Genomic DNA, 144,179 nt, shown 5'->3' with positions numbered 1-144,179 from the left:
AAAGCCATTCGCTGTGGAAAACGCGTGCTTTTTCATCGTGGAAATGGAATTGCCTACCCCGCATGCGGGTAAACTTCTGCGTCTAGGGCCTGTGTGCGCATACGTTTTCCCGCAGTCAGCAGAGGTGTTCCCAGGGCTAGGGGCAGGGAAGCATTTTCATTTCCGTGCAATACCTATGCATTTTCAAACGTGAGCGTGTATTCCCCTCCTCCCACATAAATTAGCAGGTGTAATGTCTGGGGGTAGTTTTCCTGGGAGGATTTTCAAGCCAGACTTTCCTGTGCAAGTTCACTGTGAAAAGCGGTGTATGTTCTGCAGGGAAATGGTAGCAATGCAAACAGTCCCCCTCCTAATAATTATTGTGTTTGGTGTCCCCTTTTGAACTGAATTTTCAGGGAGTGCCAGATGACAGATGAGGACTCTGATAGGATATTTTTTTGTCAGATCCACGCGAATGCACGGACCGCAAACTTGCAGATCCTGGAAAATGGGCTCTTTTAGTTCTTGTTTTCATTTCTGGTGGAATATTTAATTGGCCCAATGAAATCATTAGCAGGAAATAAAAAAAAAAATGCTTGGCGCTAACCTGTGCCTTGCTTAGCATCTTGCAGGGTGCCCACTTTTGACCAGTTAAAGCCTGCTGTGGTGCCGCACGTCTGCATTTCCGTCTTGGACAACCCAGCATGGCTCCTCTCTGTCTGGATTTTCTGAATGAATGTGCTTTGGAAAATTGTGCATTTTCTTTCTTTCTTTCTTTCTTATTTAATATGAAAATTCCTTCCAGTATGATATTGGGGAGGGTCGGGAGAGAGGCTAGGGACATGTTTTGATATATTGCTTTGCTGGAAAGTTGCATTGTTATTGTATTCATTGAAAATCAATAAACATTTATTCAAAATGTAAAACTTAAGGACTAGTGGCATTTCCTGCTGGCTGAGGAAACAGTCCAATAAAAATTTAAACAGTGTTCGGGGCCCAGGTCCTTTGTACCAATTACAGACCCTGTTAATCTGCATTTATATTTTTTTTTTCCCCGTTTCTAAGGAAAGGAAAATCAGAGAGGTTATGGTTTTATAAACTGAATTTCTGATTTGCTGGGTACAGTAACACACAGGACATGGAGGTAAGCCTGGGATACAGCTTTCAGTACAGTATATAGCACAACGTCTCCTGTGCAGACACTGAGGTTTTGACCTTCTCTCAGTCATTTTCATGTGATACAGAGGAATTATGATTGTTTAGGATTAGGCTGGCACAATACTCTGTACAGTGTACTTTATAAAGACGCTTGATCCCTGGGGATTAGGCTGGCACAATACTCTGCACAGTGTACTTTAATAAAGATGCTTGATTCTGGGGATTTTCTTTTGTAGGCTTTTGCTATATGTGCAGTTTCACAGGCAAATTTTCTGTTAGGTGAAAGTAAACTGCATCATCAAAAATCTGGCTCTAAACATGCACTTAAATATTTGACCTAAGACTATGAAATATGTTGGCCTTTTTTTTTTTTTTACTTAGTCAAATGAGTGTATGAGGAAATAATGAAATTTAAAGGATTTTTTTTGCAAATTTCTTCTGTAATTTCTTTGGTGATTTTTAAGATTTAACTTGGTGGTTAATTCCTGTGATACGTGAAAAGAACCTGCCAAAGTGAAACATGAGATGCTTGTGCAACCCCTGCTCACAAGCACTCTTTGAACTTGCTGCCAGAACTCCCTGTTTACTTTACAGTAAGGGGGTGCTAATTTTATCTTGTGAAAGCTGCTATCGGCTTGGTGTGCCATCCAAGGTTTTTTTCAGAAAGCTAGCCGAAGAAGCCGGTCGTGTAAATAAAGCCTTGTAGGAGATCAAACATGGTAATGTACACATATGCCAAGTCTGATTGAGAAGCTATTGGCCTTCACTTCCGCTTCACTAAGTATGTGTTTCATTGATACACGTCATTTGCTCTTGCCATGAAAGAAAATTCAAAGGCCTCTGATGTGCTGGTAGATTTTTCTGTCATATTCTGAACTTTTTAAACAGGGTTCAAAAATAGACATGCCCTCCGCACCCCCCTGTGCTTCTGCAACAGGAAATGGCAAGGATTCAAAATTTCATACTGGAAGCCTCATGTAGTTAGATAAGAATCATGTCTTCCCAATGACATTTAAATGTTTAATACACAGTCAGAATGATGCATGGAAAACCCCACCTGAGGGAAGAGAGAGGTCCAGAGCTTGCATCCCTGCTATGTGATGTAAGGAAGCGGAAATTTGCTTTATTGTTATATCCAAAAAAAAAAAATTCTGCTACGGGATGGTGGCTGAGTGGTTCCTTTCCTTGAACTTGTGTTTCTTTTGCTTCCAGCATGGTTTTGATGTTAGGATGCTTTAGAGTTCCTTCAGACTGTCCATAAAATACATTTAACCCTTTACAGACTGAGTGATAGTCAGGGCATTATCTGAGTAGTGGTTTAGGGGATTTGATCCTTTGATTCTTTGGTATCCACTTAAGCATGGCCAGATTCTTGAGACCCCTGAAAGGGCTATGGTAAAATATAGGCAACCAATGAGAAAATCAGAACCCATGAAAGCAACACATTTCTACAGTTTTTCCCCTTTTGTTTTTCAGGTACTAACACACCCAGAGTTGGCAACTTGCAGTAACTTTAGAAAAGAACAACAGACTACACAACATAACCATCCTGTGGTCTACTTTGAATTTTCCCAGTTCTGCTCCATCTTGCAAGTCAACGGCAAGAGCCCCATGTCCCAGGGTTTGGGGGTTTCCAAGCCATTGTGGTAATCATAATTAATAATACAATCCATAGTTTCATATTTTTAAAGCAACGAGCGCAATTTTGGAAACTCAGAAATAGGAAAGAACAGCGCTTCAACCCAAGATCAAGTCTTTACTACTGCATAAAGAGAAAGGTCAGGGAGGAATGTGTTCCATCATTAACGTCAGCAACAGCATCCACCTTGATGGCCCTCTCACATTTATACTATCACCCCCCTTATGGCTGGAGATCTTTGGAAGTGACTGTTGCATAGAGTATATATTAAATCCCAGCATCTAGTAATAAACTCCCAGAGTAATAATGCTCTACTTTCAGCTAGATATGTGCTGTCCATTTAAAATGACACGAAAATATCACAAATTGTTCCTGTTTTGTTTCGTGTCATTTCCTGTCCGAAATGACAGAAAAAACTACCAAAATTTCAATCTGGGTTATTTTAGCGCTCGCAAGAAAACAAAACCCAAAATATTATATATGAAAAAATAAAACGATAGATCACAAATCTGAAATGAAACAATATAATGCCACAAAATGAAAAGATGTTTTCATGCACATCCCTACTTTCAGCAGAAGGATCATAAAAATGTAGTCTTGAGATCATATTCCCATATATGGAATAGAACATTAGAACATAAGAAATTGCCATATTGGGTCAGACCAAGGGTCCATCAAGCCCAGCATCCCGTTTCCAACAGTGGCCAGTCCAGGCTACAAGTACCCAGCAAGTACCCAAACAATAAGTAGATCCCATGCTTCTGATGCAAGTAACAGCAGTGGCTATTTTCTAAGTCAACTTGATTAACAGCAGTTAATGGACTTCTCCAAGAAGTTATCCAAACCTTTTTAAACCCAGCTACACTAATTGCACTAACCACAGCCTCTGGCAACAAATTTCAGAGCTTAATTGTGTGTTGAGTGAAAAATAATTTTATCCAACGTTTTAAATGTGCTACTTGCTAACTTCAGGGCATGCCCCCTAGTCCTTCTATTACACTGATCTACATTTGAAAAAAAGTTTTCTGTTGACCTAATTATTTTTGCTGATTTTACCCAAATGAAAGGTGCTGATTCCAAATATGAAGTCAAAAAATATGCAATACGTCAAATTTTTTCACAAATGAGAAATGTTTGATTAAAGATTATAAAGTCGAATATCAAGGGTAATAAGAAGTTCTGAAGAAGCGATAGCACGTAATCTATTTGTTTCATGCAAAAAACGAGTCTATTGTCTAAACAAGAGAGCAATAGTTGTGTAAATTTTAATTGTTAGGGAGAAATATTCTCTTTTTGGATGCTCTGGAATAGTTATGATCAGGACTGTCACGCTGTGAACACCAGCAGTAGTCTGCCATCATGTTTGTGTTCCATCTGCCTTGATATCTATGTTCCATGGTCTTGATGTCTTAGTGGAAGCGTTCTCTTTGTTCTTTACTCATAGCTCCAGGACTTGAGGGGAAGTAGTTCAGGTGGCTATCAAGGAGATGCAATTTGACCCTCATGTCCTTTAGTCCACTGTCTCAGGTTTTCAACACATGTCCTGCACACTTTGTGCCCAAGGTTTGTCCTGGTCTCCCAGTTTAACCCTTTGTTTGGGTGTTGTAAAACAACCACAAATGTAACAGAATATATCAGGATCATTCTGGCACCATCCACAAGTGTTGGATGACATATTCAACAAAAACAGATTGAACAGAGTTAAATTTGCTGTGACTTCTAAGCCTCTTGAATGACTGAATGCTGCCGTTGGTTTTCATGCTGCTTATGTAGCCATAAAATGCCGACGTCAGCAATTTGAAACTGTTTAATAATCAGACTTCCTATTGGTTATATTGATTGCATATTCAGCATGTCTTTCTGTGCATTAATTATCTTTTTGCATGTTCAGCATATCTAAATAATAATGTTACGTTATTGCTATAAGAGTTTATGAGTAGACAGCGTTTTGCAGAAAAACCGGACGAGACTGGAGGAAACAGATGTGATTTTTGGATTCAGCACACTAAAATTCATAAAGATCACATGTTATCTTGTAGTCAGCAAAATTGGTGTAGACCAGTGTTATCCAAAAGGGTAAATAACCGATTCACATCTACCCGTTCTAGACCTCTCATGATTTTAAAGACCTCTGTCATATCCCTCCTCAGTCGTCTCTTCTCCAAGCTGAACAGCCCTTACGCCACTATATCTTTTTTGAGATGCATGGATCAGAATTCTACACAGTACTCAAGGTGCAATCTCATCTTGGAGCGATACAGAGGCATTATGATATTTTCCGTTTTATTCACCATTCCCTTCCTAATAATTCCTAACATTCTGTTTGCTTTTTTGACTGCTTCAGCACACTGAGCTGATAATTTCAATGTCTTATCAACTATGATGCCTAGATCTTTCTCCTGGGTGGTAATTCCTAATATAGAACTTAACATCGTGTAACTACAGCATGGTTTATTTTTCCCTATATGCAACACCTTGCATTTGTCCACATTAAAATTCAGCAGCCATTTGGATGAGCAATCTTCCAGTCTTGCAAGGTCCTCCTGCAATTTATCACAATCCGCTTGTGATTTAACTACTCTGAATAATTTTGTATCATCTGCAAATTTGATTACCTCACTCGTTGTATTCCTTCCCAGATCATTTATAAATATATTGAAAAGCACCAGTCCAAGTATAGATCCCTGAGGCACTCCACTGTTTACCCTTTTCCACTGAGAAAATTGATCATTTTGTTTCCTGTCTTTTAATCAGTTTGTAATCCATGAAAGGACATCGCCTCCTATCCCAAGACTTTTTAGTTTTCTTAGAAGCCTCTCATGGGGGACTTTGTCAAACACCTTCTGAAAATCCAAATACACTACATCTACTGGTTCACCTTTATCCACATGTTTATTAACCCCTTCAAAAAAATGAAGCAGATTTGTGAGGCAAGACTTGCCCTGGGTAAATCCATGCTGTGTTCCATTAAACCATGTCTTTCTATATGCTCTGACATTTTGATCTTTAGAATAGTTTCCACTATTTTTCCCGGCACTGAAGTCAGGCTCACTGGTCTATAGTTTCCCGTATGGCCCCTGGAGCCCTTTCTGAATATTGGGGTTACATTAGTCATCCTCCAGTCTTCAGGTACTATGGATGATTTTAATGATAGGTTATAAATTTTAATTAATAGATCTGAAATTTCATTTTTTTAGTTCCTTCAGAACCCTGCAATGCTACTCTTTAGTTTGTCAATCTGGCCTACTACATCTTCCAGGTTCACAGTAATTTGATTCAATTCATCTGACTCATCACCCTTGGAAACCATCTTTGGAACTGGTATCTCTACAACATCCTCATTAGTAAACACAGAAGCAAATAATTAATTTAGTCTTTCTGCAATGGTCTTATCTTCCCTAAGAGCCCCTTTAACCCCTCAGTCATCTAACGGTCCAACCAACTCCTTCACAGGTTTCTTGCTTCTGATATATTTTATTATCAGTTTTTGCCTTTATGGCCAACTTCATTTCAAGTTCTCTCTTAGCCTGCCTTATCAATGTTTTACACTTAACTTGACAATGTTTATGCTTTTTCCGATTTTCTTCAGATGGATCCTTCTTCAAATTTTTGGAGGATTTTTTTTTGGCTAAAATAGTCTCTTTCACCTCACCTTTTAACCATGCAGGTAATTGTTTTGCCTTCCTTTCACCTTTCTTAATGTGTGGAATACATCTAAGATGCGCTTCTAAGATGGTATTTTTAAACAACTTCCACGCCTGTTGTACAGTACACTTTTAACCTTTGCAGCTGCACCTTTCAGTTTTTTTCTAATTATTTTCCTTATTTTATCAAAGTTTCCCTTTTGAAAATTTGGTGTTAGAGCTGTAGATTTACATATTGTCCCCCTTACAGTCAATAGTTCGAATTTGATCATGTTATAATCACTATTGCCAAGTGGCCCCGCCACCGTTACCTCTCTCACCAAATCCTACATTCCATTAAGAATTAAATCTAAAATAGCTCCCTCTCTCATTGGTTCCTGAACCAATTGCTCCATGAAACATTTGTTTATTCCATCCAGGAACTTTATGTCTCTAGCATGTCCTGATGTTACATTTACCCATTCAATATTGGGGTAATAGAAATCTCCCATTATTACTGCACTGCCACATTGGTTAGCTTCCCTGATTTCTCTTGGCATTTCATCATCTGTCTGACCATTTTGGCCAGGTGGACAGTAGTATACTCCTATCACTATACTCTTACCCAACACACATGGGATTCCTACCCATTTAGATTCTAATGAGCATTGAGTCTCTTGTTTAATTTTTATCCTGTTGGACTCTATACCCTGCCGGACATAAAGTGCCACACCCCCACCAAGTTGATCCTCCCTATCATTGCGAGATACTTTGTACCCTGATATAGCACTGTCCCATTGGTTATCCTCCTTCAACCATGTCTCTGAGATGTCAATCTCATCATTTGCTGCTATACACTCTAACTCTCCCATCTTACTTCTGGCATTGTTATACACACATTTCAAAGTGTGTTTTTTGTTTGTATTAACAACCTACTTTTCAGTTGATAGGGATAATTTGGAATTCTTTAGCGCAGGTGATTCTTTACTTATGACTACATATGCTTTTATTGGACCCTCTCTGTTGGGATGCCCTAACTCTCCTGTTTCCTTAGTATCCTTCAAAGATACATTCCTCTGAACCATGCATTGCTGAGTGACTGTCGGCTTTTCCCTTTGTTCTAGTTTAAAATCTGCTCTATCTCCTTTTCAAAAGTTAGCGCTAGCAGCCTGGTTCTACTCTGGTTAAGGTGGAATCCATCCTTTCCGAAAAGTCTCCCCCTTCCCGAAAAAGTTCCCCAGGACCTTACAAAACTGAATCCCTCTTCCCTGTACCATCGTCTCATCCACGCATTGAGATTCTGGAGCTCTTCCTGCCTCTGGGGACCTGCGCGTGGAATGGGGAGCATTTCAGAGAATGCCACCCTGGAGGTTCTGGATTTCAGCTTTTTACCTAAAATCCTAACTTTGGTTTCCAGAACCTCTCTCCCACATTTTCCTAGGTTGTTGGTGCCCACATGTACCAGAACAACCGGCTCCTCCCCAGCACTGTCTATAATCCTATCTAGGATTTGTGATAACTATACTTTAATTAAAAAAAAGAATCAGAGAGGTCAAGCTGTACAGACTGATTGATTGACTTTTATCTTTTTAACCCCATAAATCTGCAAGACGGTTAACAGCTGCCTGCTGTCTCATTACAACCACATATTTTTCCTTCAGTAGAATCCAGCAACTGTGATTCCACAAAAACCTGAAGAAAACCTAATGAACATTAAAATGACAAATTCACTTGGGTTTCCAAACTTTCCGGTCTTACCTCTCTTCCCTGTACATCATCTAGCTATCTTCTATAATTACGAATTAATGTCCATTGACCTTAAGAGAAAAATAAAAATGTTTCCACTTGCCTATTTACAATATTCAATTTTCTAGTGGCAAAAGGATGCCAAGTCAGAAATTGTGCAAGATATCTACAGAGTAAAATTAAATTACAGCAAGTAATTTAAGAATTATTTTCGAATACACAATGAGAAGTGATATTGCACTCATTTAGGGAGAAGACCCATGATCAAAGTTGGCCACTTTCATCTCACCTAGACCATAAAGGGTATTACTCAGAGCATCTGTTAATTTGTAACACAGCGCTAATGAATTTTACATTTTAGGTTCTCAGTGGTCTTGTCATGTTAGTAAAATATCACAAAACCATTTTTCCATGTAACATATCACAATTCCCCTGTGCAAGAGCATACTGGGGTTTTGGTATCATCTGACTGCCAGCCTACTCTGGAATACCATCATGATGTCATCTTAAAAGACAAGAGTAGAATGTATGTTCTTGTACTGTTGAAATAATGATGATATCAGTGAAGCCCTAGAATGTATGTAGTGCTTTCTAAGAGGCATTATTAATTTTTAAGAGAGTTCTTATTCATTTAGTAAAGAGTAAAGACATATTTTAACAATTGTCATCCAAACATGGTCCCAGTGTACTTAAAAGTCATAGCAAAGTGTGCAGGGCAATTTTTAAAGGGGGAATGGGAAGATTAATTATTATTATTATCATTATTACTAAATTCATTTCAAGGTACTGAGGCAAAGAAGTATTGGAGGCTTGCATAAGCTGATATAGATAGGATAGTTGTTGTGACAAAGTGAGGTGTAGAATTCAAAAGGGTCAATCTCCTATCCTATGCTCTAACCATTGGCCTGATGTTTCTCTTATTCTTGAGGGAGTTGATCTGAAAGTGTCCTAGAACACTGCAACCGATAGCAAACAAGTAACAGCGCTGGTTCACAGAAAGGGTGGTGGATGCATGCAGCACCCTCCCAACAGAGATGATAGAGGCAAGAGTTCTAAGAACATTCAAGAAAGTCAGGAACAAGCACAGAGGATCCTCAAGAATGGGAAAAAAATGTACAGAAAGGGATCAAGAGGTATTTACATCAATGTAGTGGGAAGGGGGAAAACGGACAGATGAGATGGGCCTCATGGTCCTTGTTGTTTTTCTCTTTGTTACTGATATTCACTTTCAGTCCTCAAGGGCTGCAAATGGATCGAGTTGTCATGATGTTATTACTCATGCTAATTGCAGAGTAATAATTAAGTCTTATTAGCTATTACCCTGCAATGCAAGGAAGTGTGCTAGTGGAGAAGCTGCCTAGCGAATCAGAGGCAGGAGCAATTCCCGCAGTAGAGAGGAAGGCACCAAACCCCATTCAGGTAGGCCAAGCCGGCTGAGTGGGTCGACCCAGCAGCTCCTCCCTCCCTCCCTCCCCAGCATGCCAAAGCTCCTCCTGCTCAGCTTAAAATGAAGTTGGGCCCGGCAGGCCAGGAAAGGCAGGGTCATGCCCAGGTTGGTCCTCCTTCTCCTCCCAGCCCCCTCCCTCTCACCTTAAAATGAAATCAGCTGGCAGGGTCGGGTCCACAGCAGGGTTAGTCCTCCCTCTCACCTTAAAAAATTAAAAATTGGGACCAGCAGAACCCAGGAGCCCTCCGAATCCCCACTCGGAAGCTCCAGCCGGAGGAGGTCTTACATCCTATGTCAGAGCTATCCTCCCACTGGCAGTGGATTGGTCCCCCCCCCACTGTCACATGTCATGAAAGGACCAATCCCCTTTCAGAATTTGTGGGATTGATGTCATGTGTCACATCTGGTATGATGTTGGTTTAGTCTGATGTTCTGCTCTATGTCCACGGTCCTTTGGCATTTATCTGTTCAGTATAGTTACACGGGACCTCAATCCACGAACAGGAAGTATCCTGAGAAAATTATTGTTTACGTGCATGGGGTATTTTGTTGTTGTTGTTGCTGCAGTTTCAAAGGTCATACTGCCATTCCTAATGATCTTTGGCTATAATAATACAACTTCAAGAAGAAACCAAAGAACAAAGGCCAGCAATATAGTTAAGCAAATTAATAGCTCATCAGCTATGCAACTGTTTATCCAGTTTGTAAATATCTCTGATCAGTTTTTCTGAGTGGAAGGGTGGTGGGAAGGAGACTTGCTGTGAACATATTCCAGCAATCAGATAACACAAAGGAACTGTTTCTTGTGATGGAGCTTTTCTGTCCTTTCACATCTCTAATTGAATTATAGAGCTGTGCAGTTGGAGCTTACCACACCCTTTCCCAAAATAATTCTGAGATTAATTTAGACTAGAGGATCAATGTCTCCGCCACATTTCTTCACGGTAACTCGGATTCACAGTGCTTCAGAGCACTGCTTGCCTGTAAACATTTTTCCAAAGAAAGAAAAGAAATCCACACATTTGTTTTGCATGTATTTTCTGTTAATTAATATTCCAGCTCAGGTCCAATGTGTATCTGAGACTGACATGCTGGGGATGAGCCCTGTCATGGCACAACGTGTCCGTGCATACAGGCCTGGGTTTGCCCCCAACCCGTTTCCATCTGAAAACGAAACTGGGACACCAGAAGAATCCCTGTGCCTTGCTAAGCCAGCACCCATTTAGCCTACAGGCAGCTGGGATGTGATGGCATGGATCCAAAATCCCTGGAAAAAGCAGAAAGGGTTTAAACAGGGCATGGTACCCAAGCATTGTGAACTAAATAAGGATTCAACATGGAGGCTGGCAATAGTTTAATAGGCCAGCGCAGTAAAGTGCACTGAATGTTGTGCATAAGTCATGATTTTACATACCTGTTTCCTACTGTGAGTTCAGACTCTTATGCAAATGAGCACAGTGAGAAACTTGCATGCAGAAGTTTCCTATGGATAAAAACACCTCATGCTTTGCATGAATTTGCATCGCAGCAGCTCATTAACTTTAATTTAATGTATTACTACCTGCAAAGCCAAATGATTTTGCAAAAGCTGTGTCACGTCTAAAAAGGAAAAATTGTGTGCCAAAGCTCAACTTAGGCACATAAGTTGCCAATTTTAAGCACAAACTAGACTGCAAAACCCATCACACTTTTGCGCATCAGTCTCCTAAGGAAGACGACGTTACGCCTACTAAGGTTAGGTACGGGCTTCATCTTTTTTCAAAATCTCTTCCCAGCTTCCTTCAGACACATCCATCTTCACCTGCAAAAATAATCATTCACTATTCTGTAAGCAACCGAAAACATGAAGAGAAAAAGGCAGCGCTGGTCTGAAAGAGATCGAGAAGTCCTGAGGGGTCCTGGAGAAAATGTCATTTTCTGTCATTTGTGACACCGTTCATTGGACCTGCATGAGAATAATCCAAAGATAGGACGGCCCCAAGCTTCTGAGACCGTCACTTCTTCTGGCCCTTCAAGTCTCAAAAAGCATCTTTGGATAATGGTTATATTGGTACAGTGAACGTTGTCACCGTGCACAAAGAATCCTGGCTGGAAAGAGCAAATTTATACCATTTAAGGAACTGGAGTTCAAGTGATTTTCTTTCTTTTTTTTTTTTATGCCAATTTGGAGCCTACAATCAAAAACAAAAAATTAGTATTGGAAGAGTTTTCTACTCTATGTCACTCTAGACCAAAATAATTTATAATGCAGGTCCTTTTAGTGAGGATATCAACTTATTGTGTGTTTCAAACACACACACACAAAAAAACCCAACATATTGATAGGACCCGTTCTCAAGTTTATTGACTATTGTAAAATACTGGTGGGTTTTTTTAAATCCATAACTTGGTGTGGATTCCCTGAAATGACAAAAATGCAGTTTAGACTATGTAAAATTATCCGAAAAGCACACTGCGTTACCTGGTATCCCTATTCCTAGCTTCCACCCTCTCCCCCCGCCCCCCCCCCCCCAAAAGATGTTAAATCTTCCTTTTCCATCTACACAACCTGTAACCAAGAATAATGAAAAGCTCTAATCCTTTGGTATTCTCTGGATATTTCTGAAGCCATTGCCTTCGTAACAGTACCCTGGGCTCCCTAAATTCTGGGTAGGTCATTTGTTTCCTAGCAGATATATTTCCTTATCCAGAGCTTACTACAGCTCAAACAACAATTTATAAACTTTAAGCTGCTTTTCTCCCTCAAGATGAAATGCATTCGAGCCGCAGCCAAACTAAACCTTTAAATGGTATAAGAGGCATTCCGATTTTTTTTTTTTTTTACCCAGCTGACAGTGGGTTTACAGTTTATAATCTGGCCTTTGTAAAGGCATTTGTCAGCCTGTATATTTCATTTTAAACTCGACCACCCATGAGGTTGGACAAGCAGGAAACATTTGTTCAGATGCACCAAGAGCCAGCTTGAAGATTGGCTGCAAAGTAACAGAATTTAGTCACAGAGGTTAACGTTTTTTGGCATCAACCTTCTAACATCTCATTTTAAAAAGCAGTCCTTGTTTATACTACATGATTCCTGAACTCTAAATTTGGAAGTTCTATGTATTCTCCTAATCCTTTATTCTTAACTGGGATACTGTGTGTCTTTGGCATTACAAAAGATGGACACATTTTATTGGCTCCATAAGGCTCTTTTTAATTTAAGCCACAGTTTAACTGTGCTAGTGAAGGAAGACTATATGGGTATAGGTATAGACAGAAATACATGAGGGGGTGGGGGTGGGGGTTTATACTGCAGTTCTGTTAAAAATACATTAAACATAGGGAGCCCAATTTTATAACAAAGTGCTTAGGACTGAAGTCTGCATATATAAACTATATATATTGACATAACCATAATTTTCAATGTAGACTTAAATGCATAAGTCCACTTAGAAAATTAGCATGTATGTGTGCACTCTTGTGCAACATATTCATGCATATTTATGCCTATATATATGTATTTTATTTATTTATATACCGTCTTTTGTACACTTCATCACAGATTACATTCAGATGCATGGGAGCGGGTGTAAATGTTCACACATGCATTTAATCCCATAATTTTGATTTTAGAAAGTACGTGTATAAATGGTTTCCCCACCTCTCAAGTAGACATAAAAATATGCATGAAACTGATTCCGCATGTACTTCTGAGCATACAAAGCCATGTAAAATGGTGCTTTACATGTGTATATGCTTTGGAAAATTCACTCCTTAATTTGCTGAATCAAGCCCTTTAAATTATTCTGGAATGCCGCTTGTCCAGAGGGCTACATGCATTCAAGGTACTTAAGACAGGTCTGTAGAAATGAGAGGCACTTCTGGCTGAAATCATCTAGCTGTGCACACAGATGGGTGAAGGAGGAGGGTAATGTGCAAACTATGACTGATAAGAAACTTTTAAAAGTGTAACATCAGTGGTATGGGCATAAAAGAATGTGATTTAATGAGCAGCACTCATGTATTATCAGAGGCTCTGGAGGGAGGAAACAGCACAGTTTAAAACTTAGGCCTGATATATGGCCAAGCCATGACTGTTCTACAGTAGGCAGTTCCACACAAAAGCATTTATTAAAAAGACAAGATAATAATACTTTAGCTTCATGAGTTCCTAACATCGTAAGAGAAGTAGAATATCATATTGCTTGGTTTCTTAAAGATATACATTTGACCTCCTGGTAGTTTAATGGAACCTGCAGCGAGTGTTTACATCTGAATTATGAGGTTGTTCTGTTTTTTATTGAAATCATTTATGTTTTAAAATTCAGAACTGAAGGACAATCTGAAATGTTACCCAGCTAAGTTACTGTAGTTGATGCTTATTTGTATGACATATTCTAGAAAGGACAGCCACGCTGTTTTGTTTCTGGCATCTTGTAAGACGGATGTGTTTGCCATTTCATGCTTAGCTTCCCGATGGCAGGGAAGTTCAAAACCCATTGATACTATGGACAACATATAAACCCTAACACCAACGGGGAAAAGGAACCACACAGAAGAGCGCTTAGGTGCATGCACCTGAAAGTCCAAAATCTTGAAACAAGTTATTACTGTGACCTTCATTGTTTTGTTTTTTTTAAGAAGTTCCAGAACTCTGAAACAAAATAAGTACCTTTCATGTCACAAATTCTGTGAAGAAGTGTGGAATGGTGTTTCAAATGGATGATCCCGAATTCTCTGCTTAATGTTTAACTTGTTGATCCTCAAAAGTCAGCATCTACCATAGTGTCCTACAAATAATGACATGGCATTGGGCAACCAGAAGCTCCATTGCTACAAATTCAAACTGAGTTGCTCACAAAACTGACAGAAAGCGTGTTTGGGAATGGGATTTTAATATTTCTGAATTATCTTTTCCCTTCTATCCCCTTTTCTTGGTAGATAACTTCTGTTTTGGACCTAATGCATCCAGGACCATATTTAAGATTTTGGCACCTTTGGCAAGGTTGAAGAGTAGAGAATGGGAGATCCTGAAGATCATAAAATGGGATAAATTCCCCAACTTCAAAGTCCCAGAGTAGTGCCCCTTTAATGTGGACAAAAGGAACAGGCTCCTCTTTGGCACAGTTGCACTTCTCTTTGACCCAAGTATTTGGTGCTTTCAAAATTTGGCATCCTGGGCAATTGCTTGTGTTGCCTTGGATAGATCAGGTCACCATAGCAGACCTGCTAAACATGCAGTGGCTGTACAGTGACTGAAATAAAAACCGAGACTGGACTATCCTTGTTTGCCTGGAAAGGAGTTATTTTATATACTGCATGTGCATTCTGGCATCTAAGAAAATGTCTCTGGTTACAGGCTTGCCCAGCACCCTGTCACTTGTTTATCCCTTTCTATTTTTTAAAATTGAAAATTCCTTGGTGTCACTGGGGCCATTTTTCTAGATTTATCACCATGGTAAGTATATGGTTGCTTTCACAGCTATATTAACTGGGTCCCCATCTTAATTTTATTTATTTTCATTTATTTTAAACTTTTTTACTTTCTCAAATTTCAGCACTAAGGGCTTTCCCAAGGCCCCCAGACACTTCCACTAGCCCCAGACACTTCCACTAGCCCAAGGCCCCCAGACACTTCCACTAGCCCAAGCTAACAGGAGCAAAATGGTGGATTTTTACATTCTGCTGTTACTTCCAAAAAAGCAAAGCAGCAGCAGTGGTCTCCTACTTGCTCTGCCCCTCATTCCCTTTCTCTAAAAGCTACCAGTAATGAGGCCCTCCACGACCTCCACCTAGGACACTCGCACAAGCCTCTTGAGCAGGGCAGTGGCAGCAGAAGATCTCTTTCATGCTGTTGCTGCCTCATGTACAAGAGAGACAGCAGTAGCAGTGGCCACAACTTCACTCACTCTAGGTCCATCCCTGCTCCTCTCTTTACAGAGTGCTGAGGGAAGGATTGAAGAGCACTTCTCTCGCTGCTGGCTCCCATTTTTGGCAGCACAATGCTGCCTCCTCCCCTCAGCTACCAATCCCCACCCAAAAAAAGAATATTTGGAGCATTTTTAGCAGGGGCAGCTCATGCTACACTCTCTGCAGGTGTCTGGGCCACTAAGCTCCTTCCCTGATATGAAATCTATGTGTGCCAGCTAGGTCACCCCATGCTATCACAGCATACTTCCCTCAGGGAGCAACCAAAGGCTTCTCTGACTACTTCATCATCCAGTTGCCTTTGCACCTCAGCCAGCCAGGACAATACTGGCTATCCAAAGAAGTCCCTCAGGGACAATAGCAGGTAAAAAGTTTAAAGGAAACTCTTACTTTTATCCTTTATTACGTTCCCCCCTGCTAAAACCTAATGTTGACCTCATATATTCATTTAATGAAATGCTCTGTTTCTCACATACATTTAGAGGTGAATTTTAAAAGCTGGGTGCACGCCAAGGGACATGCGGATGTCAAAAAAAGGACATAATGTGAGCATTCCGGGGTGAGACCAAGAGAAATATGTGCAATAAGGGCCTGGGCACACCCACGTCCAGTGCCGTATAATGTTTACTTCTGCTATAATGAAAGTGTATGTTAAAAAAAAAAAAAAGATATCTCTGAGGGGTTTAAGGCATCTAGGGTAACTGGGGGGAATGCAAGCTAAAGAACCAGGGGGGTTTGGAGGACCTAGGTCTAGACTGGGAGAACTAGTGGACGAACTGGTGGAACTGGTCATGGCCTGGGCATGCCTGTTAAAACATTCCCCCACTTGCATGGCTCATATCTGACTTTATGCAGATGTGCAAGTCCATTGCAAAATAGAGCACATACCTACACGCACCCAGGCTACTTTATAACATTCAAACATATGTGAATGTATGTTATAAAATTGCTGTGTCCCTGTCCTTATGTGTTTATGCACAAAGCTTTATAGTTTTAGTTTTGCCTTGCAACCAAAGTAGAATTATATTCACACAACATTCATACTTCCCTTCAATCTCTTTTCCAAGGTGAAAATTAGAGAAGCCTAGCATATTTGGATTAATATCATTAATTCTCAAGGTGTTTTAACAGTAGTTTTTGATTTGGAATATGATCAACAGAAACTTAGCTCTTTCAAACCAATTATTCATCTGAGAAAACTTTACAGCAATTCACACTTTTCTTCCTGCCAGCTTCCTGCCTCAGAGTTGTTTCTGGTAATATGAAGTAACTAACTTCATTATGTATTTTTATAATTATATTTGACTCAATATAAAAATAGAATTTCTTTCCAAATGATTGGATAGTTTACCCTTATTTTTCTTATTGGACACCCTAAGCTGAATGGGCTCTAGCTCCCTCTCCATGACAATATCTCCAATTGTTTCTGGCATTTCCCCAGATGTAGCTGGGTCACTATATTCCAGTAGTTGTTCTCTCAGCACTGAGTCTTTGAGAGGAATCCAGACAGTTTTGATGTTAGTGTTAGTTCTTATTGAATGTGTCATGTAGGCAACAGGCCTATTGTCTTCCCTATCTTTCCACTTTGTTGATACTTGAAGTGGACATGACTGTGGTTTCTGGATGAGATAGTACCTTTTAGGGATGTGCAGCAGGGATGGATTCGTCCCATTTGGTATTCTTATTCGTCGGGACCCAAATCCGTTGCATCCGTTCTCGGGGGACCCCAATTTGTTCATTATTTATTTATTTATTTATGTATTTATTTATTTATTTAAAGGCTTTTATATACCGAAGATCATGTACTAGTACATATTATTATTACATATTATTATTACATATTATATTAATCATTAGTTACATATGTATTTGTTTCCCCCCAAAAAACCCCATCCCAACCCTTTAAATTTAATTTACTACAACCCCCCACCCTCCTGACCCCCCCAAGTCTTGCCAAAAGTCCCTGGTGGTCCAGCGGGGGTCCTGGAGCAATCTCCTGCACTCGGGCTGTCGGCTGCCGGTATTCAAAATGGCGCCGATAGCCTTTGCCCTTACTATGTCACAGGGGCTATCGGCGCCATTTTGAATACCGGCAGCCGACAGCACGAGTGCAGGAGATCGCTTGAGGACCACCGCTGGACCACCGGGGACTTTTGGCAAGTCTTGGGGGGGTCAGGAGGGTGAGGGTTTATTCATTAGTGACACGTTGTATTTGTGGGGGTTCGCCATACGTTTCGTGACCCCCACGAATACAACGAATATGGCATATACGGTGTGGATTGCCAAAACGTTGCAAATGAATGCACACCCCTAGTACCTCCCCTTGTCCAGGCTGTGGTACAGTAACAGTGTTAGCATTTAAAGAGCTCTTTCTGGATTCTGATTCTGTGTCGATCCATTTCTCCATAAAAGAATCAACTTTCTTTTTGATTTGCAGTTTCTAACAATATGTCCCAGAACACCAGTGACAAATAAGGGCCACTTGACCATTTCTCAATGGTGGGTTCTGGTGACTGCTGTGTTAGCAAAGCTTCCATGTAGAACTCTGTCATTATTGATTCTTCACTGCACTGAGACAATGGTATTATTTTGTCTTTTTTTTTTTTTTTTTTGCTGCAATATTTGATAAAAATCTTGCTGTTGTTGGGCAAAGTTTACTTGCTACTGTTGCAGACATATACTTGTGACCATCTTGCTCAAGTTAGTAATGTTTCTTGCAATTGTAATGGTCTTATCTGTAGTTTCTGCATTCAAAGCCCTGATTACAACATCTTCCTTTCAGGCCGATACAGTACAGTGCGCTCCGGCAGAGCGCACTGTTAACCCGCGTTTGGACGCGCGTTTTCGACGCGCTAGCTTTACCCCTTATTCAGTAAGGGGTAATAGCGCGTCGAAAACGCGCGTCCAACCCCCCCCCAATCTAATAGGGCCATCAACATGCAAATGCATGTTGATGGCCCTATTAGTTATTCCCGCGCGATTCAGTAAGTAAAATGTGCAGCCAAGCCGCACATTTTACTTTCAGAAATTAGCACCTACCCAAAGGTCGGCGTTAATTTCTGCCGGCACCGGGAAAGTGCACAGAAAAGCAGTAAAAACTGCTTTACTGTACACTCTCCCACTTAATATCTTGGCGATATTAAGTGGGAGGTCCCAAAAGTAAAAAATTTAAAAAAATTAAAAAAAAAAATATTTTAAATCAGCCCGCGGCTCACGGGTTGAAAACCGGACGCTCAATTTTGCCAGCATCCAGTTTCCGAACCTAAAAATTGAGCGTCGGCTGCCAAACTCGCTGACAGCCGCCGCTCCTGTCAAAAAAGAGGCGCTAGGGACGCGCTAGTGTCCCTAGCGCCTCTTTTTACCGTGGGCCCTCATTAGAATACTAAATCATGCGCACAGGAGAGCAGGCGCTCGCCCGCTCTCCTGAGACCTTTACTGTATCGGCCTGTTTGTTTTTAGTCAGCAAATATAGAAGTTTGTCTTTTTCAATGTCCACAGTTTCATCTTTTTTGACCCAAATAGGTGTTTGAATGAGATCGGGAAATAATATAGCCAGATGATGTAATAACATATTTTTAATTTCCTTTCTAAGTCTGACATTTCTGAGATCAGTGACCAATCTTTTCTTTCCTCCTTACCTCACAAGCCAAGAAGTTAAGTTACTTTAATATCATTGTTTATATATAGCACCACTGTTCCTCACTGTACTTCCGATATAACTATATCCCCATATAGTCCTTTGTGTCCCATGTCACTGGGACCACCACTATATCCAAGTCAGACTCTTTCATGACTGCCTCTAGACAGGGACTTTATTTTCCATATCAGGAGCATGCTAGCTTTCCAGAGGTTGCTTTTTTCCCCACATTCCTCTATACTTACCAGAGGGCTTTGTCTATCCATCCCCAACTATCCTAGTTTAAAGACCTCCTCAGTGGGTTTGCCTGTCTTTTTTGGAAGGCGCTTCACCCCTAAATCAACAGATGGACCCCCATCTCTGTTCCACCTGTGATTCTGACAATTCGGTGTGTTATTATAGACACCGGCAGAAGAAGAGACCCTTGTGGACTCAGGAATTCGTGCACAATGTTATTTCACTGTTCTCATATTGATCACATAAAAAGTATTGCACCCTGCAAGGAATCTTGCAGGCTGTATGTTCAATAGTGCTTAAGGAATATAAACTATTAAAGACAGCAAAAATTACAGAATAATTCTGCCAATTTGTGTCTCAGGCTAATCATACTTTAGAATGCAAAGGCTGAGTGGTACTTAAATAAGGAAAGTGTTAGTCATGGCCTCAAGATAGTAAGAAAAATTATTTATAAGATAACATTTTTTTCTAAATATAGTAGAAATGGAAACATAACATTTTCAGGGGAACAGCCATTTTAAAATATAGTAATTTAAAGACCTTTGTCTTTCTTTTGTTTATTTGGGCTTCCTTCCAATTGCAGTAATTTATGGAAAAAGAGAATGGATGCTTTTTCACCCGATGGATTTTCACGTGGGTGTGTGTGTGTGTGTCTGGGTGGATTTAGCCATCTTGATGGAAGTAAGTATGCTGTTATGCAAACAACGAAAATGAACTCATAAAATACAAAGTTAAGGTTAAAAAATAGCTAGCTAAAGCATCTGGGTCAAAAGGTCATTTGTCCTACAGGAAAATTAATTCTGTTTATTAAGAAACAATAACACTGCGTAGCTCTTCTGCACCAGTACCTAAAAATGGTTAGAAATGCTGCTTTCCATCTTGATTTCTGCGGTTGTAGTCAGTGCAGCCATTTCTCATCCTGTTCTAAACTCTGACTTTTCTTCCTTAAAGCCCTATCTACTCTACTACATAGATGGATTTTACTTGCATGTTTGCACCAGACATATCATTGAATGCCTGGTAAACAATAGAGATGTGCTGTCCTTCTTAAACAAAATAAAAACATCAGTGATACTTGTTATATCGCTTGGTGTCTGTTCCCATCCTAAACAGCACAAAAAGATAACATTTCTTTCATGTTGTTATGGCTCACACTAAAGCATTTTAGTAAAGTACCATTAATTAAAAAGTATGGGCCTTCTAAAAATATAGTGCCTGCTAAAACAAAATTAATGAACGAAATGATATACCCAGGAAAACAAAACAATAGAAACATTATAAATTCAAAATGACATTACACAAAACCAATTTGTTTTCCAAGTACACTCCTATTCAACCCTGAGTGCATGTCTTACACAACCCACCAATCAAAGAGTTGCGTCAATGAGTTATTCAATCAAGAAGTCTAACATTTATGGACGTGTTGAATATTACATCAGAAGCTTATCCTCCAGTGAATAAATTATATTATTTGCTTAAAGGGTAGGAAAACAAGGAGATACCCAGGCTCCTGGAAGAACCCCAGCACTACCAGAGAATATAAACTGAATTGCCTTTTTGGAAAATTATGGGCAAAGTGTGCATGATAGAGCTATCTCCCAGTTTCCTTTGTTTTTGAGCAAGATGTGAATAAGATCATGTATATGTATTTTCATAAGTTTCAAGCTCTTTTCATGCGATACAGAATTTGGATTTTTTTTCTGATTTTGCTAAGACGATGCAAGAAAGAGAGAAAGGTTAACAAATATAAACAACCTTTTTATTGGACTAACTTAATACAATTCTTGGCTAACTTTTGAGAGTTAAACACTTTTCTTCAGGTCAGAATTCAAATGAGCAAAAGATGGTATTACCTGAAAATGTAAAGCAATGTTGCTGCCATAAAAGGCATTCCAGTGAAATTTTAAAACAAACCAGAAACAAGACATTTGAAGTTAAAACGATCAGACACTTTGGAATTGACAAAAAAGGACTCGAGAGACCTAGGTTTCCTATCACATTATGAGGCATAAAGTTATGCCTGTCTCTGGTCAACTATCAAACACACCTCCCTCATCCTTTTTCCTTCTTCATCACTGGAATGCGTCTTATGATTCATTTTTGGTAGCCAGATAATATCACCTTTTGCTCATTTGAATTCTGACCTGAAGAAGAGATATTTAGCTCTTGAAAGCTAGTCAAGAAATGTATTAAATTAATCCAGTAAAAAGTTATTACCTGATAGATAGATAGATAGATAGATATATTTATGTATATATATACTTTATTAACTTTTATTTCTGTGCTTTCAACATTGCGACTACACAACTTTTACAAGAAAGGCTTATGCTCTTGGGGGTAGATTTTAAAAGGTGCGTGCGCTACCCGGCGCTCACACATGTACGCCCGATTTTATAATATGCGCGCACAGGCGCGCGCAATGTTTTAAATCGGGGTTCGGTGCGAATAAGGGGGTGCAGAATTGTGCACCTTGCGCGCGCCAAGCCGCACTGCCTTCCCCCATTCCCTCCCAGGCCGCTCTGAAATCGGAGCGGCCTGGGAGGGAACTTCCCTTCACCTTAGCCTGACCTTCCCACCCCTTCCCCTAACCTTTCCACCCCCCCTGCCCTACTCTAATCCCCCCCTGATCTTTGTCTTACCTTTTGCGCCTGCCAGCAGACTGCCGGCACACGATCCCCCGACCCAGCGGCAAATGGCCGCTCTGTCAGAGGCCTCTGGCCCCACCCCCGCTCTGGCCCCACCCCCGCTCTGCCCATGCCCCGCCCTGGACCGCCCCCTTTTGCAAGCCCCAGGACTTACACACGTCGCCGGGCTTTTAAAATCTGGCCCTTGGTGCACATTTTTTCTTTGGTATCTAAATCAAATGTATTGACAAATATTGTAATGTGAGTTATGTATCCTATGTCTCCTGATCAGTTAAGATATTTTTTTGATGTTAAGAGAATTAGCGAATTCAGTCCAACTGTGGAGGATGTTGCCATCTGAATCACATTTTTTCTTAGATTAAAACTGTAATTTGTTCTGACATTTTGAAATATTTTTTTTTTTTTTGGATGATTTAATAATATGTAAAAATTACATAGAATTAATTATTTCCCCTATTTGTTTAAGAAATGAAATTATGCTCTATGTGAAAAAAAAACTCCTGTAAATACAAATCATGACATATTACATGAATTTAAATTCTCAGCAGGTTTCCTGTCCGAAACGCAAGTCTTAAAAGGAGAAATGCACGTACAAATGAGTTCATAAAACAGTCAAGTGTTGAAGCTCATTCCAACCATTGCAGTTACTGAGATTCTGTAAATATACTGTATGAACATTTTCAATTAATACCTGAATATATTTTGATTTTCTGCTCAGTCACTAATCAATGATGTCTAAGCCTCCTAGAATGGGATAGTCTAGGGCCCATGATATCTTTTATTGTATTGATGAAAAAATTAAATTAAAATGATACCTAAATGTCATAAAACATTACCTTCCCTGGGCTTCAGAGGTCCTTTCATCAGGAACACATAAGGCCCTAAAAGCTCATCCACTATGCTTCTTTTTTGTTGATTCAGTCAGAGGCATCACAACCTATATGTGTGCTATAGAGGTGCACGTGGAAAAAAATTGTTTTATTTTTCGTTTTGTTTTTATTCTATTTCATTTTCATTTGGTTTTCCATCTATTTCATTTGCTTGGCTCATTTCATTTTTAGTGCACACTATTTTTATTTTTTATAATGCGTGCTATTTTTTACAAGTGTAGTTTTGCAAATAGCACATGCCAGAACATTTTAGTGTGCGTTAAAATGACAGAAACAATATTTCCCTATTGTTTTCTGTCATTTTGGATAAAAATACAATGCAATATGAGATAAGAAACATCGTTGATATTTTCAAGTCATTTTAAAGTGACAGAACATCCCCAGTGTGCTGCAGGACAAAGCTGCCAATTTCTGTAAGTCTCTGTGGGCAGGCTCCCACTGATGGTATCGTTCCCTGTGGGCAGTCAGCCACAGATCTGCAGGAGGATGACAGTCAATGTGCTGGAAGCAACAATACAGCATGTGACTTATATTCAAACTCCGGGAATTTTACAGGGAACCCAGGAGGCTGAAATCTTCTAATGAAGAACTCAACACAAACATCAGCAGAAGTACATTTTCTCTTCCCAGAAGCATCACTGCAGGCACATCAAATCTACATGTAAATGAGGTTTTATGACATCATCATGTTTACAATTCTCATCATTTGTATTGTGCATGCCAGATGTGCACAGCGCTGTACAGAGAGACATAACATAGCCATTGGCTGTTTTCTGATCATTGTATTACTGTTCTGTGGGGCTGGTGCTGCCTCTAACAAATGATAGTGGATTGGGTTGAAGTCAATTCATAAGAAAATAAGAACATGCCATGCTGGGTCAGACCAAGGGTCCATCAAGCCCAGCATCCTGTTTCAAACAGAGGCCAAACCAGGCCACAAGAACCTGGCAATTACCCAAACACTAAGAAGATCCCATGCTACTGATGCAATTAATAGCAGTGGCTATTCCCTAAGTAAACTTGATTAATAGCCGTTAATGGACTTCTCCTCCAAGAACTTATCCAAACCTTTTTTGAACCCAACTACACTAACTGCACTAACCACATCCTCTGGCAACAAATTCCAGAGTTTAATTGTGCGTTGAGTGAAATAATTTTCTCAGATTAGTCTTAAATGTGCCCCATGCTAACTTCATGGAGTGTCCCCTAGTCTTTCTACTATCCGAAAGAGTAAATAACCGATTCACATCTACCCGTTCTAGACCTCTCATGAGTCAGAGGAGCATAGCCAACCTAAAATATATATCTACATTACTGAGCTAGATTTATATCTATATTACTGAAGTAAATCCTGAGCTCTGATAATCCCAAGATTAAAGCAAATCCCCCTCCTCCCCCCACGTTACCAAACACACACAGTATTTACTAGTGCAAGGCTGATTTTGGTGTGAAAATGATAAATCCATTCTATTGTGTGATTTTATAAATGTTGAGACTCACGTCTGTGACTAGAGCCCAGGAATGTAACGGAAACAAACCAAAAAATGTTACAGAGTTTTTGATCTTTAAAACGGTCTTTAGGAATCTGAATATTATGATGAAATTATTATGTAATGGCAAGGCTCATGTTAAATTGCAAATTGTGGGCACAGTGCCAGACAAAATATTGCACTTATGTTGCTGTGGTTTATATCACCAAAGGGAAGGGAAAGACTTAATTAGAAAACAAAATAGAAATGAACTGAATTGTGACCCAGCCCAGATGATTCATCTAGATGCACTACCTCAAGATATTATAAAGGATTCAAACTGTACAGAATCATCTTCTTCCAAAGCCATGAAAAAAAAACCAAGAAGGTCCCAAACTGTTGGCTGAAATCCTGAAAATATTTCTTAAAGGAATGTAGCAAAGATGAAACCAACCAAGTAGCAGCTTAGCTCTATAAGCCAGGCTATGGTGTTGCTGATTTGTAGATAAATATGACTGAGGAAAGAGTTATTCTGTGGTTTTCTTGAACATAAGACTTAGAAATTAAGTTAATGTTTGACATGCCCCCTCTCTCCCACACTCAGTACTTACTGCACTGGGAGATCAGGTCAACTTTCCAAGGTCTTCTTTATAAAACTTAATTGCAAAAAATCACCATTCAAGCAATCCAATAAACCTCTTTTTATTATTACAAACAAGATCACGTCTACTAAATTCCCGAGTCTCGTAAATGGCCAAATATCTGACGATGTTCCTCATGGCCACAGTGCTTGGCTCGTCTGTAAAACAGATATTTGGGCTGGCTCGAGGAGGAGCATATGCTCTATTCCAGGGAAATTCAGCCTTGTGCATAACATGTTGCACAACAGTGAATTCTGCAGAATCTGAGCCAAATTTAAGTCCCTGGCAAAAATAGAGCTGGAAAATAGGGCAGGAAGCCCAAAAGCAGTTTTGGTTGCCCAGTTTTGAAATAGCAAATCTGTTGCCCATGGATTTAATGTCCTGAAACGTCTGCAAAGGAAAAAAGAATTCCACAAAAAATATCATGCAAGCACAAACTTCTGCAAAAAGTGCTGTGGGACTTCTGTCTGAAAGAGCTACATGTCAGAATCAGGCAAAAATCCTCGAGGCACATTTTACACAAGTAGATGTGTGTGCTCTTTTTTTTTTCCTTAGGGTTTTCCCCTTGTCAAAGTTGCAGATAATTAAATCCATGAGCAAAAAAGATTCTTTCCTGTCAATGGGGCACTTCTGTGTTATTTTTAATGGTCTTGTTTTAGAGAAAAAACAAAAAAAAATGCATTTCCTCTTAAATTAACTTGGACCTAAAAGTCTGCCACTGAATGGACACCCCTGAGGGAGCAGGCAAAATGTGAAGTGACCTATGAAAACTTGAGAAGTGGTTGAGTGATTGGTAGTTAGGATTCAATGAAAAAAAAAGTGCAGAATCATGCATTGGAGGTACAGAAACCTGATGAAACAGTACACAATAGGTAGGAAGTGAGTTACTGGACAGAGACCTTGGGGTGATCATGTCTGATGACCTCAAGGTAGAGAAACAATGTGATAAGGCAGTGGCCAGAGCCAGCACTTGCTAGCGTGCATAAAGAGGAGCAGAATTAGCAGGAAAAAGGTGATAATGCCTCTGTACTGATCATCAGTAAAATCTCATCTTGATATTGTATCCAAAGATGCAAAAAAAAAAAAAAATAGTGTGGGATCTACACCAAAAGGTATATGAGATAATACTTAAGAACCATAGATGGCAATTTTCATAGGTGCACGCAGATGAACATTGATGCATGTGCATTGGCGCAAGCCCAGGGATGCTGCGATTTTATAACGTACGCACACATACACGCATATGTTATAAAACTGCCTTGGCAAGCATATGTGTACAACTGATTTTGCATGTAGGCATGCCCAACTGTGCACATCAGGTTTCAGCCACGTTAAGTCAGGAAATTTTACAACCAGCGCGCATCCACGCCAAGACTAGTTTTGCCAGTTCATCCACCAGTTTGCCCAGTGTAGAGCTAGGTCCTCCAAACCTCCCTGGTTCAATAGCCTACACTACCCCCAGTTACCCCAAACCCTTTAAACCCCTCAGGGATGGCTGGTTTTTTGTTTTTTTTTTAAACTTACACTTCCTCCATAGCAGAAGTAAATTTATGCAGCACTAGAACTGGACAGGTGCCCATTTCTTGCCACGCCCCGGAATGCCCATGTTCCGGCCACACCACGCCCCTTTTCGATTCTGCGTGAGAGGTGTGTGCAGCGGGAGATACGCGCGCATGTCGGCAGCTTTTAAAATACGGCAGGTGCGTATAAGCACGCTGGGCTTTTAAAATTCACCCTTAAATATATATACCCTAGAGGAGAGGAGAGATGGGGGGGGGGGGATACGAAAGGTATAAATCAGGCACAAGCAGCAAAACCTTTTTCAGAGGAAAGCTTCCTCTAGAACAAGGATAGGCAATTGCAGTCCTTGAGTGCCACAAGCCAGTCAGGTTTTCAAGATATCCGCACTGAATAGGCATGGTATATATTTGCATGCATTACCTCCAATGCATGCACAAACATCGCATGCATATTCATTGTGGATATCCTGAAAGCCCAACCAGCTTGTAACACTCAAGGGCCAGAGTTGCCTTCCCCTGCTGTAGAATAAGAGGTCACAGTACGAGGCTCTAAGAAAGTGCACTCAGGAACAACATCAGAAAATATTGCTTCACATAAAGGATGGTGGATGCATGGAATGGCCTCATGGTGGAGGCAAAAACAGTAATGGAGTTTCAGAAAGCCTGGGATAAGTCCTGAGAGAAAAAGCATGGACGGCTACTAGAGCCAAGTCCAAAAGCAAAGCACATTCAAGCAGCAGCATTGCACGAATTATAGGAAGGCTTCTGACTCTGTAAAAATGTTGTTAGCAGTAATTTTGTTATGGGTTTGACAGTTGTTTGGTTGTGATTGTTACAATTATTAGAGATGTGAATCGTGTGATCGATCGTCTTAACGATCGATTTCGGCTGGGAGGGGGAGGGAATCGGATCGTCGCAGTTTGGGTTTTTTAAATATCGTGTAAATCGTGTAAATCGAAAACCGGCACACTAAAACATCCCTAAAACCCACCCCGACCCTTTAAAATAAATCCCCCACCCTCCCAAACCCCCCCAAAATGCCTTAAATTACCTGGGGTCGGCAACACGATTCGACTGCAACACGATTCGACTGCAGGAGGTCGTTCCGGACCCCCGCTGGACTTTTGGCAAGTCTTGTGGGGGTCAGGAGGCCCCCCCAAGATGGCCAAAAGTCCCTGGGGGTCCAGCGGGGGACCGGAACGACCTCCTGCAGTCGAATCGTTTTTCCGTATGGAAAAATGATTCGCGGTAGGAGATTGTTCCGGACCCCCGCTGGACTTTTGGCAAGTCTTGTGGGGGTCAGGAGGCCCCCCCAAGCTGGCCAAAAGTCCCTGGGGGTCCGGGAGCGATCTCCTACGCTCCTGACGTCGGGGGACAAAAAAACAAAATGGCGCCGGCGCCATTTCTACAACACACGGAGGTCCGAGAGTAAAAGATCACACCGGGACCCTTCCTCTGGACCCCAGGTAATTTAAGGCATTTTGGGGGGGTTCGGGAGGGTGGGGGATTTATTTTAAAGGGTCGGGGTGGGTTTTAGGGTTGTTTTAGTGTGCTGGTTTTCCCGCCCTCCCCCCTTCCCCTCCCCCTTCCCCCGATTTACGATTTTTTGACGATTTAAAATATATCGGACGATATTTTAAATCGTCAAAAAACGATTCACATCCCTAACAATTATTACCCTTAAAATAAGGCTTGGGGATAACCTTCACGGAATGACAGTTACTTCCTCTAATGGAAGGAATGGGATAACTTGCACAAAGCGGGAGTTACTGCCCTTAACAGAACACATGGGGGTAATCTGCATGGAACGGCAGTTACTGCCCTTATCACAGAACACATGGGGGTAACCTGCATGGAGCGGCAGTTACTATCCTTATAACAGAACACATGGGGGTAACCTGCATGGAGCGGCAGTTACTACCCTTATAACAGAACACATGGGGATAACCTGCATGGAGCGGCAGTTACTACCCTTATAACAGAACACATGGGGGTAACCTGCATGGAGCGGGAGTTATTACCCTTAACAGAACACATGGAGGTAACCTGCATGGAGCGGCAGTTACTGCCCTTATAACAGAACACATGGGGGTAACCTGCATGGAGCGGCAGTTACTATCCTTATAACAGAACACATGGGGGTAACCTGCATGGAACGGCAGTTACTATCCTTATAACAGAACACATGGGGATAACCTGCATGGAGCGGCAGTTACTACCCTTATAACAGAACACATGGGAGTAACCTGCATGGAGCGGGAGTTATTACCCTTAACAGAACACATGGGGGTAACCTGCATGGAACGGCAGTTACTATCCTTAACAGAACACATGGGGGTAACCTGCATGGAGCGGCAGTTACTGCCCTTATAACAGAACACATGGGGGTAACCTGCATGGAGCGGCAGTTACTATCCTTATAACAGAACACATGGGGGTAACCTGCATGGAACGGCAGTTACTATCCTTAACAGAACACATGGAGGTAACCTGCATGGAGCGGCAGTTACTGCCCTTATAACAGAACACATGGGGGTAACCTGCATGGAGCGGCAGTTACTATCCTTATAACAGAACACATGGGGGTAACCTGCATGGAGCGGCAGTTACTATCCTTATAACAGAACACATGGGGATAACCTGCATGGAGCGGCAGTTACTACCCTTATAACAGAACACATGGGAGTAACCTGCATGGAGCGGGAGTTATTACCCTTAACAGAACACATGGGGGTAACCTGCATGGAACGGCAGTTACTATCCTTAACAGAACACATGGGGGTAACCTGCATGGAGTGGCAGTTACTACCCTTATAACAGAACACATGGGGATAACCTGCATGGAGCGGCAGTTACTACCCTTATAACAGAACACATGGGGGTAACCTGCATGGAGCGGGAGTTACTACCCTTAACAGAACACATGGGGGTAACCTGCATGGAGCGGGAGTTACTACCCTTAACAGAACACATGGGGGTAACCTGCATGGAGCGGCAGTTACTTCCTCTAACACCTTAACAGAACATGTGGGATAACCTGCACATAGCAGAAGTTCCTACCCTTATAACAGAACACATGGGGGTAACCTGCATGGAGCAGCAGTTACTACCCTTATAACAGAACACATGGGGATAACCTGCATGGAGCGGCAGTTACTACCCTTAACAGAACACATGGGGGTAACCTGCACGGAGCGGGAGTTACTACCCTTAACAGAACACATGGGGGTAACCTGCACGGAGCGGGAGTTACTACCCTTAACAGAACACATGGGGGTAACCTGCACGGAGCGGGAGTTACTACCCTTAACAGAACACATGGGGGTAACCTGCACGGAGCGGCAGTTACTGCCCTTAACAGAACACATGGGGGTAACCTGCACGGAGCGGCAGTTACTGCCCTTAACAGAACACATGGGGGTAACCTGCACGGAGCGGCAGTTACTGCCCTTAACAGAACACATGGGGGTAACCTGCACGGAGCGGCAGTTACTGCCCTTAACAGAACACATGGGGGTAACCTGCACGGAGCGGCAGTTACTGCCCTTAACAGAACACATGGGGGTAACCTGCATGGAGCGGGAGTTACTGCCCTTAACAGAACACATGGGGGTAACCTGCATGGAGCGGGAGTTACTGCCCTTAACAGAACACATGGGGGTAACCTGCATGGAGTGGGAGTTACTACCCTTAACAGAACACATGGGGGTAACCTGCACGGAGCGGCAGTTATTACCCTTAACAGAAAGCATGGGGTAACCTGCATGGAGCGGGAGTTACTACCCTTAACAGAAAGCATGGGGTAACCTGCATGGAGCGGGAGTTACTACCCTTAACAGAAAGCATGGGGTAACCTGCATGGAGCGGGAGTTACTACCCTTAACAGAAAGCATGGGGTAACCTGCATGGAGCGGGAGTTACTACTCTTAACAGAAAGCATGGGGGTAACCTGCATGGAGTGGCAGTTACTACCCTTAACAGAAAGCATGGGGGTAACCTGCATGGAGCGGGAGTTACTGCCCTTAACAGAACACATGGGGGTAACCTGCATGGAGCGGGAGTTACTACCCTTAACAGAACACATGGGGGTAACCTGCATGGAGCGGGAGTTACTACCCTTAACAGAACACATGGGGGTAACCTGCATGGAGCTGCATTTATTACCATAAGAAACTTGCTGGGCAGACTGGTTGGACTATTTGGTCTTTTTCTGCTGTCATTACTATGTTACTATGGTTACAAAGAAATGAGGTGAAAACCAGCAGTGAATTGAGGTCTATGGTATTGCAGCAGGAATGACCTTGGGTAGGCCGGATGCACCTTAAAGTCCTTATCTGCCATCAGATTGTAAGTTTCTATACGGTTGAAGAGCCCTGGTCCTCTTTATTTTGGTCATGAACCTCACCACAATGTGGGTGTTATAGAGTTGCTTAGAAACACAGAAGATAACATCAAAGAAAGACCACGTGATCCAAGCAGTCTGCCCATTTGTGCTGTCGCAGGTCTTATTCGACCCGTGGTCTTCTCCCTCCTTACCCCCCTGCCATCAACGTTCCCTCTGAGTCTCTCCCAAGCAGGCTGGACTTCTACCTCTGTTTTGGCTCCTACAACGTCCCCGCTCCTCCCAGGGGAAAAAGTATCTTCTCCCATTCCTTCCCTTCAATGATAATAATCTCTTGTCTTTAAGCTTTTCATTCTATGGAAAATGCTTCCTCCTGGTATTTTATTGGAGCTTACTAAATATTTGAATGTTTGCATGACATCTCCTTTCCCTACTTTCCTCTGAGTGCATCCTCGGGCTCCCTGTGGGCGGTTTACAGTGCAGTCCTTCTTTGGAATTGCCTCAGTTTAATCGAAGTCCGTCGGTGGCCGGAAGTCAGCATTAAACCCCAGCAATGCAAAGTCCTCTTACATTTTGCATCCTGGATGCAATCCCACCCACAATGTGGTCAAAAAGTGCTCCTGCCTGCAGGGTGCTGAAGTGCAGGTTCTGTTCCAGAGCCCTGAACCCGCCGGACCTCGATTTTTTTTTTTACTGTGGTGATGTCCCTTCTCCGCACCCTGGCCTCCTTTGTTTGTATGGGCCGGCTCTGCCTCTCTTCGCCAGTAGAAAGCGTAGCACGATTCTAGTGTGTGCTGCAGTCCTGAGCCCAGCCCTGCAAGAGAGGCACAGAACTGGGATACGAGGGGAGGAAGAAAAAAAAAGGTTCCTTCTGAATACGCCCACATGACCTTTCACTCCTCACAGATTCTTGGCCCAGGGAATCTGGATATGGTCAGGATCATCTTGTCACTCAATCATCCTCGTAAAGATCTGGTTTAAAGAAAAAAAAAAAGATGTTATATCACTGCTTTTGCATAATTGTGAACATCACGAAACCTAACCTGAAATAGGCCTCCTAGGCAGTATGAATAGCAGCGAACCATAGGAATGTATAATGGAGCCCTATCTTGTCAATGCAAGGCGGTTGGACAATAATACCATATAAGTTGAACTAAAAGTGGTGGAGACTATGCTGAACCTTTTGCGAAAGGCATGTCAAATGGTACATGAAGATGATCTCATAAGAGCTCACGTTAAGACGGCTGCAAAATTCATGCAGAATGCATTAGACGAAGAAAAGCGATGCAGGAGGAAGTGAATTGATTTTCTTTTTCTTTTGCGCTGACCTGGTGAATGAAGCATTGCCCCTGAACACTGGTAGCAAATGTATTCAATTAGTGCAACCATAAGATCTCACCTTCCCCTTGTTTGTTGACCTTTATTTCTATGTATCCAAGTGAACTAACATGGCAACCACACACCTTTATTCTCATCACTGTGGTGAGCATAAAGTATATGGGTAGATGTTTGTGTGTGTATTTATATGGGATTGCATGGGCATGTGTGCACGTAAACACTTTCAATTCCTTTACATTTAGAGAGATGGTGCTTTAAAATAGCAAACAAACCTACACATTTTCAGTGCCACTGGATGAAAATTCTGAATGCAATTGCATGCCTCAAATAGCCAAGTTTACTTAATCTTTCAAAATATCTTGAAATGACACATGGGAAAGGCAAGCGACAGAAAACCCTTTGCGATGCAGATCCTTTCCCGACACCGCAACGGTGGCTGAGGATCTTCTTCAGACCCTAACGTCTGCATAACGACGCCGGTAATCTTTATGAGCCACATGGGCTTCCTTTGCCACATATGTGCCAGTCATGCAGCCACTAAGGGAGAGTGGCTTCCGTCTCTTGAAATGAATCAAGAAGGAAGAAATGCGAAAACACGCAACACGAGTTTACCTAGGAGGGTCCGTGTGTGTACTCCACTACGGCATACCCTTCCAATGATGTCCGCTCCTCAAAAAATGCCCTGCCCCCACCTCGGGGAGAATCCATTTTTAACTTGCTTAACTGTGTCCTAGACACAGACAGATATTGTTTAGACAGCCAGATTCAGTGGGTGGCCACATAAGGAGACCCTGGCTGCAGGGTTTATGGAATCCTAGCATAAATGAACTGTTGAAGACCACTAGGAAGCCTCAGTGAAATGACAACATATGCAATATGAAAAAGAACCTCTTTTAAAAGAATTAAAGCGAGAAATTAAAAGCACACTCTGGTTATTTGATCACGTTTTTTTTTTCTTTTTTAATTACAATGATGTGGCTTCACAAAAGCTTGCATTCAGTCCTAGAAAAAGAAGGTAAACATTTGTCTGCTGTAGAGTAACAAAAAAAGATTTAAATAGTTTTACTGTGGTGGTTATAAGAAACAGGCAGATATTTTTTCTGTCTAGTACATTAGAAAGTTAATATTTTAGAATTCATGATCTGGTAACAAAATGTTGATATGAGAAAGTAATCTTTATGTTTAGGTGTTCACTTCGTATTTCTTTGATTTCCTGTAGATGCTACTTTTCCATAAAAACTCAAAGTGATTTTTAAATTAAAATGATAAATGTAAAAGTAACCAATCAATAAGACAATACAGCCTACAATATAAATGAATTTGTCAATCAATGAAACAATACTAGAAACAGGATAATCTCCTTTGCATGAGGCCTGACACATGCTTGGTTTTAAATGCTTTCAGTCTGATTTTAAACTGTGTTCATGAAGTTTGAATGACAACACAACTCTTAATGATTGTCAAATTTAGGAGCTAAATTAAACTTACTTAGGGAAAAAAAGGTTAATGGGCACCTCATCGTTGTAAGCCAGATATTTCGCTATAAAGTCATAAGCAGCAGGACACTGTTTCTGCTGTATGATATAATCCAGTCCTTTCTTTTGAAACCTGAATTAGTGCATGCTCCCTCCATCAGCTTTTAATTTTGCATTGACTGTGTTTCCTACTATTTGAAAAAGTACAAGCAGGTAGATCTCTATACAACTTTAGATTCAACAAGCACACTGCAAGGCAAGCAATCACTTCAAAACACATCTTGCATAAAAACTCAATGTCCATGATTAGATGGATTTGTCTCCAGTTAAAACCCAGAATTGTTTTACTAACTTTTCTGGTGAGCACAATGAATCAGACATTTCTGATCTAAAAGCACCCATGGCAAGGTGTTTAGAGATGGGTCTTTTTTTTTTTTTTTATTGACAATTTTTATTAATTAAAATAAACATATTTAACAAACAGTGTCAACTGATCATATTAATACATGGAAATCACCAGTTCTAGTTTTCATAATTAGAAACACTAGACAGATACATACAATGGATTCTGTTCATCCAGAACCTACCTCCTCATGTACGCTGCCCTCCCCTCTCATGAGACCATCCCCCACCCCTCTTCCCATCCCATCATTATCCCTTTCCCCTACCCTTCCTCCCCCACTATCTCTACCCAAGATCCCCTGCCAAACCCGAGTGGGATTGCTTCTCTAAAACTAGTTTAATTCTGAAGGAGCGGCTTTAGACGTGCCCAGATCCTATGAAATTTGGGGCGCGTGTCCCTCCGAACCGCCGTCAAGTTTTCTATGAGATGAATGGTTTTCAGCTTAGAAAGGAGCTGCTGCCTAGTCAGAATCACGGGAGATTTCCAATGGGTAGCCACCGATAAACGTGCCGCAGTGATCACATACATGAATAGTGACTGCTGGTCGTCCGTAAGAGCCTCACAGTGAATCCCCAATAACCAGTGTTCCGCCAAGAGTGGACCTGGACCCCGGTAACCTTCTTCAGCAATTCCTGGCAGTCTCTCCAGAAACTATGAATCTGTGGACAGTGCCCCACATGTGTATAAACGAGCCTACACTAGGGCATTGCTGCCAGCATAGTGGAGAATGACCAGGCACCCAGCGGGCTATTAGGGCTGGAGAGTAGTGCCAACGATATAAAAGTTTATATTGATTTTCCATTATTGCCGCTGACATGGAGGTCTGCCCTAAATTACGGAAACACTCCTCCCATTTACCCTTATCCCAAATACCTCCCAGGTCTTGTTCCCATGCCAAAAAATGTGCCGCCACCACATTGGCTGGTCCCACCAATAACTGATATACCTTAGAATTCGTTTTCTGTATTTTGCCAGCTAATATACAATACCCCACAAATGGAGATCGACCATCTTGTAGATCCAGAGCTACCCCGCTCTTAACAATAAAATGTCTCAACTGGGCACAGGCTAGAAAGTCCGTCTCAGGCAGGCCATAAGTTCATTGCAACTGCGCAAAGGGCACCATGCCATTTTGCCGTACCTGCCCCCAAGTTACCGAGACCTTTCATTTCCCAATATCGAAATATCGGGTTAGAGCGCCCTGCAGTGAAAGCTCTTAAATACCGAATGAGGGTGAGGACTGAGTACTGCCGACCCTCCACTAGGAGGTATCTCCAACGCTTCCAAATAGTATACGTACTTTGAAAGGGGGGTGGAAGGGCCTTAAGGTCTCGCGTTGAGAGGCCCCCCCCCCCCCCCGACCAGAACAAAGTATACAATGGAGGGCCGCCGGCCAGGGCCTGCTCTATCGCCACCCATTGTTTTGTAGTGCCTAAATTATGACAATCACCTGCTTAAGTTGGGATGCTACATAGTAGTGAACTAAAGAGGGCAGTCCGACCCCCCCCCCCCCCCCCCCGGCTTCGATATAATACTCCCTGGCTACCCTAGGTGGTCTCTGATTCCAGATAAAGAAAACCATCTTTCGTTGCAATGGCTTCAAAACCTGTGTAGGGCGTAGACAAGGAAGAGCTTGAAAAATAGAGATTTTTTTTTTTAATCAAAGCCCATCAGAATTTTGATAATTTAGGTATATTTCTTTTTCACCAATGACCAGATATACTGTAAATTCCACTGCAATCTAGTGAGATCCTTTTTCACCCCCAGTGGCCATTAGGAATGGCTACAAAGAAGGATCTTGTCTTTGGTACGGATGGCATGATCTTTGAATTTGGCCAAATATCGACCCCTCCCCCCCCAAAAAAAAAACAAATTTGAGAGGTAGCATGCAGGGCTGCTAGCTCTGTGAGCGACAGCAGCCCCACATGTGCAGCCAGGCCCGGCACCACCGGGTGTGCAAACCATGCAATTGCACTGGAGCAGGGAGAGGCCCGTGTTGCCATCGGTGGACCTGTTCCCACCGGCGGCGGAAGAAAATGTCATGTCCAGGTGCTCCTCCTCTTTCCTACTTGCGCGGCCCTGGAAGAAAAACATTGCCAGAGCTGCACAGGCAGGAAGGAGGAGGAGCATTGCGGCCACTGCAGAAGAAGAGCAGTGTTTGCGTCAGGGCCAGTGCATTGCAGCAGCCCGAGAAAAAAAGGCCCGGCAGCAGGGACACCACAGATCCCACCTTGTGGTGGCCCGAGAAGAGGAGGCCTGGCAACAAGGCCTCTGCGGACCCACCTCACGGCGACCCAAGAAGATCAGGGCCATTGCAGAGCCCACCCTGCGGTGACCCGCAAAGTGGAGGCCCAGAGGTGAGAGAGAGAGGCTGAGGCCCTGTAGAATGTGTGTGTGTGTGTGTGTGTGTGTGTGTGTGAGTGTGTGAGAGAGAATGAGTTGAGAGACTGTATGTAGGAGTGAGAGCCTGTACGATCGGAGAGACAGCACGTAAGAGCCCTGTGTGTGTGAGAGCGATAGAGCCTGTGTTTGTATGAGACAGCATCTGAGAGTGATAGAGCCTGTGTGTTTGTGTGAGACATCATGTGAGAGTGAGAGTCTGCGTGTGTGTGTCTGAGAGTGAGACAGCATTTGAAAGAGAGAGTATTTTAGAGTGAGAGTTGTGTATGTATGTGTGTGACTGCATGTGAGTGTGAGAGCCTGTGCATGTGTATGTGAGAGAAAGAGAGAGCAGACAAAAAAGAGACCCTGTAAAAGTCTTTATCTGCACATGCTTTAACTCCTTCTGTCCCAATCACCTTATTTGTCTCTTCCTCTTTTTGTTTTTTCAGCTGTTCAACCTGAAGAGCGCACAACTTAGTTTGAATTTTAGTCAAATCATCCGTCCCCTTATTTTTCTCCCTAATATACAAATCCCCATAATGGCATATATTGAGGAACATTTCTGGCCATAATGCAAGAAACATTTGAAAGAGATAGGGGTATTGTCAGAACAAAACCTGCCATTTTAGTGGTATGAAAATGTTGAGAACACGCAATACAAGGAGTGTTGGGGTACGATGTAATAGAATGTTTATACATTAATTGATACCACATATTGGTAGAAAAAGGTGTATGTATAGGTAAAGAGAAATTAAGCAAAAGGTCAGGGGAAAGAATAGTAAAAGAGTAAGGAAGAGAGCAGAGTAAATAAAAAACAAATAGATACATGATTTCTAAAATCAAGAAAGGGAATGTGGAAAAAAAAAGCCTGTGACCAACCGATTAGAAAACTAAGATCAGACAGCAAAGGTAAAAAAAAAAAATCAGTTTTGAATTTTTAGTGATTGCGAGTCTGCCTGGGATGGGTGGAGATGTGTGTGCGTGTGTGTGTGTGTGTGTGTGTGCGCGCACATATGAATGCATGGGAGCCTTCCTGGGATGGGTAGGGAGTATGTGTGTGAGAATGGGAGCCTGCATGGGATTTGGATGGATGTGAATGGGAGCTTGCCCTTGGTGTGTGGATGTAAATGGGAGCTTATCGGGGGGGGGGGGGGGGGGTGTGAGAGAGAGGATGTGAACCTGCTGGAGTTTTGTGTGTGTGTATGTGTGAGAGAGAAAATGGAAGTTGCCTGGGTTTTGTGTGTGTGTGTGTGTGTGTGAGAGAGAGATAGGGAGAATGCCAGAATGGGTACTGCGGTGGATTCCAACCTGCCAGCAGCTGAAATGAAGATGAAGGTCTGACGCTGCTGGTAGATCCCAACCAAAGAAGAGATGGAGATGCTTCTGGGTTGTCTGAGAGGGAGCATATATGTGTGTGTGAGCTTGTGTGTGTGTGTGTATGTATGTATGTATATATATATATATATATATATATATATATATAAAAGAAAGAGAGGAGAAAGTTTGTGCATCCCTCTTCCACTAATCCATGACAATCTCAGGTTGACAGGAAATCAAAGTTCCAAGGTATTGAGAGCGTAAATTTTTAAAATCCTTTTTAGTTTTATATTTCAAGTGTTATTTGATGTGTCTGCTGTTTTGAAATATTTTATTGGTGTTTGGGACATTTAAAGAAACTTGTATATGAGTTTTTAATTATTTGATCTTTTATTCATCAGCTTTTTTGAAATATTATTAGTATGTTTTTACTATTATGATTATGTATTTATTTTATTGTTTGATGTTTGAGGAATGGTGATGGTTCTGTTTTCTCACTGTTGCACTGCATAGAGTTTGGCTTCTTACTGTTTCCAGTTCAGTTTTTGCCTGTGCATTTGTATTTTTACTTTATGGTTGCTCTGTTCTGTATTTGGTGAGGGTCTGCATGTGTAACTGAGATGAAATGTATTAGTGTTTTAGGGCTTTCAGAGGGTCGAGCCCACACCCAGCACACATCACAATAGGCCTAATACCATAAGGGTACCAAGGGTCTTTAATGCAGGGGTTTCTGGTTGGCATCACAGCAGTGCATGTAAATATAATGTGAGGGATCTCTTTACCTCAGAATACTGTACGCTGATATTTTTCATATAAAATATAAATGCATAACTTAACTGTGTGTGTGGAATGGGGTGGGGGGGGGGGTGCGTTGTGCAAGGCTATAAGGTTCACCTAATACCCCTGCACCAGCCATGGGATTGGAAACAGAATGAGCAAACCTAGCATAACCAAGAGACAAATGAGACCCAGAGACTTTAAATGATTTTTTCATAGGGAATTGCATTTTATATGAGAAATAATAACTCAGCAACTTATGATGATAGCTTATTTTTCTCTCTCTGAAAGCAGAAGGCGTTCTTTTCACCGTCGATGCTTTGATGATTGTCTCATTCTTAATATTGGTGAAAATGAAGAATATTTTTTGAGATTTGGGTACACTAGAGTGTGTGTGTGTGTGTGTGTGTGTGTGTGAGTGTGAGTGTTTTTCCAACTTTAAACATAAAATGTGTCCAGAAACTGTGCTCTGAGCTCTCCTCTGAAGAATTGTTTAAACAACCTACCTAGTACCAAAGACAAAAATTCAAAATTTCAAATTCACATGTACAACTTAAGATGTATGCCAATGTGAAGTACTCTTCATCGCGACTGAACAGTACATAGTTACAAAGGGCCTCATGCAAAAATGATTATTTGTTCCATTTTGTACCAATGGAAACATTTTTTATTGAATAAATCCTTACATGGAGATATGACTCTCAATTTCCAATTTCTTGCTTGTTCAGTTATTAATGGTGCACCACTACTGGCAATAATTTAATAAAAGGCTGTGGCAATCCCATTGGCCAGTGCCACCATGCCCTTAATTCAGCACTCTCAATAGGTTCTCATGCTGCCATGGCTGTCTGCAAGAGAGATTCTTATTGGCTCATTCACCCTTAAGCTCAATACAAATAAAACTCTACCAGCCTTTTTTGTAGCTCATAAATTACTACTTTGAGCTAAAGCAGTTATGGAGGAACATTTTGCTCTCAACCCCTGAGGTAAATGTTAATATTGATGGGTTTATGTTTATTTCATTTATATATCCCTTTCCTGGTCATCTGACCATTCAAAGTGGTGAACAATAACAAAACATAATCAAAAAGGTATAAGGCAGTAAAATAATAATTAAAAAAAAAACCACAGAAAGCAATACCTCCTTAGTTTGGCTTTCAAAATTTGGCAAGAAGTATGTCACTGACCCATATATAACTACTCCAGTCAATCTCACGTTATCAATCGCAGCCAACACATCATCCTCTACCACACCACCTCTACCTCATCACCTCTTTTAAAGGGATACAGCAGGCTCGGTTACCACATACGTTCCATCAACCAATATATTTCCCTCTACAAAGCCCAACCTCCCATCCCTATTCAAATTATTCACTGAATCCAACTGCCATTGAGGGGATGCAAAAACAATGTATAATCAATCCTATTTATTTTAAGGAACGAGCCAGGTTTTTAACTTTTTCTTAAACATAAGATTCTTCTCCAACCTAATATCAGCTGGCAAATTATTTCATAGGTTAGGACTGCTCTTGCTCTGCCATGAAGCAACCATATCTTTCGCTTAGATGGTGCTTGCAAAACAAAGCTCCCTGGCTTGATTTTAGGACCTGCTTTAGAATACACTATTGTCATTTAGTAGATACGTAAGCAGGACCCATGTTATGTTTGGCTCGAAAAGCAATCATCAGCATTTCAAATTTCACTTTTGTGCCCACTGGTAACCAGAGTCATTGTGTAAGTCTTACCCTTTTGCTCATTTTCAACTGAAAGCTGATTTACAATATCAATAAGGCTCTCCACTGTGGACCTTTATTAATCCAATTAAGATCATATGGCCTTAAGTGCTCTTGGCATCTCCACAGACTGGTCCTTATTGGACTAAGGTCTGCTGCGTTGAGCCTTACAGCTGAATTAAGTAATGGCAGAGTGAATGCTTGCAATGCATAGTTACATAATGCTGCTTTGCAAATTCCAATTCTTGACTTGGTGATTTAAAGCACGTGCTCCACCATAAAAATAAAAGCTAACCACCTTTAAACTCCATTTAGCCGTATGTGATTCAGCAGCACCACTTAACTTGCATATTCTTTTCTTATACTTTCAAACATCTTCAAGGCAACCCAAACTGTCATTTTGCACCATTTAATTATGGAGGCGGGCATGCAAGGAAGCTCCTAAGCAGTGAGTTTGTCTGGGTTCTCCTGCTATCATGATAAGGACAGCGCTCTCCTCGGCTGTGACTCCTTGCTTAATTACTTCCAGATGCTGCCTAATTAGTCAGTCTGCAGCTAAAGCTCTGCTCTCTTGTCACTTGAGCCTTCATTCATGGCTAAGTGAAGAGGATGAGATTGAACATGAAACCCAGATCCCATGTGTGCCCTGCTCTGTGCTCTCTGCAGTGATTGGGGGCTTTGCCTGTAATCTCTGGGCTAAGGATAATAAATGTCGTGTTTCAAAGCCATGGGCCTGGGCATAGCCTCACAGGATTCACGTGCTCAGCAGCACGTGCACCGTGAAAGGGGTCACAGCTTAAAATAATACAGCCAAAAGTTGGACCAGGACATAAGCATGGCAATATTTTTACCACATTTTGAATGCTGCGTCATCAAGTCAGGCATTGCAAATACATTGAAATGCACTTTCCCTAGCAGTCTCCTAAGCACAGCTTCCATGCAGCTGACCAAAAGGCGCCCTTCTATGTAGATTAAATGTTTTAAATCAGTGAGACTTGTCTTGCAGCAGAAGCTTCTCCCCTCTCCATATTGGGTCGTACCATAAACCCAGATGGTATTCAAGTTGATTTCTGACAGGGATGCAACTGGAGATCCAGAGATGTCCTAAGGACACAGAACCAGGAAGGGCTTTGGAAGTCACAGAGGAATAATATTCATTTTAAATATAGGACATGTGGCACTTTTTTTTAAAGAGTTTTTTGCTCTGTATTCCAAGTAGGGTTGGCCAACTGGCTCCAGATTTTCAGGACAGGTTGATCCAGTCCTGGTTTTACCCTGTTGCATGCTGGAACTTATTCTGATTTCCCAATTGCATTCCCTCAGAAAAGCAAGACTACAGGTACCTGCATGCATTGGAATAAAACAATTTCTGGATCAACCTGTCTTGAAAATCTGGAGCCAGTTGGCAACCCTGATTCCAGTTTAGCTGCTTTGGCCCCATTATGATGAAAATGCTTCTGAAAATATTTACTATCCGGATTCTTTGGATATGTAACCTGTGAAGCTACATAAAGCTGCTTCCTTGCTTTTAGAGTTTGACTGGCAACAAAATTCCTCTTTGTCATTTGGAATTCCTTTTCAAAGAAGAGGACATCATGACACCCTATCTGCAGTACATAAAAAGCCCTAGGGAATGGTAAATGAGTGCTTTCAGCTGCCTGACTGATATTAGAAAAAATGTATTTCTGCAAACAGTATTTGCATCCTAAGTTATGACATGTGGTGAAGTACATGAGTGCAGAACATAGCATGGAAAATAAAGTTCAGAATCAAACAGAACTACCGAGTGACCTAACTGTGTGTATTTTAGGCTCCCTGCGCTGTATTTATTATGAAGGCATGACATCGCTTTTTAATTGTGAAATAACTAGCTGACTAGCCTGACCTCCCTTACAACTAGGAGAGGACTGCCTGTGGTTGGGCTGGGTGGGGGAGAGGGTACCTGTGGGCAATCCCAATGTAAACTCCGCTAAAAAGGAAATGCCAGAAGGGTTGGAAGGCTTCCCGGTTGCCAGCGGGATTATCCAAGATGTCCATATAAGCACATTCAATGGACAGGGCAGGCCCTGCAGGCAGCTTCATCAGCTGCATGTAAAAAGCACAGGAAACTCCTGCTTGGCAGGCAAAATACATTACGGCAAAACTGTGGAAGCGGTGGAGCAGTTTTACCTTCTGCTGATTTGGGAGACCTCAAATGTGAATTTTGTAGTGGGTGCAGCGGTGGAGTTTTCCCTAAGTCCCTGTTCTCACCCTCTCCCCCCCATCATGTCAACCAGGAAAGGCACAAATTCCTTTCTTCATGAGTATCTCTCACCACCTTTAGTATGTTTGGACTTTATATCTTTACATTTCAGATGGAAAGTAAAAAAAAAGAAAAGAAAAGAAAAGCATTCAAGGTCCTACCTGGAAGAAGCTTATCTTGAATCAATGTATTTCAGACAGACCCAGGGTCATTTCATTCTGCCTCGCCTCATGGCAGAAGTCTTCTTTACTTTTCTACTGCTTGCCTAACCTGCTGTCTTATATTTCAGGAAGCCACGGGGCAACGGACTTGCTGCCAGTTTGTTTACCAAGTGGGTCTCTCAGTGCATTCAGAAAAGAATTCAAAGGGAAGGGGGTCCCCACGAGCCCCCAACAACGCATCATCGGGGTGGAACCACCCTAGGGTGCGAGCATCGCAGTCACAGGAGAACACTGCCTTCCTCCAGGCCGTCCTCAAGGGTGTCCCCCCCCACCCAGAGCACAATGCGGCTCTGACATCCTCGAGCATTAAAAAAAAAAAAAAAAAGGTGCCTGGGGAGAGCAAGTTACCATGGGCAAGGAGCGCTTCACCTGCGTTAATCAGCTCTCTGAAGCTTGCCCCTCTCTCAATGCATCTTTCCTGTGGTTGTTTTGATGTGGAGGAAAATCTCAAGGCACAAAAATGACAATTTGAAAGCTGTATGTACTATTTTCCATGGGGGAAAAAAAAAAGTACCCACCGAAAAAGTAGGAGCCGTGGTGCACGGGCATGCGCGCAGCAATATTCAAAGTGAGAATGGGCGCGTGCGTTCCCTCTGAAAATGGGGGCAACGTCGGAGGCTTAAAAAAGCTCCTGCAGACTGTTTTCTCAGTGCGGACAGAAAACTGCTTCCTGAAAAAATAGCACAAGTGGCCCGACTTTCTCAGCTCATGGGCTGGAAATCTCACCGTTGCAAACCGAAAGCGTAGAACAGCACTTGCTGTAAGTAAGTAGGAAAAAAAAGCAAACCGAAAAGGCCGCACGGCTTCATTTCGTCCACAGCTTTGAAGGATGGCAAGAGTCGGATATGCAGAAACATTCTGCCAATCCATGGCATTTCTTTTTTGCCTCATTCAGGGCAGGTCAGAGACTTTGGGTTTTTTGCACACCTGTACATGTCACAGAACAGGGCTAGAACAGGTGGCTGAGCACCTGGTTTCAGTCCTTGACTCGGGTCGCCTGCTCCCTGGGGCAGCCAGAGCTGGGGATGCTGCAGAGAGGGCACTCACAGCCTCCGAGGGGGAGAGGGACCCAGTCAGCACCCAGCTGTGACGCCCAGCAGCCAGACCCAGGACCCACAATTACAGGGCTCTGCAAGGGGCCTGATGGATGGTCGTCCGTCGTCCCCCCCCCCCCCCAGGCTGAGGACTAGTGCTGCAATGACTGGACAGGGTGACTTGGAAGGGGGACATAAGATGTGCAGTCATTTCTAAAATGACAGAAAATCATCTGTAATATATGCTGTGTCACTTTGTGTCATTTCCCATCTGAAAAAAACACCGAAAACATCCTTTTTTTATTGTCATTTCTGCTATTTTCATGCATGCTAGTCACAAAAATACACACTTTATTAAAAAAAAAAAAATAGTACTCACTAAAAACAACATGAGCAAAACGAAACAGAGGAAAAAGTGAAACAACACGAAGGGAATAAAAAGGAAAATGAAGTGAAAAATGAAACATTTTTTTCCAGTGTGTGCCCCTATAGACTAGGGAGGACTGGCTTTTCACACTCTGATGTTAGGTGAAACCAGATTAGGAGCTATGTGCACTTTAAGATAACAAAGGATGTCATTCTTTAGTCCCTGGACACATGTCAGTGCTTCAGTATAAGGAGACAGCTTGGATGAAGCAACCAATGAAAACCCCGTTTTTTTTATACCCAGAACTGCTCTAATATGAAGGCTCTGGTGCTGTAGCTTTGTCAACTGTATTGAATAGTTACAGCGTGCATTGAGTGTGTGCTGGGAGTAGTTTGTCTAATATGCCACAGAACATTTGTTGGTAAGAAACCTGTTTTCTGCAGCATGGCTTCACATATTCTGTCATGTAGCCACTCCATTCTGATCTCATAGCATCAATCCCAAGGATAGTAAAGGCCACCAGTGTATGATATATTTCTGATGTTGTAAGCCACCTTGGGTCCTTTTTCGAATAGGGCAACCTATAAATATGAAATGCAATGTGAATAAGTGGTTGTAACTTGGGGAAGAATTTATTTAGTTTAAAGGATAATTTTCTTGCTTTCCCCTTTCCTCTTCTACTGGGGGACCCACCAAAATTTAATTTGATGGTCCATACTAAGGAGAACCCATTTTGTCAAATTTAGAATCGACTAGAATTTTCATGTTTGAATTTTGGTCAAACAGAACCGTTTTGGTGACCCTCTGAGCTGTATTTTGCCCCCAGTAGATGATTTTGGGTACAGCACTGATATTAATTATAAAGAGAAAGCTCTGGAACCATCATGGGCTGCCTGAGCGCCCCAGCATGCCTTCTCATTGGTCAAAGCTATACTATACAGCAATTAAGAACATAAGAACATAAGAAATTACCATGCTGGGTCAGACCAAGGGTCCATCAAGCCCAGCATCCTGCTTCCAACAGTGGCCAATCCAGGCCACAAGAAGCTGGCAAGTACCCAAAAACTAAGTCAATTCCATGTAACCATTGTTAATGGCAGTGGCTATTCTCTAAATGAACTTAATAGCAGGTAATGGACTTCTCCTCCAAGAACTTATCCAATCCTTTTTTGAACCCAGCTACACTAACTGCATTAACCACATCCTCTGGCAACAAATTCCAGAGCTTTATTGTGCGTTGAGTGAACAAGAATTTTCTCCGATTAGTTTTAAATGTGCCCCATGCTAACTTCATGGAGTGCCCCCTAGTCCTTCTATTATTCGAAAGTGTAAATAACCGAGTCACATCTACTCGTTCAAGACCTCTATCATATCCCCCCTCAGCCGTCTCTTCTCCAAGCTGAACAGCCCTAACCTCTTCAGCCTTTCCTCATAGGGGAGCTGTTCCATCCCCTTTATCATTTTCTACTCCTTCCTGTAGAACAAAAAGTATGCAGAAGTTCTGAAAGCTGGAATCCAAAATATTTCATGAAATACTCTAGAATATTCTAGAGGTTTTCCAAAACCCCCGACATCCCTGAGTTATCCCGTCTGGCCTTGTCCTTACGGATCTCGGGAAATCAAAGATGGCATCATTGCATTTTAAGAGAGTGATTTTCTGACAGCATACACAGTGGTAAATTCTGTGTGATTTTACCCAGGATTTTCAAAGCCAACCTATGGGGTAGATTTTAAAAACCCGGCGCGCGTAAATCCCGGGGTTTACACGAATGGCCGGGCCTTATGCACACCGGGCCAATTTTCAAACGGGCCTGGCCACGCACGTAAACTCCGGGACACGTGTAAGTGCTGGGGCTTTAAAAGGTGGCGGGTCCGGGGGCGGGGCAGGGCTAGAGGCTCTCGGTACGGCGGCCATTTGCCGCTGTGCCGGGGGATCGCGCGCCGCTTGCTCCTGCTCATTTGCAGGAGCAAAAGGTAAAATAGAAAAAATAGGGGTAGTTAGGAGAGGGAGAGGGAGAGGGTAGGATAGCGGAAGGGGAAGGGAGGTTAGGATAGGGGGTTGGGAAGTTCCCTCCCAGTCTGCTCCTTAATTGGAGCGGACTGGGAGGGAACTGGGGCTAGCATGCCCATGTTATAACATCATGCGTACTTTTTGAAAATCTACCCCTATGTGCATAGGTTGGCTTTGAAGCTCCTTGGGTATTTGGCCAACTGCACGCATGAATTTACTTCACACAAAGTTATTCCTGCTCTGAGCAGGACTCAGCCTATGCAGGCTCTCTTAAGCACGGAATTTCAAAACCAAAAAGCATGTACAGAAGTTCCAACTTTGGCCCTCCAGTCCTCAGTGCTCATCAAAGAGCACATCAAACCGGGATACACGTTAACTTTTATGTGAACAGTGCCCTGGACGATTATATAAGAGCCATTCATACACATAAAGCTGGTTTTTAGGCACGGAAATGGCTTTTTAAAAATGACCCCCAAAGTATCGAGAGCTCTTGTTGAGTGCTACTCGTCTGTGTAAGATCTCGAATCACTGCGCAAACAGAATGCGTGGTTTTACAAACATTGTCACTGCAGCCACCTCTGAGACAACACGCAGCAGTCTTTTTTACATTCTACTCTCAAAACATTAACAAGCTGGCTTATTTTTTCACTAATGCTTGTAAGAGCATATTGGTCTGGTCATTGTAATGATCTGCAAGCATTTCAGAGGTTGAGGTGCCTCACCTGCCGGGATGCAGGGAGAGCTTCCCTGTGCAACCTCTTCTCTTAGCAGAGCTATTTCCAGATTTTTTTTATGCCCTGAGAAGATCCTCGATTCAATGCAAGCCCACTAGAAATGCGTCTTTCAAGCCTCACGTGTTTCGTCATGTCGTGACAATGCCACAGATCTGAAGAACAGAGAAGTGGTGGGGGTCATTTATCTCCCTGTCTTTTATGGAAAAGCTTATTTTGTCCATTGGACCTAGACGTCCTCAGTAAACATGAGAGTCAGTTTTGAATTTGCTTTCTGATGTAATGGCTTTTTTTTTTAAGAAAAATTGCTGCTGCTGCCACCATCTGGGATTTCGTGGAAGTTTCCCCGGAGAACTGCAGTGTAGACAGTGCTTTAAAAAAATGCATATTTACAGAGAAACCTGCTATTATTCCCTTTGAGTCAGGTAGGAATGGAGGGTGTTCACAGTCCAGGAACACACTAGGGTGCGGCACTTGCACACTTTATGCTAACTTGATGTCACTAGTAGAACCAATAAGTCGATGAAACATTTTTTTTTTCAGTTTGCAGTTTTGTGGCAATGTCACTTTCAAAAATTAAGTAGAAAATGGGGTAAAAGAGAGAGAACATAATATATTCCACTGCTGATATTCTATGTCTGTTAAACCATCCATGTCGTAATGCGCTCCATGTTTTGTTTTGTTTTAACCAGTACTGGTATATTATTTTTTTTAATCAGAGGTATGTCAAGCCCAGCTGGGCTTGAACCAGCAGCCAGATCATTTAACCTGCAAGCCACCACACTGCCAGATAAAGGAGGGGAAGAGGGATCAGTAACTTAGCCTGCAGATGCAAGAGGAAAGGAAAAGCTTCCATTGATCCAACAAAGGAGCTGCCTCCGACTGGCAGAGTATTTTAAAGCCCAGGCTTCTCTAGCTTCCTTGCTGACACAGCCAGAATCCTGGAATTTCCTGCCTTATTCCTGCTTCTCTGATTGGCCACCTGGACTCCTGCCTAAACACACCCTCCTGGATCCCAGGCCTTCCTCCCAGCCTTCTCAGCAGCAGGCCTTCTCTATGCTTCTACCTCAAGACTGCAACCCTGCCTGTCTCCTGCAAGAGCCTGCTGACTCTGAAGCCTCAGGACCTCTAAACCAGCGTTACTCAAAGCCTCGCAGGTACTGGTGCCTGACTGTTCCTGATAATGCACTAAACATAAGTGCCATGCTGAGTCAGACCAAGGGCCATCAAGCTCGGCATCCTTTTTCTGACAATGGCCATTCCAGGTCACAAGTACCTGTCGGATCCCAATAGTTGATCTATTTCTTGTATCTCAGGCCCAGGGATAAGCGCTGGCTTTCCCAAGACTACCTGGCTAATGACTGTTTATAGAGTTTTCCTTCAGGAACTTATCTAATGCTCTTTTGAACCCCACTATGTTAGTTGCCTTGACCACATCCTCCAGCAACATAATTTTGAATTCACTGAATTTCAAATTCAATTTCAAATTCTAACTTTTTATATGGAGAATGCCCTATGTATATGAAAAATCTTGTATGTATTGTCCTCAGTGGAGTTTAGCTAGCCAGCAGTTATTGAATACTCCTGATGCTAAGGAGATGAGTTTAAAATTGACCTCTCGCCATTACTTCTCTCGAGTTGCCCCTGTTTTATGGAACTCCATTCCATTGGAAATACGTACGATCAAAGACTATCAGTGTTTTTGGAAAAAACTGAAAGCATTCTTGCTGTAAATACTGCCGCAGGATGGGCCCACAAACAGCTCACTCACCCCCGACGTCACCGTTTCCTACTTTGGCGAGGCTTAGAGTGCCGTCAACACCCAGTCCAATGCTGCCATGATCTCCGCAACCTGGAAGCTGCTGCCTTCCATTTCTGCTCCTGTCCTGGTGTCCTCCCTAAGTGCACGCAGCATGCACGTCTGTTGAAGATTTAAAGGGCCCCTGGCGGAAAAAGCTCCGTGGCCCTTCCAGATGATGTCAGCCTGCTTGCCCTATAAAAGGGCTCTTCTTTTGTTGTTCCAGCCCTTTGCAAGGACCTTCATGGTTGTCCATGGCATTCTTCATCCTTCAAGGTCTGCCGTGGTCATGCTCCTGTTATGATGAAATTCATGTTCTCCATGTTCCTGGCCTTCTTGCTTTTCATTGGATGTTCCTGGTCTCTTGTTCTTGTTCCTGGTTTGGTGTTCCTGTCTTCATCACCAGAGGTCCAATTCTGGTATTCATGCTTTTTTCTTCAGCCTGCAGTCTGAGTCCTCAGCTGGTTCAAGTCCTTGGAGTCGTCCTTGCTTTTAGAGTCCAAGTTCCTGAGTCTTGTTCTGAGTTCCTGAGTCAGGTTCCTGAGTTCCTGAGTTCCTGGTTCCAGAGTTCCTGTTCTTGGTCTTTGGAGAGCTTGCTCCAGTTGGAAGAAACCTTGTCTTCAATCTTCACCTGGTCTCTTGTCTTGCCTGGATCCCCATTCTTCAGCTGGTTCCAAGTCCAGAGTCTGTGCCGCCGTTGGCATGGTCTGCATCCAGACCACAGGCTGTGTAGGGTGCACTGTGATGCAGGGTTTTCCCAGAGCTTCATCTTGCCAAGAGTCTTCAGAGTCATCACCTTGGAGGAAGAGGGTCTCATGATGGGAGAGCACCAACCAGGTGCAGCAGGAAAGGATCCTGTAGCAAGGACCTGCTCTCCAGGTGATGCATTGTCCTTTCGCACTGAGGATATCTCCCCAAGGCCTACTGCCCAGGAGGGAAGGGTTAGGTCAGCCGTCATAGTTGGTGATTCGATTATTAGGAATGTAGATAGCTGGGTGGCTGGTGGGCATGAGGATCGCCTGGTAACATGCCTACCTGGTGCGAAGGTGGCGGACCTCACGCGTCACCTAGATAGGATTTTAGACAGTGCTGGGGAGGAGCCGGCTGTCGTGGTACATGTGGGCACCAACGACATAGGAAAATGTGGGAGGGAGGTTCTGGAAGCCAAATTTAGGCTCTTAGGTAGAAAGCTTAAATCCAGAACCTCCAGGGTAGCATTCTCTGAAATGCTCCCTGTTCCATGCGCAGGTCCCCAGAGGCAGGCAGAGCTCCGGAGTCTCAATGCGTGAATGAGACGATGGTGCAAGGAAGAGGGATTCAGTTTTGTTAGGAACTGGGGAACCTTTTGGGGAAGGGGGAGTCTCTTCCGAAGGGATGGGCTCCACCTTAACCAGGGTGGATCCAGACTGCTGGCGCTAACCTTTAAAAAGGAGATAGAGCAGCTTTTAAACTAGAACAAAGGGGAAAGCCGACAGTCGCTCAGCAGCGCATGGTTCGGAGAGAGGTATCTTCAAAGGATACTAATGATGCATTAGAATTAGTGCATCCTGATAGTGAGGTTCCAATAATTAGAAAAATAGTCCAAGTGCCTGTAACTAAAAACTCACCTGAGCAAAAAAAATTCTAACTTATCCCTATCAATTAAAAAGCAGAATGAAAATACAAACAAAAAATCAACTTTGAAATGTCTGTATGCTAATGCCAGAAGTCTAAGAAGTAAGATGGGAGAATTAGAATGTATAGCAGTGAATGATGACATAGACTTAATTGGCATCTCAGAGATATGGTGGAAAGAAGATAACCAATGGGACAGTGCTATACCAGGGTACAAATTATATCGCAATGACAGAGAGGAGCACCTGGGAGGAGGTGTGGCGCTTTAGGTCCAGGATGGCATAGAGTCCAACAGGATAAACATCCTGCATGAGACTAAATACAAAATTGAATCTTTATGGGTAGAAATCCCTTGTGTGTTGGAGAAGACTATAGTGATAGGGGTATACTACCGTCCACCTGGTCAAGATGGTGAGACGGACAGTGAAATGGTAAGAGAAATTAGGGAAGCTAACCAAATTGGTAGTGCAGTAATAATGGGAGACTTCAATTACCCCAATATAGACTGGGTAAATGTATCATCGGGACACGCTAGAGAGATAGCGTTCCTGGATGGAATAAATGTTAGCTTTATGGAGCAATTGGTTCAGGAACCGACGAGAGAGGGAGCAATTTTAGATCTAATTCTCAGTGGAGCAAAGGACTTGGTGAGAGAGGTAACGGTGGTGGGGCCGCTTGGCAATAGTGATCATAATATGATAAAATTTGATTTAATGACTGGAAGAGGAACAGTGTGCAAATCCAAGGCTCTCGTGCTAAACTTTCAAAATGGAAACTTTGATAAAATGAGAAAAATTGTTAGAAAAAAACTGAAAGGAGCAGCTACAAAAGTAAAAATTGTCCAAGAGGCGTGGTCATTGTTAAAAAATACCATTCTAGAAGCACAGTCTAGATGTATTCCACACATTAAGAAAGATGGAAAGAAGGCAAAACGATTACTGACATGATTAAAAGGGGAGGTGAAAGAAGCTATTTTAGCCAAAAGATCTTCATTCAAAAATTGGAAGAAGGAACCAACAGAAGAAAATAGGATAAAGCATAAACGTTGGCAAGTTAAATGTAAGACATTGATAAGACAGGCTAAGAGAGAATTTGAAAAGAAGTTGGCTGTAGAGGCAAAAACTCACAGTAAAAACTTTTTTAAATATATCCGAAGCAGAAAGCCTGCGAGGGAGTCAGTTGGACCGTTAGATGATCGAGGGGTTAAAGGGGCACTTAGAGAAGATAAGGCCATCGCGGAAAGATTAAATGATTTCTTTGCTTCGGTATTTACTGAAGAGGATGTTGGGGAGGTACCCGTAATGGAGAAGGTTTTCATGGGTAAGGATTCAGATGGACTGAATCAAATCACGGTGAACCTAGAAGATGTGGTAGGCCTGATTGACAAACTGAAGAGTAGTAAATCACCTGGACCGGATGGTATACACCCCAGAGTTCTGAAGGAACTAAAAAATGAAATTTCAGACCTATTAGTAAAAATTTGTAACCTATCATTAAAATCATCCATTGTACCTGAAGACTGGAGGATAGCAAATGTAACCCCAATATTTAAAAAGGGCTCCAGGGGCGATCCGGGAAACTACAGACCGGTTAGCCTGACTTCAGTGCCAGGCTGGGGATTGGGGGCAGGGAACAAAGCTGTAAGGTCTGCCTAGGACTCCTAATTCCCTTGCACCCGCACCACAGACAGACCCTCGCCATCATTCACCCCATCTCCTACTTCCCTGGGGCAAGGGTAGGAGGCAGGTAGTGGGGTTCCTGGGAGTGCGATAGGGTTGACACTGCCACTCTTTTGGGACCCCCCCCCCCACCCCTCCTTCTGCCATCTGACTGATTTGACCTGTGCCTTGCCGTGGCCTTGAGGGGGGGGGGGGGTGGGGGCGCTATCGCATCGCTCACCTCAGGCAGCAAATTGCCTTGCGCCACCCCTGCTCCTATCCCAAAACTGATGGACTTTAATGCAAGTAAGAACGATTGAACCTTTTCTTTATTATCCTTTAGTATAAAAACTATTTTCTTACATATGTAATCGTTCAGTAATGAATGGATAAATAAAACTTTAAAGAATGAAATAAAATGATACGGCAACTGCTGTTTACTTAACACCCCACACACACCCCCATAAGAATATGCAGAACAATTAAAGGGCAATATTCAAATGGTTTATCCAGCCAATCTTTGGAGTAAGCTGGAAAACCTCTGACATTTAATGTTTTTATCCCCTCTCCACAGCTAAATGTTGGGACAAAATGTGCCCACACAATAAAAAGCAGCATAGTTTCACTTTGTCTAGTAGCTCTACACACAGCTGTGGGCTGAATATCAGGATATAGTGACCCTGGGCAAAGTTCTCCAACTCGCTTCACTAGGGCAAATCTGGCTGAACATCCACCTCTTAGGGGTTAATATTCGAAGCTGTTTTCGTGCGTAAAACTGGGGTTTTATGTGCACAAATGGCTTTATATAAAATTGTCTGGGGTTTGGGCAAATAAAAGTGTTCGCGTAACCCGATGTCCTACAATACTTTTAGAAGCACAAAAGAGAGGCATTCCAGGCACGGAGTTGGGAATTTAGGAGCATACTTTTGATTTTAAAGAGTTACGCATGCAAAGAGCAGGTGTAACGTTGCAAGGATGTGTTTGCATGCATCAGTTTGTATAATTTTCAAAGCAAACTTATGTGCACAAGTGAGCTTTGAAAATTAGTCTAACTTATGTGTATAGCCGCCGCAATGTTACAAAATAACCCTCTCTGTGTCTGAGAAGAGAAGCTGAAAGCCGATTACTTTTGATTGAAACACAAAATAGCTGAGGTCTCAGATTAATGTTCTAAGATGTTTTCTGTTATGTCACTCAAGATAACATTTGATTAACTCCATACCACCGCAGGCTCTAGTAGCAGATGACCCTTGGCTTCTAACCTAATGACCTTAGCTGTGCTGGCTAAAGGAACTACTTTTTGTCCTCTGATAACCTTTCTGGCATAACTCAGCTGGACTCAATATATCCTTCCCTCGTATGTTGAAGAAGATTTCCAATCTGTAATTGAAAGTGGAGGATAGGAACGATAACTCCGTATCAGAATGTATTCATTAAAGTACACAAGGCTGCATACAACTGAGAATGCTTTTGGAAGAGCTATCACGTGCTACAGCAAGACAATTGTATTGGTCTAGAAGGCAGGAAACAAGTTTCTTAATTTGCTTAGCATGGCATTATCATTATCACAGGAAAATACTTTTCAGTGCTAAAACTGTACGCAATATACAAAGCTCAGAAGGTAATTCCTTGTGAGTGAATATATTTCATTAGCTCATCTTTCAGAGTTTACCTACTTTAGATGATTTCTGGTGAATATTATGAAACGCACGTAGTTTAGACAGCAGATAGACGTGTTTCTGTCGCCGCTCAAAGACTGTGTTCCGATCAGCAGGTGACCACTGAGCTGGGGATGGGCAATTTTCCAACACTCCACATATCTGCAAACGACATTTTGTAATGCATGGATTTTGCGTACATTTGCAAAGGAAAATCAACCCAGATTCTCTGCATTTGCTAATTTTCAAAACGAAAGAGGGTAACTTTCAAGTGGGGCCATGCAGGGATCTATAACAGTATTTTTAAGCTGCGTGTATGAGGAACACCAGATTATAAAATACACATGTCTGGTTACGTGGAAATCCCTGCCATGCATTGAAAGCACATACTTTTTCTATTTTTAAAACATATGCGCATATATTTTGCATGCAAAAAAATTGCGAGTTGCATAAAACCCTGTTTAGGCACAGAAGTTGGTATATTTTAAAACATGTGCATGTAATTGAAATCACCAGTTTGCTGATACCTCTACCAGTTCACCCAGTCCTTCTCCAGGCCATTGGCGATGTGCTTCAGATTACACAGGTTTGCAGTTATTTATTTCTTTTTATTTAAAATCTTTTCTATACCATCGTTCGGTCATGCACCATCACAACGGTTTACAGAGAGGCACATATAATTAATGTTCATTTTGGGAAGTGCTATCTTACAAAGTGCCAATATAGTTTCAGTTACATGTTTCAATAATACAAACAAGGTGACATGGAAGTTTCCATATGTATGCTTATTTAAACTGTCTATCTAGCATTTAGAGTTAACGTGAGAGAAAAATAATAAAATATGCAATTACGTATCTATGTGACTTTGAGCTGTGGCACATTAAGCTTATGGATGCATGACCTGGCACAGCACCAGGATTACCTTGGGAAGCCGTGCCCGATAAGCTGGGCTCAGCCCCACCTGAAAGTGGGTGACCTAGCTGGGAAACATGGAGGACACCCCGGGGAATTACAGGGAATCTGTCCTAGCTAATCCCATAGCGGGCTGGCAGACCTGAGAATTATTGACTCCGCAGCTGATCTACAGCAGGCAGCTGGATGTGATTGACTGATGCGTCTCTTGCATACCCAGCGTTACCCTAATTTTGCTAATAAAGCTGTGGTCTTTTTCATTCCTCTGCAAACTCGTTTCTTGACTAATGAATTAGGGATCCAGGAAGAAGAGGCAAGGTCAGAGCTGGCCATGTTATCGGGCATACTGTATGGTGGAATGCCACAACAGTGGGTTTTTATTTGGGGGGCGGGGAGGTTAGCTCAGATTAATTTAAATCTTATTATTATTACAAAGACTGTGCTGGAATTTAACACAGAATGCAGAACAGAGTCATAAAATGCCAAAATAATCTAAACAAATCTCTTCCATATTTGGTCTGTACTATAGCATGAAAAAGCACAATTCAAACATCTAAAACACAGAACCAAGCCTTCCTGAGATGCTCTTTTCAGGTGGTATAGATAGAACTGGCAAACAGACTTACAAAGAAAAAGCTTTGTAGAGATAAAAAGGAAGTCCTCAGCAGCTCTGCTTCTGAGCGGGAAGACCGCGCTTCCTGATTTATTAGGGAGCAGCAGAAGACAAGGTGGGGGGTGGAGGAGAGGGAAATCATTTTTGTTGTGATCAGTAAATCTAATGTGAAAGAAAACCCAAGAATCCAGCACTCTGCAAAGGCAACGACACTCAAGGACAGAACTTATGCAAAAAGACGCCAAGAAGGAATAGCGAGAGCTCCCCCGAGAGAACTTGGTGGATGGGAAGGCTCTGCTCAGTGCCAGCCTGGCCCTCGTCCTTCCCATCTGCAATGTCCTTTCTCAGATCCTACCATCAACCGCCCTATTTTGCTATGAAAATAGGAGCACCCTGACCAGCAAATGACAGCCTCTGTACATCTGAGGATGAGGCCGCACATCCTGCTGGACTGTAAAGCACAGATTTGGGGGGGGGGGGGGTTGGGGGTTTTTTTTTTTTGCTTTCTTAAAACTGCTTTACTCCCAGATTGGGATTTTAAGGGAAATGTTGCTTGCTAACACTTACGCAAGCCCCTTAGAGAGGGCACTCAGCCTTTTAAGAATCGCCACCCCCGTGATGATCTGGCACACTTGGCAGTGTCTGCCTGGAGCCTGAACGGCTGATAACCCCTAGAGAGGGTGGTCTCCGCAGGGCAGGGACCAGGTCATTGGCAGGGCGGAGATGGGGAAAGCTTGCATTGTGCCACAGCTCGCCTGGGGATTAGCAGAAACAGAAGACATCTGTTTTGTGACTTGCCACTTTTTAACCTTTGGAAGCACTCACATCTCACTCACAGCCTAGGAATATTTTCCAAGGAAAGTCACCCCAATATTTCTCGGACTAATCCATGGCTTATTCTTTGTGTAGGCTGGGGGGGGGGGTCTCTTTTTGCTATTTCTCTTTCATTAATGTTTTTAATTCAGTGTTGCACCATTACCATACATTAAAATGTTCTTCCCTGCCAGGATGAGTCAATTTAGAATACAAAATCGTAGAGAAACGCCTGTGGAATAAGCATAAGGTCAGAATGACCCTTGATATTTCGTCTCCAAGTGCTTTGTTTACTATGCTCCCAAACCAAACCCTTTGTCCTGGATGGATTTTCATGCTTCGTAAATGTCAGAAGCAGTGAATTCCTAGCACTCGTTTCCATTAGAATCTGTAAATTGTAATCAAATCTCTGTCAGAGCTTGAGCTGTCAGGTCATGTTATAATATTCTCATATATTGCCTCCCTCTAACAAAAGTTATTTAAAGCAAAGTAGGGCAGTCTCAGAACAGAGGAATGAAATAAGCTTTATTTAAAAAAATATTGCAAGTAATATGCTCATAAATATTCTGTTACAATCTGTTGACAAATTCTATGACTCATATTCAACTCAAGACCTTTAAAGGTGATTAAAACAGTGCACCAAAGAGACCCCCAACACCAGGGCACTGCACAGCTGATCTTTGTTCAGGAAATTCACAATTCTTCTATTATTTTTGTCACAAAAAAGAGAGGCAGAAAACGTGGTGCGCCATCTGCCACCGCGTGCTAGAAGCTAAACACTGAGCGCATAGCATGCAAGCTGCACAGGGCTGGTGCCTCCATTAGGCAAACTGGGTGATCACCTAGAGGGCCACAATTTTAGGGGCAGCAAAATCCCATCAGCATGAAGCCCATGGGGGAAAGCCTGGAGGAGAAGTCCATTAACTGCTATTAATCAAGTTTAGTTCGGGAATAGCCACTGCTATTAATTGCATCAGTAGCATGGGATCTTCTTAGTGTTTGGGTAATTGCCAGGTTCTTGTGGCCTGGTTTGGCCTCTGTTGGAAACAGGATGCCGGGCTTGATGAACCCTTGGTCTGACCCAGCATGGCAATTTCTTATGTTCTTATGCCAAAGAAGGGAGCACTATGTTGGAGCCACTGCCAAAAGGTAAGTTGGAGGTGGGGGTTGCCTGACCAAAGGTTTGCCTAGGGCGCCAAATACTCTTACACTAGCCATGGCATTGCAGATTCCAGGCATGGACGTCATTCAGGCACAGGGGCATGAGCTGATGAGTGCAATCAGCTCCCAGCTAGTCATGGGGAGGCAACGAAGTGTCTTCTAGAAGGTTCCTCATCCTGCTTTCCATAGCTGGAGAAAGGGTGTGTCTTACAGCGTCAACAGAGGAGAAGTAAAATGCTTGAATAGCAAAGAGGTGAAGAGTGGGAAAGACTTAAGGCTTCCAAATGGCAATCATTTATGGGGGGTCAATAGAGTAAACCTTTCTTCCAGTTTTGCTTCAGTACAAAAATTACTCTAGATATATGTATGTTATGTATTTATTTATTTATGTATTAGTTTTAGATGGCAGTAAAAGGAAATCAAAGATTAGTAAGTTGAAAAGTGTACTAGTGTACAAAAAAAAAACAATTGTTGTGGAAAGCAACTAGAAAATAAATGGGTTTTGAGTTGGGTCCTCCAGGTAGAAAGAGGAGAGAGGCATCTTGGTCATGAGATGGAAGTTTGTTCCAGGACACAGGTGTCAGGAAAGAGAAAGCTTGGAGGCGAGAAGCTGCTCATCTTTTCCGACAGATGCAGAGGAGAGTGCACGATTGAGGGCAAAGAGAGGGAGACGATGTAGCTCAGAGTCGATAAAACAGAGAAGTAGTTGGAAGCAAAGCTGTAAATGCATTCATGTGTGAGTAGGCCTGGATTTAGGCAGAGGCAACATAGGCAACCATATTTTGATAGGCACCAGAACATAAGAACATGCCATACTGGGTCAGACCAAGGGTCCATCAAGTCCAGCATCCTGTTTCCAACAGTGGCCAATCCAGGCCATAAGAACCTGGCAAGTACCCAAAAACTAAGTCTATTCCATGTTACCGTTGCTAGTAATAGCAGTGCCTATTTTCTAAGTCAACTTAATTAATAACAGGTAATGGACTTCTCCTCTAAAAACTTATCCAATCCTTTTTTAAACCCAGCTACACTAACTGCACTAACCACATCCTCTGGCAACAAATTCCAGAGTTTAATTGTGCGTTGAGTGAAGAAGAACTTTCTCCGATTAGTTTTAAATGTGCCCCATGCTAACTTCATGGAGTGCCCCCTAGTCTTTCTACTATCCGAAAGAGTAAATAACCGATTCACATCTACCCGTTCTAGACCTCTCATGATTTTAAACACCTCTATTAGGGATGTGCAGAGGGCACGGATTCGTCCGATTCGGTATTCGCATTCGTCGGCGGGCAAATTCGCCGCATTCGTCCAATGGCGCCCCGACACGCTGACACGCGCACTCGCCCGCCCCCCCCCCCCCCCGGCTCCCATCAAAGCCAATGGGGGAAGTACCCGCAGCCCACTCCCGGCTGCAGAATCGGGGCTTTCCCACCAAGCTTGATGCAACTTCTGGGGAGCAGCCACCAGAACAACAAAAGAGCACCAAGACACCCAAACTGTGGCAAAGTGGCACCAAAAGCGGCATGAACAAGCCAAGGCACCGCAAAGGAGCAAAGGGGCACCAAGAGTGGCAAGAGTGCCCTAACAGAGGCACTGCTGCTGCTATGCTCTTATCGGGGCCTGCCTCCTAGCTGCTTCCCTAAAGCAGCGTTGTTCTCATCCTGCATGACAGCGGCAGCAGCAGCCCAAAAGAAATTCAGGACAGGACCTGAAGCTTGCAAAGGCTCTGCCTCTTACACCTGTTTCCATAGTAACAGGAAGCCCATGTGGGAGGAGAAGGGGACAGGGCCAGGAGCTGTAGGCCCTCTGCTCAGTTCCTTTCAGGCTGCTGCTGCTGCTGTCGCGCAGCATCAGGAGTTGGACAACCCCCCCCCCCCCACCACCACCACCACCACCACCCATGCCTATGGATGCCGGCAGTGCAAATCCAGCCCTGTGTGAAGTTTAAACAGAGTAAGGGAGAATTATCAAAAACATTCCATTCTTATCAATGGGTAAAATACCAGGGCAAAACTCCAGTAATTATTGCACTGGAAAAAAAAAACTTTGATAAGTCTACTCCATAGTGTCCTGAACTGTGCAGTGCATTACAGTCCATGCAATCAGTCATGAACTCACATTTCACCCAAGATCTGTACTGATTCTTATGCCTGCTATTCTTCTGCCGTGCACATCTTTTTGCTGTGTACACATAATGCGATCCACAGCACAAATGTGGAAAGCTCAAATCCAATCAGATTGAGAAAATTCAAGGAGGTGGACACAAATTCAGTTTTCATGATACCAAGGCTGTGTTAATTGCATAGGTAGACAAATAAATGCTGATAAATGTATAAATAATTTGTTGATCCATGGGCTGCATATAAGTCTATGGTCTCAATAATTTCTCCTTGACATTAATTATACCATAATTAAAACTTGTTATTCTTGAGGAAAAATTACTAAGGTAGCTGCAATAAATCCTCTTTCTTTCCTCTGGGGTCCTACTACCTCAACCGAAAAATGCATTTTCCCCCTGATTTTAAACATACTGTCTATGATTTCCCATGCAAAAGCTGCTTTTCAAGGGCTGGTGCCACTTTTTCTATAGGTATTGTAGAGTTCACCTTTTAAAAACTACTTTCTGACCTCAATACCTACTGCAACTTATATACCAGGCACACCATCTGTTTTATTCTATTCTGTGCCTGGTGATACTTGTATTCACAGCTTTTTTCCTCTCTGTCTCACATATTCAGTCATACCTCAGACACTCACACCCGCATACCACATACTTTCTACATGCATGCAAAGCTTTTTACATAGATACACGCATCTTATCTATTCAAACACAACATATATCCATGCTATTATGGATTCCCAGTACTGCAAGGATATAAAAAAATACATACACTACAGTGCTGGCATACTGCACTGCTATATTAGCAAGCAGGACTCATTCATACTAATTACATATAGCACTAGTTATCAATAAAATATACAGTCAGTTCTCAGTTACGGTTATACAAATCAATGTACACAATGTGTAATATATTGCACAATTCAAAGTAGAGGATGGTCTAACACTCCATTGAAAGGAAGTTTGTTCTGTTTTTACAAGATTATTAGAGCCTCAAAGTTACGTTTTTAAACATAGGGTTTGACTATTTTTATTTCCCACAGTTGAAGAATATCTTTCTGCCAGATATTTTCCCCGAGTATGGGTGAATCAAGGCCTAAAGAATTTGTCCCAGGGCTGCCGACTTTTGGGTGCCACAGAGACTGCTGCAAAGCAGTCTCAAGATACAAGGGACCTTTAAAAAAAAATCTTTGGCTAAGTGGAGCACCAGCACTGGCATTTTGCTCTAATTCAAAAACACACACTGTAGCATTAAAAATTAAATCAATGTTGCAGACTAGCCTCAAGTACTGAGCAAATGGAGATTTTTTTCCCCCATTCTATGAGGTCTGTGGCATTTTTTTCTCCTCTTTTGAAGATGTCAAATAATTCTCTGAACTGTTTGTTTGTGAGTGCATGTTTATAAAAGTCTGGCCACTCCCGGGAGACACACGTCTTCCTTTTCATAAATCTGGAATGAGACCATTGTACAGGGAAGGCAGACATTCCTTGATGGCATCATGGGGGAATTGTGAGTCGCAGGGCCCATCCAGGGATTCCATTGATGAGAACTTAAACCTGGAAAGCTGCAAGATGCCAAAATTGAAGAAAACAATGGAAGGCATGCATCCTCATTTAACTCTGTCTCCTCTGCCCCAGTGGCATACTGTAGATCTCAAAAGGAGACAAACCCTTAAGGCTAGGAGAAAAGGTTGTGCTTTTGCAAATCTTTGAGGTCTAATGGGAAACTGCTGGGTCCGAATTATTTCAGCCCTAGAGGAACTGCAGGAGGATTTATCTGTCATTATCCTAGTGGGAAACCGTGATTGGCCAGAGAGCCTACAATCACAGGGGGCTGCTGAGCGCTGAAGAAAGCCATTGATATGTGTGGTACGGTTAAGCTCTGCACAGCTGGACTTACGTAAACAGAGCTCAAGGTTGGGGCTTCCAGCTCAGGTATTTCAGTAAAAGCAGATCCTCCTGTAGATTGAGTCCTGTGGATTCTTACTAAGAGGAATGTTCTCACTTTAGAGGGGAAGAGGCAGGGCCGGTGCTAGCTTTTTTTGCTGCCCTATGAGAACAATTACCGTGCTGCCCCCAAGCCCCCTGTTCATTCATTCTCTGTCCCGGACCCACCAAAAAATACACCCAGCTCCCTTCAGTGATACAAACTTTAAAAACTGACACCACCACCCCCTCAAACTCATGGCTGGTGAAAGGGTAATGGGTGCCCTAGGCGAACCTTATAGCCTTGATCAATGCCCCCCCCCACGCTCCATTCCACACACACAGTTAAGAGTTATGCATTTATATTATAAATGAAAATATCAGCGTACAGTATTCTGAGGTAAAGAGATCCCTCACATTATATTTACATGCACTGCTGTGATACCAACCAGAAACCCCTGCAAAAAAAGACCCTTGGTACCCTTATAGTATTAGGCCTATTGTGATGTGTGCTGGGTGTGGGCTCGACCCTCTGAAAGCCCTAAACACTAATACACTTCCTATTAGGAGAATACCTCACCTCAGTCACACATGCAGAACATAAACAGAGCCTCACCAAATACAGAACAGAGCAACCATAAAAGCAGAAATACAAATGCGCAGATAAAAACTGAACTGGAAACCACAAGAAGCCAAACTCTCTATGCAGTGCAACAGTGAGAAAACAGAACCAATACCATTCCTCAAACATCAAACAATAAAATCAAGAAATAAAATAAATACATAATCATAATAGTAAAAAACATAGAAATAATATTTAAAAAAAAAAAGCTGATGAATAAAAGATCAATTAATTAAAAACTTATGTACAAGTTTTTTAAAAATGTTCCAAACACCAATAAAATATTTCAAAACAGCAGACACAGCAAATAACACCTGAAAACTAAAACTAAAAAGGATTTTAAAAATTCATCTCTCCATACCTGGGAACTTTTGATTTCCAGTTGCCCTAAAATTGTCATGGATTATCAGGCACAGAGGAACTGGAGTAGTTGTGCACACACATGCTCCCTCTCATACACACACATGCTCTCTCACTCTCCCACACACATGCTCTGTCACTACATACTCTCGCTCACTTTTCCATGCACAAACAGATATGCTCTCTCTCACTCTCCCTCACACATGCCCTGTCACTACATACTCTCGCTCACTTTTCCATGCACAAACAGATATGCTCTCTCTCACTCTCCCTCACACATGCTCTGTCACTACATACTCTCTCTCACTTTTCCATGCACAAACAGATATGCTCTCTCTCACTCTCCCTCACACAAGCTCTGTCACTACATACTCTCGCTCACTTTTCCATGCACAAACAGATATGCTCTCTCTCACTCTCCCTCACACATGCTCTGTCACTACATACTCTCTCTCACTTTTCCATGCACAAACAGATATGCTCTCTCTCACTCTCCCTCACACAAGCTCTGTCACTACATACTCTCTCTCACTTTTCCATGCACAAACAGATATGCTCTCTCTCACTCTCCCTCACACAAGCTCTGTCACTACATACTCTCGCTCACTTTTCCATGCACAAACAGATATGCTCTCTCTCACTCTCCCTCACACATGCTCTGTCACTACATACTCTCTCTCACTTTTCCATGCACAAACAGATATGCTCTCTCTCACTCTCCCTCACACAAGCTCTGTCACTACATACTCTCTCTCACTTTTCCATGCACAAACAGATATGCTCTCTCTCACTCTCCCTCACACATGCTCTGTCACTACATACTCTCGCTCACTTTTCCATGCACAAACAGATATGCTCTCTCTCACTCTCCCTCACACAAGCTCTGTCACTACATACTCTCGCTCACTTTTCCATGCACAAACAGATATGCTCTCTCTCACTCTCCCTCACACAAGCTCTGTCACTACATACTCTCGCTCACTTTTCCATGCACAAACAGATATGCTCTCTCTCACTCTCCCTCACACATGCTCTGTCACTACATACTCTCGCTCACTTTCCATGCACAAACAGATATGCTCTCTCTCACTCTCCCTCACACAAGCCCTGTCACTACATACTCTCGCTCACTTTTCCATGCACAAACAGATATGCTCTCTCTCACTCTCCCTCACACATGCCCTGTCACTACATACTCTCGCTCACTTTTCCATGCACAAACAGATATGCTCTCTCTCACTCTCCCTCACACAAGCCCTGTCACTACATACTCTCTCTCACTTTTCCATGCACAAACAGATATGCTCTCTCTCACTCTCCCTCACACAAGCCCTGTCACTACATACTCTCGCTCACTTTTCCATGCACAAACAGATATGCTCTCTCTCACTCTCCCTCACACATGCCCTGTCACTACATACTCTCGCTCACTTTTCCATGCACAAACAGATATGCTCTCTCTCACTCTCCCTCACACAAGCTCTGTCACTACATACTCTCTCTCACTTTTCCATGCACAAACAGATATGCTCTCTCTCACTCTCCCTCACACAAGCTCTGTCACTACATACTCTCTCTCACTTTTCCATGCACAAACAGATATGCTCTCTCTCACTCTCCCTCACACATGCTCTGTCACTACATACTCTCGCTCACTTTTCCATGCACAAACAGATATGCTCTCTCTCACTCTCCCTCACACAAGCTCTGTCACTACATATTCTCGCTCACTTTTCCATGCACAAACAGATATGCTCTCTCTCACTCTCCCTCACACATGCTCTGTCACTACATACTCTCGCTCACTTTTCCATGCACAAACAGATATGCTCTCTCTCACTCTCCCTCACACATGCCCTGTCACTACATACTCTCGCTCACTTTTCCATGCACAAACAGATATGCTCTCTCTCACTCTCCCTCACACAAGCTCTGTCACTACATACTCTCTCTCACTTTTCCATGCACAAACAGATATGCTCTCTCTCACTCTCCCTCACACAAGCATACATTCTCACTTTCACTCACTACCACTGACTTAGCAGGCAGTAGCAGCAGCAGCAGAGTCTCCTTCTGCAGCCCCTGTGCCGAAGGGAACGACTTTTGGCCACAGGGCACTGGGTTACTTCCTGCAGGGTGCACGCCTCTTCCTCCTCAGCAGCACGGGGCTGTGCTAGTTCTCCACTTACTAAGACAGCGCTGACCACGCTGTCTTTTGGCGGGGCCGTGCTGCTTTTTCTTGGCAGCACGGACCTCTTTCTTCCGCGCCAGTGGGATCGGGTCCATCGGTGGCACCACAGTCGCTCTTCTTCCTCTGCCAGTGGGATCGGGTTCACTGGCGGTACCACGGACCTCCTGCTTCCACATGGACCTTTCCCTGCTCCCAACGCCGCTCCACCAGGTGTGATGCCCCATGCAATTGCACGGTTTGCACACCCAGTGCCACCGGGCCTGGGACAGCAGTGAAACAAGGTGCAGCTCCCCCATGTGGGAGTGTAAGATGGTGGGCTCCCAGCCTATATAAGTGGTGGAATTGTTAGTGGCCCCTCCGCCGCTGTCTTTTGTTTATTTATGTAGGAAAGGACGCTTGGGCCTCTGGGACCGAGGAAGACGGGCTGCCTTTCCCTATTTTTGCAATGACTGCTGGAAACCTTTGCTTTGTGAGGGGGAATCTTTTTTCCACCCTTCCCGCCTCTTGCTTGGTTTCCCCTTCTCTCACAGAGTTTTTGTTTTGTCTTTTACGTGGGTACCCTAGAGTCCAGGGACTCATTGTACTTCCCTCTTGAGGACGGGCGAGAACTGCAGGACCATCTGTGTCCTCATGGAGGAATGAATCTACGTTCATTCCCGGGGAGAAGGAGTAAGGGGGGTGAGAAGGAGACCAGTGGCCCCACTCGGGTGTATCCACGGCCTTCTCAAGGGAATAATCACGGGAGACAGGAACCAAGGAAACGGAAGCCCACAGAAAAGCTCTGACAACTGGAACTGGAACTACCACAACCGAACTGGGTTACAAATCCTATGCATCATCTATTTAAAAACTACCCCAATGTTTGGAAAGGACAAGCAAGGGTGAGGGAACAAAGTCAAAATTCATCTTTTTGAGACTTTCCTCACTCCAAATGACATCAAATCCTCACCAAGGTGTACTGTGCTGTTCGTACGTCTCATTCTACACGAGAAACTGGCGCCTAAACCCTAAACCACCACCATCACCTCACCTTGACCCTCCTATAGAGATATAAATACTTCCTTACTATGCAGGCCTTGTAGTGTCTCTCTCTCTCTCTTTCACTCTCTCTCCAAGGGTATTAAGTATGGATTGCACTGCCTGCCCCTCCCACTCTCTCTCTCTCTCTCCCCCCCCCCGAGGGTATTAAGCATGGATTGCACTGCCTGCCCCTCCCACTCTCTCTCTCTCCCCCCCCCCCCGAGGGTATTAGTATGGATTGCACTGCCTGCCCCTCCCACTCTCTCTCTCCTCTCTCTCCCCCCCCCCCGAGGGTATTAAGCATGGATTGCACTGCCTGCCCCTCCCACTCTCTCTCTCTCTCCCCCCCCCCCGAGGGTATTAAGCATGGATTGCACTGCCTGCCCCTCCCACTCTCTCTCTCTCTCCCCCCCCCCCCCCGAGGGTATTAAGTATGGATTGCACTGCCTGCCCCTCCCACTCTCTCTCTCTCTCTCCCCCCCCCCCCCGAGGGTATTAAGCATGGATTGCACTGCCTGCCCCTCCCACTCTCTCTCCAAGGGTATTAAGTATGGATTGCACTGCCTGCCCCTCCCACTCTCTCTCTCTCCCCCCCCCCCCCCGAGGGTATTAAGCATGGATTGCACTGCCTGCCCCTCCCACTCTCTCTCTCTCCCCCCCCCCCGAGGGTATTAAGTATGGATTGCACCTGCCTGCCCCTCCCACTCTCTCTCTCTCTCTCCCCCCCCCCCCCGAGGGTATTAAGCATGGATTGCACTGCCTGCCCCTCCCACTCTCTCTCTCTCTCCCCCCCCCCCCGAGGGTATTAGCATGGATTGCACTGCCTGCCCCTCCCACTCTCTCTCTCTCTCTCCCCCCCCCCCCCCGAGGGTATTAAGCATGGATTGCACTGCCTGCCCCTCCCACTCTCTCTCTCTCTCTCTCCCCCCCCCCCGAGGGTATTAAGCATGGATTGCACTGCCTGCCCCTCCCACTCTCTCTCTCTCTCTCCCCCCCCCGAGGGTATTAAGCATGGATTGCACTGCCTGCCCCTCCCACTCTCTCTCCAAGGGTATTAAGCATGGATTGCACTGCCTGCCCCTCCCACTCTCTCTCCAAGGGTATTAAGTATGGATTGCACTGCCTGCCCCTCCCACTCTCTCTCTCTCTCTCTCCCCCCCCCCCCCCGAGGGTATTAAGCATGTATTGCACTGCCTGCCCCTCCCACTCTCTCTCCAAGGGTATTAAGCATGGATTGCACTGCCTGCCCCTCCCACTCTCTCTCTCTCTCCCCCCCCCCGAGGGTATTAAGCATGGATTGCACTGCCTGCCCCTCCCACTCTCTCTCTCTCCTCCTCCCCCCCCCCCGAGGGTATTAAGCATGGATTGCACTGCCTGCCCCTCCCACTCTCTCTCTCTCCCCCCCCCCCCCGAGGGTATTAAGCATGGATTGCACTGCCTGCCCCTCCCACTCTCTCTCTCTCCCCCCCCCCCGAGGGTATTAAGCATGGATTGCACTGCCTGCCCCTCCCACTCTCTCTCTCTCTCCCCCCCCCCCCCCGAGGGTATTAAGTATGGATTGCACTGCCTGCCCCTCCCACTCTCTCTCTCTCTCTCCCCCCCCCCCCCGAGGGTATTAAGCATGGATTGCACTGCCTGCCCCTCCCACTCTCTCTCCAAGGGTATTAAGTATGGATTGCACTGCCTGCCCCTCCCACTCTCTCTCTCTCCCCCCCCCCCCCCCGAGGGTATTAAGCATGGATTGCACTGCCTGCCCCTCCCACTCTCTCTCTCTCTCCCCCCCCCCCCCGAGGGTATTAAGTATGGATTGCACTGCCTGCCCCTCCCACTCTCTCTCTCTCTCTCCCCCCCCCCCCCGAGGGTATTAAGCATGGATTGCACTGCCTGCCCCTCCCACTCTCTCTCTCTCTCCCCCCCCCCCCAGGGTATTAAGCATGGATTGCACTGCCTGCCCCTCCCACTCTCTCTCTCTCTCTCCTCTCCCCCCCCCCCCGAGGGTATTAAGCATGGATTGCACTGCCTGCCCCTCCCACTCTCTCTCTCTCTCTCCCCCCCCCCCCGAGGGTATTAAGCATGGATTGCACTGCCTGCCCCTCCCACTCTCTCTCTCTCTCTCCCCCCCCCGAGGGTATTAAGCATGGATTGCACTGCCTGCCCCTCCCACTCTCTCTCCAAGGGTATTAAGCATGGATTGCACTGCCTGCCCCTCCCACTCTCTCTCCAAGGGTATTAAGTATGGATTGCACTGCCTGCCCCTCCCACTCTCTCTCTCTCTCTCCCCCCCCCCCCCCCCCGAGGGTATTAAGCATGGATTGCACTGCCTGCCCCTCCCACTCTCTCTCCAAGGGTATTAAGCATGGATTGCACTGCCTGCCCCTCCCACTCTCTCTCTCTCCTCCCCCCCCCCGAGGGTATTAAGCATGGATTGCACTGCCTGCCCCTCCCACTCTCCCTCTCTCCCCCCCCCCCCGAGGGTATTAAGCATGGATTGCACTGCCTGCCCCTCCCACTCTCTCTCTCTCCCCCCCCCCCCCGAGGGTATTAAGCATGGATTGCACTGCCTGCCCCTCCCACTCTCTCTCTCTCCCCCCCCCCCCGAGGGTATTAAGCATGGATTGCACTGCCTGCCCCTCCCACTCTCTCTCCAAGGGTATTAAGCATGGATTGCACTGCCTGCCCCTCCCACTCTCTCTCCAAGGGTATTAAGCATGGATTGCACTGCCTGCCCCTCCCACTCTCTCTCCAAGGGTATTAAGCATGGATTGCACTGCCTGCCCCTCCCACTCTCTCTCCAAGGGTATTAAGCATGGATTGCACTGCCTGCCCCTCCCACTCTCTCTCTCTCCCCCCCCCCCCGAGGGTATTAAGCATGGATTGCACTGCCTGCCCCTCCCACTCTCTCTCTCTCCCCCCCCCCCCCAGGGTATTAAGCATGGATTGCACTGCCTGCCCCTCCCACTCTCTCTCTCTCCCCCCCCCCCCGAGGGTATTAAGCATGGATTGCACTGCCTGCCCCTCCCACTCTCTCTCCCCCCCCCCCCCCCCCCCCGAGGGTATTAAGCATGGATTGCACTGCCTGCCCCTCCCACTCTCTCTCCAAGGGTATTAAGCATGGATTGCACTGCCTGCCCCTCCCACTCTCTCTCCAAGGGTATTAAGCATGGATTGCACTGCCTGCCCCTCCCACTCTCTCTCCAAGGGTATTAAGCATGGATTGCACTGCCTGCCCCTCCCACTCTCTCTCCAAGGGTATTAAGCATGGATTGCACTGCCTGCCCCTCCCAGTCTTAGTCCTCTCTCCCCTACCTCGCCATGGGCACTGCTGGCAGCCCACCAAATCTCTACTCCTCTTTGCTGAGTGGGATAGGCTGCTCTTTGGCACCCCCTAATGGACAGCAGTTGCCTAGGTTGTGCCAGCCCAGGGGTTAATACTCACACTATACTGAGGGTAAGCAGTAAGACTGTGCTAAGAACAGAAAACACTACAAGTTCTGTAGAAAGTCTGTGATGATACAAGCATTAGAAAGCCAATAGGACAGGAAAAAACTCTTATTTGTGCTGGAATACTTGTGCAGTGGACGAATTTCTTCCAGCACAGAATAGAAGCAAGCAGCTCTGCAGCATGGCTAACGCTCTTCAGTCTTGCACTGTGACAGATCCTGCAGTCTGTGGCCTCTTCCCTGACTCTAAATTCCCTTTGACTTTGTCCCAAGCAGGCTCCAATTCGCTCACTGATTTGGCTCCTACCACCACTGCAGGAAGCCTGTTCAAGGTTTCCTCAACGAAAGTGTATTTTCTCGCATTGCTTTTGAACAAAGTTTTAAAAGAGCCAGAGTTCTCAAAGAGCTTTCAGATTCCTTAAAGTTCCATGGGAGTGTCTTTCTCTGGCGGCTTATTGTTAAAGCATTGATCGATCGATGGCAACTTGGCTACTTCGGAAATATCATTACAGCGCAGAAACAAAATGCACGGGACAGGTTAGACTGAAATCTCATCCACACTCGTGGCTGGCCAATGGGATTTTGGGCATGGAAATAGCCAGGAAAAAGGCAACCGAAACAGTTCATCCTCCCATTGCTTTCAAATTATGAGAATCCTATTAGAAATATCTCCGTAACCGCGGGGCTCCCGTCATGCTCTCTCCTGCGCATTACTTGAGAAGGTATTTGGGAAGGGCCTGCCTAGCAGGACGCTGACTATCAGGGTATCGCAGAAGCAGGAACGATGGAATGGGAAGGAAGCACCACGGAAATTCTCAAGATTTTTCCTCTAAAATCAAGGGCTCTTTTTCCTTGAAAATATAAAGCATGCACTGGGGGGAAAAAAAAATCCCGCATTCCCCTTTTGATAGCCTTAGTTTACAAAGGTTACATATTCTTTCCAACATGAGTGCTTCTTGTAACAAATTCCAATTTATATTCTATTTCGCTTGAGGGAAAAAAAAAAAAAAGGTTGGCTCCTTGACAGCTGTGACCATGGAGTTGAGTGCATTGTCTATACAAGTCTTACTTGGAATCATTCATCATTTTCTTCGTAAACTGGTGCTCCACTGTTGGTTAAGAGGAAGTCATTTGTTTCCCACAAAAATATTCCCTGCCTCCACTGTCCCATCTCCTACAGTGGGAATGGTTTCATCAGCTTCAGTTAAAAAAAAAAAAAAAGCATCATCTGACAACGGGGCCAAGCTTTATCTTAACAAAGGCTTCAGGAGTGGTGGAAAGAGGTTCTGCTTTATCCTGTTTGGTTTGGCGAGGTCAAGTCAGGCTTACCGCCCACTCCCCACTCCGCCCATCAATAACCCACCACCCCAGCATATTTGCAAAACTTCAACTAGTGGATTTTGACCCAGGAAAACTCTTTTTCTATTGCTAGAACTCCAGAACCACAACCTGCTGTGTGCAAGGGATTAGGAAAAAGCAAAAGGCGCTCCCATGCTGACGGAAGTTCATGTTGTATTTTGCGGCGAGCGTGGTGTAGATTTTTAAGTGAAAAGAACTGACCAGCACCCTGTGCTGTCATGTTTAGTTAACGGCACGGATAATTCATTTCTGGATCTGCAAGGGCTGAAGGGTTCTGAGTGTGCGGTATATTTAAGCAGGTGGTCAGGAAGGATTAGCGTGCGAACGGGAGGATTTTGTTTCTCTGACGGAAGGCATCAGGATCCCAACAGGATACATCTCTATCCAATACATCACTGCTCTCAATGTTAATATCTAAGACAGCACTAGGTTCTGTTATTATTTGCATGTGGTTCTGTAAATGATGAGACTCTGGATCCTGGCTCTTTTGGAGCAGAGACTTGAAAGTAGGGTGGGCAGGAGGTGATGATTGAAATTAGCCCTGCAAGATTTGCAGGTTGAGTTACATTAGCAGCACTCAGCACCTTGTTCTTTTGCAGTAATCCGTATACTTGCGGGGGGACAGGCTGTTCTCTTTCATTGCACCCAAAGGCAAACTGCCAGATTGGCCTAGAAAAAGGTTTTGCCCTGCACGCATTTCATCTGCCCACAAAGAATACCCGTTATATTTTATCCATCTCTGCTACTTATTCTGCCGATAAAGAACAGAAGAATGGTGTCACCAATGGACGGTCACAAGATTCTTGGTAAATAAGCACAAACAGTAGATAGAGAGCTTGTTTGAGTTAATGTCCCTAGGTAGTAATAAGAAGTAAAAAGTAAATACAACAGTTTCATGCAACAGAAGCCATATCCTACTATAATAACTTGGGGGGACTTCTCCACCAGAGAATTAAAAATCGCCAGAAAGAACAGGTGAGACCAGTAGTTGGGCCCCTCATACAGATCAGGGCGAGATATAGTCAGTGCTGCGGACAAGTGAGCCAGGTTGCCCCGAGCAAGAGGCATATATAGACGGCCTGGCAGAAGAAACCCAGCCCAGAGCAGTGAGAAAGAGTGTAGAAACATGTTCTGAAGAGATTAACACACCCAGGGAATTACGGGGCTCCGAGGATGGGGTCTCTGACAGAAGGGTGGCTGCAGTCTCTGACTTCACTTGGGATAAGAGTGAGGACACTATTTGGATGAACACAGAGGAAAGGGGGAAGGAGTTACTACCTGTGTTGGAGAGACAGTGCTCCAGCCATGGATGGAAGAAGATGAAATAGAAGTTGACTTGCCCGGGGAACCAGAGCTGGAAAGCATGGTCAATACCTTTTCCCTAACTGTGCATTTTTTGAATTGCTGCTTGAACATTTGTTTTGGCAGTTATAGGGAGAGCCGCCCTACTGCCATGCATTAAGAACTGTGCCTTTGTGAATTGTTTCCTGAGGGTTTGTTGAGAACCTCCGTACTATAATACCTTTTGAAACTGTGTTGTTGTTTTTTTTTAAACTATTCTCCATGCATTTGGTCCTCTGCTATTGGTGCTTTGTATGCTGAAGGATTGCCATATTAGGGACTGATACTGTGAGATTATTGTACCCTGCAGAGGAGAACAAATGTCAGAAGAACAGGCTGTGTTCACTCCGCTTTTGATTCCTTCCGGGAACTACACGACTCATGCCTAAATATTGTGATGTTTGAAATCCCTGCGCACCCTAGAGCATTTTAAACTGGGGCACAAGTTTTCATAATTTGGTATTAAGGAAGATAATCACTGACAGGTTATAGAGGTTGTGCGAATTCCCTTTTAAACTGAACAGTCATGATTATCACATATCAGATTGCATTAGGAATTATGGAATTTGTTGTCTGTTGTCTGTGAACGGTCCAGGTGACGTTATCAGAGCTGGTTCTGCCATTAGGCATACCAAGAGCACAGCAATTTTGGGAGCAGCAGCAGGAACTTCTATGCAAGATTGCACTGGGCTCTGCTGAATGACTCTACTGGTCAGTGCCTGAATCTCAGCAGAGAACAGGAGAGGAGGAGGAGAGCCTGGAGCAGACAAAGCAGATCAAGAAAGAACCATTCTGCTCCCTGATCCAGCCCTTCCCCTCCTGTTGTTTCTCTCCTCCCTTCATGTCATGAGGAGAACAGGATGGGAGGATGTGCAGCTAGAGTAGACAGAGCAAAGCAAAGAAGAGCCATTCTGATGTCTAATCTGACCCCTCCCCTCCTTTTGTTTCCCCCATCCTTCCTGTCCTGCAGGGAACAGAAGGGGAGGGGGTGAGGTTGGAGTGGACAACAGCTCAGTTTCTGTCTGCATTTTTCTATTTATAATTTGTGATCACTTACTCTGTATTTGGTGAAGGATTTTTGTGTTCTGTATCTATGACCAATATTCTACTAGCATGTAATGCAACTTGCTCAGTTTTCCCAGTTGGATGTGTATTTCTAATAATATATTTCGAGTTTTAGCCTGCCTTCCCAAATAATGCTCTTGGAGGCTTATAGCATTTGTAGAATTTAGATACAATAAGTTCCTGCCTCAACGAGTTTATCATTTAAGCAGGTATCTGAGGCAACAGGAGGTAAAGCAACTTGCTCAAGGTCACAAGGAGTGTTGTGGGGGAAGTGGTTTCCCCGTTACTCAACCCATTGTATTGCGCAGGAGGTGGACCCTTGGGCAAGCCCTACGGGTCCCCACCGTCAGCAGGCGGAGCTGGCTGACTGACGGAGGCCAGCTGGAGCTTCGCTAATACCAGCCCTCGTTCCCCGCTAATACCAGCCCTCGTTCCCCGCAGGTTGAGCTCTTGGGTACCGGGGCTGGCTGGACTTAGGTGGGCCTCCGTCCGAGGTCTTCTCTGGAAAGACGAGGAGGTCAGCCAGGGGCCAGCAGCGGTAGTAGGAATTGGAAGTCCGATCTGGATGAGGCGGAATCCCGGAGACCCGAGCGCCAAGGAATACAGGAGGAAGGCAGAGGCCAAGTCCAGAATGAAGACGAGTGGAGCTTCGTAGAGCACACTGAAGTCAGGGCAGGCGGCAGGCAAGGAGAGTAGCAAGGCAAGCGTGGTGTCAGCAGAAGGATGGTCAGGGAAGGCAAAGGTCAATTCCAGGAGACAAGCAGTAGCATGGTCAGGCGAAGCAGTGGTCAAAGCCAGGTCAGTCAGTCAGTCAATGGAACAAGCAAGGTAGAGACAAACACAGGAACAGGAATGGGTACCAAGATCAGGAACAGGAACACAGACGAGTCAGGAACCAGGAACACGGAGGATACGCAGGAACAAGCAACTCACAACACGACCAGCGTGGAGACCTGTTGCCAAGGCAAGGAAATTTTGGCTGGGCCCGGCCATATGTACTGAGACCCAGTGATGTCATCATGTGGGGCCACAAGTGAGGTTCCTGCCGTGGTCCCTTTAAAAGAACAGCTGATGCACATGCGCCTAGGGAGGGGCGTAGCGCGAGACGGTGGCATCTCCCTGCGGAGCAGGGACGTCTGCTGCAGAGCTGGGAGCACAAGGAACAGCCTGGGGTCGGAGGCAGCGGCCACTGGCCATGAGAGCAGCAGAGCCAGGCGCTGGAGCAGGCAAATGCACACGCAACACATTGCTCTAATCACTTGGCCACTCCTTTTCCCTGCTGAGTACTGTTCTGGGGTCTGCTGTAATATTTGCTTTGCTGTCTTTTCCTAGATAGGATTGTTGCTGTTTGAGTTCTGGGAGTTGGCACTGTTTCGATACGCTAGGTTTGCTGTATAGGCTGTAAGTGGCATTTTGCTGGGTTTTGCATTACTTTGCAATGTGCTTGGTAATGGAAGGAGTCTGTGTCATGGTTACTAAGGGAATGAGTTTGACATTTTCTGTATGGTGAGTAGTAATGGGCAGGGGCACAGCATCCACAGTGCACAGGCACCACCAACTTTAAAAAAAGGGTGTGCCATACACCACTGACTTTAGACCCTGGTCACCCCCCCCCCCCCTACACCAGTCCTGTTCTCCTCTGTGCTCCCCAAGTCCCATTCCTCCCCTGCCCCAACCAGCGCTGCAGCTCAAATGTAGCTGCCTCCTCCCTCCTGCAGCCCCGCAGCGAAAAATCCCATTTGAATTGCGAGGCTCTGCATCTGTAGAGGCCCTCGTGGTTCAAACATCTGCCGCTACAACCGTGTGGCCCTGTGCAGGTCTAACAGCAGATGTTTGAACCATGAGGGGTTTCACAGGTACAGAGCCTTGAGGTTCAAACAGGGGGTGTTTCATCGCGGGGGGGCTGCAGGTGACGCCCATATTTAAGCTGCAGATTAGAGGTGTGGTTGAAGGAGACAGTGCAGGGGTGGAGTGGGACTGAGGGGGAGAGCAGGGGGAAACAGAAGAACTGGGGGGTACTGCAGGGGAAGAAGAGGATGTGGGTACGGGGTGAGAGATTGGTAGAATAGGATTTGTGGCCCGGGGGGGAGTTCATGGGAAGAAGAGGATTTGGGGGCTCAGGCACTTGTGTATTGGGGGCAGGGAAGAGCTGGAAATCTTAACAGAGTTGGCGGGCAAAGAAGGAATCTGAGCTGGGACTCGGGGGCGGTGGGGACTTGGCAATTGCGTGGTTACTAGTGGAGAAGGTGTTAGATTAGTTGGGGTGCTGAGGGTGCCAGAAAGATGTAAGAAAATGGGGCTGGAGGGTGGAGAAGGATTGAGAAGTGCTGTAAATGGCCTGGAGAACTGGACTGGGGGGCTGAGGGTGAGAATGGGGCTGGGGAGGTGGTAAAAGTAGGTAATAGGAAGTCAGCCCGGGGTAAGAGACAGAAGAGTGGGTTGGAGGCCAGGGAAGGTGCAGGGGATGAGGATAGGGCGAGTGAAAATTGGGAATGTGTGAAAGACAAAGGGGAATAGGATCCTGGAAAAGGAGTGAGAGACAGGGGAGTGGGAGGGCTAGAGTGGGCTTGGGGTAGGAGATGGAAAGCCGGTAGACAGGTGAGAGAGGGAGACTGAGGCCTGGAGGGATGGAGAGAGGTGAAATTCAATTATGAATGGATAGAAAGGTGAAGAAAGAAATGGAGAAAAAGATGAAAGGGAAGGTTCAATGCCTGAGACAGATGTAGAGAAGGCAGGAGGAGAGAAGAAATGCAAAGTAGAAGGGAGAAAATGAAGAGAAAGACCAGGACCAACTCAGTCACAAAAATAAAACACCCAGACACAAAGGTAGAACATGTTTTCTTTTCAGATTTCAGAGAGTGGTGCTGTACATGTCAGGTTTAGGAGGGGGCATTTCTTAGATATCTTTGCATTTTGCTCATTGAAGAGGAAATGCATTTCTGTTTCTTTTTCTCTGGTGTTGCACTGCATGAAGAGTGGGGCTTTTGGGGGTTTTCATTTCAGTTTTTGTCTGCAATTTTCTGTTCTTAATTTGAGGTCCCTTATTTTGTATTCGGGAAGGGTCGGTTTGTGTTCTGCATGTGTGACTGAGCTGAGGGATTCTGCTGGCCTGTAGTGTCTGGCTTGCTCTGTTTTTCCGGTAGAGGGTCCATAGTAATGTGCACTGCTGCTCTTCCCAGGTATAAGGGCTGCTGTTATGGTTTGACAGGTTTTCTATATAGGTTCTGAGTTTTGTGGTACTTCAAAAGGTTTCTGGCAGTGAAAGGTGTTTGTGTGGCTGTTACTGAGGTTACACCAGAATTTGAATTTTATTTTTGTATGGTGATGTAAGCAATATAAGGGTATACACAGGTTGGGGGAGGCTGCCTACTCCCCCTCCCCTTCCCTCTCTGGCAGGGGTCTGGCCACATCACAGACTCTTACCACTTATTACCTTATATGCGATCCAAAACCCCAGGAAAGGACACCTGTTTGTCTCAGAATCAGATTGCTTTCTTTTCAGACATTTCCGATTTACCACTCAGAACGAGATAGACAACACGTGCCTCTACAGCCCTCAACACAGCAAGGGCTTATCCTGAGTAAAGCTCCGATCCTTAATGACGTTACGGCAGACATATCAGATACTGAGACTTACCCTTATAGAGGTCCACTTTGCAGATCCTTGGGAGACGTTGTGGCTCACGGAGAACATCCCTGGAGTGGCAGTACATGTTGAAGTCTCTGTTGCCCAGGCCGTGATGCAGCAGGCAGGACCTTCTCTTATGTAGGGAGTCCTCAGGCAGACTGAAGCAAGAGTGCTGGCTCTAGGGAGGAGCAGGCAGCGATGTCTCAAGCTGTGTTCATGAGTCTATCTCCCCTGCTGCTTTTAACAGTCAGGGCATGAATATACAACAATTCATGCACGCTCTGTTGGCTCCCCCTTTCCCACCAGGGAGGGTTCTCTGCTCCTGCCGCATGGGCCAGGGTCAGATCTAGGTCCTGGAAACTCTTGACTCACGACCTGTTCTGCGGTGTCAGCGTTTTCCTGTCATTTGACCTGTCTGTTAAGCTTGCCCTTTGGATAGGCTGCTTTTCATCTCCAGGCAGATTTGGGCTATGGAGAATTTCACTTGTGTGAAAAATCCTCCTCCTTGGATTGGAAAGCTCTGGAATTTGTTGCCAGAGGATGTGGTTAGTGCAGTTAGTGTAGCTGGGTTCAAAAAAGGTTTGGATAAGTTCTTGGAGGAGAAGTCCATTAACTGCTATTAATCAAGTTTACTTAGGGAATAGCCACTGCTATTAATTGCATCAGTAGCATGGGATCTTCTTAGTGTTTGGGTACTTGCCAGGTTCTTGTGGCCTGGTTTGGCCTCTGTTTGAAACAGGATGCTGGGCTTGATGGACCCTCGGTCTGACCCAGCATGGCATTTTCTTATGTTCTTATGTTCTTGTTTCCCGGCATATTGTCCCTCAAACATACCTGGGCTGTTTCTCATTTTGCTTTTGGAAAAAGACAGTCAGACCTTAGAGGGCCTCAGTACACAGCTTGCTGGCAGAACAAATAGCTCAGCCATGAATCTCTTCTCCAAGTCAAAGTTCATCACCTCTTTATCCCTTAGCTGGAACACAGGTCTGTGTTCATATTGTGATCAGAATTCATATTTTGCTACATTCAGTGAAACCTCTGGGAAAACCTTTCCAGACCTGGTGACCTCCACCCACAAGGAATATGCACGAAATACATTTGCATGTACTGAGTCTCCAATGGTCATGTGCCATGTGGGTATCCTGAAAACCCGACAGGCTGCGGGGGGTCCCCAGGACAGGTTTGGGAAGCTCTGCTTTAGGTGTTTCACACAATTCATTGATCATAGACTGGAATTGGTCTTGTGCTTCCCTTTGCTTGCCTGTGAGGTACTCTTATCAATTCATTGAGGGTCTCAGCCCATCAGAGGTCATTATTACTTGCCAGGTCAGTTCTGCCCACTCATGTGAGGCCCTCTGCAGTACCTGTTACTGACACTGCTATTATTAAACAGTAGAGGTGAAAACCAGCATCAGCGTTGCTCCCTTCTCAGTCCCCCGTGACTGCTAAAATTAACAGAATTTGGTGAGACCATTTTATGATGCGCGCATGTTATAAAATTGGCCTCTCACGTGCACATTTTTGGCGGCGCGCCTGTGCGCACAAGTGCCGATGCACGTGCCGGGGGGAGGGTCATCTTATAAAATGTGTGCAGCGATGAACTGGTTTTGTTTTATATACTTACCTGCTCTCCGGAGCAGTAGTAAGCAGCGTGCAGCGGACAGCTGCCAGCGCGCACTTCACCAGATTTAAAACAGATTTTCCTCCCTGCAATGGAGATAATCTTTAATAACTCAGGCGTTATGGGGGTAATTGCGTAACATCGTGCATCTGTTAACCGGCCAAATATGCTTATATAGGGCATCTTCAAAGCAGGGTTACACGCATAAGTCTGCTTTGAAAATTAGCCCCCTAAATCTACCTGCACACAATTGCACCTGCGATATGGTATGTGGACATTTTTTGGGAAGATTTCTGCGTGTACGTTTGAATTTTGAAACGTGTACTCGCACAAACCCCTCCTCATCTCCTCCCCCAGAACACCTCCACTATTCTTAATCTAGTCTGGCACATGATGGAAGCATGATTTTGCTTATATTTCACAATAATGAACCCTTTTTTCTTGAAGGTAAATTTTTAAAGAATCTCTCAGGCATCGAAATGCGCGCAGTTCCCGGTACTATTTAGTAATTAAATTTAAAATAGAAATTCACTATAGAAGTCGTCTGGGTCAGCAAGAATTTTTCACTACTCAAGGGACATCATCCCTGAAAGCTCGCATGGCTCTGTAGCTACTTTGGACCACCACTACCATCAACCATAGGATGAGGGTGATATGAAATCAGATTGATGCGCTCTTTCAACCACATTAACAATTTAACTGCATAACGTCTGAAGGGGAGGCGGTGCGTGCTATAGACTGTGCATACATGTACAGCTTCGTTCAAACAGGCAGATCAAGCAACCAAGATTCAACTGAAAAACGCTGACTGTCCCACTTAGCTTTGGCCAACCTGCGCCTCGCCCTTCTGCAGGATCATGCTCGCTGATGAGGAGCCCTGGTGGAGCACTGGAACCCTTGCTCATCCTGAATCAAATCTCCTTTGAGGCTTATCCTCAAAGAAAATTTTGCTTCCGAACCAACGTCAGGAAATATTTCTTCACGGAGAGGGTGGTGGATGCCTGGAAGGCCCTTCCGGAGGAGGTGGTGAGGATGAAAACAGTCAAGGAATTCAAAACGGCCTGGGATAAACACTGTGGATCCCTAAAGGTTAGAGGGCAAAAATAGGGGTAACCTGCATGGAGGGACAGTTACTACCCCTAACAGAAGGCATAGGATTACTACCTTTAACCAATTAACTTACATGGTTTTGACACAACTGAAAAATGGGGAACTGGATTCAGACAGCAGCCAACGCTGGGCCCTGTTTTTCATTATCCAGGGTACTGATATGCAGACATTAGGGGGGAAAAGCCAGGACTGCTTCTACATCCAAATCCAAAAGCAAAGCACATTCAAGCAGCATGGCCTGAATTATCAAGAAGGCTGCTCATCCCGTAAAAATGTTGCTAGCAGTAATTTTGTTATGGCTTTGACAGTTGCTTGGTTTTGATTATTAATATTACTACCCTTAACATAAGGCTTGGGAGTAGCCTGCATGGAGCAGCTGTTACTACCATAAGAAGCTTGCTGGCAAACGGGATGGACCATTTGGTCTTTTTCTGCCATCAATACTATGTTTCTCTATATATCCTCGGCACTGTTCTTTGGTCTGCATGGATCACCAAAATAGTGGCAGCCATTTTTTGACTTTATCAAAGTGCAAATGTGACATGCCCAAGCTCCATCTGCCCTGTCAGACCAGACACGCCAACTCAAGGCTCCTGTGGCATATAGCCAGCGTTGTTGTAGCTGAGCCGTGGGAATAGCCCAAGGCTGAATTTTGTCTTTTTATTACTTCTCCAATTGAGAATGTAGAGCTCTATGTTTTTACCTGCATGCCCTCACAGAGTATGTCAACCTGGAGTGCCATTTAAAAGGTGCTTAATTAGTCAGTCCAATTAATGAATGCAAGCTGTAAGTATCTTTAAATTAAGAATTGTTGAGGAAGGCCCTAGGTCCATTCTCTAATAACATTGGCCAAAATAGCGGAATCCAAGATCTGTTGAGTAAGATGCAATTTTTTGAATAACCTCATTAAAATACCCTTTCATTTCCTCTTGGTCTTGGGGAAGGTTCTCCAAACAAATGGTTCTGCTCTTTTGTGCTATCATGGATAATACTTCTTTATGCTGACAATTTTAGGAGAGAAAAAAAGAACGGCAAAATGACAGATTCCTAAGGTTTTTATGGACTCTTAGACTAAAAATACGGAAAGTTGATTCCGGTGGGGCAGTCAGCTCACTTGCTAACAACAAGGCTGTGTATCTCCTGCAGCAGCTCTATGGTGTGTTTCTAATCAACTCAGCAAATTGTAGCAGTATGTTAGGCACGCTAAAATTACTTTAATATATTTTTATCCTCCAAGTCAACTTAATTTCACCATGTCAGCTATTGGCCACGTCTACCACACAGTCTGGTAATTTGGTTCTTAATTAGGCTGAGATTCAAAATGACAGCTACTTTAATGTATCATGGGTCAAAGACAGGGGATAAATAGGGGTCTCCTTCGGGCTGTGTGCACCAGTGTTTGCACCGTAGTCATGGAGAAAGTAATTATGGAGAACTTTTTAAAGAGTCGCCACGGCTCTGTGAAATTAGGTGTTTCCGAGGTGGGGGGGAAGGTTTTCCGATGAAGTTTGTGTAACTCCACTTAATTTCAACTCAGTTTCACAATGACAGCTAAGCGGCAGAGTCTGGGGGGGGGTGTCTTCACGGAGGTCCGTTTTTATTACTTAACGTGCCAGGTAAATCACCTTTACTGGCACCCCCTGTCCCTTTCAGAGTGCGACGTTATCTGTTCAGAGCTGCAATCCTTGCCCTGGCACACCTGAGCAGGATGGAAAAGCGGAGGCCGCTCCAAACTGCTGCAGCCACAGCAGGCAGCACTAAATCGTGATTATGGGAGCTCCCATTGACGCAGGAAAATGTAAAAGTTTGTCCAAGGTCACGGGGGCCGCGTACACTAATCTTAATATGACAGCCCAGTGTTGTTTGTAACATTTTTATGGTCTTGTTACACTTCCTGACCTCCTAATGCCAAAGGTCAATCTTCAAAACTCAAATATAGACATTTCCATGTGCATTCCGTTTGGCAGCCTGATTTGTTCCTCTGTAATAACAAAGGGGAGGCAGCAGTGCCGTGGGCTTTTTAATTTTTTTTTTTTATTATCCCATAGAGTCTCTTGGCTCCTGATTCACACTTCTGTGTGCTTTGTGCATTTTTTTCCCTCTGTTTTCCAACTTGATTTCAGATTGAAAGTATTTTGGTTTTCAATGTGCTGTTCCCGGCCTTCCCACGGGTCTAGAATCAAGAATGATTTCGGGTCCCTTCATGGATGCAGAGCCAAGAGGAAGGCTGTCGGCCAAGGAGATGAGTCAATGCTCAGCTTGGATAAGCAAGGCATAATCCCCTAGGATTGACCAATGCATAGGCTAATGAATTACTTTTCTATAAAGCCCAAACCCAGAGCTCACCAGCCCCTTTCCTGCTAGCCTCCAGCTTGGGGGACAGGTTTTGTTTATAATCTTTCAGATGCCCACCATCTTGTGGGAAATGTCCACCTCTAACATCTGGTACACGCGGCAGAGCTTACAAGCTCTGGTCTGTGTCAGTCTTACTATAATACCTACATGCGTTATAATGAACAGCCAATCAGACTGAGGCGTTCACTCAAGATCATTTTAGAAGCCACAATACATATGTTGGGATCCAAATTGTTACCAAAGTGATAGTCAACCTGATGATTTAACAGGATCATTTTACAGTACGGGATGGATGGAGCTGGCAGTTCACTTACAGGTCAGGGATAAAAGCCTGTGAAAGATTCATTCACCAGTCTAGTGGCTCCATGAATGACAGAGGTTGGAGAACACTCTCTACGGTACCTGCGTGATAGACAGTCGTGACTGTCACGCAGCATGTCATGGAAGCAGGAGCATGGGGAACATTATGAAGTAATTTGCCTATAAGCAAAGAATCCCCCGAACGGTAACTCTGAGTAACTGCTGAGTAAGTCACATATTATGTCTTATGAGTCATAATTTTCTTTGTGTAGATGTTGATGAAAATTGCACACTTTTGGTCTACTGTCGTAACCATTGCAATTTTCTCAGACTGTGGTAATTTACGTCTTGCGCTGCAAAGGAAATGCCTTAAAATATCTCTTTTCCCCAGACTGCTGATGCTTTAATATAAGCCCTCTCAAGAAAAGGTTTGTTCTGAAAATAGGGAACCACAGAAAAGACTTCTTGTTTTCTGCCATTGTTGTGTAAGGGCCACTGGATGCCTTTGTGATCTCATTATTCATGGCCTGATAAATTATGAGGAGTTAAGTAGAAATAAAGGAGACTTTATTAGATTAATCAAAAAAAAACAAAAAAGCTCATCTACAGCTTGTTTGTTGGCCCTTTCTTTCTAGTATCCACCAAGGCAATCACAAAACTTTCTTCATTCCAATGTTAAGATATAAGAAGAAACCATGCAGCCTCCTTTCTCTGGGGCTTTGGGCAAGACACTTTACTTCCCAGTGCCTTAGTTCTAATCCCAGCTCTGCCACTTACCCTGTATACTCTTGAATATAAAAACATAAGAACATGCCATACTGGGTCAGACCAAGGGTCCATCAAGCCCAGCATCCTGTTTCCAACAGAGGCCAATCCAGGCTACAAGTACCTGGCAAGTACCCAAAATTAAATAAATCCCATGCTACTAATGCCAGCAAAAAGCAGTGGCTATTCCTTATGGATTAATATTAGTTTATGGACTTCTCCTCCAGGAACTTATCCAAACCTTTTTTAAACCCAGCTATACTAACTGCCTTAACCACATCCTCTGGCAACAAATTCCAGAGCTTAATTGTGTGTTGACTGAAAAAGAATTTTCTCCGATTAGTTTTGAATATGCTACTTGCTAACTTCATGGACTGCCTCCTAGACCCTGTATTATCCAAAAGAGTAAATAACTGATTCACATTTACCCATCCAAGTCCTTTCATGATTTTGTAGACCTCTGTCATATCCCCCCTCAGCCGTCTCTTCTCCAAGCTGAACAGCCCTAACCTCTTTAGTCTTTCCTCATAGGGGAGTTGTTCCATTCCCCTTATCATTTTGGTTGCCCTTCTCTGTACCTTCTCCATTGCAGCTATATCTTTTCTGAGATGCAGCGACCAGAATTGTACATAGCATGTTGTAAGCAAGCTCGGGACCCGATTTTCGGAAGAGAGCATGAGCCATTGGGCCACAGCACAACCCCAGGGTAAAGTTCTGAGGTATGCACCGTGGATGGGCAAGCGCATCCGGGCATGGGCTGGACAGAAGCTTAGAAGCTCTCAGAGACTTGGAACACTCAGCGACTCTGCTAAACCTGCATGCACAGAAGAGACCCAGCAACACAATGCTGGTCTCTGGGGTAGCCCTCCAGCCACTTGAAAGCCCTTTCAGACCTGCCACTTGGGAACAGCATGTGAGACAGGACATTCGGAGGTCGAGGACAGAAGATGTCTCTGAAGATAAGGACTAGACAAAGGCTCCTAAGACTTGGAACTTAGATGAAGGCATTGGAGACTTGGAACTTAGAAGAAGACTCCAGGTTTCAGGTTCAGGTGCAGATTGAGCCCTGTGCCGCAGCGTGCCCTACATAGCCCGTGGGCTGGTCGTGGGCTTGGAACATGATGACGACTTGGCACTGGAAACATGACAAAGACTCTGGGAACTCAGAACCAGGGATGCGACCCCGGCATTTAAAACCAAGGGACTTCCAGAGACTTGACAAGCAAAGACAGGCCTTGTGTCATGAGTCGCCCTACACAGCCTGTCGTGGTTGGTTGTGGTCCACGAAGCTGGCACACTTGGAGGAGTGGGCGAGAGAGAAGACCTGGAAGGTGGGACTTGGAGAAGAAGACTGGGACATTGGGAACTTGTGAGGATTTGACATCAGGAACATAAGACACAGGGACCGTCGAGAGGCCAGGAACATGGAACAAAGAACATAGAGGAGCTCCCACGAAGAACAAAGAACATGAAGACCTTGAAGGAGCGAAGAACTGAAACTTGGAAGACTCCTAGAGCGAAGAGGTGATGCAGGAACTCCAGGGACGAAGCAGCTCCTTGCAAAGGCAATGAGGAACTGGCGGAGAAGCCCTTTTATAGGGCTGCAGGCATGACAAGGAGAAGACGTCATCAGGAGGAGCCGAGGAGCTTTTCCTGCCTTGGGCCCTTGAAATTGGATGGAGAGACACGCACCTAGAAAAGAACGCCAGCAGGAGTGGGATGGAGGCTGGCGGCCCACAGGCCAGGAGGCTGAAGTGGCAGCGTCTCACCGCCACAATGGAAGGCCAGCAGAGCAATGCTGAGTCACGTATGGTGTCTTCCTCTACCGCGGATCAGGGCATCAGTGTCAGTGGTTGCAAGGTTGAAGGAAAGCTGCGCTTTACCCATGCGAGCAACAGGAGCATGGCGTTGGGAGGTGAATGAACCACTTGCGGGCCTGTCTTACAGTCTGGCCCAGTGCCCCCAGGCCCAACACAGTATTCAAGGTGTGGTCTCACCATGGAGCGATACAGAGGCATTATGACATTTTCCATTTTATTCACCATTCCCTTCCTAATAATTCCTAACATTCTGTTTGTTTTTTTGACTGCCGCAGCACACTGAGCCGACGATTTCAATGTTGTCCACTATGTTGTCCACCATCATGTTATCCACATAATTTCTTTCCTGGGTGGTAGCACCTAATATGGAACCTAACATCGTGTAACTACAGCAAGGGTTATTTTTCCCTATATGCATCACCTTGCACTTATCCACATTAAATTTCATCTGCCATTTGGATGCCCAATCTTCCAGTCTCGCAAGGTCCTCTGGCAATTTATCACAATCTGCTTGTGATTTAACTACTCTGAATAATTTTCTATCATCCGCAAATTTGTTCAACTCACAAGTCGTATCACTTTCCAAATCATTTATAAATATATTGAAAAGCACCGGTCCAAGTACAGGCAAGAACAAGTGTCTTTATCCCCTAGTTCTCAGTTCTCATCCCAGCTCTGCCGCTGATCCTGGGCAAGTCACCGTGAGGTTTATATTCAGTGCAGGGAGCGAGTAGGTTCTCCGGATGTTCAGTTACGCATGCCACTGAATATACCTGGAAAAAGTCAAAGTTATCCGAATAACTTAGGACTGTTCCCTGGCACGGCCAGACCTACTGAGATTACTTAGCTGGGTAACGCCTCCTGGACTGCTCCCATTTATCCGGTTAAAAACCTACCTGGATAAATCAGTGGCACTGAATACAATAGGAAATTCAAATGCCAGTTTGTCCAGCTAAGTGTAAACTTAGCCAGGAAAGTCACTTTGAATGTGGACCTCTGTATCTTAGTACCTCACTTTACCCAACTATAATTAAATAACAAAGGCACTACTGCTAATAACGTTCCTGCCTTTCCTGTACTCCCTTTGGAAACTTTCATATAATGCAAGAAACAGAAATCTGGTGCCAGGTCCTGTGACCCAGGGAAGGCTGTGTGTATCTTTCAGAAAGATAAAACTGTAAAGCCTGTTGGGATCCATTGAAAATAAAAGGCACTAGAGCACTGCAGATTATTATTATTATTACCTCGAGGAAACCATCAGCCAAGTAGATTTTTTTTGTATTCACTTGAGCTCGAGGGTTTCTTATTCTCATTCAGTTTTTAAAAGTAAATCAGAGAATGAATAACCAAGGATTCATCTGAGAGCTTCTCAGGAAGTCTTCCAAGCATTTAAAACTGCCATGCCCTCTCGGCACAGGAAAATCACTTTACAGACCTGAATGTAATTCGTCTGGAGGTCGCAATGAAAAGGCAGGAATACATGAATAAATATTCTGGTCACTGTTAATCCCATGCAACAAATGAAACTGAAGTTACCATCTCACCCAGGTCAAGCCAAACAGGTTGGTCCAGTCCTGCTTTTGCTCCAGTGCATGCCTGGAGTTGCAGGACTGCATTTCCGCATGGGGGGGGGGGGGGGGGCAGGACCTTTTCCCGTTGACTTGGCTGAAGCGCCTGCACTCGACTGGCAGAGTTTTGTTTCAGCAGCGCCAGGCAGAGCTCGGGGGCGGGCGGGGGAGAGACCTTGAGTTGCGCTACAAAGGGGCGCCCTCTGCTGGAACTGCCGGCGCACAGCACGAGCAGGATTGAGCCTGGCCTGGGGGCACCGGGCCAGGCTGGAAGACGATTGAAAGCACGAGCCCGGCCACCTTCCCGGTTCTAATGCCTGCCTGAAGGGGCTGGGGGCCGCCTGCCTCTCGCCAGGCCACAGCTGTAACTTGCACGGCGATTACCGGACGATTCGAATATTTCCCCAGCTCCCTTCTGGCCGCGGTGTGCAAGACGCTTTGATGCTAGGGTTACACCGGCACAATCCTGCTCTTGGATGCCTGCTCTGAATGATTTCTTTGTGCCGAAGCACGGCCTGCCCGGAGCTAACACCTTCCTTCGCAAGCCTGAGAGAGTTTTGGCAGCCAAAAAAGGGTTTCATTTCAGCTTCAGCAGGACATTCTCCTGTCAAGTTCACCGTGCAGAAAGGTGACCTCTGCATTTGGCATTCAGAAGGAAAACAGAGGCCCCGGTGCCCTCAGCCCCCTCCCCCTTACTTCTCTTCGTCTTTTCAGTTTCCACACCTTGTGTCACTTCTGTAATGTATTCATAGTGAACCGGGGGGGTCGGGGGCGACAGGGCAACTCAGGGCATGGAGCGCTCTGCTTCCAGGTTGCCAGTTCAAATCCAGCTCATGTTGCCAGTAATGAAAATGTTATTGGCAGCTGTAAGCTGTTTGAAGGCTTTCACAAGCTCTGCAAACATCATTAAATGTATGCCGAGAACTGTCAAGTCCTCAGTCCCAAAAACCTCTTAAAATGGTCATTAGCCTAGGAGAAGCAGAATTTAACATTGCGTGAATGGCAAAAGTGTGGCTGGGAGGGCTGACTTAATCCACCAGAAACAGAATTTGTTAGAAGAAATTCAGCAAAGTAAAAAAAAAAAAAAAAAAAAGCCAGAGCAAAATAAAGTCTTTGATTTATTTCTCAGTACTAATGGTAAAATAACAGCAATTCATGCAGCTAAAAAGAATATAAAGCACTCCCAAAAGAGAAGGCCATTTCCCCCCCCCCCCCCCTTGTTTGGAAACTGAATAAATTATACAGGTAATTATTTATTAATTCTAACCACTGTCAACACACTTGGCAGCTGTACAGCTGGATGGCAGGGGGAAGGGGAGGTGGAATTCAGCACACAAGCAATGCAATCTGGTACAAGGCAAGGCTGCACAAAGCAGTGAGGCAAGGCGAGGGGTAACAGGGGGAAAACCCGTGTATTACACAGCCAGGAAATTAAAAAGCTTGATGCAAGAAAACCAGACGTCGTGTTAATAGAGAAAAACACAAGAATGGATGGCACTGCTGATAGAAGTGTCCGTTCCTTACAACATATGGAGAGAAAATGTGGCCGAAAGATACAGAAATAGTCCCAGCTGTAATGGGCACCGCAGACCTGATCTGAAAGAACTCCAGAAACATCTTGACATAAAAAGCCAATTTTGTAAACTCAGTACAGATTAGTACTCCCTAGACACAGTGAAGGAGTTTGCTAAAGCACCCATGGAGCTGGCACCTCTGCATCTTGGTATATATATTGACCACATACATTACATCTTATGAGCTCCAGAGCACTCTTTGCTGCAGCGCAAGGATTAAGGCAAGCACTGGCAGTACATTTGAAAGACTGAGGTTATATTCAACATACTCTGCCTTACAAGTGAGCTTCATATCTGCATGGTGTGCACAAAACAAAAATCGACAAAACATCTCAGTAAGTTTCAGAAAATCAACCGAAAGAGAAAGCTAAACGGTCTTGCAACGACCAATCGATCACATAACATTTATGAATATTTTCTATATTACATCTGGTATCAGGAACATATGCATAAGCGGGTAATAATCTCGTTGTGTCTTGACCACAAAGGGCTACAGGCAATTCAGAGATCAAGGCACGAGTAACGTCATTTAGCAGACGAAAACCTTTTTTGAGATGCTGTGATCTATCCACCAATGTCGTAATAAAAAATGTTTAAACCCACAGATCTCATTTTAAGTGAAATAAAACTTAGCTTCAGTTTGTTCCAGTCTGTCGCACATCGATGAAAAACAGTGTAAACAATTCCGCTCCTATTGTCGGACACAAGTCATGAATGGTATTATTGCTGGGAGCAGGACTGTTATACACTGTTTTTCATCAATGTGCGACAGATTGGAACAAACTGAAGCTAAGTTTTATTTCACTTAAAATGAGACACCTGTGGGTTTAAACATTTTTTATTACGACATTGGAGGATAGATCACAGCATCTCAAAAAAGGTTTTGTCTGCTAAATGATGTTACTTGTGCCTTGATCTCTGAATTGCCTGTAGCCCTTTGTGGTCAAGACACAACGAGATTATTACCCGCATATGCATCTGTTCCTGATACCAGATTTAATATAGAAAATATTCATAAATGTTATGTGATCGATTGGTCATTGCTAGACTTTTTTCTCTTGCTTTCGGTTGATTTTCTGATGCACAAAACAAACCCATTTGGAGACACTGCCCCTGGAAAACACACTGACAATTGTCTTAGTGCAGTAAGAGAGGAGCTTTTTCATGAAAATAATGATGCTAAAATGTCTGTAGTAGGAATGGAGGCAGGGAGATGGTTCTTATCACATGGCATGTCTTCTTAATTGTATTTCTGTGCAGTTTTGTTTTGATGGTGTAAATCTGTGGACTTGATCTCAGATTCAGACCTACTTGCATCAATCTTTCACGTGGAATGTTAATGCAGGTCCCTCTAGATGTATTTCAGATCAGTGTATGTTTGGATTTAATCCTCGTGCTTTCACTTACCTGGAATGTCTTGCTCCATGTGTACTGTCCAGACTCCAGGGATTCTGATCGTACGCGTGAAATTTCCTGTGAACTGTGGTGTATGTGTGTGTGTGTTTTGCATCCAGGTAAGATGACCCAGCGGGCATTAGATAGCAAACCTGCATGAATTTGAGATGAATAGATTGCGGATCTGTGGAATATCAGATTTTTTTTTTTTTTTAAATAAATAAACTCTTAAGAACATTTCTCAAGATCACAGCAGAAATCCCACTAAGAGAGAATCCAGTGAACATTATAACTCAACAGGCCATACACAGGTGTTGAAAATCTGCCAGGATTCGGGGAATGTGGACTCTTGGGCCGAAGCGGGGTCGGTACTACCAGAGGGGTTGAGCCCCGCTGGTCCCCACCGTCGGCAGGCGGAGCCAGGTGAAGCAAAGGTCGCAGGCAGGCGGCTGGCAATGGTGTGGTCAGGAAACAGGAAGTCAGGGACAACCAACACCCCAGGGAGGAGATCAGTTGCCAAGATGAGTCCTGCCAGCCAGTGCTCGTCTTTCACATTGCTGCGACGGTGACATCAGACGGAGGGTCCGAAGAGGAGCGTGCGTCTAGGAGGCAGGAAGAGGGAAGCCGGCGGCATCCCCGCTGCGTACAGAGACCTCCCAGCAGCCGACCAGGCCGCGCCAACGGGGACAATGCCAGACGCGCTCTCCCTGTCCCACTGCGATGGGGAAGAGGGCAAGGCAGGCCGGTCACGGGGGCCGCGGCCGGCAGACGTAACAAAAGAGGTCAGCGTCAGCCCAGATTCACGGCATGCCTAAACTGGCTGGGAACAGGAAGGGTCTGGCATCAGATGGGCCACTCTGCACGTGCCGTTTCTTACCCGCTGCCTGTAAGCCCCCACTGCGTTTCCTTGTCAGATGCAGAATGCTGGGCAAGTGGCCCTTTAGTCTGGCCGAGTTTGGCAATTTTTATGTTCTTGGGTAACAAAAGGGCAGGTCCATTATACGCAGGGACAGCTCGAGAGAATCTGCTGCCTGAGGTGAGGGATGAGATGCCCCCACCACAGCCCCGCACGGGATGAATCTCCAAGAAGGGAGTCTCTATGCAGTCTGGCCATTTTAGTGTTTGAAATGTTAAAGAAGGGGTCAGAGTTCCCAGAGGAATGGCAGAGTGATGTTTCCAGGAAGCTGGCAAACCCACCATACTCCCAGGAACCCTAAGACCTGCCTCCCACCTTTCCCCAGCATTTCCCCCCTGGAGAAGTGGAAGATGGGTGAATGGTGGGGGTCTGTGTGTGGCGCACTCTCTCCGAGCCTTTGCAAGGGCATAAGGCAGACTTAAGCCCTGTACAGCCTTGTGCCCACACACCCCTGCCCTCACCACACACAAATGAAAAATTCTGCATTTATAATTACCAATTTCACATGAAAAAGAACATTCAAAATACAGACTTCTGAAGTAAAAATATCACAACAACATCTATATTATTTTTGCATGCATTTCTGTGGTGCCAACCAGAAAACCATGAAAAAAAGCAAAAAACACACTTGGAATGCATATGGTATTAGCTATTGTAATGCATGTTGAATGTGGGCTTTGACCTCAAAAAGCCATGAATAAACTGGATTACAGTTACAATACAGTAAGCTTTCCATACTAAAAAATAGCATTAATTCAAAAAGTATGAAAAGTCATATTGCAAATATTACAGCAGGCCCTAAACACCAGTACACTTCCTATTAGGAAAACAGAACAAGCCAGGCTGCTATAGATCTCTACGCAATCTTCACACTAGCAGGAAACCTCACCTCAGTCACATATTTATTTGTCTATTTACTTACAAACTTTGTAGTCCGCTAATCTGAAAATCTTAGTGGATAACAATAAATGCACATAATAAAATCAGCAAAATACAAAACAATCAAAAAATATCTAAAAGTACAGAACACAAAAAAATTAAATGTTACAAAAAATTACAAAGGCAGATTCCAAACAATAGATAAAGCAACATAGAAACTCACAATAAATCTGCAATGAATTTATTATAAACATGCAGAACACAGACAAACCCTCTCCCAGTACAGAATAAAGAGATCATAAAGCATAAACAAATGTAGACAAAAACTGAACTGGAACACACAAGCCAGTTTATATGCAGTGCAACAATAGCAAAATAGAAATACCATTCCTCATAAATCATCAAATAAAAAATAAAAAAATATAAAACCACTGATAATATTAAAACCATATTAATAAAAAGAATAAATGTTTCTAATCCAGTAATTACACCTCATATACAAATTATTAAAAAAAATTCCCAAACACCAATAAAATATTTCAAATTAGCAAACATTAAATAGCAAACAATAATTAAAACTACTAAGAATAAAAAAAATTCCTGCTTTTCATACCTAGGAACTTTTGATTTCTGGTCACCCTGAGATTTCTGTCGATTAGTGTTTGGGAAACAGGGGAGAGTGAGGGAACTTTCTCCTTCCTCTCTCTCACACAAGTTATTTCATAATCATACAGGCACTCACATACACATAGATGCTCTCTCAGACATTCACATGCTCTTATCCACAAACCCACTCTCACACTTGCTCTTTCTCACACACACACACACACACACATGCTCTCACACTTGCTCTTTCACACACACACATGCTCTCACATTTGCTCTTTCACACACACACACACACACACACACACAGATGCTCTCACACTCGCTCTTTCACACACACAACACATACCCTCTCATACATATGCATGCTCTGAAGCACACGCATAGATGATCTCTCTCACACACACGCAGATGCTCTCACAAACACAGATGCTCTCATACATAAACATACACTTGCTTTCACCCATACACATTAATGCTTTCACACATGCTTACACTGACACAGATGCTCTCTCTCTCGTGCAACCCATGCTCTAACACATATACACCCTTTCTGTTGTGGTGGTGAGAGGGATGAGCTCAGCAAGCAGATGGGGGCCTCTTATTTCCTCCTGCTGCTGGCGGACCGTGCTCCACCGGTGGCCACGAAGCCTTTTCTCTTCCTCCTGCCCAGGCCTGGTGCTTGCAGTTTGGGGAGTGGGGGCAGGGACGGACCAAAAAAGAAAGAAGAGGGCTGCCTGTGGACCCTGGGTAAAGGGTTCTAACCTCCACCCTACTTGCCCTAGGACAGGCACACCTCCTTATCCAGGATAAAGGGTTCTAGACCCCCAGGACATACACATACACATACGTGCACACACACACACCCCCAACTCCCCTTATCAGAGGTAAAGGATTCCAACCCCTCTAGGACACTCAAATTCTCCCCAGATTCTGTGTAAACTCCTTCTCCCACCACTTGCCCCAGCACACACACCCCCCTTATCTGGGTAAAGGGCTCCAACCCCCCTGGAGATACACACACACACACACACAGACTCCCTTTTTCCCTTCCTCCCACGCACACACACAAACACTTCCCTTATGCCGGGGACAGAGTTCCAACCCCTCCAACCGGAACACGCATACACTCCTCTTCTCCAAGGAGAGTTCAAATCCCCACACGCTCACACCCCTCTCCCCGGGAACACAGCTTCACCCTCTCCAGCCGGGCCACATTTCTCTTCCCCAGGGTGGAAAAGGGTAGATGGAGAGAGAATCGGTGGGGGCAGAAGGGTAGGTTTCTAGGCTCCAGCCACCTCCCTGAGAAATGCAGTTCCTCACCTCCGAGTGCTCTCACCTCTACGAGCTCGCTCCCCTGCACCTCCTCCGCCCGCAGCACCTGCAAAGCTGGCACTGGGTACTTTCTGCCCCGCCCCTTGCACCGCTTCCACCCTCCTCCATTGGCTGTTTCCGAACAGATCTCCTATCTCATTGGATTCCACGCACAGTTCCCAGCCCACTCAGACACGCACCTTGTATGCTGAGTTTGAGGCTTCCCACTGTAATTGTCAACCACTCATCACAAAAGTCTGAATTCTTTTCCAGATTCCCTGTACGTACCCGGATCAGTCCAGACTGCTGGGTTTTGCCTCCCTTCCAGCAGATGGAGACAGAGAAAAACTTTGAGGGTGCTCTCTCTTAACCTGGTGAGCCACCTGCTGCTCCTCAGTATTTCTCTGTCTCCAGCAGATGGAGGTGGTGCAAAACCTGCGCTTCTGATCCAAGCAAAAAAAAAAAAAAGGGAGTTTATCTCATCTTGGGAGTCTCCCAGGGGGTTGTGAGGTCCTGGTGGGACAAAAGCATTTGGATGAGCAGGGGTTGGGAACCCCGATCTTTGTCCATGAGTCTGCCAGTGGGGTGATAGCTGGTGGTCCAGCTCCCTCCCTCCTCCTATGCTCCTCTTCCTTAGCCTCTGCCAGCCTCCTCAGGAAAGTATATTTAATTTTTTTTTGTCTCTGTCCAAAGTTTAAAAATAAAAATAAAAAATAATAAGATTTAGAAATTTCTGTGTGAGGAGGATCTTGGGCTCTTCCTCGGCGGCAGGCAGTGCAGGAGCTATTTCAAGCCCGGGAGCTCGGGCATCTCTGTTATTTTTTATCTCTTTCCCATGCCAGCAGGCAGCTGCCCCACAGCGTTTTTTTCTTTCAGTCAAGCCGCGCATGAGCCGGTGCTCTCGCTACAGCGTTCGGCTCTCCAGCCGAGCAATGTCGGGGGTTTGTAGCGGCGGGCAGTTCCGGCGGGACCGCGGCGGCAAATCTACAGCAGCGCAGCACTGGGAAGCTGCTCGCTGCATGGGAGACCCCGATTGATCCATTCCCACATAGCACGGGAGCAGTGGCCATTTTGGGCGCTTTTCGCACCACGGAGGGAAGAGCACTGGGAGGAGGGAATCTCCCTCCGGCCCTCTCCCAGGCCGATTCCAGCTCCATGGCGGCCCGAGGAGCCGTGGGGGACTCCCCTGATGTGGATCCTGACCTTTAGAGGGTACTTCTGCGGGGCCTTTCTCCACAGTTTATACTATTGATGCACCAGGCCTTCCTGGCCAGCAATGCAGAAAAAAGGGGGCCCTGTCCTCTGCAGGAGCCTGTCGGTCCACGGAGAAAGGTGCCTAGAAGGGAGGAAACGCCGGTGGCAATGAGGATTCATCGAGTACAGTCCCCGGTGGCATAGGGGTCCACCCGGGAGACCTCTTCCGATGATTCTGACCAGGGGGAGAAACCAATGGTCCCCACTCCTCCCCTGGATGTTCTGGACATTGGCGCCGTGTCGGACCAGATCCCTCCGGTGGAGGGGGACAACCCTAAGGTGGTCCGCTTATTTCAGAATTGGCGCCTTTGATTCCCCATGTCCTTGTGGAGCTGGGCATCACGGACTCTCCCTCGGAACCAAGTCCAGACACGGTGGATCCTGTCCTCGCGGGCTTGCGCAGTCCGGCTAGAACTTTCCCCCTGCACGCTATGCTGAGGCAGATGATACTCCGGGAGTGGAATTCCCTGGAGATAGGCCTCAAGGTCAGCAGGGCTATTGACAAGTTGTATCCGTTGCCTGAGGATATGTTGGAGCTGCTGCGGAGTCCTAAGGTGAATGCTTCAGTCTCCGTGGTTACTAAGCGGATGACCATTCCTGTAGCAGGGGCAGCGGCTTTGAAGGATTTGCAGGATTGCAAATTGGAAGGTTACCTCAAGAGGATTTTTGAAGTGTCTGCCCTGGGCATTCGTGCTGCGGTCTGCAGCAGCTACATGCTCTGGGTGAGCCTGTGCTGGGCACAACAATTGCAGAGTGCCAAAGATCTAGCACCTTCGGAGGCGAAGCAAGCTGAACGTTTGGAGGCCAAGGTGGCATATGGGTCGGATGTACTTTATGACCTACTTCGCAGTTCATCACAAACTATGGTGTTGGCAGTGTCAGCCCGGAAGCTTCTGTGGCTGCGGAATTGGTCTGCAGATGTATCTTCTAAAGCCCAGTTGGGGGCTCTTCCTTTTAAGGGCAGGCTCCTGTTTGGAGAAGACCTGGAGCAGCTGATCAAGAATTTGGGCAAAAATAAGGTCCACAAGCTGCTGGAGGATAGGCCGAAAGACTAGAAAGCCATCTTCTTCACCCACTTTCCAATTCGGGGTCAGAGGCATTTTCGTCAGAGCAGGACTTAGAACACAGGCAACAAACCTCGGCGAGGTTCCAGTCTTGGCCCCAGCCTACATGGACATCGCACGCCCCGGCACAGAGCCAGACAGGGCACCTCGGGGGTCAAGTCCACTCTATGAATCGAGGCCAGCCCACTCCGCCGATCTTATGACAGAGGGGTGGCCGTCTCTCTTTCTCCAGGAGTAGGTCCATATCACGTCAGACTACGTTAGAATTTGCTCGTCCACTTCAAAGCCTTTTTCTGGTGTCCCCTTGCAGGTCCCCAGCAAAAGAGTTGATCATTCACCAAACCCTGTGTCGTCTCCAGAGTCTGGGGGCTACCATACCGGTTCCTCAAGCGGAGTGGGCGGAAGGGATGTTATTCCATCTCTTTCGTCGTCCACAAGAAGAAAGGAACTTTTCGGCCCATCCTGGATTTGAATGTAGCCCTCAAGGTACCTTGTTTCTGCATGGAGACACTCCGGTTGGTCATTGCAGCTGTGCGAAAGAGCGAATACCTGGCATCTTTAGACCTGACAGAAGCCTATCTACACATAGGCATTCGACGGGACCATCAGAAGTTCCTCAGATTTATGGTCCTCAGACAGCATTTCCAGTTTTGTGCCCTGCCATTTGGCTTTGCCAAAGCTTCGTGGACTTTCACCAAAGTAATGGTAGTGGTGGTGGCGTCCTTAAGGAAGGAGGGAGTGCTGGTGCAACCCTATCTGGACGACTGGCTCATTCGGGCGAAATCAGCGGCCCTTTGCTCGCAAGCTGTGGAGATGGTGTTAAGCTGCCTGCGCTCCTTGGGTTGGGTGGTCAACCTCGCCAAGAGTCATCTTGTCCCCTCCCAGGTCCTGGAATTTTTGGGAACCCGTTTCAACACTCAAGTGGGCAAGGTCTTCCTTTCTGGGGACAGAATCATCAAATTGCATGGTCAAGTGCAGTCCCTGTTGCGAGCCTCCATGCCCAGAGTCTGGGATTACTTGCAGGTCCTTGGTTCCATGGCATCAACCTTGGAGTTGGTTCCGTGGGCCTTTGCACATATGAGGCCTCTCAAGTGGCTTTATTGTCCTGTTGGAATCTGATGTCAAAGGAGTTCTATCTCCTGTTGCCACTTAAGGACTTTGCCAGGTCCAGTCTGTCATGGTGGCTGGTGCAGCAGCATTTGGAGCATGGCGTGGATCTGGAAATACTCCGGTGGATGGTGGTGATGACCGATGCCAGCCTCTCCGGCTGGGAAGCAGTGTGTCAGGATCGGGTGGTGTAGGGCCAGTGGTCTCTGGAGAAGTCGTCATGGTCGATCAATCGTCTTGAGACACGGGCCGTTCACTTGGCTCTGAGAGTTTCCTCCCCCTTCTGTGCTCCCAGGCAATTCGAGTTCTGTCGGACAATGCAACAAGTGGCCTATATCAAACGGCAAGGTGGAAAAAGAAGTCGCCCTGTAGCTCTCGAAGCGGATCTGTTGATGTCCTGGGCAGAGCGCCATCTAGAGATGTTGGCGGCGATGCACATTGCGGGGGCAACCAACATACAAGTGGACTTCCTCAGTCGCCACCAGCTAGACCCGGGGGAATGGGAGCTGTCCGATGATGCCATGTGGCTGATATCTTGCCGGTGGGGCAAGCCTCATGTGGATCTCATGGCAACCCACGCAAATATCAAGGCGTCGCTCTTCTTCAGTCGCAGGAGAGATCACGGCACGGAAGGAGTCGATGCTCTGGTGTTTCCCTGGCTGCATGATGTACTACTTTATGTATTCCCTCCGTGGCCACTGGTGGGAAAGGTGATCAGGAGGATCGAACTTCACCCGGGCCGAGTCATTCTCATAGTAGCCATGCCGTCCATGGTTCGCGGATCTTGTGAACCTGTGTGTGGAGGGACCTCTACGGTTGAGTCATCTCCTGAAACGTCTTCAATAAGGTCCCATATTTTTTGATCAGGCAGCTCACTTTTGTCTTGCGGCCTGGCTTTTGAAAGGCGTAGGTTGCGGAAGAAAGGATATCAGGATGAAGTGATCTCTACTCTACTCTACTAAGAGCTCAGAAGGCTTCTACCTCCCTGGCCTATGTTCTTGTTTGGAAGATCTTTGAGTCCTGGTGTGAGCCTAGGGAGGGGGGGATCCTCGGAAAGCCTCGGTTCCCTTGGTCCTTTCCTTCTTGCAAGACGGGCTTCAGAAAGGGTTTTCTTTTAATTCCCTCAAAGCCCAGATCTCTGCTTTGGGCTGCCTGCGGGGCCAGATCAAGGGCTCTTCTCTCGCAGCTCATCCTGACGTTACATGGTTTCTTTGCAGAATAAAGCATCTGCAACCGCCGACCCAACTGCCATGCCCCTCCTGGAACTTGAAGTTGGTTCTCCAGGCTTTGTGTGAAGCACCCTTCGAGCCTATTAAGAGGGCTACCTAGAAGGACCTCACATTGAAGGTAGTGTTTCTGGTGGCAATCTGTTCGGCCAGGAGGGTGCCGGAGATTCAGGCCTTATTCTGTAGGGAACCTTTCCTGCACATCTCGGACTCCGGAGTTTCGCTTCGAGCGGTCCCATCCTTTTTGACAAAAGTGGTATCTGCTTTTCATCTGAATCAATCGGTGGAGCTTCTGGTTTTTACGGATGTGGAGTTGAAGGATCCTCATTCTAAAGAGTTGAAGCGTATGGATGTCAGATGGGCTTTGCTGCACTATTTGGAGGCTACCAATGGATTCCATTTATCAGATCATCTTTTTGTTTTATGGCATGGCGCAAAGAAAAGACAAAAGGCGTCTACAGCCTCTATTGCTCGTTGGTTAAAGGAAGCCATTGCATCAACATATATCGGTCATGGTTGCTCAGTTCCAGACAGGCTGAAAGTTCATTCTACTCAAGCACAAGCGGCCTCCTGGGCGGAATGCCAACTGGTCTGCCCGCAGGAAATCTGCAGGGAAGCTACCTGGAAGTCTTTGCACACGTTTGCTCAACAATACCGTTTGAATGTCCAGCCTACAATTTTGGGGCCAGTGTCATTCGAGAGGGACTCTCGCAGTCCCACCCTGTTTAGAAGAAGCTTGGGTACATCCCAGCAGTCTGGATTTATCTGGGTATGGACAGGGAAAGGAAAATTGGTTCTTACCTGCTAATTTTCATTCCTGTAGTACCACAGATCAGTCCAGATGCCCGCCCACTGTGGGGTTGAAGGGTGTAGAAGAATCCGCTCGAACTGTTCTATGTTTTCTAGTCTTTCCTGAAGAGTGGTATAGGCCTTTCCTATCCGTTAAGGCTGTTCTTTGGTCTGTTATCAAAGTTCTGTGTTTTCACCCTCTGCTCATTAGGGGGATAAAAGTTAGGTTAATGCACAAGTGTTTTGTTCTACAAAGTTGTTTCTGCTTGGATATGAGTAAATACTAAGGAGTAGCAGGTGGCTCACCAGGTTAAGAGAGGGCGCTCTTGAAGTTTTTCTCTGTCTCCATCTGCTGGACTGATCCGTGGTACTACAGGAACGAAAATTAGCAGGCAAGAACCATTTTTCCTTTTACTGGAAATGTTTCTGCTTCTGGCAGGGTGAGGCGGCCGCTACAGGAGTTTTGAGGAGGGGGGGGCGCAGTTTTTGCCTCTTCCAAAGTTTGCCGCCTGAAGCGGCCGCCTCACCCCCACCTCACTATAGAACCGCCCCTGATTATACGTACGGGAACCTGGAGGCCTATATTCGTTTCCTGCTACTGTTGCATAGTTCACGCTCCTCCGGACTTCTGCTTTGTTTGATTTGGTTTTATTTCTTGGGGACAGGAGAGGAGAGTAACGGGGGGGGGGGGACGATACATTTCACCAGCAGAATCTGCTAAGCGGCGATCACTTAAACGTAAACGAGCATCTGGAGCCACTTTTGCCATAAGGCTTGAGTGTGAGTCTGCAAGAGGAAACTGCTCCTGAAAGCCGTGACATGTGAATGTGAGGAGGAAGAGGCGTGCACCGCAGGCACAGCCATTAATCTCCTCCTGAAAGGTACAAGTGGTATTTTGAATAGTAATTTGCCAAAGGAGCCCATGCATAAATTACACGATTCATCATGCTCTGTCTAACATGGGAAACAACAGGACGAATGAGATCCCTGATTTTGCTATTTTTGCTTGCACCGCTCCTCACCCGGAGATATTTCTTTTGATTCCTATTATTGTAGTGCATATTCAAATGCTGACAGTGATGGACCTCTTTAATTAATAAAAAAAAAAAAAAAGCTCGGTTGTGTCTCCTGCAAGGAGCTGGGTGTTGTATCCTTTTTAATGTATTTCCTTTTGTGAATGGGAGAGGGGGAAGCAGGAGAAAATCCTGCTTCTCCTCCTTACACACCTTGTGACCCTGGGAAAGCCAATGTCTCTCCCATTGCTTTAAGGACCCCCTTAGATTGTAAGCTCTTTGGGACATGGACAAGTTGTACCTGGATGTAATTTATTGTAGCCAGGGCACTATAGAAATGCCAGGTCCTTACCAAAGGCACGGTGTATGTATAAAGTGTGTACTGGGTGTGTAAAAGTTCATTTCAGTTTATTATTTGTAAACCACATTTCCTATGTTTAGTGCGGTAAAGGCATAGCGGGCAAAAAAAAAAAAAAAAGTGGTGCAAATTATAATTCAATAACACTGCATAATAAAAGAGCATATAAAAAATGCCTATTACAAGAAATGCAATTAAAACAACTAAACTGCCAGAAAAAAAATACACAACATGACAAACTAATAATAAAAACAGGAAAAGTATCACACAAAACAACACAGCCAACATACAAAACACAATATAAAGCAATGCAACTAGAACATGCAGATAGATTAAAAGAGTCTAAGTACAAAATAATCCCATTATCTGTCCTTCCGGGGGGGGGGGGGGGGGGGGGGGGGGGGAGTTTTCTTGCGTCCTGGGAGGGCTGTGGGAGTTCTTTGAGAAGCAGTTGTTCTGAATGGCAGGAGTTTTGGGAGAGGCCGCGTGGGTTCTTGCCTGCTCCTTAGAGACATTCCCCGTCTTCTCCCTTTTTCCAGCGGGTGTGCAGGTGGCTTTTCACACAGAATAAGTAGGTCTCTTCCTGGGGACGTTCCAACTCATCTTTAGCACTGGAAGAGTTTGGTTTTTTTTTTCATTTTCTCACAAAGGGAAGAACACTCAGCCCTTTGCAAATCTTTTTGGTGGCCAAGGATTTTTAGTAGTGTGCAAGAAATCCACAGCTGTGGGGTTTGTATGCTTATATTTGAGGGGAGCAGGAGAATTCTGTGACTGCAGCCTTTGGAAGGTGCCCATCTCAAGGGGAGGAGAGCAGAGTCGTCTCAGGAAGGCTACAGCTCTTACAGATTCAAGGAAGAATTTGTACCAACGTACCCTCTAATTTTGTGTGGGCTGTGCATGCAGAAAGGTTCTCTGAAACACCTTTCGTCTTCCTTTTCTTGGGCATGCTGTGTTTTCCTGCCTGCATTTGTAGCACCACCTGCATGCAGTGGTAACAGAGGAGCCCGCATTGATTTTGGGAAAAGTCCTGGAAACAAAGGAGGCCAAACGGACACCTGCAATTTGCACTGCTGATCTGTATTGTGTAGTTTTGCGGAGCTGTGTATTTATTATTTTATTTATTTAGTTGCTTACTCTGGAACAAAAGCTGATCAAGAAATTTGTTAAATGAATCCAACAAAAAGGTAGCACCTGATATTTTCTTGTTGTTTTTATTTGTTAACCTGTCTTTCTGTGGACTAACACGACAGCCAAACTACTTTTATTTAAAGGCTGGACAGGGGCAACCACAGACCCACACGGCACCCAGGCACCCACTCAGAGACTCAACAGAAAAGTATGACAAAGGGTCACAGGTCGCCGAGAAGGCACCAAACATTAAATCTCCCCTTTCCAGAACTTTTTCAAGCAGACTTTCCCCGCCGTAGTGCAGCTACTGCCCCTTCCCCTCCCTTCTCTCGGCGCATGCAAAGCGCAGTTTCATCTGTTCCCGCCAGGGCAGGGACCGGGAAATGGAAAGAGTGGCTTTGCACGCGTAGCCTACGGGTCACTCGCGCCACACTGGGCCCGGTTTTGCTGAAGAGCGCACGAGTGATCGTTTTTATACCCGCATGAGTCTCGCAAACGCAACACAGAAAGTTGTGTAGGGACTTGCGAGATTTTAGTGAATTGGCCCCTGAATCTCTTTCAGGCACTTGAAGCTGGGGGAAAACAAGCCACTTGCCACCTCCCTCCGGATATCTAAGCCATTAATGCAGCTCAGAAATCTGGCAGAACGGAGGCTAAGGTGAAACAGAGCTAGGGTAATACACTTCTGTCTTTGGTATCTCTGAATCTTTTTTAAGAACAGGAAATTTAAGGGTTGCCCTAACCATTGTATATTATGTTATATATTTATTTTGGAAAACAGCCTTTAGAAAGCCTTCCCCTTCTCTCTTTTTCCCATGTAAATCATTCCAAGTCTGCAAAAGAAAAAGGGTCAATGCATGTTAACTGCTGCAGTCTAATTTAGCAACTCCACTTAAGTGTGGCTGTCCTGTCCCCAAACACCAGGAAGGAGAGGAAACAGTCCCTGCACGCCAGAATGAAAGGGCTTAAAAGCTGTTTTCCTGTCTCCGCCACCAGCGCTCTGTCCGCTGCCTCCCGACATCCCACCGTGTCCCAGGAGCGCCCAGCTCGTGCCACCCCTGCCCCCACGGCCAGGGCCGGTGCAAGGGGATTAGGCGCCCTAGGCGAGCCTTCTCCCTTGCCCCCCCCCCCCCCCTCTTGTGCCGCCAGCCCCTGGTCTTGGCCCCGATTCCTACCCCATTCTCAATCACGCCCGCCGACTGTGTGGTTTTCTGGGTCGCGAGCAGGTTGGGCACTGCTCGCGACCCACCAAATATGGGCCGCGAGCAGTGCCCACCAAATATGGGCCGCGAGCAGTGCCCACCAAATATGGGCCGCGAGCAGTGCCCATATTTGGTGGGCACTGCTCGCGGCCAGTGGCGCACCAAGGGTCTCTGGTGCCCGGGGGCCAATGCATGTGTGAGCCTCTCCAGCACCCCCCCCTTAATCCTTCTTGTACTAATGCTTAAGGTCACAGAAAATCAGTGGCATCTCTAGACAGAAGAATTGGGGGGGGGGGGGGAGCCACAATGACATTTCTTCATCACCCCCACCTCTATAGCATGGATCCTGCTTTAAAACTGGTTATAAAAAAAGTGTTAATAAAAAAGTCCAAAGGGTCTTCTGCGTAATTTTAAAAAGCTGGCCAGTTTCACACTATAAAATTATGTTGATAGCCTCATTCAACTAATTCTACGTGGCTATGAGAGTGAAGTCTGGAATATATAGGAAGGGACAGAATGTCAATATAAATCCTGCACCTCCAGTTCTGTAACTCTGTGCATCCACTGAAATTCCCCCAAACAATGGAGCTTGGATGTTTCCCTTACAGCTCATCATACTAAAAGATATTTTCAAATTCTGGTGTCACCTCACAGTAACAGCAGCACAAACACCTTCCACTGCCAGGCACATTGTGAACTAACACAAAACCCCACAAAAAAAGACACTCAAAATCTATACTGCAATCCCATCATAACATAACAGTAATAACACCAAGGACTCAAACAACAAAAACCCTACCTGTGAATAAGCAAGGGTAAGTATTACACTGGGTCCTAGAATACCAATACACCACCTACTGAGGAAACAAAACAAACCCGATTGCTATAGATCCCTATGCTAGCAGAATCTCTCATCATGGTCACACACACAGAGCAGAGACAGACCCTCACCAAATACAGAACACAAAATTAAGGAGCACAAATTAAAAAAAACTGAAATGGAAACCCCAAGAAGCCAGACTCTGTGTATTAACAATGGAAAAACAGAGCCACCATTCCTCATAAAACTATAAAATCAAGAAACATGAAGCATCAGTTATAATAGTAAAACCATACTAATAAAAGAATATTTTAAAACTACTGATAAATAGAATTTCTATTAATTAAAATCATATACATTTTTTACAATTTCCCAAACACCAATAAAATATTTCAAAACAGCAAATATATCAAATAACACCCACTAATTAAAACTAATAAGGATTTTAAAAAGCCCCTGCTGTCCATACGTGGGAGCTCTTGATTTTGTCACCCTGATATTGTCAAGGATTAGGAGGTTATTCTCTCTCTCTCCACATACTCACATGTCCATTCTCTCTCACACATACACTGTCACATACATACACATTCATGCTCTTATACCCACCATAACCTCTCGCTCTCACAGACACTGACACACTCTCAGGTGTAAGACACTCTCTCCCCCAACACACACTCCCCCCAACACACTCTTACTCCCCTGTATTTTCTCATACACACTCATGCTCTCACTCTCACTGACTCCCTCACATACACACAAACACAGCACACACACCCAGGCAAGCTCCCAATCATTCTCATACAAACACACACACACAGGCAAGCTCCCAGTCATTCTCACACTGACCCCAAGGCAGGCTCCCATTCATTTTCACACCACTCCCTCCCCATTCCCCAGGCTTGCACACATTCATTCTCACACACACAATTCATTCACACACACACATGCACCACACACAGGCAGGCACCTATTCTCACACATACAAACCCCAGGAAGACACCCATTCATTCTCATACACACACACCCTCAGGCAGGCACCCATGCATTCACACACATACACCCCCAGGCAGACTCCCATTCATACACATGCACACACTAAAGGCAGACCCCCTCTCTTTTGCCAGCAATCTCGGAGCCTCTCTCATTCCTCTGCTGCCACTGTCACTGCGGCCGCATGGCTATTGGGGAGGTGCTGATTGCTGCTATTGGCACTGAAGCCCATTCTGCTGCCTCCTCTGTGCAGGCCCCGTGGGCTTCCACTTCCTCCATGTTGATCTCGTACATTGTGAGATCTGCATAGAGAAAGTGCTATTGTTGCTCATTCCCAAAGATTACATGTGCCAATCACTAAAAAGTAATTTATTTTTTTTTACTTTGCTGTCGTATCTTAGTTTTCTAATTGGTTGGTCACATGATTTTTTTTCCACCTTTCCTTTCTTATTTTTTTTGCCAATTCCTTTTATATTGTCTTTTTTTCTATTTCTTTTCTCTCCATCATCTTCCCTCAAACACATAGTCAGGTTCTCATTCTCACATGCTTTCTCTCTCTCACACACACACAGGCTCTCACTCTCACATGCTCTCTCTCATACAATCATTCATACACACAGTCTCTCACTGTCACATGCTGTCTGACTCCCACACACAGAGGCTCTCACATGCTGTCTCTGCAAACATTCAGGTCCTCACTCCCACACACAGTCTCTCAACTCATCTCATACACGCACGCACGCACGCACACACACTCTACAGACCCTCAGCCTCTCTCTCACCTCTGGGCCTCCTCTTCACGGGTCGCCACAGGATGGACTCTGCAGCGGCCCTGGTCTTCTCGGGCCACCCGCAATGTGGGATTCGCGGCAGCCCGTAAGCGCTGCTCCTCTTCTGGCATGCGGCTGATGCTCCTCCTCTTTTGGGCACGCAGCTGATGCTCCTCCTCCTTCCTGCTCGCGCGGCTCCGGCAACATTTTTCTTCCAGGGCCGCGGGGGCAGGAAGGAGGTGGACTACTTGCAGGCTTAGACGCGACCTTTTTCTTCGGGCCATGGTGACGTGAGGTCCAACACGGCCCTGCCGATCTTCGGCGGCCGTATGAGCCTTCTTGTCGGCCACCAGAGGCTCGGCGCCCCCTAATGCTAGGCACCCTAGGCGATCGCCTAGTTCGCCTAGTGCTTCCACCAGCCCTGCCCACGGCGGCAGCCCTGAGTCACAGCCCGTGCGGGTTCTACTTACCGAGCACCCTGGAGGTGGCAGGAGAGCAGCCGGGGGGAGCTCCTTCCCAGCAGCCGGAGAAAACATATCTCGCGCTAGGACTCTGTCTCCATCCCCAACAGATTCTTCTTTCATATTTGCTCTCGCCGGTGATCTACAGAACTGATCCCTGCAGGGATTCTCACAAGAAGGCCGCAAGGAGCTGGGGACAAGAGGCAGATACAAATGATTAGACGGCCTTCTCCAGTTTTTGGCAGCTTAGATGTCGCTGTAGAGTAGCAAATGCGCCCCCCTCTCCTTTGCTACCCCAACTTTGGCTGGCACCTCTAATCCACTGTGGCTCCTACTTCTAGTTTATGTCACCTTGCCTCCTGAAACATGAGATGCTTGAACCGCAGGGGACTCTCTCCTGCAGTCAGCACAGTCGAAACATGAGCTGTGGGGACCCCCACAAGTCTAACAGATGAGGCTTGAACCATGAGGGGGGGGGGGGGGCGGTTCTGTAGATGCAGAGCCCCAAGCAATTCAAATAGCTCATGTTTCAAGTGCATGGACCACAGGAGGGAGGGTGGAGGAGGAGAGAGGTCTTAAGCTGCAAAGAGCAATCACAGCCCTGTCGGAAGAGAAGGTGCTGAGCTGTGGGTTAGTTGGAAGTTCCTTGGAGAAGGGGAAGAGAGAGATCGAGGACTTGAGATTAGGGGAAGTACTACAGGCACTCAGAAATTGATTAGGGGAGGGGGGCCAGGATGGGAGGACTTGGGAGGGAGAGCAGGGTAAGAGCAGAGTCTGAATGATGAGTGGGGATTTCAAGATCTTGGGTAGAAGAGTGGGGAATCTGAGATAGAGTGAGGAGGCAGAACAGGGACTTAGGAATTAGGAAAAGTGAGGTCTCAGACAATCTGCTTGAACCATAAACTTACGCACATCATTACCTGCTGAGTTTTATCATAGCATTACCACTCACTACTGTGTCATATTTATTCTCTAGGTTACTTATTTTACCATTTCATATTTATGTACCGTCTCATTTATTCACATAGGCTTATTTATTCACTCTGCTATACTACTACACTAATTGGCTGAAATGTAAATATTGCTGAAAATGGCTGAAATGTAAATATTGCATTGTTCAATCTCTCCCCTCTTCCAGCTCCAAGTTAATTTTCCCTGTTTTATTGTAACTTTCTCACACCCTTTAATTGATTCACTGTATTTAAAGTTCACAGTTCTATTGGGAATATTGTTTATCACGTTACCCTATGCTTTACACACATTGTTAATTGTAAACCGGGTTGATGTGATGCCAGTCATGAAACTCGGTATAACAAAAACAATAAATAAATAAATAAATAAATCTGAGGGAGACCGGAAATCAAAAGTTCCAAGATATGGAGAGCAGAGAATTTGTTTTTATCCCCATTAGTTTTAAGTACTAGATGTTAGTTGATGTGTCTGCTGTTTTGAAATATTTTATTGATGTTTGGTAACTTTTTAAAAATGTAGTTTGTGTTTTTATTTATTGGATGTTATTCTATTTCTCAGATGTTTTGAAATATTTATTTTTTGTATTAGTATGGTTAATGGTTTTTTATTTCTTGATTTTTTGTTTGATGTTTTATGAAGAATGGTGATGTTTCTGGTTTACATTCTTGCACTGTATATAGAGAGTCTGTCTCATTGCGGTTTCCTGTTCAGTTTTTGTCTGCACATTTCTATTTATAATTTATGGTCTCTTTATTGTATTTGGTGAGAATCTATCTGTGTGACCAAGGTGAGGTATTCTGCTAGTGTATAATTTTTGTATAGGGACCTATAGCAGTCTGGTTTGTTCTGTTTTCCTAATAGGTGGTGCAATAATGTTTTAAGGCCAGGTGTAGTATTTCCAGTGCTGCCTTTTCATATAAGTAGGGTTGTTACTGTTTGAGTTCTTGAAGTTAGTGCTGTTATGGTATGACAGATTTGCTATATAGGTTCTAAGTTCCTTTTTGCTAGTTTTGTGTTGCGTAGCCAGAATTGATTTTTTGGTGGGCACAAAGTTAACATGGGTGGGCTGTAGGCATGCAGAGACCTACTACTTGTATTCTTATTGATAAATAATGCCATATACTGCACCCTACAATGGCTTTCTAAGTAATTTGCAACAGCCATCATGTATGAAACTTTAAAATATTTTACCTCAATTATTTCAAGCACTTACCAGCATTGGAAATTCCTTATTAATCTGTATTAATTTATATTTATTGCAGTTTATAAATGCACAAGTATATAATGTAAAAAGCAAAGAAAACAAACAATCAGGTCCAATCAATCATGTAATAAAACAAAAATTAATGTATTCTTTCATGAATCCTCTTTGCAGAAAGCCAGAAATCATCATAACTACAATAAATAGCATTAATCATCAGAACAGGTGCAGAGCAGAGCTAGGACAAATCACATTACAACTAACATGAAAAAAAAAATTCTAATTCTGGTGTCACCTCAGCAAAAAATATCCCTCCACTGCTAAACATTATGTGAAGTAACACAAACTCCTGCAAAGAAAGAGACGTCTAGAACCTTGCCATACCCTACAGTCACAACACTGACTCTCAGGACTCAAATAACAGTAACATTATGAAAAAGCTGCAATGCAAATATTGCACCAGGCCCTAGAACAGTAATACATCACCTACTGGAGTAACAGAACAAGCTGGACTATTTCAGAGAAACACAGGTTTTTTATTCTAACCAAGGACTATGTACAATCAATAATACGTTGCGCACACAGGTATAAATAATTTTATTATGAAATCATAATTTTAATTAAGGAATTTTAATTTATTAGAATATTTTCATTACATCAATTTTTTCTATTTATATATTCACATTTTCTTGTTTTAATTAACTCAGGTGCCACAGTCTTGTTTTGTATGTTTAAAATTGAGTATGTGATGCCGTTTGCATCTGATTTAATAATTTTTATTTGTTTAATTATTTATTATAATTTATGTGAGATATTATACTTTTTATATATGGTCCATTTTATATGTTCTTTATATATTAATGTATGTCAATTTTAATGAATGTTTACATTTTGTAGCCCCTGATGCAGCCCCATGAAAGCAGGCGAAATTCGACCAGAGTCGGGCTATCATTGAGCGATTTGCTTTTATAATATTATGGATGAGCGGTGTTTGGGTGAATCTTTGGGGACTGTGGTAGATGACCATGCCCACAGGGCATGGTCATCTACCACAGTCCCCAAGGAATGTGGTTTGTGCAGTTAGTATAGCTGTGTTTAAAAAAGGATTGGATAAGTTCTTGGAGGAGAAGTCCATTACCTGCTATTAAGTTCACTTAGAGAATAGCCACTGCCATTAGCAATGGTTACATGGAATAGACTTAGTGTTTGGGTAATTGCCAGGTTCTTATGGCCTGGATTGGCCACTGTTGGAAACAGGATGCAGGGCTTGATGGACCCTTGGTCTGACCCAGTATGGCATTTTCTTATGTTCTTATGTTCTGTACGGCAGCAGGCAAGGCCTTGTAGCTCTGGCGCTCCTCTTCGCTGTTGCGGGAAGGGGATCCTGCAACAGTATTGCTCTAACAGGCCTCTTCCAGTTGGGTGGGCCTGGGTCCAAATTGGGTCTGGCAGTGATAAGTGTTTGTGCTGCCGCTACTGAGGGGACAACAGAATTTGAAAGGTTGTGTTTTATATTTGGTATGATGTCCTAGGTCCACTGTTGGGGAAGTTCTTTGGATGCAGATTATGTTACAGAACTGGAGGTGCGGGATTTATATTAAGATTCTGCCCCTTCATGTATAGCCTTTAGACTTCACTCTCTTATCCATATAGAAGAATTGCTGAATAAGGCTATCGAATAATTTTAATGGATGTTATACTAGGAGGCTGAAACTGGCTGGGTTTCTTTTTAAATTATACAGAAGGAGCGTGGAAAGGAGGGCAGGATGTGTATAAATGTCCCCTCTGCCGCCACCCTGAATACTTCTCTCTAGTGAGGACGCCACTGTCTGCAAGCCCTGCTGGATCCCTCCCCCTCCCCCTCCCCCTCAAAGTGTCTTTCCAGCGATGGCCATGCTCTAGTCCTGTCCCTTCCAGTTGCCAGTCTCGCTTGGAATAACTCGTAAAAGCAGCTGGAATGCATTAGGTTTGTCTGTAGAGGGAAATGTTAATCCAATTCACCCAAATCAGAAAAAGCCCAGGCACACCAAAAAAAAAGTGATGGGACTGAGGAATTCTTTAAATAAAAGGAAAAAAAAATTGGAATGGTTCAGGTTCACTTGATTTACAAAACTAAATATTGTCATCAATGGAGAAAAAAGGGGGAATATTGGCGAGGACAGAGAGTTAATGAAAGCACAGTTTGGAAAGTTACTGAAGATGATTAGTGAGGTATCCTGGTTCTGTCATGCACATCGGCTTAGTAGTAAATTCTGTCTGAGCAGCCTTTAAATGAAGTTCCAGGACACAGGGACTCCCTGAGGTGTACATTAATGGAGTCGTTTTTCAAATGGAGCTCCTAAATTAGGTGGCAGAAACACAGGCAAGTTACACCGTGGTTTTCAAGGCAGACTTAACACCTGGAAGTCTGCTTTGAAAAGTACCCGCATGCATTACACCTGCTATTATGTGCACGTAAAACCTTTGGTGAAAATTTACACACACACACACACGTTTGCACGTCTGTGCTTACTTTTAAAGTTGCAATCTCCTTCCCAGCTCTGCCCCACCCCGGGAATGCCTCCGTTCAGTCTGGGCAAACCTACGCACAAACGGGCACCGCGCATATGAGCTCACCCACATATCGGGCGGGCAGCTTGGCAAAAGCGGGCATTTCCGCGGGCAGCGCACTGTTCTACCGCGGAAACGCTTTAGAAAGTTAATCCTCACGTTATAAATCAAGCACCCCCCTGTACCTTACACAGAATACACATCCACAGCACAAAGCAAACTTTGCTATCAATTTCTCATATTGGGAATTCTTTAAACCGTTCCCCGCATTTCCCCCCGTAGTCCTGGAAGCAGCCGCAGTAAACCACAGACTCACAAAGGACTTCACCCTCCCTGGCCATGATTGGTCCACACGGGCCAGATTGGCATCACGTCCAGCAAGAAGCAAATCAGATCCATAAGAGACCATGTGCAGTGCAGGACCAGAATGAGGGGGTGGGGGAATGGGCCGTTATTACGATGCATATCTTATGTTCTTACGTTCTGATGGTGATCCTCCATCCCATTAGCCGTTGCCTTTGTCCTGCGGAGGTTTGGCAGAGCAGATGGCTTAGGAAGTTTGAGCTGCGCACCAGCACCCACCCTCCCATGCTGTGGTTGGGCTGGGAGAACCAGCGCTGCGTGGCTCAAAGTGACAGGGAGCTGCGGAGCCGGGAGCCTCGTAGGGGGCCCAGAGGAGCCAGAGTGTGAGAAATGGGGGCCCGAGGAAAGGGGGAGGGGGGTCAAAGTGAGCAAATGGGATTTGGGGGGAAAGGGAGGATAAGAGTAAGCGACAGGCAAGTGAAGAAGAGGAAGGGGGAGAGAGTGAGCAAAGATCAGGACCTGATACCTGGGCAGCACTTTCATCTTTTGATTCCAGACTGGAAGGAGACGAGGAACAGGCAGGCCAACACATCGCGTGAAACTCAAGTGGACAACCTGATTGATTTTTGTCTCAAAGAGGGCAGGCTGAAGAGCACCATCAGGAAAAAAAATACAGATTCACAGAAAATGTGGTGAATGCATGGAATTGCCTCTCTCCCAGAGGAGAAGGTGGAGACGAGACAATAACCGAACTTCAGGCCCACACAGGTCGATACCATAAATGTGCGCAGAAAAAAGGTGCTCAGTGTTCGGCGTCCGCTTTCCTAACAGGCGCGATCAAATATTTAAATAAGGGGTCGCGGTAAAAAGGCACTAGGGAGAAATGTGCACCCCCAGCGCCTCCTCAGCATCGGGCCCACAGGAGAGGTGGCTGTCAGTGTGGGTCGGGAAAACGGGCGCTCAATCTACGGACGTCCATGTCCCCCCGCTACTGGCATATACACGCAGAAGATGCACGGCCCGGACCATGTATCTTCTGTAGGGATGTGAATCGGGCTTCGGACGATTGAAAATATCGTACGATATTTTCAAAATTGTCAGAAATCGGGGGCTCCCCCAAAACAATAGGAAAACCCCACGAAATTGTTCGTGGGGGTTCTCTTATCGTTTTGGGGGAGGGCGGGAAAAACGGCACACAAAAATAACCCCTAAACCCACCCCTACCCTTTAAAACGAATCCCTTAGCTTCCCCCACCCTCCCTCTTGGTGGAGTGCAGAGGAGGGTGAGCCATGAACCAGAGATAAAAAGAGTGATTATTAAAACTTGGCTCAGGCCGAGCGCACCGTTAGCCCCCGTTTGGAAGCACTTTTTCAACGCGCTATTATTACCCCTTATACAGTAAGGGGTAATAGCGCGTGGAAAACGTGCCGCCAACCCCCCCCCCCCGAAACCAATAGCGCCCGCAACATGCAAATGCATGTTGATGAGCCTATTACTCACGCTCGATACAGAAAGTCAAATGTGCAGCCAAGCCGCACATTTTACTCTCAGAAATTAACTCCTGCCAAAGTTAATTTCGGCCGGCACCGGGAAAGTGTACAGAAAAGCAGTTCTGTACACCCTCCGACTCAATATCATAGCCATATTAAGTCGGAGACCCCAAAAATTTAAAAAAAAAAAAATCTGCCCGCGGGTTGGAAGACGGACGCTCAATTTTGCCGGCGTCCGTTTTCCGAACCCGTGGCTGTCAGCGGGTTCGACAACCGACGCCGGTAAAATTAAGCGTCGGCTGTGAAACCCGCCCCTTCTCAGCCTCATCCCGCTCCTTATGGAAGAGGGATCGGGGGCACTCCTATGCCAAAGATAAGGACTGCAAGGAATTACTTTGCAAAAATGCTTTCCCCTGCAGTTAAAGTCTCTGTGCTTGCCAGAAACATGATCCTCCTACAATCAGACCTCCCTGATAGTGAAAACAGAATTATCTAAGGACTCTGCAGTCGTCCACCCCCAGGGCACCAGTCCAGAAAGAGGGAGAGCTAACATCCAACAACATTACCTCTGAAACGGCTTGGCTTTCCCGTTGAAAGCCTTTCTCGAGCTTTTTCTGCTGCCATGTCAGCATGAATGCGAACAAGATGCTTCTCTTTGTGTGAGAACATTCCCCGTCCGGGCCGCTTAGAAAGGCAAATGTTTTTTTGTTGTTGGAGTCACAAGGAGATGTCATCACTCACCAGGGGCGGCTCAAGGCAATCTGCTGCCTGAGGAGAGGGATGAGGTGGTGCCCCCTCCCCTCCCCCCCCCATAGGCTCCCTCTCTCTGGCACCCACACTCAAGCACACTCTCTCTCCCCCCCCAAGCACACTCACTCATGCTCTCTCTCTCACACTCACTACGCACCCTCAGACATGCTCTCTCACCCCACTCCAGGCTCGCAGTCTCTCACACACACACTCACACACATCCTCTCACCATCTTCGCTGCGAGTAGGACGTGCTCCACTCGCGGCGTGCCAGGGTCTCCTCCATCTTTGCCATTTTCTGCGCGGGGGGGGGGGAATTCTGCGTAAGTCCTTTGTTGTTTTGGCGGCAGGGTGGGGCGGCCACTAGAGTTTAGTGGGGGCAGTTTTTCCCACTTCCAAAGTTTGCCGCCTGAAGCAGCCGCCTCACTCCCTCGACTGAAAAGCAAAGCCTTGAATTTCTATCAGAAACAAGGTAACTTGCTTGCTTGCCGTCCCAAATGAATCAGCAGCGCTGTGCTGTTACTGTGATGATGTAGTCAATGGATTTTGTCAGCAGAAGATAAGGGAAACTGTTGGACATAAGCAGCCATAGATGGGCTTGGGGCCACTGGTCCTCGCTCTTCTTCCTTCAGGAGGGTATTTAGGGGTATTAACTTGCTTTACTGATGCATCCCCTCTACGTATAGCTCGAAGTTCCAGGAAATTGATTTGATAGGTTGCTTCGAGTTTTGTCCAAGTACCCTGGGTGACGTCAGTGACGGAGCCCTAACGCGGGAAAAACTTCTGTCAAAGTTTCTAGAAAGCTTTGACTGGCAGCCTGAGGCTACTGAGCATGCCTGGCATGCCATGATATTCCCTGCCACAGGGGTCTCACTCCAGTCTCGTATGTAGCAATAAGCTTTAGCAAAAATTAAAAATAATAAACGGTATGAGGCCCAACTCCGCGGGGTGGCGGGTGGGTTCTGTGAGGACTACATCCTGCTGTCCTGGGATAACACCTATTACAAGGTAAGCAATTTTGCTTTATCCCAGGACAAGCAGGATGCTAGTCCTCACATATGGGTGATTAGCAAGCTAGAGGCTGAGACATTCTCTATGAAGGCAGCAGTGATGTGTTGTTGTGGAAATGAGTCAGCCGAAGATCACAGCAGATTGGTTGTAGAAGGAGTTGGGATTAGAGTGGAAACAAGTTCTTTAAGACAGATTGTCCATAGGCTGAATCTTGTCATCCTTGTTTGTCCAGACAGTAATGAGCTACAAAGGTGTGAAGAGAACTCCATGTTGCTGCTTTACATATGTCAAGGATTGGCAAGTGAGCTACTGAGGTTGGCATTGCTCGTACTGAATGTGCCTTTACTCGCCCTTGGAGAGGAAGGCCTGCTTTTCCATAGCAAAACTGTATGCAATCTGCTAGCCAGTTGGATAGAGTATGTTTACCCACTGCTTTACCCGGTTTATTTGGGTCATAAGATACAAAGAGTTGATTGGATTTCCTGTGGACTGCAGTGCGGTTTAAGTAAAAAGATAGTGCACGCTTACAGTCCAGGGTATGTAAGGCCCGTTCTCCTTGGTGAGCATGAGGCCTTGGGAAGAATGTGGGTAAAACTATGGATTGATTCGTGGAATTCCGTAACTACCTTGGGAAGGAATTTTGGATGTGTACGGAGAACCACTCTGTCATGTAGGAACTTTGTATAAGGTTCGTATGTGACAAGTGCTTGTAACTCACTAACCCTCCTAGCTGAGGTAATGGCTATGAGGAAGATAGTCTTCCATGTGAGAAATTTAAGATCACAGGAATCTATGGGTTCAAAAGGAGAACACATGAGTCCTGTTAAGCCCAGATTCAGGTCCCATTGTGTAACTGGTGGCCGAATTGGTTGTCGTTGTTCTAAAGTGAGGCATTAATATGCTCAGGGATGGGTTCTGAGGTAGCCAAGCTTGAAAATCCCCCTTGCTATGTTAAAAATTGGCAGACTGCAGGAAGCACAGCACACGCAACGTTATACAGTTCACACGTGTTCTGTTGCATGGACTTTCAGATCTCTACAAAGGGTCATTCACCAAGTGTGATCGTTCCAGAGAAAGAAAAGAGTTTAAATCATGGAAGAGGGGAGATGGACTGGATTAAGAAATTCTGGGTGGGAGGGGAAAGACCAAAATAATGTCAGGCTAAACCGCGAATGCTCTGAAGGTCATCAGCTGAGAGGTAAGTCCCCAAAACTGGTAATCATGATGAATGTTGCGTGTCCCGCCCGCGGCAGGCCCGCAACCGGGCCCACTTACCTCCGGCACCCAGCTCCTGTACCCGGCCCATCCTCACTAGCGGCAGTGGGCAGCTGCCTGAGCTCTCGAACCCACGTTGTCTCCTTGGCTCCTCTGCAGACCTCCCTGACTTCCGGCAGGCCTCCCCACGTGTGCAACGGGGAGACACCGCCGTCCAGTGTTTTGCTTCTCCTAGGTGCGAATGTGCGCACGCCTTGCCGGTATTTAAAGGGGCCGCGGCGGGAAACCAACTCGCGGTCCTGGATGATGACATCATCGGGCCCTGCTACTTAAGGTAGGGCCCACCACTGGTTCCTTGCTTTGGCAACAGGTTTCCACGCTTTTCGTGTGCTCATTGTTTGTTCCTGTTCCTGACTTTGTTCCTGGTTCCTGTTCCTGATTCCGTTCCTGATTCCTACCTAGCCTTGCTTGGATTGACTTCTGGCTTTGACCCTTGCTACATCTGGACCACGCTCAGGACTGACCTCTGGCTTTGACCCTTGCTACGTTTGGACCACAATCAGGACTGACCTCTGGCTTTGATTCCTGCTACGTTTGGACCACGCTCAGGACTGACCTCTGGCTTTGACCCCTGCTACGTTTCAACCACGCTCATGACTGACCTCTGGCTTTGACCTTTGCTTCATTGGAACGACGTTCAGGACTGACTTCTGGCTTTGACCCTTGCTTTGTTGGAACTTTGCACCTTGACTAGCTCAGCCGCCTGCCTCAACTCCAGCCTGTTCTCGACTACGCTTTCGGTATCTCCCTGCACTTGGCCCTCTCAGGCTCCGGCCTTCTACTACCTGGGTGTCGCCTGTTCTTATTCCTGGCCCATCCTCGGCACCCGGGTCTCTGGATCCCTGCCTCATCGGACCTGCTTAGGTCCCTCTGATACCTCTGCTGGTCCCTGGCTACAACACCCACTAGGAGTCGTCTGACAGAGGCCCGCGTAAGACCAGCCGGCCCCGGTCCAAGGACTCAACCTGCGGGGAACGTGGGCTGGTATTGGCGAAGCTCCAGTCGGCCTCTGCCTCCCAACGGTGGGCAAGCCCCACAGGTAACATCAAACCCACCTCGGGCCAAGGGTCCACCTCCAGCGCAACAATGAAAATAATGGACTTTGAACATTCCAAGGACTTTTGTCATTCTTACCCAGCCATTGAGTCCATATGCTTATAGCAGAACATAAATGACCTCAGGTGCTCTCAGGGTTACAATCTCAACAGACCAGCAAAGACTGGTTTTAGAGTGGAGCTTTGCATGTACTTATGCTCAACCCGTTCAAATAAAAGATGTCAAAAAATAATTTTGAGATAAAATCCTCTAAGCATCTCAAAAACATTGGGCTGCTGTCTTGCAATAAATCTTGGATGATGCAGATCACACGATACAACAACCACTTTAGGCAAGTCTGCATTATGCAAACTTTTATGTTTCTTTCATTCATTTTTTGGGGCTCAGCAGTTTTCTCTTGGAGTTCAAGCTTAGTCGGAAGCAGCCTCCATTGGACTGCGGCACCTGAGTCTTCACTCGCGGTTATTTCTTTATTTTGGGGGTTAGCTCACACCTTTTCATTGGTAGCACAAGGCCAGGTGCATCCAGTTACAGGAGCTATTTCCCTGTTTGGAGATTTTCCCCATTTTTAACCCTCTCCTCTCTTCCAGCTGTCATAGTGATAGGGCCCACTGGAAAACGGTGCACATACCTCATGAGGCGCGTCACTAGATTTTATCGTTAAGGACATAAGTACTCTGCTGGATCACAACAAAGACCATCAAGCCCAGCATCCTCTCTCCAATAGTGGCCCATCCAGGTCACAAGTACCTGGCAGATCACAAGAAGTAGTTCCTGTTACTTACTCTCAGGGATAGCAATAGCTTTCTTTAGTCTGGTGTTTATGGTCTTTTCCTCTAGGAACTTATTCAAACCTCTTTTAAACCCTGCTCTGCTAGGTGCCTTAACCACGTCCTCTTGCAACAGATTCCACAGCTTAACTGTGCGCTGAGTGAAAAAGTACTTTCTATGATTTCTTTTAAATCTGCTGGTTGTTAGTTTCATGGAGTGTCCCCTTCCTTTAATGTTGGTTTTTTCTTTCTTTTTTTTATATATTAATGCAATTTTACATATTTTTGCAAGTTAATCAAAAACTTGACTACACAGAGATCAAATTTGAATAGGAAATACACTTAAAGGAAATATAAAACCTCTAATACTTTGTTAGACCACGAATCTGGGAAATCCAACATAGAAATATTGAGAATAAATATTTATAACTATATAAACAAAGTAAACCGAACAGCAAGGGTGAAATCTTCAAAATATTTAGACACCTTTATGTCATGGGGACTACTGACAAGCTGCTGGAGGGACAATTTCCTGCCTATCATTAAGGAAAACATTTAATTGAGAGGGGTCAAAAAAGTCATATTTAACTCCCTGAAATTTAACAACACACTTACAGGAGAAATATAGCCAAAAGAAAGCCCCCACATTTATAGCAACCGGTCGCATCAATAAAAAACACTTCCTCTTACATTGGGTCACTTTAGCTACATCTGGAAACATACGACTTTTTAAGCTTTAATGTTATTTGAAAGGGTAAATATCCATCCTTTACCTGTTCCACCTCACTCATGATTTTATAAACTTTTATTGTGTCCCCTCTCAGTCGTCTCTTTTCCAAGTTGAAGAGCCCTGGCCTTCACAGCCTCTCATCATAGGGGATCCATTCCCTCCTCTTTATCATTTTGGCTGCCCTCCTGTTGTATCGGCTGGGATTCTTTTCCCTCCAGGAGCTGTGAATGCTGCCTCCACGCTACAGGATCATCTCTCCCAGCCAGCCCAAGGTGCTACAACAAGGTTTGCATCAAACCCAGGACGCTTGCATGTCGGTACAAGCTCTGAAAAGCTGCAACTAATATGGTCAATCAGTGCCTGTGATTCCGAGGACAAAGCACGTTTTACATATTAGCATCACTTTGGCAATGGATAACGTGGGTGAGGTACGTTTTGTTGTTTTCCTGTAACATGGATTTCCATGTTTCCAGTTTATAAAGAATTATGCACAGTTGTAGCATTAAAAAAAAATAAAGCACATGATTAACGCGCAAGAAAGAGTAAAGTTTCTTAAAATTGTTTTAACACAACCTCACCCAATTAACATTGTGGCTGACGAACTCTCTTTAAAGATTTAAACTAAATTTGATGAATGCAGCTTGATAATAAGGACTTGGGAGATTTGGCTGTCATCACTCGATATTCGTGCACCACGCTTCCATAATCTATAGCATCTTTTGGCAGACATGAAGACCTCACGCGGAATTTATTGCTTTGTGTTGAGGTTTTTTTCTCTCTTTCTTTTTTTTTGCCACATGCACTTTGTGATTCCAAACTGCCCCGGGGAGCTATTTCTCACAGCCGGAGACAGTTGGCTGAAGAGGGAAATTAAAGGGGAGCCTGAAAGGAAAAGCACATGTTCCTTTTGCTGAGCTTTCTGGCGAGCGGTTGCTGTTGACAGGCCTGAGTTAACAGCAACGCGCCAGGCAGAGGCACGGGGAGACAGAGAGGGCAGAGGAGCAGCGGCAGGAATCGTCACGGGCGGGATGGGTCGGGCAGCCGCATTGCCCCGAAGCCCCCATCTTCGACCCAAAAGATGTGCTCAGAAAAGACCACGCTGTCCCTGTCTCGAAGACGCAAGGCCCAGATTTCACAAACAGGCAGCAAGGCATCTTGGATTCCAAGCACAGAGCAGCAGGACATCTTAGGAACCCTTAAGGAGGTGTACGCTGGAGAGGATGATGAAAGATTTAGCAAAATCGTCTTTTATCATCACGGGAGTGGCAAGAAAGGTCTCCTGTGAAGCTGGAAAAACATAGGAACCCCCTGCCTGATGAAATGTTGGGTCAATGAAAGGTGGTGATGTTGGTTCTTTGGATGGAGAAAGCAGGGAACAGGGTTTATCAACATCACCACAAAGTGTGCCAATGAACAGGAGGTGTGGAAGAACATCTGATGTAAAATGTCCGCCTACTTGGGGGAAGCTGGGACACATTTTATTACCAGCAATGCCCTTAGTCAATTAGGGGAGGCACCATTCAGATGCAGCCCCTCCCTCTGAGGGAGATAGAATGGCCGTCCCCTGGGAAGTAATAAAAGCGGCTGTCAGCTGAGAGCGCAGACGCAGTGCTGTTTGGTTTTGGAAGTTAGAGGAAGTGGTGGAGTTTTGCCTCCGTTGGATTTTTGGGCCTACCCTTGCACACAGGTCCACTTGCCTGCATCTCTTGGGCAAGGTTGGGGATCTGCCCTCCCAGTCAATTTACTGGCTGGCTGGGTTTGTATCTCAGGTTGTTCTTGGGATTGGAATAGTTTTCTTTGTAAGAGGAACTGTGAGACTCCTGAGTGCTGCTTGGCATGAGGGCATGGGGAACCCTTTCCCTGGCGGGGGGGGCCAGGATAGGGAAGAACTGCCCCGCTGTGACCTTCCAAGGAAGCAGAGGAATGGTGATGACCCACAGCAGTATCTTCTTGTGGTCTGGAATACATTTTTGGGACAAAAGACCTTTCGGTTAGATCTGGGAGGAAGAGTTTTTGTTGGCCCTTCCTGCCCTGAGAAGGAACATTGAGAGCTGCATGTTCCAGGTGATCCTTTTCCAACCTGGGATTCGAGAAACTTTAGTGAGATTGAGAAGGACAAAAGAGAACTGGAGTAACACCAGGAGTAGTTCCAGCCCTGAAGAGACTAAGATCTTTTATGGCCCCATCTGTGACTAGTGTCAATGTGGGGATTTTTATTTATTTATTACTTTTATATACTGACATTTGATCTGAGATATCACATCAGTTTACATTCAGGTACTGTAGGTATTTCCTTATCCCCAGAGGGCTCACAATCTAAGTTTTTGTACCTCAGGCAATGGAGGGTAAAGTGACTTGTCCAAGGTCACAAGGAGTGACAGCGGGACTCGACCCCTGGTCTGCTGGTTCGTAACTCACTGCTCTAACCACTAGGCTATTCCTCTTCCCTTACACACAGGCAACTACTGTAAAAGAATTTAGGACATAGGTGTTACTCTATGCAGTCTTGAGATGAATTCAAGACCTATGATATGAGGCCCAGAAAACTAATATATAATAACAACTAAGACTTTTTCTTAGACCAGCTGTATCCAGTTTTGTCCAGGACCAGGACAGCAACAAACATTGTACATGACAGGTCATGAAAATGACACAAACAATCGTACCTGCTATCTTAAAAAAAGCAATAATAAAACCAATTTTAAAGAAGAAAAATTTATATAATAAAAATATGAACAACTACAGGCCAATTTCAAATCTCCCATTTCTCACGAAAATTATAGAGAAAATAGTTTTAAAGCAGTTGAATTATCATCTCGACCTGAATGACATTTTATCAAACACAATTTGGTTTTAGGAAAAATCTAAACACTGAAATTTTACTACTATCTCTTCAAGATACAAGTATTAAAAGGGTTCGATGCTGGAAATAAATATCTATTGATACTTCTTGATCTTTCGGCCACATTCGACACAGTGAACCATGAGATCATGGTTCACAGGTTAAAAGAAATAGGGATTGAAGGACACACTGAAATGGATTAGTTCTTTCTTAAATGACAGGACTTACCAAGTCAAAATTAATGATAAAGTCTCCGGAATGACCACGCTTGACATAGATGTTCCTCAAGGTTCCGCCCTATCGGCGACCTTGTTTAACATCTATATGTTAATACATATATAACATCTATAATTAATACATATATAACATCTATATATATATATATATACATATAATACATATAATAATTATAAATACATATAATACATATATAACATCTATATGTTAATACATATATAAAAAAAAAAAGGTTTGATCGATTGCATATCCTGTAACACCCTTATGCTTGTAACACTCTTATGCCTTCCCAGTTACTCAATCATACTATGGACTGCTTATCCTGTAACACTCTTATGCCTGTAACACGCCTATACCTTCCCAGTTACTCAATCATACTATGGACTGCTTCTCTAACCAAATTATGGTCTATATACCATCGAATATTGTAAATAGTTTCTCAGTTACTCAGTTTATCTTGTTATTGTAAGTTACTGTACACTTTGTTCCTGTTCTATGTAAGGGCATTCCCAACTAGTTATAAGTTACATGTGAACCGATACGATGTGCAAACGGCTGTCGGTATATAAAATTCTCTAAATAAATAAATAAAATCTATATGATGCCATTATGCCATCTATTATCAGGACTTGGCTTGAAATATTTTTCATACGCCAACGATTTCCAGATTTTAATCCCAATCAATGACACCATAGAAAAGCATTGCAAGTCACATCACTTTATTTAAACACAATCAAGCAATTGTTGCAACAAATGAGACTCTGCATCAATATAGACAAAACAGAAATCTTGCTACTAGAAAGAAAAATTACACCAAATCATACTAAGCTGCAATTTAAATTCCAAACAATTAATATTAACCTTAGTTCTACTGTTAGAGATCTAGGAATCTAGTTAGACCCCGAATTCAATTTCAAGATTCATATTGCTAAAAAAGCAAAAGAAGGATATTACAAATTATTAATCCTTAGAAGACTCAAACCATTTCTAGATACAAATACTTTTAGAACAGTTTTGCAAACACTAATCTTTACCTCCACAGATTACTGTAACTCTCTTTTTTTGGGATTACCTTACTGGACTTTACGTCCACTACAGTTATTGCAGAATTCAGCAGCGAAGATATTATCAGGGACAAGCAGAAAAGATCATATTACACCAGTGTTAAGAGATCTTCATTGGTTGCCAATTGAGCAGCAAGTGCAATATAAAGCCCTTTGCATTTTGCATAAAGCAATACACAGCGAAAATGTTGAGTGGCTAAACACAACTATAAGATTACACATACCGCAGAAAAACTTGAGATCTGCCAACAAAGGTCTCCTGTCTATTCAATCATTAGTATCTGCAAAATTAACTTCCGCAAGGGAAAGAGCCCTGTTGTTAGCCGGACCAACTATTTGGAACAATTTGTCAATTGATCTAAGACTAGAGCTGAATACAGCACAATTTAAAAAAAAACAAAACTTAAGACATGGTTATATCGGCAAGCCTTTGGTACAGAAAATAATGAGAAATAATAGCAATCATTAATTGGAGCAAGGACAAGCAAACAGTATTCACTAAGTAATGACTTGAATGATTAAATGAATGCATGTATGTTTTATTTTTCCTGTAATTTTTATTTTAAAATGTTAAGATAGTAAGAGCGGGGACATTGTTTTTAGTTTTGATTGTAAAATTGTAAACCGTTATGATGTTTTTAAATAAAATTAAATAAATAAATAAATAATGAAATGAGGAAGAGTAAAGGAAAAAGGATTGGATAAGTTCTTGGAGGAGAAGTCCATTACCTGCTATTAATTAAATTGACTTAGAGAATAGCCACTGCTATTACTAGCAACAGTAACATGGAATAGACTTAGTTTTTGGGTACTTGCCAGGTTCTTATGGCCTGGATTGGCCACTGTTGGAAACAGGATGCTGGGCTTGATGGACCCTTGGTCTGACCCAGTATGGCATGTTCTTATGTTCTTATAAATACAGAATCTGTCTACAATAACAACAGTCCAATGACAAACTGATGACCTACCCTTTGTGCTTGATATATACCTTTTGTTTATTACTGACAAATCAGAATCTAATGAGCATGAAAAGCCTGATTAGGTCAGGGTTTTAATTTATGTTACAAAAAATTAGTGACTGCTTTGGCAAACTGCCTTCATTACAGTTCAGGAATGATTGGGTTTCAGCAGGGGGGCCTCTCTGATGTCATTTCCTGTAATGTCATTTCCTGTTCCTGCTCTTCATCAAGCAGTCTTTCAGATGTAATTGGGGCCTTGGAAAGACATTTAACACAACAGAAAATTGCTTGTTTACCAAAACACACCTAAACTGATTGAAGACAACAACTGAATAAGAAGAAACTCCTGATAGTACCACTAAGATGGAATTGACTTTTGCTTGTGGAGTTTGACACTTTATGTAATGAGAAATGAGTGACTTCAGTGCAAAGCATCTGTAGATTATACAGACCTCATTATAACACCAGCATGTGAACCATCAAATGCGATTGTTACAGAAAGGGCTTGTCAAGAACAGAAGCTCGCTGTCATAGCAAATATACAATCATTGACTTGGGGTGGGGTAAGTCAATTGGCCGGGCATAAGTGCAGTCTTCTCTAGCTAAAATCATTGTTTTCCCCTGAGCGATAACATTAGGAAGTTATAGGCCAAAGGTGAGCCATATCATGTTCCTTAGTACACTGTCTTACAAATAAACAAGGAAGGGATGAGGAGTAAGACGCAGAGCACAGAAAGAGTTATTAAGGGAATTAAGGTCTTTCTCACAGATGAAAAACAGGTTGCTGTAGCTAATCCTATCCTACAGTTAGTTATAAAGGCTCAGTGGGAGGCTCAGAATGAAGGCATTACAAGAGTCAGCAAGAATCTGCCAGTTACTAGTGGGCTGGAGAAAATTTATATGTGCATTAAACCATAGTCGTGGGTCATGTATCTGGAAATCTCTTCCAGCAGTCAGGCAAGAGCTTTCAACTTGACTTAGTTATTCTGTCTTATAAAAAAAAAAAAAATGCATCCCAGCACGTTCACATTCTTCACAGGTCATCTCCCACCTCCAGAAATCAAATCCATAGAAATTCTCCACCCTACCCACTGCAAGCAGTAACAGTTCAGCCAAGCCGAGGGCGAGTCCTAGCTCCAACGTGTAAAATATTCGCAGAAGGAAGAATCCCTAACACTGCACCGAGTCCGCACCAGTCAATCGGGCAGGTGCACGGGTGGTGTCACAATCTCGTAAAGCTCTTATTCTGCTCTTCGTGCCCAGACCCGCTCTGCATGGCATGGACCATAAGGCCCTGCTCTGGCTGTCTGTACTTCAGCAATTTGTGAAAGATTCAAGGCAATACTTGAAAACATTTTTTTAATTTTACAGTGGCTGCTATTTGGTCTTTGCTCTGTTTAAGCGCCTTTCACTGTAGAATTATTTTTTGTGATGTTGGAGATGAAATCTCATTGTTTTCTTACCTGTAGCCCCGTTACACAGGAGCCCACCTGAGAGTGCTAAGGCTGCGTTCTGACCCACAGTCCTGGGCTCTCTTTCCCGAACGAGGAGGGGGAGGGGAAGAAAGTTTTTCAGGACCATAAGGCTATCTGATGAACTTCTGCCAAGGCTCAGGGAGAAAAAGGACAAAAAAGACACAACACCTCACTGGGGCTTGTCCAAAACTTTAAATCCTTGTACTGCTTACTTGACTGCAGGTGAAAAATTCACAGCAGGCACATTTTGAAATAAAGAAGGGAAAAACCAAGAAATGACAGATTCAGCCACTGATAAATCTGCAGTCCCGGGCAGTAGGTGCTCTCAAAAGGAAGTCTCCCTGGGCTCGTCCCTGGGTGGTACCTGGATGCAGATTCTTTTCCAGTAAGAGAACTGGAAATTCCTCCTGATACACTGCAGATTCATCTCTCCTGAAGATTCTTCCAACAGCATCTCTGCAAGTAGATTTCCCAGCCTGGCAGCCCTTCAGCTGATGCCAATGCCAACCAGACATCCAATTTCCTGAGCTTTTAGGTAATCTCCCACACGGCATGAGGAGGATGGGACTTAAATCTTCTCTTCCTTTGCATCACCTCCTGGACCTGTCTGCTCTCAAGATCCTCTTTGGATCGCAAGAAAATCTGCCACATCTCAAGGCCTGGGAAACCCCACTCGAGCCAAAGTGGGCTTATGAGTTCTGTTTAAATACAGACTCCCTGCAAGAGCTCTCCCGCTGGGGAATATCAGGGAACACCACCCATTTCTTCTCTTTCTGACCTCATCTGTTCAGGGTCTGTGAAGACGCTGGTGCAATATAGTAAGGGACACTGGTGATAGCCTTACATACTTCCTTTGTATTTATGTTCATGCCTACACAATACATGCTCTCACATACGTATACACACAGACACATTCACTTCCTCTCATCAGAAGTAGAAGGCCGGCGGACAAGCCTCCTCTTCTTGAGGCTGCAGGGGCTGACGTTGCACTGTTTCCTGCATCTGAGGGGGGGGGAAGCAGTGCACTGTTGCTCCTCCTGTGCTCAAACACTATGCGGGCCCAGGTCAAAGGCACAGGAGATGCACTGTTGATGCCGGAGGCACTTCAGATTAGAGATGAGGGGAAATACAGATCTGTTTACATATGTGAGACTGAGGTGAGGTATTCTGCTCGTGTGCAGTTTCTGTGTAGAGATCGGTAAGCAGCCTGACTTGTTTTGTTTTCCTAATAAGAAGTGTATTGGTCTTTTAGGACCTGGTGTAATATTTGCAGTGTTGCCTTTTCATAGGTAGGGTTGTTACTGTTTGATTACTGGCAGTTAGTGCTGTTATGGTATGGGAAGTTTGCTATACTGTAATTGTAGTTCAGTTTACTCGTGGCTTTCTGAGGGCTAAGCCCAAGCCCAGTACTTGTTATAATAGGCCTAATAACATATTGGTTCCAAGTGGCATTTTTACAGGGCTTTCTGGTTGGCATTGAAGCAGTACATCACTTTGGAGAGCCAGGAAGCAATCCTGTAGCTAGGACCTGCACTCCAAGTGACTTAATATCCTCTCGCACCAGGGGCACATGCCCAGGAGGGAAGGTTTAGGACAGCCATTATAGTTAGTGATTCAATTATTAGGAAGGTTGACAGCTGGGTGACCGGTGGACATGAAGATCGCTTGGTAACTTGCCTGCCTAGTGTGAAGGTGGCGAACCTCACGCATCACATAGATAGGATTTTAGATCGTGCTGGGGAGAAGCCAGCTATCTTGGTATATGTGGGAACTAATGACATAGGAAAGTGCAGGAGAGAGGTTCTAGAAGCCACATTTAGGATTTTAGGTAGAAAGTTGAAATCCAGACTGTCTAGGGTAGCACTCTCAGAAATGCTCTTACATACACAGACAGACATGCTCTCACACAATACATGCTCTCACGCATATATACACACAGATGTGCTCACACAGACACATTCACTTCCTCCCATCAGAAGCAGAAGTCCAGCGGACAGCCTCCTCTTCTTGAGGCTGCAGGGGCTGACGCTGCACTGTTTCCTGCATCTTTAGAGGGGGGGGGAGCGGTGCACTGTTGTTCCTCCTGCGCTCTAACACTATGCAAGCCTGGTGCCAATGTATCCTCTTCCTGCCATGGCGCAGGAGATGCACTGTTGTTTCCTCTGTTTCTGACTGTGATTGCATGACCTCTTCTTCTTCCTGCCTTTGCATTCCCACGACTTCCTCTTACAGGCCGTGTGGGTGGGAAGGAGAAGCCATGCCATCACTGCCCCCAGACTGTTGGCACTCTAGGCGACCACCTAATGCTTCTATCAGCTATGAGCCAGAGCATAAAAATTCTAGATTACCCCTGCCAACTGATAAACAGGTTATTAACAAAAGACATACTTTGAAATGTCTGTATACAAATGCTAGAAGACTAAAAAAACAAGATGTGAGAGTTAAGAGTGTAAAGAACTGGATGAAGGAGTAGATATAATAGGCATCTCAGAGACCTGGTGGATGGAGGATAACCAATGGGACACTGTGATACAGGGAATAAATTGTATTGAAATGATAAGATGGATCAGATTGGTGGAGGGGTGGCACTACATGTTAAAGTTATGTGGGAAACAAAATGTAATGTTGAATCTTTATAGATAGAAATTCCAGGTGAAAAGGGGAATAAAATAGTAGTAGAGATATATTGTCGTCCACCTGGCCAGAATGAAGAAAGAGACAATGACATGATAAAAGAAATTAGGGAAGCTAACAAAATCAGTGTTGCGGCCATGGACCCTTGTCCCGAGGTGGTGTTGGCACTACCTGTGAGGAGACCCCCGCAGGTCCCCACTATCGGGAGGCGAGGCTGGACGGGAAGCAGAGGCCAGCAGGAGCTTCTCTACTACCAGCCCACGTTCCCCGCAGGTTGAGCTCTTGGGTACCGGGGCCGGCTAGTCTTAGGTGGGCCTCCTTGTGGACGGTCCCATAGGGCATGGCCAGGCGAGGTGGACGGTCATGAGGGACCAAAAGTCTGAGGCAGATGGACGAAGACGTGGTCAGGTCCAGACCAGGGGTCAGAGGCAGGTGGCAGCAGACGTGGTCAGGTCCGGTCCGTTCCAGAGGTCAGAGTTAGGTGGCAGAAGACGTGATCAGGAAGCAAGCTGGGTCAAGAGCCAACATCAGATTTGTGGAATCTTTGGTGCCCCTGATGCGAAACACGGCTGTGTCGAGGTCCTTTGCTTACACAATATTATTTACTGTAAAGTTCAATATTATGCACAACTGATGTGTGCGTATGTAAAATAAAAAGTTTCACTGTTAACTGTTATTGATCAGTATATTATTTGCCACACATTATCTTTGTTGCTATTTATTTATATGTGTGTGCTCTTCACTCCACCTTTCTTCTGTGCCAGAAATGATATTCAAAGGTATCCAGCCAAACTGAAACAAATCTCAGTGCACATGGAAGATGTACTAGGGACAATTGACAAACTAAAGAGCAGATGGTATACATCCCAGAAAGAACTGAAAAATAAAATTTTGGACCTGTTACTGGAAATTTGTAAACTAACATTGTCTATGGTATCTAAAGGCTGGAGGGTTATCAATGTAAAGTGAGTTTTTAAAAAAGGAAACTACAGACCAGTGAGTCTGATGTCTGTGCCAGGCATGGTAGAAACTATCATGAAGAACAAAATTGCTGAACATATAGATAGGCATAGTTTAATGGGACAAAGCCAACATGGAACCATGGAAAGTCTTGCCTCACCACATTTTGGTGAGGATGTAAATAAAAATGTGAATAAAGGAGAGCCAGTTGATACAGTATATTTGAATTTCTAGAATGCATTTAACAAAGTCCCTCATGAGAGACTTCTTAGGAAATTAAAAAGTCATAGGATAGGGGGCAGTATCCTATTATGGATTGGGAACTGGTTAAAATATAGAAAACAGAGAGTAGGGCTAAATGGTAAATTTTCTTAATGGAGAATGGTGAATAGTGGAGTGCCCCAGGGCTCTGTTCTGGGACCACTGCTCTTTAATATGTTTATAAACAACCTGGAAATGGGAACAACAAGTGAGGTGATCAGATTTTCCGATGACACAAAATTATTCAAAGTTGTTAAATCACAAAAGAATTGTGAGAAATTGCAAAAGGACCTTTGTAAAACTGAGACACTTGGCAGGCAAATGGAGAATGAAATTTAATGTAGACAAGAGAAAGTGATGCACTTAAGGAAGAGTAACCCAAATTATGCCTCTGTATCGCTCCATGGTGCGACCTCATCTTGAGTACTGTGTGCAGTTCTGGTCACCTCGGCTCAAAAAAAGATAGAGCAGAATTAGGAAAGGGTCAGAGAAGGGTGACCAAAATGATAAAGGGGATGGAACAATTCCCCTATGAAGAAAGGCTAAAGAGGTTAGGACTCTTCAGCTTGGAGAAGATGACTGAGGGGGGATATGATAGAGGTCTTTAAGATCATGAGAGGTTTAGAACGGGTAAATATGAATTGGTTGCTTACTCTTTCAAAGGGTACAAAGACCAGGGGGCACACAATGAAGTTACTAGATAATTCATTTAAAACTAATAAGAGAAAATATTTTTTTTACTCAATGCATAATTAAGCTTTGGATGTGATGAAAGCTATTAGTGTAGTTGGGTTTAAAAAAGATTTGGTCACGTTTCTGGAGGAAAAGTCCATAAATTATTACTAAGGTGGAGATGCAGAAATCCACTTCTTATCCCTGGGATAAGCCACATGGGATGTATCTACTCTTTGGGATCCTGCCAGGTACTTGTGACCTGGATTGGCCACTGTTGGAAACAGGATACTGGGCTTGATGGACCTGTGATCTGACCCAGTATGGCAATGTTATAATTAGTGAGGTTTGGGTGGACCCTTGGACACTGTGGCAGCTGACCACGCCCACGGGGGAAAGTCCCGTGAGGGGCCACAGGTCAGGCTCAGCTCAGGACACACAAACACAGAGATTGATCTTTTATTAGACAATGTGATGAAGCCACCAGAGGTGGCAGTGCTGAGCAGCAGAAGTAGCCCGGCTGGGCTAGTATCCCTCAGGCGCTGGAACAGCGACTCCTCCGGTAGCAGTGCTGTAGTGGAAAGAACTGAGAATAATGAGTAGAGTGGAATATGCACAAAGCCCCAGTATGGGGAACCCCAGGCTAGGGAGAGCAGGCCCTCGAGGAGCGAGTACCTGATCCCTGAGAGCTGAGAGGCTTGAAGGTAATGTACTCACACAGCGGTTCCACGTAGGAGATGGCACTAGGGCTGGAACGGAGGCAGGCCCTCGAGGAGCGAGTACCTGATCCCTGAGAGGCTTGAAGGTAATGTACTCACACAGCGGTTCCACGTAGGAGATGGCACCAGGGCTGGAACGGAGGCAGGCCCTCGAGGAGCGAGTACCTGAGAGCTGAGAGGCTTGAAGGTAATGTACTCACACAGCGGATCCACGTAGGAGATGGCACCAGGGCTGGAATGGAGGCAGGCCCTCGAGGAGCGAGTACCTGATCCCTGAGAGGCTTGAAGGTAATGTACTCACACAGCGGTTCCACGTAGGAGATGGCACTAGGGCTGGAACGGAGGCAGGCCCTCGAGGAGTGAGTACCTGATCCCTGAGAGGCTTGAAGGTAATGTACTCACACAGCGGTTCCATGTAGGAGATGGCACTAGGGCTGGAACGGAGGCAGGCCCTCGAGGAGCGAGTACCTGATCCCTGAGAGGCTTGAAGGTAATGTACTCACACAGCGGTTCCACGTAGGAGATGGCACCAGGGCTGGAACGGAGGCAGGCCCTCGAGGAGCGAGTACCTGAGAGCTGAGAGGCTTGAAGGTAATGTACTCACACAGCGGTTCCACGTAGGAGATGGCACCAGGGCTGGAATGGAGGCAGGCCCTCGAGGAGCGAGTACCTGATCCCTGAGAGGCTTGAAGGTAATGCACTCACACAGCGGTTCCACGTAGGAGATGGCACCAGGGCTGGAACGGAGGCAGGCCCTCGAGGAGCGAGTACCTGAGAGCTGAGAGGCTTGAAGGTAATGCACTCACACAGCGGTTCCACGTAGGAGATGGCACCAGGGCTGGAACGGAGGCAGGTCCTCGAGGAGCGAGTACCTGATCCCTGAGAGGCTTGAAGGTAATGCACTCACACAGCGGTTCCACGTAGGAGATGGCACCAGGGCTGAAACGGAGGCCCTCGAGGAGCGAGACCCTCGAAGAGCGAGAACCTGGTTCCAGGGAACAGCTCTGAGGTGAAGATGGTGGTACTCACTGGTGTTGAAGATAGCGAATCCTTCCAGGCAGAAGAGAAGGTAGGAGCAGGCAGCGAGTCAGGGAACATAGGCCCTTGAAGAGTGACTACCGGTTTCCTGATAGCGACCTGACAAGCAAGTGAGGCCCCCGAGGAGCGGGTATCCCGTTAGCGTTAAGAGTCCAATGGAAATTGGAGAGGCAGAGTAGCTGGGTACGGAGAGTGAATCCCATCTTAAGATTCCCCCTTTGCTAACTCAAAGGCTAGCAAACATCGTAGGCTTTAAATATCCGGGCAGCGTGACGTCATCACAGGGGGACGCCCCTGAGGTTTGCTCTAAGTAGGAAATAAGAGTGAGGGCCGCGCGGCACATGCGCCCTAAGGTACCAACGGAGCATGGCGGGAGGCAACACCCAAGCCGGTCCGGGGACGCTGGAGAGGACGGCAGGCAGATGCCACGGCAGATAGGCGTCCATCCACAGCAAGAGGAGGTGCCAGGAAAGAAAGGTAGGCGGAGTGAAGCCGTCGGGAACAGGCAAGTCTTATGTTCTTATGTAATATACATGTTGCTGTGATATTTTTCATTAGCCGACTGTACTCTGAATGTCCTGTTTCATGTAAAAACTATTATAAATGCATAATTTTTAATTGTGTGTATGTGGAGGGTACAATCGGAGGAACACAAGGCAGTAATGTTGGCCTAGAGTGCCCAATATCCCTTGCTCTGACCTTGCTTTTCTCCTAGCCATTCTTTGACTCTACAGTCATGATCTACGTACCCCCCTCTGGTTATAAACTTTCACAGTTTGCAGGCTCTCCCCCACAACCGGATGCGCCCATGAGGCTGTGGGGCCAAGCCTGACCTTCCAGCTCTAGGAAGAGGGCGGGGCGACAAGGAAGTGTGAGTGAGCATCCTTGGCACACACTTGGTCCCTCCTTGGTTGAATGGATCAGATTCAGCTGATCCATTCAGAGAATGGAGGATGCAGCTCTCATTATTCTCTGTGCCTCTTCAGTCCTACCTTGGAGTCAGACCAGGGGATGTCAACCTTGTAGTTCTGACTCTTGGCTTCCTGCTCTAAGCGTTCCCTTCCCTCATCATGTCATGCCATCAAAAAAAAGGTACTAAAATACTGCCGAGGCACTGAGGGGTTTACTCCTGTTTTATGTCTATGAAGAAAAGGCCTACTTTATCTGGCCTACTGTTCTGTTTTATTGTACTTTTAAGACTATTCCAGTGAGCAGTCTGTTCTCCTCACACTCTCTGCTAAAAACACATTCATCTTGCAGCATGGGACTGGCCGACAGGAGCAAAAAGGTTGCAACTGGGTGGTGTGTGGACCGAGGAGAGCCGTTTGTGCATGCTATTGCACTGTGGGTCACAGAAACACGAGGCTGATAACATCCTGCAAACATCCTCCATGTGCTGGCATGGAAAAACAATTACCAGCCTGGGCTGTGTCATGACCGGGGAGTCACTCTCTGATTCACCCTCTGGGAGATTTTCACCTCTCCGCAGTCTTCCAGACGGGGCACTTTCACTTCATGATATAACAGAAAGGGGGGATGCTGCTAGCAAGACAGTGTAAAGAGGAGCGGGGAGGCAGCTCCTAATTTGCTCTACATTTAAATTATTGGAAAGGAATAGCTCCAGCTTTGAGGTGAAAAGGCTGATGGCTTAAGTTCCTTAATAATAACAGTTTGGATGCCAGCTGGCTTCTGAAAAGGGTTGCATCTGGTCGCTGTCACGCCTGGATGTGGCCTCCTCTGGCTCTCGCCAGGGCTGGTGGGCCTTTATCTCGGCCCGCTGCCCGTACAACATGCATGAATAGGCAGGTGAAAGGCTTAGGGGATCCTCTGTCCTTAGCCTTCTGGCTCTTACCGTCTCCCACTCAAGCACCTCCATCAGAATTATTCCTATTCCAGAGTGAACCTTTTTGCCATCAAGAAGGGCTTGTCTTCGAGGCAAATAAGCTTGAGACTTCCTGCCCCATAATACCAGGGATGTTAAACACACCAGGATGCAACAAGCAAAGGTGTTAGAAACCATCCAACCCCAGTCCCTTTGGCTGCAGCATGCATGGATTGGAATTAACGGTTGCCCTACTATGCTGGACCCTGACTATTATGGCAAATTTCTCACCCCCCAGAGCAAAGGAAAGGCAATGGTTCCCTGCTAATGGGACAACACCAGTCCGCCCAGTCCGCCCTCTCCACCCACACTCCGCCCACCTCTTCCTCCACCCACACTCCAGCCCACCTTTCAGGAACGTACCTAAACATACAGTGCTTCTCAACTGTTCATAATGTTATTCTGTATTTTATTATAATGTACATAATTGTTAATTATAATGGATATAATTGTTCATCTCTGATCTTATAATCCCATTTATACTCTCCCCCCTCTCCTCTTCTACCAAGTTGATGTCAAATTACCAATTTTGTTTGTTGTAAAACGCCCTCCAAGCGTTTGTTTATTGTTACACTGTAAACCGACGTGATATCTTTGATGAACTTCGGTATATAAAATCCTTAAATAAATAAAAACAAGGAGGAAGCAGAGAAAAGCTGCTGTAAATCAGGGTACCCCTCTTCACAAAATGCCATAACCAAGTTTAAAACTCCAAGTTTAAAACTTGCTCATAAGTGGCATGGGTTAGCAACCTCCTTGCTTTCCAGAAAAACAGGATTTATCTCCAAGAAAAGAGAAAATTAAACTCCAGGAATGATTTGTCTTCTGATTAGTCACACCACTCCCTGACCTCATCTTGTAAACCTCTGTTGTGACGAGACCTATAAATCAAAACAGCTGTAAAATAAGAACTGCATTTTCCATGCAACAAAGTTAAATTACTTGAGTTTCTGCATATGGCATGACACCTTTAGCCAAAGTACAATTACAGACCCAAAAGAGTCTGCCAAAGCAAAGCCAGAATTCTAAGCACTGTAATAGTGTAATCCAGTCTGCAGCTGCTGCTACCCCAGAGCACCATAACCTTGGTTTTTCAGTCACAAACAGGAACTACAAGACCCAGAATCCTCAGAGCTGGCAGAGCTCACATAGCCAGTGGTCTCTCTGCCAAGTTTCTGTACACTGGCTGAACCTAGAGTGGCTTTTATGATTTAATTACTCTAAATCATGCACCACGTTGAAAGCATTGTCAGCCGAGGCTGCCAGTTCCTTGAAATCTGCATTCAGATTTGACTGGATGCATTCTCGGTTCATGTATCTTGGCATACCCATTCCCCCTTGCTAGTTTAAGATTAAGGAGCACTTAACTAGCTCTCACAACCAACCTGTTTTCGATTGAGATGCATGAGTTGCGTTAAAACGAATGCACCCTCTGTTAGGGAGAGGTCCCATTTTTATACAGCGTTATCATAAATCCAGAGACAGCACCACCATACAGGCAGTGCACACCAGTGCCTGAGGCAGCAGATTTTCTGGGGTGGCGAAATGTTGCTATCCCTCTTCCCCGGCTGCCTTTGCCAGTGACTTCTCCTGCCTCCATTCCCCCTCCCTCCCCCCCCCCCCAACCCCTCCATCTCATGCATTTGGGATTCTAAAATGCATCTCTCCATTCCTGCTCTCCACCCCTTTTCTCTCTTTCCTCCTTCTTCATCAGCAGCCCTGAGCGACTCACTGCAGAGTCAATGACTCCTATGCTTTCTTTTCCCAGGTGCACGCTTTCTGCCTTGTGATTTTTGCCATGCTAAGTATTGTGTCTGTTGGGAAGACGTCTTGACACCTTTCTTATTACTGAGGCTGTGACTGCTTTTATTACAATTGTTTCTCCATTCAGGTGGTGGATGCCTGGAATGTCTGGGGATGTTACTGCACGTGGCAAGGCTGCGGAGCCTGGAAGTGATCTGAGTAACTGTACCCGGGCTGAGTAACTGTACCCGGGGATCCCGCAGCACTCAGCCAGATACGTCTGCCCCTGAATAAAGGCACTTATCAGTTTAAAATAACCGGATGAGTTGCCCTACCTCGATCCACCCACTGCCCACCCCAAGATATCCACTGCTGAACATAGCCGGATATTCAGTGGCTGCCATTTAGCCAGAAAAGTCCCTATTTATATTTATCCGGCTAAGTAGCACTAACTATCGGCCTCAAAAATTTCTAACAAAATCGGAACTGGATCAAAATCTCACCAAAAGGACCTAAGAAGTGCCAGGCTGGGTCAGACCAAAGCTCCATCGAGCCCAGACTCCTCTCTTGGACAGTGGCCAGACCATAAAAAGTAGATTTGGTTTCTTGCTGCTCCCTCCCTACAACAAGTGATGGGTCCCTCTGAGCCCCCTGGCTAATAACTGTTTGTGGACTTTTCTTCCACGGGCTTCTCCAAACTCTTTTAAAACCCCGCTATGCTAGTTGCCTTGACTACATCCTCTGGCAACAAATTCCACAACTTGATTGCACATTGACTGAAACAATACTTTCTCCAGTTTGTTTTCAAGCTGCTCCCTGTTAGCTTAAAAGAGTGTCCACTAGTCCTAATGTTATTTGAAAGGGCGAATAACCATTCCAAACTTACCTGTTCTACTCCAGTCACGATTCTGTAGACTTCAATCATATCCCCCCTCAGCCGTCTCTTCTCCAAGCTGAAGAGCCCTAACCTCTTTAGCCTTTCTTCATAGGGAGCTGTTCCATCCCCTTTATCATGTTTTTTGCCCTTCTCTGTACGTTTTCTAACTCTGCTGTATCCTTTTGAGATGGAGAGTGACCAAGATTACACAAAGTGTAGCCACTCCATTGACCTATCCAGACACATTATGACGTTCTCCTTCTTATTCTCCATTTTTCTGAATATTTGCTAGCATTCCGTTTGCTTTTTTTTGGCCACTGCTGCACTCTGAGCTGAAGAGGTCAACGTACTGTCGACAGTGACTGCTAGATGCTTTGCCCGGGTGATTTTTATTTATTTGTTTATTTGCTTTAGATTCCACCTTTCAGGCACTTCAAAGCGGATTACGTTCAGGTCCTGCAGGTATTTCCCTGTCCCCAGAGGGCTCACAATCTAACCCCGGGATTCATCATTCCGTTTTAAATGTAGCAGAATGATGGACCGCGGGGAAAAAAAAAAGGGAGGCCGGGGGCGAAAGTATGCAGCCGGCCGCATCACGGCGGTGAGTTTTCTCCCGCCGTGATGCGGCCGGGCCGCACACTTTCACCGCCATGGGAAAAGATGTGGTTATTTCCCGCGGTAATGCCGGCGATAATGTGGAAAATGTTATCGCCCGCGGCGCTGCCGGTCCATAACCCCGCCCACACTCCTCCCCTTCCCCTGAATTAAACTGTACTGCCGCGATGCATGCGATGATAACGGCACGTCGCGGCTTAAAGAAAGAGCCTGTCAGTTAGTATCTGAGGCCATGGAGGAGGAAGTGACTTTGTGCATCACTTTGCCCTTGTGCACATTAAATTTCATCTGCCATTTAGACGCCCAGTTCTTCCGATCACACAAGGTCCCTCACGACCTGAAGCCAAAGCACCGGACCACATGCCACCGATGCTGCACCAACCACACTGGCTCCCAGCTGAAAGCAGGACAGAGTTTAAAGTACTCTGCTTCGTCTTCAAATGTGTAAATAAACGAGCCCAACTCCTTCTGTCTTACCCACCCCACGAGAGACCTCCGATCCTCCCAATTCTGCACCCTTCTTTCCTCCCCACCTCTGGCCTCTGCCAGACGATCCTGCACCAGGACTTCGGGTGCTCAGCTGTTACTCCCCAAAACTTTGAGCCCTGCTACCTTTTTACCTTTTTTGCGATCCCGGCAGGACAAAAGGGCAATTTTTAAGGCAACCGGTGGGTGGGACAGTGCCTGGCTGGGTGGGGGGGGGGGGGGGGTAAGTGGATTTTGGGGAGGGGGTAGAAGGGATAAAATTAAAGATTTTTTAGCGAGGAGAGGCTGGAGGCCCGGGCACAGCGGCGCTCATCTTTTGGAAATTTGTTTTTTTTAAGATTGGGGCACATTTTTGTGATGAGCCGGAGAGAGGAGAGTTTATCCATTCAGGCCGGATAACATTAGGTGTAACCAGCCATATTCAACGAATAGCCAGTTAAAGTTCAAGTTATCCAGCTATATGTAGCCGCATAACTTTAAACAAGTATATTCAGTGAGACATTTACCCCACTGAACATATGGCACAGGTTACGCAGCTACCTTTAGCCAGATAACTTATCCACTAAATGGCCTACTGAATAGAGAGCTCCAGGTATGGAGGCAGATTTGAAGGATAGGTTACAGATTGTCAGTAGTAGTATCTGCAATTTCATATTTGAGTTCCTTTAGAACTCTGGGATGAACACCATCAGGTCCCAGTGATTTGTTACTATTTAGTTTGTCAGTTTGCTCTAGCACATCTTCCAGATTCTCACTGCTTTGATTCAGTTCCTCCGAGTCATCACCTAGAAAAAAAAAGAGTTTGGATATGGAAAGACTGAAACAAAGAATTGATTTAATTTTTCTGCTATGGCCTTCTCCTCCCTCAGCGCCCCTTTTAATCCTCAATCATCTCACAGCCCAGCTGACTCCCTTGCATGGATTTTGTTTCTAAAGTACTTGAAAAAGTTTTTTTGCCTCTTTGACAAGTCTTTCCTCCATGGAGGTAAATGGATAACGTGAGCAGTTGCCAGATTAGTTATTGTGAATAGAATACTAATAAAAACAAAAAGCATATAAAGTGATACCTATTATTAGACTTAATACTTTTCTTGACTATCTTTCCAGAAATAATACTCCCTCACCCTATCACTGAATGCCTTTTCTGTTGCGCTTGGAGGTGGACCCTTGTCCTGGAGCAGTGTAGGACGGCTCCCTGGTCGGGCCCAGGGAGCACCTGCCCCCAGGGGGTGGAGCACAGGAGGAGACAGAGGCTAGGAGGAGCTTCACCACTGGAAGCTCGAGGTCCCCCCAGGAGGAGCCCATAGGGACCCGGGCCGCTTGGACTTAGGTGGGCCTCGCAGGGTCTGCTGGAGAGGAAGCATAGAGGCGTGCCCACCAGTAGCAAGGGAGCGTGGTCGGTCACTAGGCTGTAGGCCTAGAGTATCAGAAAAGGCCGGTACAGGGTAGGCGATGACAAGGCAAGGGACAGAGCCAGAATCAAGGAGGCATGGTCAATGGCAGCTGGGGTCAGGTTCCGAGGATCAGTCCGAGGGAAGTCAGCCAAAGCAGGAGTCAGATACCAGGAATCAGTCCGAGAGTAGTCAACGAAGCAGGGGTCAGGTTCCAGAGGTCAGACGAGGTCACAAAGGCAGGCAAAGGTCAGAATCCAGGCAGCGATCAGAATGGTCAATGAAGCAGGCAGAGGTCAGTACCAGAGAGTCAGTCCGAAGGCACTACCTGGGGAGACAGGGACAGACAGACGCTGGAACAGAAGGACGCTGGAACAAGGCTGGAACAGGAGGAGGCTGGAACAAGACTGTGCACGCGGAGGCAAACTAGTACACATACAGTGCCGACCCGATTGCATTGGCAAGGAAGTGCAGGCAGGAACTTCCTTAAGTAGTACGTTCAATCAGGGTACGTCGCGGAGCTAGGACCCGCCCCTGGTCCTACAAGAGACCGGGCGGTCCGCGCGCGCGCGTAGGGGCGTGTCCGAAGCCATGGAGGACACAGAACTCCGGTGTGAGGCCTGGTGCGCAGTGGAAGGCCCGGTGACCGCTGCCACGGGACACCGAGGCCTGGAGGAGCTCGCGGCTACCGCTGGGGAGGCCGACCCGTGACCTGCGAGGAACTAGCGAGGTGCGCAGGCCGAGCGCGGACAGGGTGCGCAACATTTTCTGAGTCACTCACATTTCCTGGTAATGTCACGTTCTGCTCATCCTATTCTGACCTGAGGAAGGAAGTATCAGCTCCCAAAAGCTGGTCAAGATATGTATGAAGTTAGTCCAACAAAAAAGTATCATCATGTGTATATTTTTTTGTTTTTATTTGTTAATCTTCACTTCCATGCAATGGAGGCAAATTTTCTCTTTTCTCCGCAGGTGTTAACATTTTTCTTAACTCTCACCTAGGCCTATGAAATGGCAAGACTTTCCATTTTCAAAAATCAGCGTAATCAGGTTTGCAAGAGAAGTAATGAACAGCTGGAAGCCATGCCTGGGTCTAACTTGTAGAAAGTTTCACGTCGGTGGTAATTCCGTTCAGATTGCGTCTGATCTACAGAGGGACCAGAAACCAGCCTCGGGGATTCCCTGCTGTGGCTGCACGGTGATGCCCCCAGGGACTGCACGCTTCACAAAGCTAACTCTCTGTTTCTGATTTTAAAAGAATCCATAGAAACAGTTCCAGAAATACCAGTTTGCAGGCTAGGTTTAATCCAGGGTCAAGTTTGACTTGTACCACAACTTCTTTCATTGAGTTTCTCTCTGTACGGGACACGGACATTTATCTTGGCATCAGCCACCTAACCTATTTCCCCTGGAAAAAATAAACCTTCCTTAAAGCAACACGCAAAGGTGTTGCAGAGTCTTAGAAGCTGGGACTCGCTTTTTCACCACAAGCCCTCGCTAAGGGAAAGGAAATGAAATTTGACTTTGAGCAGCTAGAAGGTCATTTGAGCCCTGGTCGGAGTCTGTTCCTTTTTAAATCATTTTTCTACGAGTTGGTTACACAGAGCCAACGACATGGCATACAATCTGCATCTCTTTAGATAAATAACTTGTTAGGTTTGCGTGTTGGTCACTCTGTCAGTCACACTCAGAAAAGCATATATCTTTTAAAGCCATTTAATGACTGAATTTCTCTCTTTAGGGTGTATCTTTGCTATCTCACCCAAAATTGGCCCTTAACTATACTAATTAAACAAGAAGCACAATTAACATGTTTTTGCCTTCTACAAGTTTCCCACAGGTGCGCACATGTATACACATGCAAACTGTAGGAGTGTGCACAGACATTTTATTTGTTTGGTATTTTTTGTTTGTTTTGTTTCTTTTTGTTTCTTTGAAATGATAAAAACAAAGCAAACAAAAAAAATGAAATAAAATAAAAAATAAAACAAAGTTGTGTCCAAAGCCAACCTCCCCCCCAGTACCAGGCACTCCCCTTTCCCCAGTTGCTGCCCACGCCAGGAAACTCTTGCCCTCGTGTTGAATATTTCTTAATTTCTTCCCAGGACAGGAGCGAGCCTTACTGGAAATGGCGCCGGCAGACCAAGACCGTAGCCATTCTAAAGTTTTACCATGCAAAATGCTGCTAGCCCTGGTCTGCCAGCACCATCTGCATTAGGGGCAACCACAGGGCAGGAGCAACCAGGAATCACCCCTGCCCTGTGAAGGATAAAGGGTTGAGGGCTCGAGACTGGGCTTAGGGGAGGGTTGTTTTTGGCAGTGGTGACAGTCATCATTATTTATTTATTTATTTATTTTTAATGAAAGGAACATCCTAAAGTGGAGAGTACGCCTCACATTTACGCACCTCATGCATAGATCAGAAATGGAGCAGCAGCAATCAGGTTGCAAACTCTTACAGAACTTCCTGGAGGAACGTACGGTAATTATCAATAGGGAGACAGGTTTGTAGCTGGATTTGGAGAGAGAAGCACATTTTGTTTTTTATAAACTTCTTATTTAATAGACAACATATAATAACCAATTTGAATCCAAGAAAGCCTCACATTTTCAATCAAATCCAGAACAGGTAATTCAAGAGGCCTTATTGAATTTCTCACAGACTGACTTCTCCATTTTAAGCCTTAAATACACTCCACATTACTGTGCGAATAGATCTGGCCATATTTATCCAACTTCCCCTTAAGCGTATATGTGATCTTTTCAATCCGCGTATATCGAATAATCGTTTTCTCTGTTGGGCGGCCATGGGGGATCTGTTTCCAATATAGAGCAACAGAATATCGCATGCACGCAGCGAGTAACAAGAATCTTATCCTTTCTTAAAAGATTAGCCCCAGAACTCTCCCAAAGCCCCAATAAACATAGAGCTGGAGAAAGCAAAATATCCTAGCTGACAATTAACTTAATTTCTTCCTCTATTTCTGACCAGAAGCACATTTTTTTTTTTAAAGCAGCTGGGGATACCGAGGCTAGAATCGCAAAAATAAATATAGTAAGAATCGTACGTTGCCACCCGAGCCTGCCGTGTGTTTCTCATCCTCTTCCTATATACATTTCCAATCTGATGTAATTATTTGTTGGCCCCCTTAGACTGCGATTTACTTCCAGATCCTCCCGGAGCTCTCCCCCCAGCCAAGCGGCAGGCAGATTTGGCACAGGTACCAAGAGTACTCTCTTTACGAGCCCAAGGGACTGGATCCCTGAGAGGCTCAGGCTGTCCCTGTGGGAGTGCGCCAGGAGGACTCAGACATTTCCAACGCCTGCTGATTTTGGTTGTGCGCTGCCTTGGGCGGTCTTACGCAAGGTCAGGGAAGGAGGTTTATGAAAAAAAACATTGCAAGAGATAAATTAATAATTATTAAAAAAAAAATAATTCAACCCCCCCTTTTTTGGGTTGAATAATTCATAGATAAGGGTCCCATAAACCCGCGTGCCCTCCAGCTTTTGCATAAAGCCTTTGCTTCAAGAAGCAGTGGTCATGCAACTACATTTCACTACAGTGTAAGCCCTGCAAATGCCTGGTTCCATTTAGAAGTAACTTAAGGATATGTTGATTTGATATCGTTCAAATCAATTTATTAGCCACATGGTGGCTGCCAAAACTTCCAGTTTGCTGAAACTCTGCCATGGAACAGCTCGTACTTTTAAAGTGGTCAAGCCGCCAGTTACACTGTGTCACTGGTGTGTGTTTGAATGCTGGGCTGAATTTAAAAAAAAAAAACCCAATTATCTATTTTGAGAATTCAGTTCTCCGCACTCGCCCCTGCTGGCTGAGCCTCTCTGCCTTCACACCACCAAAATGTTAAAAAAGCAATTCAGATATAATCCTATAAACCAAGATGTTAGAGTGCTTTATATCCAAACAGGATTGAAGTGCCACTCTACTACATACTAGTGAGCCAGGAACACAGGGAGGAAGGCCTGGCACTAGGGAGCAGTCAGGGCTAATGGCAGATTAGCAAAGAAGGCTTGGTGATTCGCTTTGGAAAATAAACAGCTGTCCTCAGCGGTAAGAACTGTTCTCACCTTCTGTCATTAGCACTAACGTCCTATTGACATCGCTTTTATGTCACCTTTTTCTCTTCTGGCATCCAGAAGCAACTGAACTGTAACAGAAACGGGACTGGATCAAGGTAATTGGGTGGCAAGGATTAGCGCAGCGTCTGACCTGACTACTACTTGGACGGGAGAGCATAAGTAGGGCCATGATGGGTCAGTCCTGTGGTCCACTGAGCCCAGCGTCCTGTCTCTGACGGTGGCCAGTCAGGGTCACTCGGCAACACCCAGCTGATCGCCTTCCCTGTTGCTCATGTCAGGATGTAGGAGGTGATGATCCCCATGCCTGCCTGGATAATAATTGCATATGGACCTGTTCTCTAGAAATCTTTTATAAACGCAGCTTTAAATTATTAACTTTGACCACATCCTCCGGTAACAAGTCCCACAGCTTAATTGTACATTGACTGAAAAAGTACTTTCTTTCATTTGTCTTCCATCTGCTATCAGTTGGTTTCGTGGAGTGTCCTCTGGTGTTTGTACTATTTGAAAAGCTAAATAACTATTCATCTGTTCCACTCCACTCATTATTTTATAGACCTCTATCATATCCCCCCCTCAGCCGTCTCTTCTCCAAGCTGAACAGCCCTAACCTCTTCAGCCTTTCCTCATAGGGGAGCTGTTCCATCCCCTTTATCATTTTGGTCGCCCTTCTCTGTATCTTTTCTAATTCAGCTATAATTTTTTTGAGATATGGTGACCAGAACTGCACGCAATACTCAAGAGGCACTATGATATTCTCTGTTTCATTTTCTGTTCCCTTCTGAAGAATTCGTGGAAATAAAGGCAAACAAGCAAAAACAAAATATATAAGGCGATAACGTTTTACTGGCATAACTTAATACATTTCCTGTCCGATGAAAAGGCATCACCTTATAGAGAGAGCGAGAGTCTCCCTCCAGAACCTGCATGACTCTGTGGCTCTAGGGTCTGTCTGTCTTGATTTAATCTGAAAGCCAGAAATCAGTAAGTGGCAATTACAGTTTGTCGCAAAGAAAACAAGCAGAGGCGTGTGTGAAAGGGAAACGAAGCTCGGTACTTTCTGCTGGTTCTCTTAACACACCTGAAACGGCAGAAGGAGCTTGTGCTAGAGGATGTGAACAAGGGGCCTTGATATAACAAAGCAAGGAGCTTACAGAGAAGCTGCAGGCTTTGTTTTTTTGTATTAAAGCATCCTGTCCATCGCTGCTTCCATCGGCAGCGTTTGAAGAGCACTGATGAGACCATCATTTGGATTTCTAGCATATGGCGAAGGCACAGATACTGTACTGTAAGTAATTACATGATCAAAGCTCTCCCCGCTGAGGACATGCGGTAATCCTGGGCTGACTCCAGCTCTCTATGAAAGTGGTAGGCCAAGCCAGAAATGTGAAACAGGGCTGGCGGTCTCCAAAAGTGACCTAATAAAGCTTTTCCAAACCTCTTTCAACTGTTCTCTGGGAACTCCCAGGAGCTCTCGGATTACCCAAGGAGAAACGTCTCTGACATGGCCAACTGCTGGGCTATGTTCATCCCAGGCTAAATAAACTTTAGAAATTCCTTGTGTTTTCTGGCAAAAAATAAGACACAGCTTCTTTAGTTGTTCAGCTGTAAGTCAGGGATGTGTTTCTGTGTAGGAGAGGCATTAAATGGCCTAAAACAGAGGTCAAGGAAGCCACGGACTCCGTGAGTCTGAATCACAACTCTGCCACTGACTCTTGGGCAAGACGCTTTACTTCCCCCTGCCCTGTTCATTTTCTCCTCCTCTCTTCCTTCTAAGGCTATCGGGCAGTGTGCGGAGTCCCATGGTCAACTGTGTGCCATCCATTCCAAGAGTGGCCACCCAGGCCCTGGGCCCTTCCTGAGGCGACCTATTGCCTGAAAGGCAGTCTACAAAAACCCATTATATAAGGGAGGATCAAGTCACAGCAGGCCGCTTTCTCCAGTCCATACTCTTCAGGATAAACTTGTGAAGGGTAAAGGAGGGAAGGAATGAGAAGGGATGAGATAACTTAGGAACCTTGTGGTGTCAGTGGCCTCTTTCGCTTCAGTGTCCTGTACAGCACTTATCCCACCTCCTCTTTTTTGAGTGACGTGAAAGAAATAGAGAGTAGAATTAGTAAAGCATGAATTTTGCTATGGAAGGAGGAATAGTTATTATCAGTGACCCAATTTGTTCATGCTTGGGTACTCTTGTGTTATTAGTGAGTGAGGACTAGGGTTCAGCTGCCTAGTCCATTGCACTTGCAGTGTATCCTGACTGCTGAGAACAATCTGGAAACTGAGGTGATGTTGCAGGGCTTGAAATACGGTGTTGGTGGAACGACGCCAACCTTAACCCTAAGTCTATGCCTAACCACAATCCTAAACCTAACCTGAATCCTAATCCATTGCCCTAGCCCTAATCCCAGGGCTTTTTTTTTCAGAGGGTACATGCCAGTACCTGTGATCCCCCCCACCCAAAAAAACAAAAACAAAAACCATGCATCCAGTGCTGCCTCCACTCCCCCATTCCTGTGCCCTGCATGGAGAAGGGAGAGAGAGACAGTGGCCTGGGAGGGACGTGGGGAAGAGAGAGAGGATTAAGCCTGCCTGCTGGGAGGAGGGAGGTGAGAGACAGGACTATTCCAGAGGGGAACAGTAGTGTGAGCGGTGGGAAGTTTTATGTTCTGGCCACTGAGCTCCCATCATCATCAACCATTTGTGTGTGGAGGGGGAGGACAGGTCTTATGTGGAAGCTTCTGAACTACCATCGTTGTTGTGAGAGGGGGTGTCCAAAATGTAGGGGAAAAACGCCTTTTCCTTGGAGTTAGTGACTGAAATATGTCAGCTTTGGGAACGGGAATGTGCAGCATCTCTGATAACTTTGTATTTTGCACAGTCCAGAAGGAAATGCATTTCTGTTTCTCTTTTTCCAGCACAGCAGAGCATGGTTTGTTTGGGTTTCCAGTTCAGTTTTTGTCTGTATATTTATATTTATAATTAGTGGTCACTTATTCTATATGTTTTATCTATGTGATCAAGATGAGATGTCCTGCTAGTGTGCAGTTTCTATGTAGTGAACTGTAGTAGCTCCCAACTGGAGGTGTATTGGTGTTCTAGGGATGGGTGTAATATTTGCAGTGCTGTCATTTGATAGGCTCTGCAGCCAGTTGCAGGGGGCAGGACCTTGGGTGATTGTCCCTTACTATCCCATACCTGAGGAGGGCCCTGCATGTGAACACCGGCCCTTTTTTCTAGAAAGAAAAAAAAGTATTGCCTAACTCCAAGCAAAGCCCTACTCATAGTCTTAGCCCTAATCCTAGCCTGGCCATTTACCCTCATTCTAACCCTAGCCCTAATTTTAGCCCTGGCCCTAACTCTAAGCCCTGGCCCTAACTCTAAGCCCAACTCTAATCATAAACTTAGCTGCAGCCCTTAACGTAGCCTGAACATTGCCATCACCCTAATCCTAGCCCAGCTCTAACCCTGAGTTAGTTGGGAAATAACAATGTCTCACACTCC

General features: G+C 45.0%; 1 long non-coding RNA gene across 2 annotated transcripts; it reads right to left on the bottom strand.

Moving 5' to 3' along the window:
• Positions 1–30,724: 30,724 nt before the first annotated feature.
• On the bottom strand, positions 30,725–104,738 carry LOC115094956. Of its 2 annotated transcripts, none has more exons than XR_003857644.1 (3): positions 104,624–104,738; positions 53,658–53,801; positions 30,725–31,852 (listed from the first exon to the last, which is right to left on the bottom strand). It is a non-coding gene; the product is annotated as an uncharacterized LOC115094956 (long non-coding RNA). The 2 variants fall into 2 exon arrangements; XR_003857645.1 differs by lacking the exon at positions 104,624–104,738 and adding an exon at positions 62,167–62,228.
• Positions 104,739–144,179: the final 39,441 nt, after the last annotated feature.

The sequence above is a fragment of the Rhinatrema bivittatum genome, chromosome 7, assembly GCF_901001135.1.
Source record: "Rhinatrema bivittatum chromosome 7, aRhiBiv1.1, whole genome shotgun sequence".
Classification (NCBI taxonomy): Eukaryota; Metazoa; Chordata; class Amphibia; order Gymnophiona; family Rhinatrematidae; genus Rhinatrema; species Rhinatrema bivittatum.
This window is presented reverse-complemented; position numbering and strand designations above follow the sequence as displayed.